The sequence below is a fragment of the Podarcis cretensis genome (assembly GCF_951804945.1).
Source record: "Podarcis cretensis genome assembly, chromosome: 5".
NCBI lineage: Eukaryota > Metazoa > Chordata > Lepidosauria > Squamata > Lacertidae > Podarcis > Podarcis cretensis.
Window position 1 is genome coordinate 94920203 of NC_137174.1, and position 121825 is coordinate 95042027.

The window sequence follows — 121825 nt, forward strand, 5'->3', positions numbered from 1 at the left end:
CAATGTTGAAGTAAGAATCATCTGCCAATCCGACTTTGGGTGGAATGGCAGGCGCCATCTTTTCCTTCTTCTCGGGCAGCAAAAGACCTTGAGCCAGCCTTGTCAAGGCTTTAGGATTAAAGGGAGAAGGGGAGTGGCTTCTCTCCACCTGAGTTTCACAGAATGCAAACATCGGCCTCAGCTAGAGCCTCCGTCGGGGTGCCTAGTGGCCACTGGGACTGGTCAGGTGGAAGGCAGGAAGCCGAACCACAGGTGGAGCCAGAGGCAATGACAGGTGGACTGATCTAACTCTAGTTTTGTCCTTATCAACCTCCTCCCTGCTGAGGTCTACAAGGGCAGCACTGGGACAAAGGAGGAGGAAGTTGACAGCCAAGGCCACTGCCAGGTTATTTGAGAGAAGAAGCCAGGTCCAATGGATGCATAACAGAGGAACAATTTTGTTGCAGACAAGAACAGCCTAAAACAGTGATTCCCAAACTTGGCTCTCCAGTTGTTTTTGGACTACAACTCCCATAATCCCAAGCTAGCAGGAGCAGTGGTCAAGGCTGATGGGAATTGTACTCCAAAAACAGTTGGAGACCCAGGTTTGGGAAACCCTGGTCTACAACATCAGCATGACTGACCACCTCAGTTGGACTCAGTGCCCCCTATGGTTGGAATAATAATAATAATAATAATAATAATAATAATAATAATAATAAAAATAAATTTTATTTATATCCCGCCCTCCCTCAGGGCGGCTAACAACACTAAAACAGTACAACATTATAAAAACATTATAAAAATTAATTAAAATCAAAATTGATGGCAACCATAAACTAAAGTTTTGTAAAGATTGCCAAAGGAGGGAGTCAGGCTGCGCCCTGACCAAATGCCAGGTGGAACAGCTCTGTCTTGCAGGCCCTGCGGAAAGATGTCAAGTCCTGCAGGGCCCTTGTCTCTTCCACCAGGTTGGAGCCGCAGCTGAAAAAACCCTGGCTCTAGTTGAGGCCAGCCTAACCTCTCTGTGGCCTGGGACCTTCAAGGTGTTTTTATTTGAAGACCGTAAGTTCCTCTGTGGGGCATACCAGGAGAGGCGGTCCCGTAGGTACGAGGGCCCTAGGCCGTATAGGGCTTTGAAGGTTAAAACCAGCACCTTAAACCTGATCCTGTACTCCACCGGGAGCCAGTGCAGCTGGTATAGCACCGGATGAATGTGATCTCTAAGCGAAGACCCTGTAAGGAGTCTCGCTGCGGCATTCTGCACCCGCTGGAGTTTCTGGGTCAGTCTCAAGGGCAGCCCCACGTAGAGCGAGTTACAAGAATCCAGTCTGGAGGTGACCGTCGCGTGGATCACAGTGGCTAGGTCAGGGCGAGAGAGGTAAGGAGCCAACTGCTTAGCTTGGCGAAGATGAAAAAATGCCGCCTTTGTTATAGCTGCAATCTGTGCCTCCATAGAGAGGGAGGTATCGAAGATTACACCCAAACTCTTAACGGACGGTGCTGGCACTAATTGCACCCCCTCAAGAGATGGGAGTTGCCCCCTCATTCCCATGTCGTCCCATCCCAGCCAGAGGACCTCTGTCTTCGAAGGATTTAACTTCAACCGGCTCCCACGTAACCATCCAGCCACAGCCTCCAAGCAGTAACTCTGCATCACAGCCATCCTCTGGGCTACTCGTAAGTAAGAAAGCAGCTGGGCTTGGAGGAATCCAAGCTGAGCTTTGATGCGCAGTGCTTCACCTGCCCTGACATACCTGCAAAGTACAACTCCACCTCCATTTTGCAGAAAGGTGCCAATGGGTTGGGGGGGGGGAACGACTCAGGCTGCCTTGATTCAGTGCCACATTTCTGTTATGGAGCTCAGCAAAATGAAACGTTCCTTCAGATGCTCCCCGTAATCCTCAGTGCCACAACTGTACACAAGCACACAACACACACACAGAGCAGTTTAGAATCCCAAGGGCACCCCATGCACAAACACAAACCCCCTTGGAGCCCGTATCTAAGCTGTCCTAAGCCACCTTTAAAGTTTGCTGACACTCCTGCTCCCACATCAAGGCCTGGGTTTTGACCCAGAGGAGCACAAAGGGGGATTTAGCAAAAGGGAACATGTTATCCTGAGAGGCTCATCATCTCCAGAAAGGACAGAACACCAACACGAGCCAGAAGGGAGGGAGGAGAAGAATTTCAAGGAGCGAGAAGGGAAAGGCAGTCTAATTGGGATAACAAGGCTGCAGCTGGGGAGATTTGATTTGTGGCTGTCACTTTGCCTCTGTATCCCTTCCGTATCAATTAATCATATTTGCTGCCTCCGCCAAGCTCTGGGGTTTGATAACAGCTAACGAGAACCTCCATTTTATTTTGCTATTTATTCTCTCTCTCTCTATCTTTTTTTTAAAAAAATAATATTTGTGTTTCAAAAAGTTACAAGAATAAAAAAGAAAGAAAAAGAAAAACAGAAAATACAAAATACAGAAAAAAAACAAAACAATTATGAACAAATCCATCTTTCCATATCTTATCTATCATTTGCTTGTTTCCTTGACCTCCTCACACCTCCCTTTTTTGTATTCTAGTTCATGAGTTGTTTCAGCAAATCCTTTCCTTCTTTGTTTCTATCTTACTAATTTATCTTAGTATATTGTAACTTTACATTCTGACCTGTTAAGAATCCATTTTTACTTAATCCTTTATAACATTACTGCTAAAACCACATAGCTTCTATTCTCTCTCTATCTATCACACATATCACAATGAGTGCATGGTCTGCCCCCGCCTCATTTTGTCCCCACTACAACACCATGAGGCTGAGAGAAAGCAGCAGGCCCAAGGTCACCCAGTGAGTTTCGTGGCCAAGCCAGGATTCGAACCCTGCTCTCTCACATCTCAGTCTGACACTCTAACCTCTACACCATACCGTCTCTCTTTCCACTCCAGCCTCTAGAGAAGAGGTGGCAAACGCTGCTCCTATGAGGGCTTGCGGAGAGAAGAGAGATGAGCCCTACAGGATCAGGCCAATCTAGCCCAGCATCCTGTTCTCACAGTGGCCAACCTGGTGCCTATGGGCAACCTGTAGGCGCAGTAAAATTAGCAGAGCCTCAAAACCATTAGGCGGATTGACTGGTTTCCTTGGGCACATCGATCAAGGTAGATCTGTACTCACTGCTGGGGATATTCTGGAACCTATTGAAGATGAAAGCACTAATGAATCCCTGCATACCCTCCTACATTTCTCCAATGAAAATAGGGACGTCCCATTCCATAATGATAATTGTACTATTTATACCCCACACATCTTACTGGGTTGCCCCAGCCACTCTGGACAGCTTCCAACATATATGAAAACATAATAAAACATTAAACTTCCCTATACAGTACAGGATTCAGAAAGCTCGGGAGTGGGATAACTCTAAACCCTCCAACGTTTTTCCAATGAAAACAGGGATATCCTAAGGAAAAGTGGGACATTCTGGGATCAAATCAGAAACCGGGATGGCTTCTCCTAAATCAGGGATGTCCCTGGAAAATAGGGATATTTGGAGGGTCTGCTCTGGCGCAATGGTTACCTGGGACCAGGGTTTCCAAATTAAAAAGTTAAAATGAAATAAGAGCAGCAGCGATCAGATGAAATGGGTTCACAGCTCCATGTTACAGTTGTTGAGCTAACTGTCCTTCCTCCCCTTGCAATGGTGGCAGACCTTACCCCACGGTTGTGAAATCCTCTCCCCTGCCTCCTTACCAAGAGACATATAGGGCAGCCGGTCTAAGCTCGAGGGCCCAGAGCAGAGGGGGTTAACCACGTCGAGCTGATAAAGAGGCACATCTCGGGCAAAGGCTGCTGGGGGAAGAGGCCCCATCTGGCTCTCTGCCTGATTTATGGGATCGTTTGGGGCATTATGGGCCTCCGAGGGATTCGGAATGGCTGCGCGGCGAAAGGGCCAGTTTGTTTCCAGTTTGGCTAATGGGCTCCTGCTGTCGCTGTGCCTGCACATGGCTGAGCAGGGCCATTTGTCCAGGGCACTGACATTCATGCCCCGGCTGGCTCGCCTTGCAAAGAGCCACACAACGAAAGCGGGAGACACTGTTTTGCTCTGCCCAGTGCATTTAAAAAATGCTGGCGGGGTGTGTGTGTGTGTGTTTGCAGCCAGGTGTTAGGAAGTGCAATCATGTGGCCGTATTTGGGAAGCTCAAAGTGCAATGTATCTACTAACCTATCTACCTATTTTATTTCTCTGTCTCTATCTATAATCTCTCTCTCTCTCTCTCTCTCTCTTGTTCATGCCCCTTTGGAGGAGGATGCATGGTGGTTTGAGGACTGCAACTGTTCCTGATTGCCATGACCGTTCTGGTCCCGCTGCCCCCCCCCCCCTTCATTGGCAAGGGGAGAGATGTGGTTGAAACGTGATACTTGGAATGTACTTGCATTCGGCTCGCAGCCAATACCATCTGTGCTGTAGAGGACAGGGGAGAGGACCGGGTGGGTTTTGCAAAGCCCCAGAGACAGTAGTGAGGGACTGGGCAAAGTGCAGTTATGCACTTTGCTTAAAAACCTCCAAGGAAGGAAGGTCAAAACCCTGAAGCTTCCCAGAACACCAAAGAGCCACTTGGGCTTCACGATGCCCGGGAGGATGCTCAAGAACGATCGTGCCAACCACCCATTTCATCTTTGCCATTCCATAACGAGACCAGGGCTTGGACTGGTTCGTCAGCATACCCTACTGGAAAATCCCCTCAAAGCATCCAGATCCACACCTGGTTCCATCAGTCTCCAAGAGTGGGCCATCCAAATGGGCCCAACCATCCTTACGGAGGGGGAACTGCTGATACTAGCCCAAACTCTACAGGCCTGGCCACAACAAAGGAGTGCATTGAACGCACCCCTCCCCAATCTTTGGTCCATCCCTCATATCACTTGGGATAAAGATTTCATCAGGGTTATGCCCAATGTGTTTGGCCAATGACCATTTGAGACGGCCCCCACGACACGGAATGGCAGCATTCCACGCTGCAACATTTTGTTGCCGGACCCACTTGTATCGGTCAGGATCTCAAGGGTGGCCCATTCTGAAGGCTGTTTTGAGTCAAGTCGCCAACCTGCAAACATTCTGTATTGGTTCTTTGTATGGGGAAGGAAACACGTGGCTGTGCAAGCCTTGCCCAGGACATTTGGGAAGAAAATATTTGGCTGTCACATACACATGTGCACACACTTGGCTTGACCTCATCAACACTATTGAGAATAATGTGTGTGAAACATTCAGAACCCTCGCAATGCACTGTATTGTTGTTTTCTGTCAGGAATATAGCTAAGAGGTTTGTTAATATAAAAAATAAAAATAGATCCTGAACTCCATTCACAAGACCACTTGACCTGAATTAGGGCCAAAGCACAATCCAGCCAACACCTTGAGTGTGTGGACAGAGCTGTCCTGATTCAGCGCATGCCTTGCTGGTCTTGCGCTTGCCTCAGGGCACACCGACCTGCTAACCTCTGTCCAAATAGGCCTGATGCAGAGACCAACCTCAAAGGGCTGTTGTGCACGAGAAAAAGGGCTGCTCCTCCTGTGCTCCGATAAGGGGCTACCAGAGGTGTCCTTGAATATGTCCCAATCAAAATGCGATGGATTGGTTGGCTCGGTTGGTATGGCAGCAGACAGACAGACATAGACGGTTTCATCTGCGGGTGGAGAGCAGAGGCCAGGCGAGGGAGCGATTAAAGAAACCTTTCAAAATAGAAGCGGGGAAATCTCAGTTCAGCCCATGCCAGGGTGACGTGCGTGAGGGAGGTGTCCTTCTTCCCAGCCCTCTTTGAATGTGCCAGCCTTGCCTGGGCCAGCCAAGTGTGAGCGATGCCGACGGACAGCTTAATGAAGGCAGCGGCGCTTTCTGGGAGGTGGTTCTGTTTACTGCCAACACAGAAAAGCCTATAATTAGGAAGCAGGAGTGAGGAACGAACAGAGGCCCGTGACCCTGTGGCAGTGGCTTCCAAGGAACGAGGGGGGAGAGAGAGAGACAGGGATGCAGCGCTAGAGAGCAGCTCTGCTACTCTCAAAAGGCCCACCTCACACTCCCCGGCTGAGACACGGCCACTTCCCACCCTGTGGCTATTGCACAGAGCTCCTCAGGGGTGCCGCAAACCATCAGCCTGAAGCAGAGTCATTGAGGGGACCATGAAGGTCATCTCAACAAGCCTATTGCTCAATGTGGGGTCAGCAGCGCAGGATGCGGCTGTGCTTCAGATGTCAGCATCGCCCTTGAGCCAGTGTCACCAACTGGACTCATGCACTGCAACCCCGACTGGGCTAGGCTAGCTGGGTAGCACTTCCAGAGACCACCAGGTCAAAGTGCTGTGGACTCACAGCTTAGAGTTGTGAGCACCAGATTCACTTCCACAATACAGTCGTTGCACAGCAGAGTATAGCAGAGTCTGGCAGTGTATAAACAACTCGGAGAGCAGCTCTGTAGAATATCTTCTTTTATTCTATAACTACAACTATAATACAAAACTATATACAGAGCTAAATAGGTCTAAGCATAAATGAATGCTACACTGAGTGTCTGCAGCTGCTCTTAGCAGCAACCTTATCTCTACACAAGATCTCTAACACTCAGTCTCTCTCTCTCTCTGACACACTGACTGACTGACTGACTTGGTGCTGGAGCTGAATAAGTAGAAAGCAGAACACTGCTCCTCCTCTCTGGAGAATCAGCAGACTCGTCAGGAGATTCTTGGATATGGGAGGGGTGAAATCTCCTCATCAGCAGCAGAGCACCCATCCTGGTTGCAGAAGGTTGCAGATTCATTCCCCAGTGGCATCTCCAGGTAAAATACCCTCCAACGTTTCTCTGATGAAAATAGGGGTGTCCTCTTCAATAATAATAATAATAATAATAATAATAATAATAATACTTATACCATTTCATTCTCTCATATATATATATATAATGGTAAAGGGACCCCTGACCATTGGGTCCAGTCGTGACCGACTCTGGGGTTGCAGCACTCATCTCGCTTTATTGGCCAAGGGAGCCGGCGTACAGCTTCCGGGTCATGTGGCCAGCATGACTAAGCCGCTTCTGGTAACCAGAGCAGCGCACAGAAACACCATTTACCTTCCCGCCGGAGCGGTACCTATTTATCTACTTGCACTTTGACGTGCTTTTGAACTGCTAGGTTGGCAGGAGCAGGGACCAAGAAACGGGAGTTCACCCCGTCGCGGGGATTCGAACCGCCGACCTTCTGATCGGCAAGTCCTAGGCTCTATGGTTTAACCCACAGCACCACCCACGTCCATATATATATATATATATATATATATATATATATATATATATATTCTTTTTTTTCTTTTTAGAATACTCATTTAAACAACCTTAAAATATCAGTGACTTCCCTTCTTCTCTTTCCATGGTTCATTTTGTATATCCCTACATATTTTACATAAACTAAACCATTCCATATTCCATTATTGCATCCATCAAAACTTATTTACACTGTTGAATTTATCTTAATGCTGCCAACGTTTTCAAGTGTACACAGTCCCCCCCTCATATATTCAATAAACATTATCCAATCTTCTCTAAATGTATGCTCTTCTTGTTCTCATTCTATATGTTCTACCTCACCCATCTGACTGGCTTGCCCCAGCCACTCTGGGTGGATTCCAACATATATAAAAACATAATTTTAAAAAAGCATTCAACGTTTTAAAACTTCCCAATACAGGGCTGCCTTCAGGTGACTCCAGAGGTCAGATAACTCCATACCCTCCAGCATTTCTCTGATGAAAATAGGGATGTCCTCTGTCCACTGACCAGAGCTGAGCTCGTCACGCAGGGATATATACCGTAACCAACAGGGTGAGCCATTCCTGAGAGAGAAACCCAAACCGTTTAGTCATTCCTTTGGGTTTGCATTATTGTGGATTTATCTATCCCATGGCAATTAGCTGGGCAACTCAAACCAAGGATGGAGGTTTGATGCTGTCAGGCCCATAAAACTGAGCTACGGTGCCTCTGTGGGTGCAGCTGGGCTCCAGCCGAAGAATTGATGCTTTTTTGGGGAATGAGGCTCCTTTGGTCTCTGAACACCCCCATTGAAAACACTCTCAGGGCTGCTTGTCCCAAGCATTTCCTTGCTCTGGCTTGGTCGTGGTGAAAAATACGCCGAGGCGCTACAGAAACTCGCCAGAACCTTTGGAGAAGGAGATGAGTGTTTGCTGTTTGATAGCCATCGTCTGCGCTGGAGGCAAAGCGACTCGATCCCTTCCAGGGTCTGCCAGTGTGTCACAGGAAAACAAGAACACTTCTTTCACATTATCTGGGCTCCCAATACTGGGAATTTTCATATGGAAGTGGTCTAAGGATTTACTCAGGTGGCCACCTGGCCAGATCAGCGTTTCATCCTCCAGGAGTCCGGCTGGTTGCCAAAGGAAGAGAATGTAAAGCCAGGAGAATGTAAAGCCAGAATGTAAAGTTCAGTGTTTTCATTGTTGTTTTTCTTCTTCTTCTTTTTTAAAAAACATGTTTTATTAAACATTTTCTTGTGTAACAAAAGCACATACAGCGTCTCTGCTTTCAGCCCATCAGATGTCAAGGAAACAAACAACTATCTGACTTTTAGAAGACATCTGAGGGCAACCATGTTTAGGGAAGTTTTTAATGTTTGAAGCTTTATTGTGTTTTTAATATTCAGTTGGGGGCTGCCCAGAGTGGCTGGGGAAACCCGGCCAGATGGGTGGGGTATAAATAAATTATTATTATTATTATTATTATTATTATTATTATTATTAGTGAGACACTAATGGCATGGCCAGCGTGAGGTAGAAGAAAATATAGCATCTTTCCGAAGAAGAGCACTCTGCACATGGTCAAAGGATTGGCGTGCTTTAATTGTTAATTTTTAAAGCTGCTGCTGTCTCAAAAGGGAAAAGCATTCTGTACATGGTCATGAGCACTTTGCCATTAAAGGTAAAGGTAAAGGGACCCCTGACCATTAGGTCCAGTTGTGACCAACTCTGGGGTTGTGGTGCTCATCTTGCTTTATTGGCCGAGGGAGCTGGCGTACAGCTCCCAAGGTCATGTGGCCAGCAGGACTAAGCTGCTTCTGGCGAACCAGAGCAGCGCACGGAAATGCCGTTTACCTTCCCACCGGAGTGGTACCTATTTATCTACTTGCACTTAGATGTGCTTTCGAACTGCTAGGTTGGCAGGAGCAGGGACCAAGCAACGGGAGCTCGCCCCATCGCGGGGATTCGAACCGCCAACCTTCTGATCAGCAAGTCCTAGGCTCTGTGGTTTAACCCACAGCGCCAGGGAAAGGGGTCACCTTGATGTGCACAGCTTCGGTGTGTGTCCTTTTGAAAACGATGGCAACTGTAGGGACCGGCGGGGAGAGACTTTGTATATCGGTGCAAAACAACATCAGCAAGCTAGAAGGAAATGGTAATATGTTTAAATTAAAGCTTCCAAATTAAATAACTATAGGGTCAGAATTGGTTTAATTGGTAGCTTTATCAACAGAAGGTGTAATTGATTAATTGGTGAGGACTCATCTTTAATCAGGGAAAGCAAATTTTAATCAGTGGGGCCGAGATGGAAATTAAAGGTATGCTTGTTTGTTTTTTCAGGCAATTTTTGCTCTGGCACATACTTGGATAGGGAATGGAAAATAAAATATTAAAGAGGTGTTTTGCTTCCCAGTAATGTATGGTAGCTTTCGTGTGTAAGATACCAATGTTTTATTTATTCATTTATTTTGTTTAAAACATCTTTTTTTAATCCCACTCTTTAGTTAAGAAGGGGGGGGGGGGGAGGCTGCTAGTGCAGCTTAGAAAGATCAGTAATGAGATCATATCTACCCTCTAGCTTACACTCTAAAAGACACCACACAAAAGGAAAAGGAATTGGAAGGGAGAAGAAAAGAAGCAAACGCAGACACTAATCCTTAGCTACACATCTTTCGATTAGCTATCTGAAAAGGAAACCAGAAAGAATTCTTGTAATGTGAATCCATTGGTTTAGAGCAGGAGAAAACAAGCTTGTTCCCTCTTCCATGTGACAGCCCTTGAGATATTTGAAGATTGCTCTCATTTCTCCTCCCAGTCCCCTCTTTTCAAGGCTAAACATACCCAGCTCCTTCAAGGGCTCCTCATAAGGCTTGGTTTCCAGACCCTTGATCATCTTGGTCGCTCTCCTCTGCACACCTTCCAGCTTGCCAACATCCTTCTTAAATTGCGGTGCCCAGAATTGGACACTATTCCAGGTGTGGTCTGATCGAGGCAGAATAGAGTGGTCCCATGACTTCCCTTGACATGGAGACTAGATTTCTGTTGATGCAGCCTAAACAGAACAGTAGGAGGGACGCGGGTGGCACTGTGGGTTAAACCACAGAGCCTAGGGCTTGCCGATCAGAAGGTCGACAGTTCGAATCCCCGCAACGGGGTGAGCTCCCATTGCTCGGTCCCTGCTCCTGCCCACCTAGCAGTTTGAAAGCACATCAAAGTGCAAGTAGATAAATAAGTAGGAAGGTAAACAGCGTTTCCGTGCGCTGCTCTGGTTCGCCAGAAGCGGCTCAGTCATGCTGGCCACATGACCCAGAAGCTGTACACTGGCTCCCTCAGCCAATAAAGCGAGATGAGCACCGCAACCCCAGAGTTGGTCACGACTGGACCTAATGGTCAGGGGTCCCCTTATCTTTAAACAGAACAGTATAAACTCTATGTGGTTTACTGTATGTTTGTGTGAATATGCTATTCATTACTTGGGGGGGCATTGGCAATATCAGGGCTGGCCCACCCATAAGGCAAGGTGAGACGACCACCTCAGGCGGCAGAATCTACAGGGGCAGCAGATTTTTATTCCCCTTGTTCCTGATGTAGATCTTCACTCGCTCCTTCTTCCCTGGCAAGGAGGGAAGGAGCCGTGCATAAATCCTAATAGAAGAAGTATTAAGGAAAACATTTTAATTTTCTGAGCCCATTTCTAATTACCCCCCCCCACCGTAGATATGGACTCTACCCCCCAAAAGATAGTTTTCACTAGGTATGTGCAAAGTCCACTTGGGAAAAATTCCACCAGTCTTGCTTGAACTCTTTTGGTTCCCTATAAATTCCTCAGACTAGGAATCCCTAAATGCCATGAATTTGTCTAATCCTCTTTCAAAGGTTGGTGGTCATTCCTGCCTCCTGTGGCAAGGAGTTCCGTAGTTTAACTACATTATCATGTGAAGTAGGGATTTCTTTTATCTGTCCCGAATTGTCCAGCGCTCAGCTCTGTTGGATGACCATGAGTTCTAGGGCTAGGAAAGAAGAAGAAAAACTCTCCTCTATCTTTTCTTTCCCTGCTCCTGCTGCTGCTGGAGGGGGTAGCTTTCAGTGGGAACTGCTGAGCCCAAAGGGTTGCTGGCTTCCTGTTAAAAAACCCCAAAAGTACAGCAGCTGAAATGAAAGGAACGGCACTTTGTGGTAAATAAAACATCAGAGAGAGAGAGAGAGAGAGAGAGTCCCTTTTGTGGAAGTTTGTGCTGCAGCGAAGAGATACTGATCGAAGATATATCAGCTTGGAATACAAAAAAGGTGGGTTTTCAGGGCCTCGGGGCAAAAGTGGATGTTAGGTTGGCAGATGCATAAGCCCAACACTGAGTTGGCCATCATAGTGTGCAATGATTGAGTCTAGGAAGCTGCCTTATTCTGAACCAGACCACCGGGTTCATCTAACTCAGCATGGCTGACTCTGATTGGCAGCTCCCCAGGCAAGGTATGTTCCTAGTCCTACCTGGAGATGTTGCCAACTACTGAACCTGAGACTATCTCCATGCAAAGGAGAAAATGTACCACTGAGTGATATGGGGCTTTCTGGAAACCTAATGGGGAAACTAGATCTATTGCAGTGTTAAAGCTGTGAACCCTTCCATCCTATACTTAGGTTGTGTATCTGGGTTGGCATCCCCTTTGGGGGTGAAGTCAAACTCTTGGAAGGTTGTGGTGCCTGCTGTGTCTGTAGAGACTGATACAGGAGAGACATGTTTCATTGCAGCTGGGGCAGATGAAGGCGTCCGGTTGTGCTGCTGCAGATGCACCATGGCGTTCCTTCTCTGTGCTTCTCCCAGAGGTCATTCCTCCTCTGGTGTCAAAGAGCGAGCTGGCAGTAAATCACACCTTCCCAAGTTGGAGTTAACTCTTCATGAGCAAGAACATGATCTGCACAGGCTTGGCTGAGCATCAGTCCTAATGAGCACAGCAGTTCATTCCCAGAAGGTCTTCGCCCCACGAATCAGTTGCTGAGACTTAAAGCCCCTGCCTCAGCCACTTAAGTCCCCTCCTCTCCAGGGATTTTACCAAGCAAGCAGGGACTGTGCCTGCATGCAACCTGCTGCTGTTCCACCCTTTTCATGCCTCTTCTGGTTCTGGGAGTTACAGGGGGAGGGGAGCTTGTCACAGCAGGAGGGGGAGACCCCCGTGCCTCTTCCTAAGCAGGACCTATCTCTGCCCCTTGGCCTCCCTCATTCCCCTCTCCTGCTTCAGTTTCTTCCTCTGAGTCTGCACTTCTCTCTGCCACTGACTCTCCCAGCTCACTAATCCCTGTCACCTCTTCATCTTCCGACACCTCCTCTTCCCAGGTGGAATATACACAGATATAAAAACCATTCTGAAAACGCCTTTTTTTAAAAAAAAGCATTTTAAAAAATACAGTGGAACCTCAGTTGTCGAACGTAATCCATTACGGAAGACCGTTTGACTTCCGAAACGTTCGACAACCAAGGCTCAAAGGGCTGTCAGTAAATTCAACTGAAAAAAAATGAGAAACACGCCATGGAAGCCGTTCGACTTCCGAGGCACGTTTGAAAACAGAAGCAATTACTTCCAGGTTTTCAGCATTCGGGTTCTGAAACATTTGGGTTCCGAGACGCTCGAAAACCGAGGTTCCACTGTACATTGATTTTTCCATAAGGCTCACCATCATCGTCTAGTGTCACATTATCTTTTCTTCCTCAGCGATCACTCGTAGTCGAGTAAGATTGTCTTCCATAAACACTTATGAGTCCATAAACACTTATGAGTCCATAGGTGACTGTGGACAATGAGTCCATAAGTGACTGTGGAGGCCAATTCTGGATCCACACGTCCTTCCACAGTGGGGATATTGGTTTCTGGGCGGGAGTTGATCAAGGTGAGGGTTTGCCAAGCGTACCTTCCTCTTAATATGTTTCTCCCTTGCGTCCTGAGTTCGAGTGTCTTCAAAGCCCATTACACCTTTGGTAAAGGCTGTTTTCTAACTGGAGCGCTCGCAGGCCAGTGTTTCCCAGTTGTTGGTGTTTATACAACATTTTTTTAGATTTGCCTTGAGAGCATCTTTAAACCTCTTTTGTTGACCACCAGCATTATGCTTTCCATTTTTAAATTTGGAATAGAGCAGTTGCTTTGGAAGACGATAATCAGGCACCCACACTACATGACCAGTCCAACAAAGTTGATGTTGAAGAATCATTGCTTCAACACTGGTGATCTTTGCTTCTTTCAGTACACTGGCATTAGTTCGCCTGTCTTCCCAAGTGATGTGTAAATTTTTCCAGAGACACCGTTGATGGAATCTTTCGAGGAGTTGGAGATGGCATTTATAAGTGGTCCATGTTTCCCAAGCATACAGTAAGGTTGGCAGTAGAATAGCTTTGTAAACAAGCATTTTGGTTTCCCTGCAAATGTCATGGTCCTCAAACACTCTGCACTTCAACTGGGAGAAAGCTGCACTCGCAGAGCTCAGGCGAAGCTGGATTTATATATTGCACTTAAAACACACTTGAAACATTTTCTTTGCAGCTGTATAGCTGAATCCCCAGTCTTCTCCCTACTCATTGTCGTCCCACCACGAGTTCCCTGGCTCTGAGTCTGATTCCCTTGGGGGTTCCCCAGTTGGTTATTCACACCATTCCTCTGCTTCAAACCAGTCCATGGCATCTGGTCATTGCTACGGATGCAAGACCCAACTGCCTTTGTTAATAAAACCAGGTATCCTAAAGACGCGCATACAGTGGTGCCTCGCAAGACGAAAAGAATCCATTCCGCGAGTCTCTTCGTCTAGCGGTTTTTTCATCTTGCGAAGCAAACCCATTGACGGCTTAGCGGATTAGCGCTATTAGCGGCTTTTATCGGCTTATCGGCTTAGCGGATAAGTGGATAAGCGGCTTAGCGGCTTAGAAAAAGGGGGGGGAAAGGGGGGAAACCCGCAGGAACTCGTAAGACATTTTCGTCTTGCAAAGCAAGCCCATAGGAAATTCGTTTTGCGAAGCACCTCCAAAACGGAAAACTCTTTTGTCTAGCGAGTTTTCCGTCTTGCGAGGCATTCGTCTTGCGGGGCACCACTGTACACTTTCATTTGATGGAAGCCAAACATTGGGTAAGCACAGTCCCACCCCCTCGAGTCGCTCGCTGCTCAGAGATTAGGGTGCACACAAACAAATTTCAAGCAATAGTAGTTCCTGGGGAACTGGGGCATTGTGAACTGAGCAAAGATGGAGGAGGGAGGCTTTGTGACTTTTTTGAGGGGGAAAGACTGGTAGCAAAGGGGAAAGTGGACATGGTGGGGCCCACTCACTGCAACAAGGCACCTGGTCTGAAGCATCTGCTGCAAACACATGTGTATCATAGAATCATAGAGTTGGAAGAGACCACAAGGGCCATCGAGTCCAACCCCCTGCCAAGCAGGAAACACCATCAGAGCACTCCTGACATATGGTTGTCAAGCCTCTGCTTAAAGACCTCCAAAGAAGGAGACTCCACCACACTCCTTGGCAGCAAATTCCACTGTCAAACAGCTCTTACTGTCAGGAAGTTCTTCCTAATGTTTAGGTGGAATCTTCCTTCTTGTAGTTTGGAACCATTGTTCCGTGTCCACTTCTCTGGAGCAGCAGAAAACAACCTTTCTCCCTCCTTATTATTCTTAATATCCTTAAGAATATTATGTATTCTTATTATTTTTTAATGTCAAATTGACATCCCTTCCCAATCTCTTCTAATACCTCTTGGGTATTCACCGGAGTCTCGTCAGCATGGAGTCAGGTTTGCAACAAAGCAGTCTTTTCTCTGGGGAATCAGACCATAACATACGTCCCAATCTTTGTCCCAGACAAACTGGACACAGGAAGTCTTTGGGTGGTGGTGGGGTCTGTACTGCTGACACATCCCAGGATGGTAAAAAACGGGGGTCTGTGCCTTGCCAGATATTTCTCATTTTTCTCATTTTTCTCCCTCCCTCCCTCCTGCCCCCTCCCCTTGGCAGAGGCAGCAGAGGAAATCAGTGGGATATAAAGATCCAGCTGCCTGTAATATTAGACCAAGGCTGTAAAATGGAAATTGAACAGGGGACTCTCCCCCACAGAGCGATTCCTCTTGAGCAAAATGGGGGGGGGGGAGGATTGGCTATGGCTGTCCAATCAGCAGCAGCTGGCTGAGTCACATGCTTCTGGTTTTATTTCATTTCAAACCTCCCTTTATTGATCCATTCAGGGAAAGTATTCCTGCTTGTTTCTACTGAGCCGGTAGTTTTGCATGCATCGTAAAAATAAAATAAAAGCCAGCTCTCTGTGCTTCCAGCATGGGGGGTGCTCCCTGTTCTCTACAGGTCACATACATGGTGTGTCTTTCTTGTCGATCCCTTCCCCTGGCAGAAAATCGGTTTTGTAATTATTTCATAGAATCATAGAATTTTAGGGTACCCCAAGGGTCATCTAGTCCAACCCACTAAAACACAAGAATCAAAGCTAAAGAAGCCCTGACAAGACGGTCATGCAAATTCTGCCTAAAAGTGTCCAGTGAAGCAGGGTCCACTATATTCTGAGATGGTCCATTTGACTGTCAAACAGCTCTTACCACCAGAAAGTTCTTCCTGAGGTTTAATCAGAATCACATTACATGTCATGTGATTCCATTGGTTCGGGTCCTACTCTCTGGAGAAGCAGAAAACAAGCTTGCTCCATCCATATAACACCGGTCCTAAAGGATCTTCACTGACTCCCAGAAGATTTCGGAGCACAATTCAAAGTATTGGTGCTGACCTTTAAAGCCCTAAACAGCCTCAACCTTGTATACCTGAAGGAGCATCTCCAACTCCATTGTTCAACCTGGACACTGAGATCCAGCTCTAAGAGTCTTCTGACGGTTGCCTCATTGTGAGAAGTGAGGTTACAAGGGGCAAGGGGCCTTCTTGGTAGTGGCATCCACCCTGTGGAACACCCTCCCATCAAATGTCAAAGAGATAAAGAACTATACAACTTTTAGAAGATATCTGACGGCAGCCCTGTTTTGGGAAGTTTTTAATGTTTGATGTTTTATTATGTTTTTATATATGTTAGAAGCTGCACAGAGTGGCGGAGTATAAATATTTTTTTTAAAAAAATAGTATTAGTATTAGGTAAAAAGTTAAAGGACCCCTGGATGGTTGAGTCCAGTCAAAGGTGACTGTGGGGTGCAGCGCTCATCTCACTTTCAGGCCAAGGGAGCGGGCATTTGTGCACAGACAGCTTTACAGGTCATGTGGACAGCATGACTAAACCACTTCTGGAGCAACAGAGCACCGCAATAGAAGCCAGAGCACATGAAAACACTGTTTACCTTCCCATCACAGCAGTACCTATTTATCTACTTGCACTGGTGTGCTTTCGAACTGCTAGGTTGACAGAAGCTGGGACAGAGCAGCAGGAGCTCATCCCATCACGCGGATTCGAACCACCTACCTTCTGTTTGGCAAGCCCAAGAGGCTCAGAGGTTTAGAACACAGCACCACCTGCATGCCCCTTATTATCCTTATGATAGCCTTTCAGATATTTGAATACGGCTATCATATTACCTCTCAACTCCTCCTGGCTAAATATGCCCAACTCCCTCAACCATTCTTCATAAGGCCTCTCCAACCTCAGTTGCCGAAGATGAGTGGTAAGGGAGGGGCAATAGGGAGCCTGGACTGTGCTCTGCCAGTCCATTAACACAGCACTGACCTCTCTGACATCTTGCCCCTCCCTCCTACTTGATACAGCATCAAATAAGCCCAGCTGCCCCTCCCATGGTCCACAGCTGGATGCAACAGGGATGTGAAGGATGGGTTGAAACCAGGGCCTAAGAGATGCTCACCATTTTCAGCATCCTCTGAGTCCTGGTGCCCATCAGGCCCTTTTTAGTCTTGAGGAAGAATGTGCACTGTCTCCTTCCTTGGGGTGGCCAATGTTGGGCAGAAAGCCCAGGGAGAGAGAGAAAGGAGGAGGAGGAGGGGAGTGGCAGAGTGCCAGGGGTGAAGAGAAGTCCATGTCAAACATTGTGCCATTTGTACAGTCCCAGCTGGTGAGGAGCAGCTCCGGCAGCTACTAAGCAGATGGCCGGCTAATTCATGATAGGATTACGGGGGCCTTTGGAAGTCATCAACCAGCCAGGGAGCTTTTGTCCCGTACCAGCTGGGCAGTTGTCTGTACTGGCATGGCCGGGGCATTGGGATTTACGGGGTGGGCAGATGGTGCCAGCCCACCAGGGGCACCACAAGAAGAAGGAAATGTTTTGGAAGGAGGATGACGGCAAAGGGATAGATTTGCTGTGCCTTCCAGCATCCCCAACCATCCTCAACGGGATTAAGAGGATGGTTGGGAATACTGAAAGGCACAGCAAATCTATACACATCTCAGGATGGGCAAGAAATGCAGTTCAATCCAAATCTTAATGTGAGCCTACCTAAAGTCATTCAATCCCAAAGCAAGATTTCTCTGAACTCAGCAATGCCGTTCTGCAGGTTGGGGTGGGTGTGCAAAAATACCTATATCTGGGGGAAGTGTGCAGACAAAGCTATATGCTCCTGAAAACAACATGCAAAACAATGCATATGCTAATGAAAACTGCATGCAAAAGCCTTTGTAAATTGGGAGAAACATGCACAGAAATTTTCACAAGGACCAATCCAGAACTGAGGTTAAGAAAAATGAGGAACAGACTCTGCAGCCTTACATTGCATTTTTACTCAAAACTAAGTCCTACTGAGTTCAATAGGATTTAGTCTCTGGTATCTTCCTGATCATTCTCATGGTTTAATATTATTAGTATTATTTTGCAACTTTTTCCCTGACAGCGACTCAAAGCAGCTAACAGCTAAATTATTATTTATTTCCATTTACAGTGGTACCTTGGGTTACATACGCTTCAGGTTACATACGCTTTAGGTTACAGACTCCGCTAACCCAGAAATAGTGCCTCGGGTTAAGAACTTTGCTTCAGGATGAGAACAGAAATCGTGCTCTGGCGGCGCAGCGGCAACAGGAAGCCCCATTAGCTAAAGTGGTGCTTCAGGTTAAGAACAGTTTCAGGTTAAGAATGGACCTCCTGAACGAATTAAGTTCTTAACCCGAGGTACCACTGTATCTGTAGGAGGTGTTCTGCATGATCCCTTCCCTCACACGTTCCTTCTTTACAACAATCCTGCAAGGTTGGTTAGGCTGAGAGGCTGCAACTGGCCGAGAGGTAGATGTGAATATGATGTCTATGTGTTCGGCAAGATCAAATGTGGGAGAAGCTTCCTGAGGTAGAACAGGATGCCCCCTATTTTTATCTGAGAAATCTTGGAGGGTATGGTTTTTCTGTCAAGATCAAGACATGTGGTCTGGAGGCCGAGAAGCAGGAATGGGCCATGCTAGAGCAGCCCAAACTAAGGAGTCGGCCATAGCCAACAGCTCTATAGGAATATGTAGAACCCTACACCAGTAGGGTCACCTCCTCTCCACTGACTTCATAGCTGCAGTACCATCCTTGGGCATCTGAGTGATGCTGCTGCAGCACAGTAGAGAATAGGTCTTCACCTCACTCCTCCGGAGAACTGCCATGTTAGCATAACAGGTTGGGCACTTGGGTAGTTGTTCCCAGTTAAAGACTCCAGCAAACTTTTTCAGCAGGGGGCTGGTCTATTGTCCCTCAGACCTTGTGAGGGGGCTATATTTTTTTTGGGGGGGATGAACGAATTCCTATGCCCCACAAATAACCCAGAGATGCATTTTAAATAAAAGGGCACATTCTACTAATGTAAAAACATGCTGATTCCCAGACTGTCTGCAGGCCGGATTTAGAGGGTGATTATGCCGGATCCGGCCCCCGGGCCTTAGTTTGCCTACCCATGCTGCAGGGCATCATTCAGGGAAGTTTGTTTGTCCACAACAGGGAGGGGAGAGAGATTTGATTTTGTGCAAATGTTAATGAGAAACTGCCTAATAGCTGCACTTTTCGAACCAGCGTGAGGACCAAAACACAATTACCCTTTGAAATTTGTGCTTCTCTGAATTTTGCGGTGCCGTCCCATAACCCAAAACAAAGTTCATCTGTTAGGAGAAAGTGTGCATACAAAGGCATAAGTAACATGCAAAATGTGTGATATTAGGGGAAATGGCTTGCAAGAAATGTGTGTGTTAGACAATACTGCATACAAAACTGTGTATATCAGGAGGAATTAGAATTGAAATGCTGGCCAGGAGGTTAAAAAAGAAAGAAAGAAATTCACAAATTGCTGCAGAAATGTGAAGAATGGAATTTAAGACTGAAGGAAGGAGAAACGGGAAGAAACCAAAATTGGCAGATTCATAGAATCATAGAATTCGAGACCTGGAAGGGACCCTGAGGTTCAACTAGCCCAACCCCTTGCAATGCAGGAATATGCAGCTGTCCCATACGGGGATCGAACCCACAACCTTTGCATTTTCAGCACCATGCTCTGATCCCTAAGTCCTTACTGGTCGTCTTCTTCAGGACTGCCTGAAATACTTCTGAGGAATAAAATTTGCAAAAACACTATGCCATAAGAAGATAGGAAGAGGCTGCTGGATCCGGCCAGTGGCCCATCTAGTCCGGGATCCTGTTCTTACAGTGGCCAGACAGAAGCTTGTGGAAAACCAGTGAACAGGATCTGAGCAGAACAGCGCATCTCCCCTCCTGTGGTTTCCAGAGGCAGCTGCAGAGCCACCATGACTAGTAGCCACCAATGGCCTTCTCCTCCATGAATCTGTCTACTCTTCTTTTAAAGGAGTTGCCACTGTGGTCCTCTGCCCAGTGCTGTTGGACTACAACTTCCATCCTCCTTGACCATTGGCTCTTCTGGCTGTGGGTGATGGGAACTGGAATCCTACAGCATCTGCAGAGTATCACATTGGCTACTACCCCATTTGTGACGCAGTGTGGATTTCGCGCAAAAGGAAGCCCATGGTTCGGCTGGGCTTGCTCGACCCCCGAATTCCTCTCTGGCTCATAGCTGCTGTCACAGGGGCCAAAACCCCAAACTTTAAATCTCTAACCCTACATTCAACACACACAAAAGACAATCCAAACAAAGGGTGGACAGGGACCGTGGTGTCTTAAGTGGCAAGTTTGCACTTCGGCATGTTCAAATGTTGACTGTCCTCAAATCCGGCTCTGCCCCCTAGATGGCCCTTGGGGTCGCCAGGATCCTGGCTGTGGGGATGTGGCCCAGACATCCTTTTGCCAGCGATCTCTGGAATGCCAGTAAAAAAATTGAGAATGTTGAGAGGGTGAGGAGAGGGACTTTGCTGCTGCCCCAGCCTGTTGATCTTAGATAAAGCTGTTTATTTCCTCACTGAGAGTGTAGCCAGTATAAATGTGAGTTTATCCAGTGGGGTGTGGCCACTGTTGCATGCTGACTGCTTCTAGGAGCCCCAGGTGAGAGTTGAGTGCAGGGTGGGAACCAAAGGTGGACAAAGTACCCCAGAAGGAGCACAACACGTCCCCCACCAGAGGTACTACCCCTCCCCTAGCACTCCATTACCTGAGCCTAACAACAGGGTAGTTGTTGTTTTGGGAATTAAATGAGCAGCAATGGCCTTTGATGGCTGATGGCTACTAGATACCTGACCAACCCAGCCTGCTTGGGCAAGGACTGGAGAACAAGCTGGACTGCAGCCCACCTGGGGGAGGAAAAAAATGCCTGGCGGTTTTGCTCACTGCCTGGGCAACTGCAAGCCGCCAGGCTAATGTTGTGTGCCTGCGCTTTGTGCTGGGAAACTCTTGCCCCTTCCCTGCCCAACAATGCCTGGGCGCCTGCCTGTAAACCGCTTCCTGCTAGCTAGCTAGGATGAGGCATATATTTTACAGTTAATTTTCCCCACATTGCCTGGGGCAAGTCCCTATGCCCTACAAAGGGAGAAGGAGTCTCCTGGCTCAGCGTTGGACTATGGATCGCTTGTTTGGAGCCTATAAAATGAGCATATCTGTTTGGAGGGCACAATAACAGTGGCATTCCAGAGGGCCTGCGTCGCTCTCGAATCAAGCTCCTTTGCCCTCCCGCCCGTCTCTCCCAGCCGCTGCCAGGCCTCCGTCTTGTCCCCAAGACAGGCCTTTGGCAGCTGTGTGTCTCCCTGCCATGGCTCCGGGTTCATTCTCTGGTCACCGCTCAGGTTTGCCTTTTGCCGTCATCCTAGACAAATGAAAGCCTCTTTCAGAACAGGCTGATGCTCCGGTCCAGGATGGGGGGTGGGTGAGGGCTTTGTGGAATGGGCAAGGATCCCGCTCCTGCAAGGGGGGGAGAGAGAGAGAGAGAGAGAGAGAACACATACAGTCCTCACCTGAGTTGAAAAGGGCCGCCTTGAGAGATCTGTGGGGCCATTGTCTAACTCCTGGACAGCCCGGCAGGCAAGGAGCCAGCTCCTCTGAGGAGAGATTCCAGAGCTGTCAGCAGAGATGAGATGGGCATCGAGGTTGGCGTCTTTGTTAGGGCAAAATGAGAGGGGTGGAATGCAAGGCTGCCCGGGCCTGATCCTGCACTCAACCCACCCAGTGGAACACGGCTGAGCAGCAGCTCGGGGGCACTTGGCATTGAGGGAAATTTGTCCTTCTTGGGTGAAGAATCCCCTGGAAAAATAATCTCTCAAAGGACCTGTTGATGGCGTTTTACCTTTGTACTGTGGAGAGTGTATTAACTTATGGTCTCTGTGTGTGGTTTGGGAGCTGCATGGTCAGGGGAAAAACAGTGCTGTACAGGGTTGTAAAGACTGCGGGGAGAATAATTGGGTGCACTCTTCCCACCTCGGATCAAATCTATGCTTCCAGGTGCCATAAGAAAGCTGCAGTGATAGTGCAGGATAGTGCGCACCCCGGAAATGATCTCTTTCAGCTTCTGCCTTCTGGAAGAAGGTCCAGGGTTATAAAGACTAGGACTAGCTGCCTGAGAAACAGTTTCTATCCAAATGTGATTTTGGTTTTAAATGCAGTGTAAGGTCATCTCTATGGGAGTATATTGTATTTAATTATGGGGTATCAGAGGTTTTAGGGGGTTAACCAGGCTGGGATAGCAGGCTTGTTGGATTTTGAATGTCTGATGTAGATTTTTTCAATTTCGTTGTTCTGTATGGGACAATGACAATTAAGATTATCGTATCGTATTGTATTATCATATCGTATCATATTGAAGGGCATCTCTAGCCCTCGCAGCACTGTCTTTTCTCATTTTAAGAGGTTGCTAGGAACCTTCTTTATACCAAGTTAGACCAATACCTAGATCAGTATTTTTACACTGACTATCAGTAGCTCGACAGGAGTTTTCCCCGGCCGTTCCAGGAGAGTGGGTGGAGAGGCCTCCATCCAACCTGCCTGACCTGTTTGCATTCTCTGCACCTGCAGTCTCCCCCCACAAAACTCCTATTCACGAAGCTGTTATCTGAGCATGCCCAGTAGCTGTCTCAGAAGTACACACCTCAGGCCAGCTGTGAAGCGGGTGCGGCTTATGCTTTCAAATGAGGCGGGAGCTGCTTTGAGGGATCACACATCAAACAGCAGGGTAGCTATGGCCACTTAGGGTCTCCTTCCTTGGGTGCAGACATGGTTGTCAGCATCGCCCTTGAGCCAGTGTCACCAACTGGACTCATGCACTTCAACCCCGACTGGGCTAGGCGAGCTGGGTAGCACTTCCAGAGACCACCAGGTCAAAGTGTGTGGACTCACAGCTTAGAGTTGTGAGCACCGGATTCACTTCCACAATACAGTCGTCGCACAGCAGAGTATAGCAGAGTCTAGCAGTGTATACACGACTCGGAGAGCAGCTCTGTAGAATATCTTCTTTTATTCTATAACTACAACTATAATACAAAACTATATACAGAGCTAAATAGGTCTAAGCATAAATGAATGCTGCACTGAGTGTCTGCAGCTGCTCTTAGCAGCAACCTTATCTCTACACACGATCTCTAACACTCAGTCTCTCTCTCTCTCTCCAACACACTGACTGACTGACTGACTTGGTGCTGGAGCTGAATAAGTAGAAAGCAGAACACTGCTCCTCCTCTCTGGAGAATCAGCAGACTCGTCAGGAGATTCTTGGATATGAGAGGGGTGAAAGCTCCTCAATGGTTTGATATAGCATTTCAAGTTTGGTTATCCTTACCATAGCCATGTATAGTAGGGCAGCGTTGTTATAATTCCCAGTGGGCAGGTACTGGGGTGAGGGAGAGAGAAGTATATCTAAGCCCATCCAATGAGTTTGTGGCTGGAATGAGAGGCAAACAGAAGCCACCCCGGCACACACAACCTCTCTCCCATGCCAGCTTAACAACAGAAGAAAGAGCCTGCTGGGTCAGGCCCATCTAGTCCAGCATCCTGTTTTCACAGTGGCCAACCAGATGTCTGTGGGAAACCAGGAAGCAGGATTGGAGAGCAAGAGCAACTCTCCCCTCCTGTGGCTTCTAGCAACTGGTCTTCACAAGCATCATGGCCTCTGGCTGTAGAATCAGAAAAGAGCCATCATGGCTGGATGTCAGGGGGCTGCCATCAAAAGGGGGGCACAAGAATACAGGGAGCCTCCAATGTTGCTCAGAAGTAGCTCTTCGTCAGGCAGTGGAGAGAGCCACGCCTCCAGTGAAGCAGAGGGGGAAAGGAGGGGCGAGGTGAGGGAAAGGCTCACAGATGCTACTGTGAGCCCAAGCGCTTCGCTTAGCCAGGCTGGTCAGGAAACAGACATGCCGCTTCCGTCACCCAGTTTGCGCAGAGGGATGAAATGGAAGGAGGGGAGGCGGAGATTTGGGGTGTCTAAGTTCTTATGTTGGGGGAGAAACCGGAAGGGGCCACTCCCGGAATCTGCAAGTGACTGAGACAGACATTAACTTTGGGTTTCTGCACTGTACAGAGTTTGCACTAAATAAAACCTATAAAAGACAGGTCGGAGTACTGGCTGTTTACTCGTGAGCAACCACCTGCAAACCTGACACTAGTAGCCATCAATAGACCTTTCCTTCATGAATTTGTCCCATCCTCGTTGGTTTTCATGTAGGGAGCATTCAGTAATTCATCAAAGTCATTCCTGATTCCTGGATTTGGGGGCTTTCAGGAATGGTGACCCTCTGCCCATATAGTCCCTTTAATCTGGAAGAGATCATAATGTACAACCTGGGAATTTTATGGAACCTCATCCAGTCTCCATGGAAATTCTGAGCAAAATGGCAGTGGTCACAACTTCTGAGCAATGGGCCCTCTGTTGGTCTTTGGGGAGGGGCTGTTGCCCAATGCCTAACCTTACCACCTTTTGGATCTGCCTCTGATCCAAAGTATTATCCAGCCACTCTGCTGCGATAGACACAGATCTTATTGCAGCAGCAGCAGTGGTCAAACTCCGGGAGTTGAGGAAGGCTAGACCCCCAACATCCTGCCGGATACAATTTTGAAACACCGAGGGGGGAAATGCGCACAGCCAGTGCCGAGCGAGAAAAATGAGCAAACCGCAGACGATGACAGCTCTATAATATCACCATTGGAGCCTTGTAAAAACTCCAGTCTCTCTGCACAGTCATGGTTGTGGCAGAGGGTGGTCGCCTCCAAGACTCTGCTTTTGGCTGAGTGTACGGATCAGAGTGAAAAAAACGGGAGGTTCAAAGGGCTAAAGGAAAGCAGCCAACATCATGGGCCAAGAGACCCAACAGAACTGTGCAGGGACATAAGAACATAAGGAAAGACTGTTGGATCAGGCCAATGGCCCATCTAGTCCAGCATACTGCTCTCACAGTAGCCAGCCAGATGCCTGTTTGGAACCCACAAGCCCAAGAGAACTCTCTCCTTCTGTGGTTTCCAGGAAAGGTATCCCTTTCCCTCCTTTAATGGAAATTTTTTTTTGTTGAGGATAGGGTGAGAGGCAATAGATTAAAATCAGAGGAAGGTGCATTAAATGTTAGAGTCCCACAACATCTGGACTATGCGCTACTTGGAGTCCAACAAAATCTAGAGACCCACAGGTTCCCCTATCCCTGGATTAAAGAGTCTATGGTTGAAGTGACATAGCATGGGTTGCCAGTGCCCGGGCCGTGCGGAGGGTGTGTGAGAGAAAGGGAAATGGGTGGAGTATGCATGCATATTCAACTTCCTAAGTATGTCTGCGTCACTCAGGAGATCACAACTGCAGAGATAAGAAAAGAAGAATCACTCTGTTGTCTGGAGAGGTCACTTCCTGGTTCGTATGGAAAAGCTATTTTTAACAGAGCCCAGCAACGGAAGCATGAAGCTGTATTGCGGCAGCACAAGGTATCAACATTTTGCACCCCTAACAATTCTGTGCCTGCAGGAACTGCCCCGTACCCCTCTATGCTATGCTATACCACTGTATGGATTGCAACCTTGGCTCATAGAAGAATTCATCTGTGGGTGGAGCCAATGTTGCTGTTCCTCCAGCCCTCAGTCCAAACAAACCCTTATATGCTTTGGCAATGCTATGGCAGGACCCAAAAATGTCGGACATAACATTTGACTTCTTTTCTTCCACTGTCATACAGGCTATAAACTGTCAGCAGTGCCCTTCGGCATTCTGTTAACTCAAGCAGGCATTCTCTACACAAAAGAATAAATGTTCACCAATTCAAGATCAGAAAGCAACCTTAAGAAACCAGGAAGGATTCATCTCAGGCCTACAGGGTCACTGTGTTGCCGATCTTCAGAATGACATCCTGGAAAGAAGCAACTTGAAAGGGAAACTCCAGTGTGAATCTGCTGAATCGCAACTCATCAAATAAAATAAAAATTCTATTCTGTTCATTGGGGTCCGAACCGAGACAATGGTTTGTCTCATTGCAGGCATTTATTGACTCAGCAATGCTCACTTCTGTTATCACCAATCCACTGCTGTGAAAGGTCATTTTTGCATGTGTTTAAGTTCTAATTTGATTGTCAAAGACTATACTTTTTGACTATTGTGCCCTTTAACTTCCCCTTTACACACACACACACACACACACAGAGAGAGAGAGAGAGAGAGAGAGAGAGAGAGAGAGAGAGAGGTGACAACTAAACATCACACTCTATGCATCTGATGGTGCATCACAAAAGATTATCCCATTATAAAATCTATTTGATTCTCAGGTGCCAAGAAGACTCTGTTTTTTCAGTTCAAAATGTGGTCCCTGGTCAGTTGCCTGCCAGGGGATTGCATAAAATGCGAGGTCTTCCTCTGCCAACTGGGAGATCTATTATTAGAGCAGTGGTAGCTCATAGAGTGCCCTCCAGAAACTGCTAAACTCCAGCTCCCCTCAACCCCAGCCAGCATGGCCCATGGTCAGAGCTGATGGGATTTGTGGGCCAATATTTGGAGGGTACCGCATTGGCTATTCATACATCGACAAGATTTAAAATTCTGCTGGCAATCAGAATAGGCAGCCCTGAGCAAAACAGGCCAATGATCGGACTCAAGACAAGGCAGGCCCCTATTCCAGACTTGCATTGTACAATTTTTCCTAGTCTATTCTTTTCTCGTGCACATTGCTTGGCCGCACAACTGGATTTCAATAATCAGAGAAGTGCTAATTTCAAATATGTTCCCGTTCCCGTGTTGTTTCAGAAAACAGCAAATGCGGCAGGTTCACCTTTAAAAGTGAACCAGAACAAATTTCCCCCTCCCTCATCCCTGCTTGGGGACCAGCTCTGTAGAATTCAGCAATTCTTATTTCTGAGTAGACATCCATAGAATCCCATGCTTAGCGCTTACCTGCAAGAGACACCCATCATTCCTAGTGCAATACTGCCACCTTCTGGACATCCTGTAAGAATTACAAGACCCACATGCAGTATCTTTGGAGAGTGATGCTCATGGGTTTTCATGCATGTTTCAGGTTTTAATCACAAGCTTTGAAGAGTACTATACTGTACATTTCTGGGGAGGGGAGGCTTTATCCATCCATTCAGCAAAGCAGCGGGGGGGGGGGGGCGTGTCATCTCCAGAGTCTGATTAATCCAGGAGCTTTAAAATGTTATAACTCCTCTCTCTGGGTAGTGAAACTGTTATGGATAGGGAATCATGAGGGAATATGCAAACTCAGTGGGATGTGGGGGGAAGTATTTCTCATAAGAACACATACCAGTCCCATCACAGCTGTTTTTACAAATGTTATTAGACTTTAGTTAATGAGAGAGAGAGAGAGAGAGAGAGAGAGAGAGAGAGAGAGAGAGAATATGAATGAATAGTGGGAAATGCTACGGTTGCTGTAATTTTCTTGTTGTTTAGTCGTTTAGTAGTGTCCGACTGTTCGTCACCCCATGGACCAGAGCACGCCAGGCACTTCTGTCTTCCACTGCCTCCTGCAGTTTGGTCAAACTCATGTTTGTAGCTTCAAGAACACTGTCCAACCATCTCGTCCTCGTGCTGTAATTTTAGTCAGCACATTAATCAACTAGAGTTTTGGTTAACTCATTGACTGGAGCCCATTTTAGTTAGTGGGGCTGAGCTTTCAGGGCACAGTCATATGTTTCTGAAGCAATCTCTGTTTGAAAGTTTTAAAAGAGTGATTCCCAAACATTTCCACTGCTTGGCCTATCGCTCAACATCCCAAAACCCAATGTGCTGCACCAACAAGCACAAAACAACCCCTCTGCAGTGCCACAAATCCAAATCAATGGTGTAATGTTGGAAAATGTTGATCACTTCTCCTACCTGGGCAGTTATCTTTCCACAAGGGCCGACATTGATACAGAAATCCAGCATCGCCTGAGCTCTGCAAGTGCAGCTTTCTCCCAATTGAAGTGCAGAGTATTTGAGGACTGGGACATTTGCAAGGAAACCAAAATGCTTGTTTACAAAGCTATTATACTACCGACCTTACTGTATGCTTGTGAAACATGGATCACTTATAAACACCATCTCCAACTCCTTGAAAGATTCCATCAATGGTGTCTCTGAATTTTTTTACACATCACTTGGGAAGACAGGCGAACTAATGCCAGTATACTGAAAGAAGCAAAGATCACCAGTGTTGAAGCAATGGTTCTTTAACATCAACTTCGTTGAACTGGTCATGTAGTGCGAATGCCTGATTATCGTCTTCCAAAGCAACTGTCTATTCCAAACTTAAAAATGGAAAGCGTAATGCTGGTGGTCAACAAAAGAGGTTTAAAGATGCTCTCAAGGCAAATCTAAAAAAATGTTGTATAAACACCAACAATTGGGAAACACTGGCCTGCGAGCGCTCCAATTAGAAAACAGCCTTTACCAAAGGTGTCATGGGCTTTGAAGATGCTCAGACTCAGGACGAAAGGGAGAAACGCGCTAAGAGGAAGGCACATTGAGCAAACCCTCACCATGATCAACTCCTGCCCAGAAACCCGTGTCCCCACTGTGGAAGGAGGTGTGGATGCAGAATTGGCTTCCACAGTCGCTTACAGGCTCACTGTTAAAACCATGTTCATGGAAGACAATCTTACTTGGCTACGAGTGATTGCTAAAGAAGAAGAAGAAATAGCATTATTCAGAATAGCAGTTTGCATGACCCACTAAGGAAGATAATAACACAATAAAATTCAATATAGTAGCAGATAATTGCACATTTATGCAAAAGCGAATTAAAACCATTTAGTTGACAAAATGGATGAACTTGATACAGGGATACCTGACAGTTCTTTAGTTATTTGAAAACGGCTATCCTATCTCCTCTGGCTTCTAATCAGCAGAGAGACCTGGAAGGGCTGTAGCTCAGGGGCTGTACACCTGCCTTGCATGCAGAAGGTCCCAGGTTCAAAACCTGGCATCTCCAAATAGGGCCGGGAGAGGACCCAGTCTGACATTGTGACAGCCCCTGCACATCAATGCCAGCAATATTGACCTAGATGTACAATCGGAATTGGGACTTCTAAAGTCAATGGTTTCTATATAGAAAGCATGGTGGGAAGGAAGAGCTGGGTCCACCATAAATCAGATCTCAGGTGCTCAAGTGTATAAAGGATCCTTTGCCAACCTCATGCCTTCAAGATGTTTTGGACTACAATACCTATCAGCCCCAGCCAGAACAGCTGTCGGAAGGGCATGAGATTGGCCGTGTCTGCTTCGTAATACCTTGGTTCTCAAACTTAATCCGTTCCAGAAGCCCATTCCAAAACCAAAGCGTTCAAAGGCGCACTTTCCCATAGAGAGTAATGCAAAACGGATTAATCCGTTCCAGACTTTTAAAAACAACCCCTAAAACAGCAATTTAACATGAATTTTACTATCTAACAAGACCATTGATCCATAAAATGAAAGCAGTAATCAATGTACTGTACTATAAAATAAAGAAGACAGTACTGTAGATGATAAATACCTTTTTTTTTCTTACTTGCACTGATGATAGTCATTGTTTGGATGGAGGGCTTTTGTCCATTTCCGCAGTCACACAATCAATCAATCAGTAGCTGAACTGGGTTCCACACAGTCACAAAAACAAATTAACCGAAAAAGCCTCAAAAACAAAAACGCAAAATAAATAGCAAAAACAAAAGCGCCAAACTCAATCTGTTCCAGAAATCCGTTTGACTTCTGAAATGTTTGAAAACCAAGGTGCAGCTTTGGATTGGTGCAGGTGGAAACAATAGCCAAAAGCCTATTGTTCGGCTTCCGAAAAACGTTTAAAAACCAGAACACTTACTTCCAGGTTTTTGGCGTTTGGGAACCAAGGTACCACTGTAGAGAGATGTTATGCCAGCGCCGAAAAGAGTCGGATTTGAGGATGAGTTGCAAGGGCTACTCCCCCAGGCAGCTAAATGAAACTTCCATGTACAGAGACAGTATACCTCCAAGTACCAAAGGTTAGGAAAAGGCTGGCACTTTCATGCCTTGCTACTCTAGTGAGTGCTCAGAGGAATCTGGCTGGCTAAGGGTGCAAATCAGTGGCGTAGTGTGGGGGGTGCAGGGGGGGCCGGCCGCACCGGGCGCAACATCTGGGGGGCGCGCGCTCGCACTCGCAGCTCTCTGCCCCTACCTGGCTCACTCAGGGTTAGGGGGCGCAAATTACTTGCCTTGCCCTGGGTGCTGACAACCCACGCTACGCCACTGGTGCAAATGGATGGCTCTTGCTTTCGATCTTCTTACATTGTCCCCTTAGCTATGCAATACAGATTTGGAGAGTCCCTTGAAAATTGTTTCTATAGTCAAACAGGGATCAAGGAGTTCATATTGGATGGTAATTTTGCTTATTTCCTGAAAAACTTTTATTCAGAATGGGCTTCCCTTGCTGGAAGAAGACCACATATTTTCCCTGCAGCCTCCTCAGTAATTTGGAGAAGGTGGATTATTTATCCTGCTAAAAAGTTGTGGGCTTAGGTGCCAAAGAGAAATTATTTTTAATGGATTTCCCCTGTCTTTTACTGGAACAGGTTTAAAAGGCTACTTCGTTCCATACCCTTCTCCATCTGTCTCAAGATTTCTATTTGCAGATCATGTTCCCATATTCTTTTTCAACGCTACCTGTGTCCCAGAGGTTTTATCTATAATTATTTCATAGATGTCCGAGAGATAACCTTTGCTGTTAGTGCCTGTTTTGACTATAAAGTTCTCAAACATTTTGAGAAGCTTCGTTCAGTTGTTTCCACATATTTTGGACTCCTGGACCACTTGAAAACATAGCTGTCAACTTTTCCCTTTTCTTGCGAGGAATCCTATTCGGAATAAAGGAATTTCCCTTTTAAAAAAGGGAAAGTTGACAGCTATTCTTGAAAATTGCTGAAGGTCTTGGTCACTGCTTGTAGCAGTGTGTCGTGCTAGATGCCGTATGGTTTTTAACTGCAATTTTATTACTTCATTTATTTCCATAGAATTCAGAGTGGAACACAGTAAAGTAAGGGATGTGAAATAAAATGAAAATGAAAATGAAATGAAATGTTTTTTAAATGCAGCATTCCTTGAAACTGGAACTGTTATAAAATGCCAGCCGACACCATCTCCACAACGGACACTCTTCCGATTATTTACAGAGGATGATGCCATTCTGTATAGCAAGGAATTAGTTGGATATTTTCTCGTTGTAGCACAATTCACAATTGCAAAATTTCAGAGGGCCTCGGGCAGGACCTAATCTAGACCATTGGAATGAGAAGGTATAGGGGACATTGTGTTGCTTGAAAAACTGACGTTCAGGTTGAGAGTTCTTAGAAGTAAAAGAAGATAATTTAATTTTGATATGGTATGACTTTGTGACATACATGGGCGGACTCCATCTCCAGCCTTTAAATGGAATTGGATTGTTTTGGTTCTGGAACTGTTCACACCTCCTTTATAGCGTTCCTCATTTGTTACCCTTCTATCCTGAGATGGAAAAATGGGAAAGTTTAAAAAAAAACACGGTTCAGATGGTCACCTGATGTTCCCACCTGAGTGGATCCCTTATTTATTATGTGCCTGTCCAGAAAGTTAATGCAAATTTTATCTATTGTAACTAGATTTTCTATTCCTTTTGATAAACTTTATACTAAAATGTTTTATATTTTCCCATATGTTAAAAATCTATTATTATTATTATTATTATTATTATTATTATTATTAAAAATATTTCAAAACCAACATGAATGTTTAATGCAACAGATGTGCTACCTCCCATCTTCAAATCCACAGACATGCCACAGACCACCTGAATGAAGTATGTCCGCAGACCACATTTTACGAACCCCTGATCTAGTTGCTTGGCTAATTAATTCAGGCATTGAAAAAACTGGTAGATTTGAAACCCTGAATACCCAACATCTGTTCGTTGCACCACTATTTGAGCACCAGGCTTGGGTCTATAACCTACATAAAAGCCTTTTAAATGGGATAAGCCAATCCTTCTCCAAATTTTAAATAAAGTGAATTTGTTGTTTTCAAAGAAAAATGGTTTGGGAGGGGGGATGTGTCCGTGGTGGTGGGGGTGAGGAAGTAATTTTTTACTCCAATTTTCCCTGACAGTTAAAATATTTTTAATAAGGGATTGTCAATGGTTCCTTCCTTCCTTCCTTCCTTCCTTCCTTCCTTCCTTCCTTCTTTTTTTTTCTTTTTTCTTTTTTCTTTTTTCTTTTTTTTTCTTTTCTTTTTTTTTTTTTTTTTGGCTAAGTGTAATATAGGAACCTTCTGGCCAGAATTGCTAACCATATTTTATTTTCATCACCTTGCAGAACTAGATTAGATACTGCGTGGTAATAACGCTGGGCAATTTTGTATGCCTAAACCACCCTTTCGAGTCTCTAAATAAAACTTTTTCATATTGCCATGGCCTTTCTCATTTTTTCCAATCTTACGTTTCTTTTTTCCTTTTTCTTTTTTGAAACTCATCATGAAAAAGTTTCAGTGCTTTAGAGCGCATTGCTTCTAACAGACACAGTTTTGCATACAATTTCCCCTAATACATGTGTTTGCATATTATTTTCACTAGCATATGCAATTTTATGCATACTTTGCCCCAATACATGCATTTTTGTAAAAAACACATTTTGCTCGGGGAACAGCATGGCAAAATCGAGAAAAAGACTTGGAAAGATGACAGTGTCTCAGTTCACTTAGAGTTCCGGAAAGTGTGTTTTAGGTAGATTTGCAGTGAGATGTGAACGAAACTGAATTTCTCCGCTCTCCTTTGTTCTTGTGAATTTAGCGGCAGTCTAAGGACAGAACTGCACATTATAGGTGACCCATTGGCTGCTACGCCAAACAGCAGACCCTCAATGCCTCTTTTAGCGGAACTGTTTGTTTTCACACAAAAAACTGAAAAGAGGGGGAAGGAAGGAAGGAAGGAAGGAAGGAAGGAAGGAAGGAAGGAAGGAAGGTAGGTTTCTATTTGCCCTGTGCTTCCTGAGAAGTTCTTCTCTTGTTGCTCAACTTTCCCTGGGAAAACCTGTTGTTTACCTCTGAATCAGAACAAACTTCAATCGAGTTTTCTGCAGATGCACCAGAGAACAGAGGGAAAGCGGCTAGGCAAATGGAGAACCTCTCTGACTTGAGCCTAGAAAGCACAGAAAAAACAAAAGGAAACCGAAGACCAATGGAAGTGTGGCTAAACCCTAAATCTGGATTAAATGGGTGAGAAAATATAGGGTGGCATTTGGACAAAGATGGTGTCATACAGACAGTGCAAAAATATTGGAAGCATGAGAATGTGCTTCATCACCCTAATATTTGAAACAGTGTGTGTGTGTGTGTGTGTGTGTGTGTGTGTCTGTGTGTGTGTATAACTTCATTGGACTGGTCATGTTGTGCGGATGCCTGATGATCGTCTTCCAAAGCAACTACCCTATTCCGAACTTAAAAATGGAAAGTGTCATGCTGGTGGTCAACAAAAGAGGTTTAAATACTCTCTCAATACATTTTTTTTTTAATGTAGTATAAACACCAGCAGTTGGGAAACACTTGCCTGCGAGCACTCCTATTGGAGAACAGCCTTTTACTAAAGGTGTCATGGGCTTTGAAGACACTCAAACTCAGGATGCAAGGGAGAAACATGTTAGGAGGAAGGCATGCTTAGCAAATCCACACCGTGATCAGCTCCTGCCTGGAAACCAAGGTCCCCACTGTGGAAGGATGCGTGGATTCAGAATTGGCCTCCACAATTGGCCTTCCATAAAACCGTGTTTATGGAAGACAATCTTACTCAGCTACGAGTGATCACCAAAGAATGAATGCACACACACACATGCACACACAAAAAAATGTTTAGGGATACTCTCATTTTCCTACTCATATTGAAATACTGCCCCTCAATTTGTTTCAAAATGGGAGGTTTTCAAAGAGTATTTGAAAAATAAATATAGTAGTTTAAATTCTGTTGCAGCAATCGAGGAACTTCAGTAATAGTTGCAAGGTAGATATAAGAAATTAGATATATTAAGAAAAAGTTTAATTATGATAAAAGTGTATTGGCAATAAGTAATATAAAAACGAAATATGGAATAGACGGGAGGTTGGGTCTTTAGTGTTAAGACCAATATATGTTTTATTGTTTGTTAAGAAAATTATGTGTTTATGGTTATTCCTGTGTGTAATTTGGTATTTGTGTTTTTTCTTTTTTCTTGCTGTATCAATAAAAATATAAAATAAAAAAATACTGCCCCTCAATGAGGACCAACTTAGATTCACAAAATGTTTAGGGGTATGCGTACTCCTGCGTACCCCCAGAAAAAAAGCACTGCTTTTTTTATAGGAAAACAGAATTGTAGAGTTGGAAGGGACCACAAGGGCAATACAAGAATCTTTTGCCCGACGTGGGGCTTGAACCCGTGACCCTGTGATTAAGAGTCTCATGCTCCACCAACTGAGATGTGTGTATGGTAGAGAGACAGCATGGATAACTCCATCCTATTCTTGTGACTCTAGACCAGAATTCAAGGCAGCTCATGCAAATCAAAACAAGACAAACAAAATGCAAAAAGCTCAAAACGTATAAAATATAATCATTTTAAAAATAATTAAACTGTAATAGAATTAACTCTATGTTTGAAAAAAACAGCAACCAAGGCTATTAAACCTCAGATAATAAAAACATTGTTATTGTCAACTGTATACTGGTGGTTCTAGAATTTTATTTTTATTTTTAATTGCTGCAATAAAAAAAAAACCTGCTATGTAGAAGCAGCGACGGTTAATTTGGTTAGATCGTACAAAAATATTTCAGGTTGCAGCAAGGCATGCTGGGAGGAAGCAATACCCCCAGCCCCTTTGGAAACAGAAAGAGTGGAAATCTATAATCGATATTCCAACGTTAGCCCCCGTATGGAAAGTTAAAGTGAAACATTCATTATTCCTTTCTAAACCCATTATTTGTATTATGGCTGCTTTATCTGTCAGGGACAAATTGAGGGTCTTGCTCTATTCCGAGATCTCCCTGTTGGCCTCCTTGGTTTATAATGAGCACATTTCACTTATTGGAAATGTCTCCGAAATGGCTATGTGGTATATTTAAAGGATGCAAAGCACAGAGGCCGTCGCTTCTCACAGGAAGAGGTGGCTGAGAAATTAGGCAGTGTTTCTCTGAAATACTTGCGGTGTCTGCAGTTGGGAAGTTTTGTATTGCACAGAGAGAGGTACAATGACTCTACAACACCGTCCAGTTAAGTCCTTGCTTTCTAAGAAAGACAGACTAAAAAGGGATTATTGTCTCAGCTTCAGGATTTGTTGTCATTGAAAATAGATGAGGGTGACGGTTTCAAGACCAGGTGGGAGACAAGGCCCCCCAATTCTGAACCAATAATGGGAGCAAGGTGGAAATATACAGAATGCAAGCCTACATGTGTCTACTCAGGAGTAAGTTACACTTAGCTCAATTAGTTACTTTTATAATTGCAGCATAATGGGCCAGCCCCTTCCTTTTGTATAGCTATAAATGACAACTGCTGTAACTAGTATACCAGGGAAATTTGACTGCATAATATCCCATAAAGAATAATCTCTTGTGAGAATCAGACAAGCCAGGTTTATTTGTTTGTTTTATTATTTGTTTAATATTTACAGGTCTTTTTTAATAATAATATAAGAAACCTTTATTGTCACTACGCCACCTGTGTGCAGTGAAATGAAACGTAATTTTAATACTTATAAATCATTTCCGAGGGCTTGCTAAAACACAGGACTCCTCCGGGCAAGCTATTTATTCAGCACTCACCTTGATTTGCTTGCATTGCTCTTGCCTAGTGGTTAGGCTAAATCCGATCATTATTGAGTATGACTTCTCATTTGTTTACAGGGTGGTTACATGACAACGAGCACGGATCATGATTTGCTTACAGAGTGTTTCCGTGACTTCCCGTCCATCATTCATTCACCCCACATTTCATACCCTCCAACATTTCTCCGATGAAAATAGGGACGTCCCATTCCATAACGATAATTTTAATATTTATACCCCACACATCTTACTGGGTTGCCCAGCCACTCTGGGCAGCTTCCAACATATATGGAAAACATATTAAAACATTAAGCTTCTCTATACAGGATTGCCTTCAGATGGCTTGGGGGGGGAGGGGATAACTCTAAATCCTCCAAAAAAATTTCAATGAAAATAGGGATATCCTGAGGAAAAGCAGGACATTCTGGGATTAAATCAGAAACCGGGATGGCTTCTCCTAAATAAGGGGTGTCCCTGGAAAATGGGGAGACTTGGAGGGTCTGACATTTTTGTCAATGCCTTTCCCTCTTGCTTTCCGAACTGCAAAAGGTGTGTGAGGGCTTTTTTTAAAAAAAAATGTTTCCTTGCTCAGTCTAGGCTAGGGCAACCTTTGACCCTCCAGATGTTTGCTGAACTACAACTCCCATCAGGCCCAGTGGCCAAGGATGATGGGAGCTGTAGTTCAGCAACATCTGGAGAGCCAAAGCTTCCTTATGCACACCCCTGCTCTGGGACAACAGAGCCCGTTAATCCACTTTTAATTGTGCAAACCTAAAGTTCTGTTAGGGGGACACGGGTGGCGCTGTGGTCTAAACCGCAGAGCCTAGGGCTTGCCAATCAGAAGGTCGGCGGTTCGAATCCCTGCCACGGGGTGAGCTCCCGTTGTTTGGTCCCTGCTCCTGCCCAGCTAGCAGTTCAAAAGCACGTCAAAGTGCAAGTAGATAAATAGGTACCACTCCGGCGGGAAGGTAAACAGCGTTTCCATGCGCTGCTCTGGTTTGCTAGAAGTGGCTTAGTCATGCTGGCCACATGACCTGGAAGCTGTCTGCGGACAAACGCTGGCTCCCTCGGCCTATAGAGCGAGATGAGCGCGCAACTCCAGAGTCGTCCGCGACTGGACCTAATGGTCAGGGGTACCTTTACCTTTAAAGTTCTGTTGTACACTTGAACGCCTCCTGTAAAATACTGACAGCCTGGAGGCAGACATTAATTGTGTGAAATAAAATTGTGCCCCGTAAATAATTCACCAAAAAATATATATCTATTCACGCATGCCACAAAGAAATTTGGGCACATTGCCCAGTATGTTTGGGCAGGATGAGCTAGGAGGAGAATTCCCTATGTGGGTAATTCACGCAATGGGGAACGAAGAGTCACTGATGATGTCAGTGTGGGATAGTGGTTAGAGTGTCGGACTAGGACCTGGGAGAGACCAGGGTTCAAATTCCTACCTAGCAATGAAGCCAACTGAGTGACCTTGGGCCGATCGCTGCCTCTCAGTCTAATGTGAGGATTAAATCGGATTACAACTTTGTGTGCCATTTTGAGCTCCCTGGAGAAAAAGATGTGCTATAAATCCAATAAACAAACAAATAATAATAATAATGACTTACAGGTTCAGATCCTGGTGCGGCTCCTAGATCTTTAAGAGTTGCTAAGAAGAGGCATCTTCCACCAACTGCAGCAAAGAAAGACAGGCCTATTGGCTTCACATGATGAACTCTCCCCCAAATCATTGCAATTTCCAGCATGGCAGGGCCTCCCCATTTACTTCGGAGTAAGTTCAGTTTGGATGGAACTTGAGAGAGAGGCAAAAACCGTGATCCTAGCCAGAAGGCTTGCAGCCCAGGCTAAAATCCCAGGGGAAGCCAACAGACATGTCAACGTTGTGCTGGGGGAGGGGACAGGGGGAGGTTTGATGTGTTTACATGAAAACACGGCGAAAGGACACGGTCTGGTGCATGCCGCAAACAAGGCTTGCAAGCCCAGCGGTGTTTCCCCTGGTGCTATAATAACGCCTCTGTGAGCCTCTCCAAGCCCTGGAGCTGCGATTGAAAGGGAGGTGACGGCGGGGGGGAGGCAAAGTGGCTGCTCTCGGGGTGACCTCTTCCCTCCCTGCCCCCTCCCCGGAAACGGGGAAGTTCTGAGCATTAAGGCCAGCTGCAAACTTCTTGTATCCACAAAGGAGAGAGAGAGATGGAGAGATGTTCAGGAATGTGAACTGAACGTGGCATGGCTTCTTTCCCTGGAGCAGGGGAGGAGAGATTATTTAAGGTCAAGGGCCACATTCCCTTCTGGGGAACTTTCTGAGAGCCACATGTTGGTGGCGGGTGGGGACACAGGCAGCAGTGGAAAGAGCAAGGAATACATATTTAACCTGTGTCACAGACTAGCTGGACACAGAGGAGTAGTGGGAGACACCAGATGGGGAAGCCCCAAAGGAAGATTGCTCAGAGACGGGGCATGGTGGTGGGACAACAATGAGTGGTCAGAGGGAGAAGACTGGGGGGTGGGTGTCAGAAGGGGCAACAGGGGTTAGGGAGCAGGGGGAGTCTATGGCAGAGAGAAGTCCAGACAGAGGCAGAAGCTGAAGCAGGAGAGTAGAATGAGGGAGGCCAAGTGGCAGAGGCGAGTCAGGCTGGTGTAGAATCATAGAATCATAGAATCATAGAATCATAGAATTGGAAGAGACCACAAGGGCCATCGAGTCCAACCCCCTGCCAAGCAGGAAACACCATCAGAGCACTCCTGACATATGGTTGTCAAGCCTCTGCTTAAAGACCTCCAAAGAAGGAGACTCCACCACACTCCTTGGCAGCAAATTCCACTGTCGAACAGCTCTTACTGTCAGGAAGTTCTTCCTAATGTTTAGGTGGAATCTTCTTTCTTGTAGTTTGGAACCATTGCTCCGTGTCCGCTTCTCTGGAGCAGCAGAAAACAACCTTTCTCCCTCCTCTATGTGACATCCTTTTCTATATTTGAACATGGCTATCATATCACCCCTTAACCTCCTCTTCTCCAGGCTAAACATGCCCAGCTCCCTTAGCCGTTCCTCATAAGGCATCATTTCCAGGCCTTTGACCATTTTGGTTGCCCTCTTCTGGGCACGTTCCAGTTTGTCAGTGTCCTTCTTGAACTGTGGTGCCCAGAACTGGACACAGTACACAGTAGAAGCCTGGAGGTCTCTCCCCCCCCCCCCCCGGTCTCCCAGAACCAGAAGAGGTATGAAGAGGGAGGAGCAGAGACAGGTGCACCGGCGGAGTCTCAGATTGCTTGGGACGGACTCAGGGGAAAAAGAAGACATAGGCAGCTGAAAGGCAGCATCTGAATTTCCCCATCCCTGCACTATGGTTATGTTTTTCCCAGCCTCTCTTTGCACCTCATGACATTTTCTTCTCCATGACCTGGAGGTAGCTACAACAATGATAGCTGTGTGCAGGGGCACCATCCGGGGCGCAGGGCTGAGGGGCTGAGGGCCCCCCAAAAAAATTCCCAGGAGGAGGCCAGGCCCCCTCAACATTCCTCGGTAATGTGTGCCACGCGACGTGCCGACGTCACACGCTGGGAGGTAGAACAAAGCCCCCATGGCTATTAGATACTGCTAGCTTTGTCCTCCATGAGCGTGGGGAGATGGGGGGAAGGACTGGTTCAGCGCCTACCCAGCTGCAGCCTGACCCACTCCTCTCCCAGCGACCCGGCTGAGGCGCGACCCCCTCTGCCTGGGAGGGGACATGGATGCTGATCAATTCAGACGGGCTTCTCCGAGCCATCAACAGAGTGGCAGCGGATCATTTTGGCGCAACACAGGGCCCCAGGCGGGTCATAACCTTCCAGTTCTTGCCAAGAAACAGATACTTTCAGGGTGAATAAATGGGCACCGAAAGGGCTGGGGTGAGATGGAGCTGGAGGGAGGAACAGGCCTCTCTGTGCTCTGGCTCCTTATGTCCTGGCAGAGCAGCCAATTCCGTGAAGCCGCAACCTTGGACCCATAGGAGCCAACTCCTAGGAGCCGTGGGGACTACACTAAAATATTTGAGGGGGCTGAGCCCCCACGAAGTTGATGGGTGTTCCCATTCAAATGGTGTGCATGCATTGCATCATGTGATCGATTATGCAGGGCTTACCTGGGCCCCCACAATATTTTATTGAAGTTGGCACCTTTGGGTGGGAGCACCAACTATTTCCACCTTCCAGGCTGCCCCTGGAAGCAGCAGGTCCTGCCCCACACATAAGAGATGGATTTAGGGCAGCGTGACTGGTTTCGCCACACTGGGCGCTGAACCTAGGGGGTGCTGCAGGGCATCACAACTATGACCTAGAGAATTTGTTGTTGTTTAGTCGTGTCTAACTCTTTGTGACCCCATGGACCAGAGCACGCCAGGCATTCCTGTCTTCCACTGCCTCCCACAGTTTCGTCAAATTCATGTTGGTAGTTTCAAGAACACTGTCCAACCATCTCGTCCTCTGTAGTCCCCTTCTCCTTGTGCCCTCCATCTTTCCCAACATCAGGGTCTTTTCCAGGGAGTCTTCTCTTCTCATGAGGTGGCCAAAGTCTTGGAGCCTCAGCTTCAGGATCTGTCCTTCCAGTGAGCACTCAGGGCTGATTTCCTTAAGAATGGATAGGTTTGATCTTCTTGCAGTCCACGGGACTCTCAAGAGTCTCCTCCAGCACCATAATTCAAAAGCATCAATTCTTCGGCGATCAGCCCTCTTTATGGTCCAGCTCTCACTTCCATACATCACTACTGGGAAAACCATAGCTTTAACTATACGGACCTTTGTTGGCAAGGCGATATCTCTGCTTTTTAAGATGCTGTCTAGGTTTGTCATTGCTTTTCTCCCAAGAATTTTAATTTTGTGACTGCTGAAACAATCTGCAAAATAGAGTATAACAAAAGGCAAGAAGGGGGGGGCACCCAATTTTGGCCTTGAATAGGGTGCCACTGAAATTTGAAATAAGTCTGCCTCAGTTATTCTTCCCTTCCTTCAGGGATGTCTCAAAAGTTCCAGCTGGGTTCAGTCCTGGCCTTCTTGGTTGTCTTTCCAGCATTAGGGGAAACCCAGACCTCTGTAGAACCTTCTGTGTCTTGGGGGAAATTGAGTTGGGGAAACTGCTGAAAACTTTAACCAGTTGTATGCAAGCAGCTGATGGTGTTGTAAAACTGTTACGGACCTATATGGGCATTCTGCCAGAGATTGCATGGCTGGACATGCCTCATTACAAACAAAATCCTTGCACTTAACAAAATTTGCACAGTAAAGAAAAGGCCAGAGAGGACTTTTTTTTCAGCTGGAACTCTTCAGAACTCAGTTCCATCACCCCTCAAGTGGGTGCCATTGCCATTCTAAGAGGGCTTTTGGAGCCGACTTCACCATAATGAAGTGAACTGGGCCTCCATTTTGCTTCCGGGCAAACTCCCCTGTCATATGGCAACTCTACAGGAGTCTTGTTCTTTGGGTTAATTTCCAGGGTGTCCCAAGAAGGCCCCTGCCTCATCACCACATGTCAACACTGTCCTCTCACATGGGGAAATGAAAAGCAAAAACCTAGTAGAATCAATATAAGAAACCAACATTTTCTTCTCATATATGAAACCCTTATGTCTTTCTTCGTTTGCCTTGTGCTGTTCTTCCTCACTGCAACCTCCCTTCTGCCACCCAAGCTCTGAGGTGTTTTGAAGCCTGTTCTCCCGGGAGCGAGTTTTGGACATGAAGATGGAGATTTGGCACCCTGCTGCGCTGAGCTATTGGCTTTGGGTTTTTTGAGATATTTATTGCTGGCAGTTTTAAAGAATCTTGAGATAGCCGTTGTTTATTTCTCAGGAACGCTTTGCAGTTTTTGCCAAACACAACTTTTCTGTCCGTTTGAAATTTTTGTTTTACTGCGTTGTAATGATCGGGCTTTTTTTGATTATGTAGCGGCAAGTAACATGGGCGAACAATCCGCTGGTTACTGGTTCAAATAAGCATCACCTCTGCCAACACATGTGTTCAATCAGAAGAAGAAAAGAGAGAGAGCTTTTGCATTTCAGCTTCGTTTTGCAAACTGTCACTCTTCCTAGGCTGCGAGCTGCAAAATTGGATCCAGCTACACTACAGAGTTGAGAGATGGCTGGTCCTTCTACCTACCCCAAGGAACCTGGCCACTATTTTGCACCAACTACAGTTTCTCTTGGGAGAAAAGCAATGACAAACCTAGACAGCATCTTAAAAAGCAGAGACATCACCTTGACAACAAAGGTCCGTATAGTAAAAGCTATGGTTTTCCCAGTAGTGATGTATGGAAGTGAGAGCAGGACCATAAAGAAGGCTGATTGCCGAAGAATTGATGCTTTTGAATTATGGTGCTGGAGGAGACTCTTGAGAGTCCCATGGACTGCAAGAAGATCAAACCTATCCATTCTTAAGGAAATCAGCCCTGAGTGCTCACTGGAAGGACAGATCCTGAAGCTGAGGCTCCAAGTCTTTGGCCACCTCATGAGAAGAGAAGACTCCCTGGAAAAGACCCTGATGTTGGGAAAGATGGAGGGCACAAGGAGAAGGGGACTACAGAGGACGAGATGGTTGGATAGTGTTGTCGAAGCTACCAGCATGAGTTTGGCCAAACTGTGGGAGGCAGTGGAAGACAGAAGTGCCTGGCGTCCTCTGGTCCATGGGGTCACGAAGAGTCGGACACGACTAAACGATTAAACAACAACAACAACACAGTTTGAGAGTCTACCCGAGAAATCAAAGTGAATGCAACTCCTGGCCTATACAGTCCAGCACAGAGCTATAGCTCAGAAGTGGAGCATTAGTCTTGCAGGGCCCAGGTTCAATCCCTGGTATCTCCAAGAACACCTGGGAAAGGCCCCCAACGGAAACCCTGGAGAGGTGCTTCCATACCCTCCAAATGTCCTGATTTTCCAGAGACAGTCCTGGAATTAAGAAAGGCATCCTGGCTTCTGATTGGATTCCATAATTTACCTAAATTATGGAAAGCGAACAAATTTACATGATTGATCTAATTTTGCATAATTTATACTGTGTGCTGTGCAAAGAGGTAGAAGCTGTGCAGAGCACTAAAATCAACACACATCAGCACGCAAAGTCTGCTCAGGCAGCTCACTGGCTTTCTCAGATCTCGGCACATTTCAAACCATAAGGGCTATTTGCAATATCATCCTTTCCTGAGCATCCTCTTCCAACTCGTAATGTTGGTGCGTGTGAGCCTGATGCTGCCATGTGCATCCACTGTAACAAATTGCATTCTGGGAATTGTTCTCATCTGAGGGATGTTAAAGGCTATGTGCTTCCAGGCTTGGTGGAATACACTAAGATGCAGTATAGGTTGAGAGTTGGACTCGATGACCCTTTGGGTCCCTTCCAACTGTTTGATTCTATGCTTCTAGATCATGGGTCAGCAAACTAAGGTCCGTGGTCAGATCAGGCCCAATTGCCTTCTGGAACCGGCCCGCAGACGGTCCGGGAAGCGCCACATGGATTAGTGTATATGTTCTTTCCCTCTCCCTCACGTGGCAACGACGCCTCCTCCCTCCCTCCTCCTGGCTTCTCCCAGCCCTGCCTAGAGGAGGAAGAGGGCTGGGCTTTGTTGGTGCCAGCAGCAGCAGCAGCGCTTGAGCAGCCGCCATTTTAAGCATGCCGTCTCCAGAGTCCTTTCGCACGCCGCTGCCAGCCCCTTGTTAGGATATATTCCATTCCACCTTTAGAACAGGCTTGTGGAGTTGTTGTATGTCACATGTCTGTTTACTTCCACACAGTCTGCTGGGAACTTCTGTTGTATATTGCTTTTGCCTATACTGCTGTTTGCTTGGACACGAAGGGAAGCAGACATGTTTTTCCTTTGTTCCTGATGCTGAATAAACGCCTGTAAATATGCTTACATATGCCTCTGTCCGCCACTTCCGTTGTGAAAAGTTATTCACTTTGCTGATTACAGCGTGCTCAGTCTCTGAAGGCTTCTGAGGCTTGAGTCGCTGATAGATGCTGTTCCAAGAATCGGAGTTCGCCGGGCTGCCGGCTGGTGGCTAGAGCCAGCTGGGGGCCTGCCAAATGCCCCTGTCTCCCCGGACACATCCCAACACCCCTACCGCTTGCAAGACACAGGTAAGCAGCCACCGGGGCTCGTCCACTGCTGTGAAGAAGGGAGGAGAGAGTCGTGGGGGGAACGGCTTATAGTCCACCCCCCAAGGTCTGAGGGACAGTGGACCGGCCCCCTGCTGAAAAGGTTTGCTGACCTCTGTTCTAGATGGACCACCATGGTCTTACTCAGCATAAGACCCTGTCCTATGCTCTGTCTGCACAGTGGCCAAACCAATGCGCATGGGAAGCGCACCAGTGGGGCATGAGCACAGTAGCCCATGACAGCACTTCGAAGAGCAGTGATGGCTGATCCACTGGCGTTCACAGCTTCTCTTCCGACCTTGTCATGCGCAGGAGGGAGCTGGAGGTGGTTTGGGAGGTGGGGGTGGGAGGGATTGCTGGAAAGGATGATTTAAACGAACAGAGATGGAAATCTATGTCCAACCGGATTAAGCACAGGGGGAGTTTAAGCCAAGCCGACCCTCCCCTGCACTTGGCAAAGAAGCAGCCTGATGGTGACCTGGCCGTGAACCCAAACCCCATTAGCTGCAAGGCCAGATTCCCCCCACCCCCTTTTGCCACGAACGCAGGCTGTTTCCGTCCCATTGCGAGCCCCAATCCCTACATTCGTATCACAAAGCTCTGTTTCTCTGTTGGGGGTGGGGAGGGTGTATTTCCGTCATAGAAGCCTTCTCTCCAGCACCTACCACCCTCCCCCAAATCCCAAATAGAGAGCGCTTAGCTCTCCTAATTCGGCAGAGACACTTGGTGGGGAGGGAGGGGGAAATTTGGGGCAGTAGAGGGTCTGCACTGTTGTCAGGCACCCCCTACCCTTGTGGGGTGGGGGGGGTTCAGTTTGCCCCCCTCCCCAGCTCCCTCCAAACCCTAAACATCACTGGGCCTACTGGCTATGTGTTCCTGCCATTGTCATACCTCCAGGAGTCAGCGCCATTTCCCTTCTCCCTTCACATCCACATCATGCATTTAAAGCATTTTCATATCACCTCAACAGCCATGGCTTCTCCTAAACCCATGGTTCCCAACATGGTAATTTGATTTTTAAGGGGGTCAATTCGAGAATGAGTTATTAACAGTGAATGGCCTTTTAGGCTTCCTCCACATGAATTGGAGTTGACTTTTTGAATAATAAGAATTATCTGTCACGGGGTGGGGTGGGCATCAAGATTTTAGAGATACTTAGGAGGGGCATCGCCAAAAAAAAGGTTGGGAACCAGTGTCATAAACCATCCTGGGAACTGTATCTTTGTTAAGGGGGCAGAGAGTTGTTAGGAAATCCTTGTTCCCCTCACAGAGCAGCAATTCCTAGTGTAGTTTAACAGTCCACCTCTCTAGGAAGTGTCGCTCTGTGAGGAGAACTGGGGTCTCCTCAAACACTCAGCACCCTTAGCAAAACACTGTTTCCAGTATTCTTTGTGGGCAGCCATGGGCGTTTAAAGCAGTGTGATACCAATTGAAATGCAGGGTGTGGATGTTTCCTAGAGTTTTCGCGTAGACCTTTCGCCCTGGTAACCCCCCCAGGCACGTGGGGTGCTTCTTCCCATTGACTTCACTCCCCACAAAACATTTCTGTCAGAAATGGAGCCACGGTTAACGTCTCCGGCATCCTGGGGCGCTTGTAACAGGCGAGGAGGGCTGAAAAGATGTCACCACAGTGAGGAGCGGAGCAACCGGGCTGAACTTGTGACCCCGTGTTTCTCGGGGGCCTGAGCAGATGCCAAGTGCTGTGCGTCCCCCCCCCCCATCATGCGCCATGGCACTGCCAGCAGGTTCCCATTAACCCACTCCGTCAGCCCCCTTGCCTCCGCCTGCCTGCCCTGCGCCCACCCCCTGCCTGGCGGGGATTAGAGAACATTCCGGTTCACTTGCAGGCCACTGGGTGAGCCGCCTTGGCAATCCCCCCGCACACATGCCCCCCACCAACCCACCCACAGCAGCCAGGGTTATATTTAGCAAGTGTGCGAGTTGGACGCCGGGTCAACGCCTATCTCTGTGGGAGACGCATGGAGAGAGAAGGTTCCAGACAGGAGGCTAAGAGGCCACTTGGTCGGGGTTTAACCTCTGACCCTCCTCTCTGCACATCTGGTGGGATCCTGGGTGCCTTCCTCAGCAGAGCAGTTCCCTGGCTCTTTTTCGAGGGAGCAGGCATGAGAGGCTAGCTGGTTCCCCCCCAGTTCTGTGGAGAGCAAGATTCAGGGTACAAGAAGGTCTCTGCTGATGTTACAAGGGCCTTCCTTTCTTGAAGGTTTTCTTTTATTTTCCTTCAGGGCTCCCACTCAGGGCTCTGGATGCTCAAGGATTTTGCTCAGTCTACCTTTCAAGGCAAACACACCTGATTCAGATTTCCAGAGCAAACGAAAGAGATGGGAGCACGGTTAGCCCTTGGTTTTTTTGCTCATCTCTGAATTTTGCCATAAAGTTTTCAGCTTTAAAAAAAAAAAGTGTACAAAATGTGCATATGAATGCATCTGCTTGGGTTGCAATGCCTACCGAAATGTGCCTCCTAGGATAAAATGCATATAAAAGGGCTGTGCTGTTTTTCTAGAAAAAGAAGTGCCGGAACTCGCCATGAACGCCTCCCTTGTTCTCTTATAATGGCAATGGCGCCCAACTGAGTTCCGGCTGAGAAAAAGCCCTGTAAAAAAGGTATTTTATGATGAAATGCATAAAAATATATTATTGTGTGGGAAATGTGTTCAAAGTTGTGAGTGTCCATGCTTCTTTTTTAAAAAATAATTATAATCATTGTAGATAGATGCAAAAACAGAGCAGAATTATGAAGCACTATCTGTGAAATGACTATGGACAAGAAATCGATGGCTAGGTCCATCCCGACTAAAGGCTCGGTGTGTCCTAACAGGGAAAATCTTTTATTCCTTCTCCGTAACATAACTGTTCTCACCACAAATACCAAGATAAGAGGGTGTGTCTTCCAGCTAGACCTGGAGCTCAGTGGGACATAACAAGAGGCCTGCTGAATCAAGCCAAAGGCTCATGGATTCCAGTATCTCATGCTCACAACGACCTATGGGAAACCCACAAACTCTGAGGACAAGACCTATGGGAAGCACACAAGCAGGACATGAGTGCAACAGTGTTCTTCCCACTTGTGATTCCTGCTTTTCATCCATGAATTTGTCTAATTCTCTTTTAAAGTTGGAGGAAAATCTCTGTGTCTTGTGGGAATGGATTGCATAGTTTCAATATACACTACATTGCCTAATATCCTTTAAATGCGGATACTCCATGGTTCAGTTCTTAGTGGTGCTTTTAAAGGACCACCACTGCCGAGAATTCATCCATGATCCAACTCCGTATGAAACCTCTTGATGAGTTCAGAACCTGCTTTCTCACTACACAGATCAGTCGCTTCTGTGTGTACATAATTTGTTTCTGGCAGGGAAAACGCAGCATCTCTCTTCATCTGGTAACAAGCTCCAAGAAGTCTGTTGGTAAATATTTAGGCTTGAGAATTCTGCAGGGAGGGTGATATCTGAGAGCTAAATTTGTATGGAATCTCAAGATGCTTTCTAAGGGAATGTCCTAAATTCTTCAGCGAGGTGTGGCAAATTCCAGAGCCTTTCAGCTTAATCAAATTGTCCTGGATCTTTTGTGTCTCTCTTTACCCTTCATTGCAAGCAGAGGGGGAGAGAGACCTCTACAGTTTGGAAAGATATACACCTTTTATATCTACATTTTACTCAAGTTGTATGTGAGAGGTTTAGGCTGCCTCCCTGTGGTCCCTGGGAGAGGATCATGGAGGGGAATATCAGATTTCATGCGGACTCTTCCTGGTGAAACAGAAATCATTGCAGGCCAACACTGATAGAGGTGAATGGGAGGTTGGCAGAGGCAAATCAGGGGAAGGGTTGAATCCAAAAGTTCAAAAATCTTCCCATTCCTTTGACGCATCCCTGAAACAGGAGGAAATATATACCAGCTGTGGAGTTAACATATACAGTCGTACTTTGGTTCTCAAACGAAATCCGTTCTGTAAGTCCATTCAACATCCGAAAATCTTCAAAAACCAAGGCACAGCTTCCGAATGGCTGTAGAAGCTTCTTGTACTCAATTGGAAACCGTGGAAGCCACGTCGGATGTTTGGCTTCCAAAAAAAGTTTGCAAACCGGAACACTTACTTTCGGGTTTGCGGGGTTCAGAAGCCAAAATGTTCGAGTCACAAGGCATTCAAGAACCAAGGTATGACTGTATACAACCTTCTCATTGGAAATAACAGAAAGGGAACTAATTAATTAGTTAATATATTTACATCCCACCTTTGATCCAAAGAGCTCCAGGTGGCATCCGTGATTCTCCCCACTTCTCCATTTTATCCTCACGACAACCCTGTGAGGTAGGTTAGGCTGAGAGGCTCGTGGTCACCAGGTGAACTTCATAGCTGAGTGGGAATTTGACCTCTGGTCTCCCAAGACCTAGGTTTATACAGCACACAATGGGAGAGTTCCTTTCTCCCTTTTGTCCTGCCTTCTCTCCTGCCACCAAACACCCAGCAAGGCTCTGGAATCAATGGTCTGTCTGCTTTGTGGTCTCCTTCCTCCTCTGCCCATTTTCAGATAAAGGGCAGTTGCTTCTATTCCCATTTTACAGATTAGGTGGAAACTGAGACTGAGAGTCCAAGGCCAAACAAAGGCAGGACTTGAACTTAACTCCCTGCGGTTTCTGGATGTATTTTAGAAGGGAAAGAGTTGGAAGAGAACAATTCCCAGAATGCAATTTGTTACGGTGGATGCACATGGCAGCATCAGGCTCACACGCACCAACATTACGAGTTGGAAGAGGATGCTCAGGAAAAGATGATATTGTAAATAACCCTTATGGTTTGAAATGTGCCAAGATCTCAGAAAGCCAGAGAGGTACTTTGCATGTTTACGTGTGTTGATTTTAGTGCTCTGCACAGCTTCTACCTCTTTGCACAGCAAACAGTATAAATTATGCAAAATTGGATCAATCATGTAAATTTGTTCACTTTCCATAATTTATGGAAGTCATAGCACTGAGTTACCTAGCATGTCATTTCAGGCTCCCCTCTGTGCAGCTATCAAAGGGATTGGAACCCTCGGCTTTCCTTGGCCCCCAAAGAACCACCATACTGTGAGAGATCACCAGGTAGAGAGAGCCCTACAAACTCCTCCCAGCTGAGCTCCATCAGAGAACAGGCCTAGGGCATTTTGCCCCTGAACTCTGGGCCAAGCTGGCCTTGGCTGTGCCACTCCTGTATTCAAATTTCAAAGAAACCACGCCAACCTGGACGAGACCTGCACCAGGCTTATTGCATGAAGTTTGCGTAAAGAGCTTTCCATCCTCAAAGGGGAGTGGCCAACTGGTTCAGAGCCACAGCCCAGACCCACCGGAGCTGGAGGGATGCAGGGGAGATAACCCATGCACAGGGTGGCATTTTTTGTGCAACACCCAGCCACTTTCACAGCCGGCAGCAACCATTTGGGCTCGTGCTCAAATGAGAGCCACCCTGCTTCTGGGCTGAGCATGTCTGCACTTGGCTGCATTTGTTATTTCCCACCTTGCCATTCTTCCTTTTATGCAGCCATAGGAAAGCGAATGCCCTCCTCTCTCCTTTGGGATGCTATTAGTGGTTTTCTGCTATGTTCTCATTTATGGTGGCACAGAGCCCCCTGGTGGAACAGACTTCCTTTTGACCTTCTCCTAAGACCATCTTTGTTGTTGTTGTTTAGTCGTTTAGTCATGTCCGATTCTTCATGACCCCATGGACCAGAGCACGCCAGGCACTCCTGTCTTCCACTGCCTCCCGCAGTTTGGTCAAACTCATGTTCATAGCTTCGAGAACACTGTCCCACCATCTCGTCCTCTGTCGTCCCCTTCTCCTTGTGCCCTCCATCTTTCCCAACATCAGGGTCTTTTCCAGGGAGTCATCTCTTCTCATGAGGAGGCCAAAGTACTGGAGCTTCAGCTTCAGGATCTGTCCTTCCAGTGAGCACTCAGGGCTGATTTCCTTAAGAATGGATAGGTTTGATCTTCTTGCAGTCCACGGGACTCTCAAGAGTCTCCTCCAGCACCATAATTCAAAAGCATCAATTCTTCAGCGATCAGCCTTCTTTATGGTCCAGCTCTCACTTCCATATATCACTACTGGGAAAACCACAGCTTATCTAGCCCAGCATCTTGTCCTCACAGAGGCCAGCCGGGAAACTCTCCCCTCCTGTGCTTTCCAGCGACTGGTATTGCTGCCTCCAACCATGGAGGCAGAGAATTGCCATCAATAGCCCTCACCTCCAAGAACCCGCCCAGCCATCAAGGTTGTGCAACCCATACAGCACATAGGAGACAATTATTCACACAATTAATATTCTTGTTCAAAAAACAATTTCCCACCATTTATCAGATTTGTGAGAATAAGACAACTACTTACAAAGTAGCCATGAAAACTTAAAAGCTATCCAAAATAAAGTGAACTTGCAGTGTCAGATTTTACTAAGTTTGTCCAACTTCTTGACTCAATTTTTGTTTTTTCTGGTTTTTTAGGTAAGTTCAAGAAGAAGATATGTAAGTTCAACGATGTGAAGTGCAGATGTTCTATCCCCGTTTCACCCTAGCAATCCATAAAGTTGAAGAGCTGCTATTTTGCCCCCGACAGGGCCAATTTATTGGGCTTGGCTGATAGCCCACTCCCTGAGCACAGTTTTCTGGGCTTCCTCAGTATATTAATATTAATTGTGTGAATAATTGTCGCCTATGTGCTGTACGGGTTGCACAATCATTATTAACAGCACAGGTTGTATTTCTTCAGCAGCCATCAAGGTTGGCAAGCTAAACTTCAGCTACTTCCCTTTGTGGCAATCCTTTGGTACCTCCCCTCTAGGGTGACCATGTGTCTTGCAAAGCCCCTACACCTTCGCTGGGTATATTGGAAACTTAAATGGTGCCTCTCAGCTACCTGAGTCTCCAGCAGCTGCCCATGGGTGAAATTCAATGATAGCAACTAGTGAGCTGCCTTCAAGAGATGAGGCAGTTTCATACATTCATCTAGCCTTTTATAGACAGTATTAAATTATCTCAGGCAGCTTCAGTAGAGTGTCAGTTTATTTTTGTTGTTCGTACAGAAATCCAAGAGAGAGACACAAACGCAAGAAATTGGGACACATGGAAAGACTGTTGGGATGGAATCCTGTGCTGGCATCTTTAAAGGGCTTATCTGGGCACAGAGGCTGCAGTGCAGTCGTCACTTGAACCCCAACCGCTGAGAAGTATCGCCACATGTCGGACTGCTTGTGTGAAGTGCATGAACACTCTCGCTCTCCCTCTGCCACATGGTGCAAGCCATTTTTATTTGCACGGTGGGGAATTGTTATCAGAGAAGCCATTTCAAAAGTTGCCCAAACCCACCTCCACGTAGGGAAAATAGTGTTACACAACGAGCACCATCATGTTCATAGATACCACGTGGCACAGTGATATTGCATGGAACATCTCTCCTTCAGGGCCGCTGCTTCTCACGCAGCTCAAACTTGACAAACAGGATGAAATTCCCTGGAAGGTAGCTTTGCATTTCACAACTCACCTGGTCGCCATAGTTGACTGGGGACTCCATGCAGGTGAGTGAATAGGCTGGTGGGGGATGGGTAGATTGTGCTACCCCCTCATTGACCTGCTCGATTTATGTGCTACCCAGAGGAGCTGCTGGCCAGCACAGAACTGAAGCAAATAAGAGGAGTGGCATCATCAGACCTTCACCCACCAGCCCACTTGGTAAAATACTTTTATTTAAAATGCCCTGAGAGGCTCACAGCTTGCATTTTGATGCAGGCTATGGATGAGGCTTCCCCCTTCCAAGTCCAGCATGAAAATTCAGGCTACTCAGCAGGCAGTCAAATAACAACAACAACAACAACAACAATTGCAGGCTACCAACTGGATGTCCGCATGTTCAGGCGCTATGAGAGCAGAAAAACTTTTTCCATGCCACACCTAACTTCATAAACCTCTACTATGTCGTCTCTTGTGGGTCTTTTCTCCAAACCAGAGGTTTTCAACCTTTTTGAGTCCATGGCTCCCCTGACCAACTACATTCTTTTTGTGGCACCCCTGTGGGGCTCAGGAGCCCAGTTATGTCACCCCTTGCCTGCAAAGCTGGCAGCCCCTCAACCCTTTTTTCCGAACACCCTCCTGTGTGGAGTGTTCCTTCAGTTTCTTCTCCCTCGGGAGTCCTCCAGGCAGCTGTTGCTACCACCCCTGGTCTCTGAGCTGCCCCACTCCCTGTCCCAAAGAGAGTTGTCTCCTCACACTGCCCCACAGGGGCCTGGGGCTCGTCCGTCCATTCCCAACAGCAAAGGCTGGCGGGCTGGCTGGCTAGGCTACATCACCCATTTGCTTGCTTATCCCAAGGCCACCTCAGCTCCTGGCAACCAGCACTCCCTGGCCAGCCCCAGAGGCATCATTCGCCTGCACAGCCTTGTAGCCAGGGCTGCTGCAACAAACAGCTGTGCAAGCCTTTGGGAGGCAGAAACGCAAGAAGGCATCAGAGGAGGGAGGGAAGGAAAGAAGGAGAGAGGCCAGTGTTGTCCACAGCACCCTGACCATCATCCAAGGCACCCCAGGGTGCCACGGCCCACTGGTTGAAAGCCACTGCTCTAAACTAAGAAGTTCCAACTGTTGCAACCTTTCCTCCTAGGGGAACTGCTATTCTCCTTAATCATTTGGTTTGCCCTTTCCTGAGAAGTCAGCTCCATTCGATCTTCCCTCTCTCAACTGTCTCCTGGCAGCAGCTATCCCTGCACAGCAGGGGGTCAGACTGGATGACCCTCGGGGTCCCTTCCACCTCTATAATTCTACAGTTCTATGACTGAGCTCATAGAAGCAGAAGGAAAAGAAGCAGTGTCACTCCATCAGCTCTGCCTCTCCTTGAGCCGCTTCCATGCCAGCATGCCATTTTTAGAACTTTGTAAACTAAGCTGAGTTTGAGTCTTTCCTCCCACCCCTCCCCATACAAGAAAAAGAAATCGTTTTTCTTTGGTGTCATGTTTTTAAGATTGCAACCTTGAGAGTAGGGAAGGTTATTCTCCTTAACCCACTCCGGGTGACCTTTTTCATACGAAGAGTGAACTAAAAATGCTTCAAATAAATGCAAGTCTGAGCGTGCAAATTTCCTAGTGACCATTTTCAGTGGGATTAATTATTGCAGCAGTGTGGTTGTGTGGCTAACCAAAGGTCATCACAAAAATAACAAGCAGGAAGGGAGGAGGAAGTGTAAGCGGTTGGTTGGTTTTCTAAAATATAAGGCATATATCAAGTGTCTAAATAAATAATGACTGAAGTACTAACGGATTAGTATTTATGCATTCTTACCGTCTGGATCCACTGCAGTAAGGGAAACAGTCAGTGAAGTTGGAGGGGCGGCCCTGAATTTTGCCTCTAGCCCTTGCTTTTCCCCTGTAGCCCCTCCCAAAAGACATTTCAAGGGCTCATTTCTAACTTTGGAGCTGGGGCGAGGGATATGTGGTTCTGAGTAGCAGGGGTTGGAGAGCCACAAGGTTCAGCACTCCCCCGACACCAAATCCTTATCCGATGGAAATGACAGCCACACCTGCTACTCTGGACAGCTGCCCAGTGTTAACCCACCCTTCAAGACGCAGCTCAGTCCCTAAATGGCAGCACCGACAGATTAACTTGCAAGTCTCTGCTCAGGGTCGCTGTTTGAACGCAGCCCAAACCTCCAGGATGCAGAATGATTCTCAATTACGCTCCGGTGCCTCTCGCCAAACAGGCCCAGGGTCACACCTTGCAAGCAGGGCAGCTGGCCCCCTTGCCCACTGCCTGCATGTGTGATATTGCAAGGAAACAACGCCAGGTGCCACTTGGTGGCAACAACTACAGGAAGGAGCGGAGAAGAAGGGAGGGAGAGGGCAGCGCCAAGAGATGCAGAGACTTCCAGTAGGGATGAGAAAACTGTGACCCCCTAGATATTGCCACGCTAGAACTCCCATCATCCATGACCACCCACTGGCCTCACTGGCTGGGACTGATGGGCACTGGAGTCCAGCAATGGCTGGAGGGCAGCAGGTTCCCCATCCCTGGAATGAAGCAAGCTTTAATATAGTGCCCACAGACCCCAGGTGAAGAAGAGGGACCTTGAGAAACTGGAAGTGGCCACATACAGGCAGCAGTCCAGATCCAAACACAAATCCGGTTCCATGGCTTGCCAGGCCCCGTTCAGGCTAAAAAATGAGGAATGCCATGGAAGGAGATGGCACTCTTTGCTCTTAGGTGGCAGCATGGAGCAGAGTCCTCGGCCAGGTGGTGGGTGACAGGAGGAGGAACGTGAAATAGCACAAGTTGGTGGCTGAGCTGCGATTTGCTCAATGGGTGGAGACAAGTTCTTTCCCACTCCCCATCCCAGCAGGAAAGCAGCAACATGGAACCGGGATCCAGCCAGGGGTGCCCAGCACCAGTCAAAGAGACACCTGCAGGGAAAGGACAGAAGCAGGAATGAGGCAGACCAGGCTCCTTGGGGGACACAAGTCTCTTCTTCCCATACTCCATATTAGAACATCTGAGGGTCAACATCTTCACTATGATCCCAAGGTCCCACTGCTGGTCAGCCACTTCTAGTTCCACCTTTATTAACACATACATGTCGTAAGGAATTTGTGCACCTGCTCACATGGAACTGCAGCTGTCATTCTGCAGCCCAGTTTGGAGGAATCCTTCCTTTTAATGTTTCAACCACCCTGAACGAATGAAGCCTCCACCCTCATCCCCAACTGGAACAAGAACCTAAGCCCCTCGTTGCTGTTTGCTCATCTGCATCTTGTCTTGCTAACCTCAGCCTTTAGACTGTGGTTCCTTACTGTTAGCACATATGGGGACATGATGCATTTTCGCACAGTGACAACCACCCAGGATGCTGCTGTTAGGCAGGTTCACATTAGAATGTGAACCAAACTGAATTCCTCCCCCATCCCTGGCTCCTAGGAATTTAACAGTTGTTTAGGGGCAGAACTATAAGTGCTACCAAAAACAGAGCAGCTGTGCTTCCTCCCTCTCCTCTCTACCCCACTGGGATTATAGTGGGGTGGGGACACGGGTGGTGCTGTGGTCTAAACCACCCTTGCCAATCGGAAGATCAGTGGTTCAAATCCGTGCGATGGGGTAAGCTCCCATTGCCCTGTCCCAGCTCCTGCCAACCTAGCAGTTTGAAAGCATACCAATGCAAGTAGATAAATAGGTACTGCTGCGGAAGGAAGGCAAACAGCATTTCCTTTGACTGGACTTAACCATCCAGGGGTCTTTTACCTTTACCTTGGGATTATAGCAATGCAAATATTGCCACACTGCAAATTCCCCTAACATAGTCTAGCTCCACAGCATTAGGTGTCATTGCGAAAGGACTGTCTCATACAGAAGAACATGCATGCAGAAGGTCTTCGGTTCAATCCCCAGCATATCCAAGTGGAGAAGTCCATGTGGAGAAATACTTATCTACATGGACCAATGGTCTGACTCTGAATAAGGCAGCTTGCTAAGTTCCACATCATCTATGTCTGGTCTCCTGATTTGTAACCAGTAGACACCTTCAGCAACTGAGCTTCAGATTCAGTAGCATTCCACAGGCAAAGTTTCATATGTGGACCAGACGCAGGGAAAAAACATTTTAATAAATAGAGCAAAATGTACGTACTGGTGCAACTTATATGCAAAACAATAAGAAAACATGGAATTGCAAGCACCAAAACAACCTCAATTATCACAATTAAGACTTATTGAGGGGGAAAGTCTCTTGCATTTATGAGTGGTGTTTTTAAAGGTGGGTTTTTTTTCCGTATTAGCAAACGTGACCATTTGTTCCATATTGCAAAAAAAAAGGGGACCACAACCAAGTTATCTGTCTGGCCCAGCCAAAGGTGTACATGTTCTTCGTTGTCCTGCATAACAACCAGAAAATGATTTCAAACAAAATCCAGGTACGTGCCTCTGTGTGTGTGTGTGTGTGTGTGTGTGTGTACACTCAATAATACATTTTTTTAAACCACTATGCAGACATGCCTAGTAGAAAGACCACCAGAGCAATCCCCACCACCGTTGCCTCACTCTACGTGGAGCTGCCCTTGAGACTGACCCAGAAACTCCAGCAGGTGCAGAACTCCGCGGAAAGACTCCTTACGGGGTCGTCGCTGTGGGATCACATTCACCCAGTGCTATACCAGCTGCACTGGCTCCTGGTGGAGTACAGGATCAGGTTTTAGGTGCTGGTTTTAACCTTTTAAAGCCCTATACAGCCTAGGACCCTCGTACCTACGGGACCGCCTCTCCTGGTATGTCCCACGGAGGACCTTACGGTCTTCAGACAAAAACATCTTGGCGGTCCCAGGCCACAGGGAAGTTAGGCTGGCTTCAAACCAGAGCCAGGGCTTTTTCGGCTGTGGTGCCGATCTGGTGGAACGCTCTGTCACAAGAGACTAGGGCCCTGTGAAACTTGACATCTTTCCGCAGGGCCTGCAAGACAGAGCTGTTCCACCAATCCTTTGGCCAAGGTACAGTCTGACCCCCTCCTTTGGTAATCCTCATAGAACTCTAGCCCAATGGTTGCCATTGATTTGATTCTGAATTGATTTTAGAATGAATTGATTTTAGAATGCTGTGTTACTTTTATTGTTGTTAGCCGCTCTGAGCCCGGCTTCGGCTGGGGAGGGCAGGATATAAATAATTTTTTGTTTTTATTATGATTCTTCTTCTGCAACTCCTTGCAGGAAGGCTCCATCGCCAGCTTCTCTAGGCCTCACTTGGCTGCTGGAGTTTGAGAAGCCACACGCTCAACCATCAGACCAGGGTGATGGTGGAGGAGACATGTGCTCTCACCTGGGTGAGCAGGACCTTCTCTGTTCCTTCAGAAGCACCTCCATCCGATGGGGCTGTCATGAGCTGCATTCATCTTCAGATGTTTGCGATGACACGTACCTTCTGGGCGGCTCCACCAGGTATGCATATGAGAGCCCCACCATGATCTGCCAGAGAAGAAGAGTGAGTCAGCACAGTGGGGCTGGGGAGAGGGAGAGGGAGGAGGGAGGAGGGAGGTCTCACTGTGACCCCAGAATGCAGTTCCACAGCCAGGCCACTGGGCACTCACCGTGAGGAGACTTAGCAGACCCATCATCACCCCCAGCATGACGTCCAAGTTGTTGGTCAAGCCTCCAGCCCACAGAGGCCCAAGGATGGTGGCCACGCCCCCTACAGAGCGACGGAGACCCTGACTGAACCCTGTGGAAGAAGAAGAAAGCATATTAAAGAATATTTATCAGTGTCTTCAGTCCTGCCACAAAAGGCTCCCATATCAAAAAAATTTTAAGGCCCTTGGCTTGTTTTGGGAGGCGACTTCAATGCCCGGATTGGCCTTGTTTCCCCACAAAATACAATATTATCTGGACTAAACTTGGAGGATGAACCTGAAATCTGTCAGAGAGCAGCAATGGACACCACCTCTAACCGCGCTGGGAAATATCTTTGTGAACTTATAATTAAGCATAACCTTTTGTTATGCAATGGGCACGCTCAAGGGGATCAAGAGGGTTATTTTCCTTTTCTCTCCCCCCATAGGATTTACTAGCACCATAGATTATATCCTAACATCTAATAATGTGCCAATTAACAGAGATACCTTCAGGATAATTCCCAGAGCTGAAAGTGACCACTTTCCACTTGAGTTATCTCTGACATCATTTGTTTCTCCTGCCTTTCCTAAATTATTGGATGAAACGGACTATCTGATACTTGGAAATAGAAGGCTAAAATGGAATGCACAGATCCAAGAAAAAATGATTCAGATCTTGGATTCCCATGAATTTGCTTTATTAAAGGGGGAAATGTTGATAGAAACAGAAAACTTTATGAGAACATAATCAACCGAATGCGCCCACTGATAACCACAACTGGTGTGATAAAAAAACAAAAAGTTTAAAAGACTGACTTGGTTTGATAATGATTTTTTTTTCTCAGCAAATCATTCCCTGTCAGGCTTACAATAAAAAGACACGGCACGAAAGGAAAATAGACAGGAAGAGGAGGAGGAAATGAGCTCGAGTGCCCATTCTTCGTTACAAATTCCATTTGGGTTGTGTGTTTGCTTCATCTAAAGTCCTGGCTGCTCCTTCAGCCTGCTGTGCCTCAGACAACTCTCCGTGTCAACCAACCGCAAGCAGTGGCAAAGACAGAACTGCAATTTCACTTCCGTTACTTGACAAGCCAACAAGCGCACAGAGAGGGAGAAAGAGCAAACCCAGGCGAGTCATTTTCCCAAGCCTGGAAGGATGTTGCAACAATGCTTTGCTGCTCTCAGGAGTGGAGGGTGTCGAGAGGCAGAACATTTTTCTTTTTAAAGAAAAAAGGGAAATCAGGCCACAGAGCGATCCAACACCAGCCAACAAACAAGCCTTACAAACAAGTGCTGGAGAGGGCAAATGTCGCACACAGTAACTGGACCCAGGAAAGTGCAGCCTGATCAGGAAGCGAATACTAGCCTGGGAAACTGAAATCCGGGTAGAAATAAGACACTCTGCCCTCTGGTAGCCACGCCAGAGGGAGATATGCTAGACCTTTTGAGATAGTTCACCTGGACCAATCTATCCCCGAGTTGGCTTTAAACACAATATGAAGCTTTCAGTGAGCAGGTGGTTGTGTTCCTGTATCGGCAGAGTTCTGCTTTGATGCCACCTGTCCAGAAAGCTATCAGGAGAGTGACAAGGGTCATCTAGCCCAAGCGCCCCACAATGCAGGAATCGCAATTCTGGTGCATAGCAGTTAAGGTACCTTGGATCAAGGGGGGAGCTCTAGCACCACACTAGACCAAAGGATCCACCCATGACATAAAACAACACTGGAACTATTTAGCCACTGAATGCTAGAATTTAAGGAAGAGTTCCTTTCTCCCCATCCCCAAGAAACCATGACTATCCTGTAACTATCCAGTGCTCTGAGCACTGAAAGATTCCTTCTCCAGCACAAAGAGTGTGTGGCTACCTTTGTAGGAAGGCATGGAGAACCACACAGAGATAAATCTTCTTTGAAAGTAGATGATGCAAGACTAGAAGTACATATCAATGTGTACACACGTGTGCACATGGCTCAATACAAACATGCAGCAGAACATGAGTAGAGCCTTGAGGTGTCAGCTTGGGACTGCATTACTTCAGGCTGAAGGAAGAGAATGCCAGTTCTGAACACTCCCTGCAAGCTATAAAATTAGATTAATAGGGTGAGATTCTATTCCCAGTTATCTTGGTCCATTATTGTTTCCTTCATGCAGAATTTGTTTTCTAACTACACACACACGAGCTTTAAAAACAGTGGCATCCCCATCTACAGCCTGAAGTGAAACAGTTCTAACACACCTCGCTTGTTGGACTGGTCATGTTGGGCGGATGCCCGATTATTGTCTTCCAAAGAAATTACAGTCATACCTCGGGTTACAGACACTTCAGGTTACGCGTTTTCGGGTTACAGACACGCCGCATCCGGAAGTACCGGAACGGGTTACTTCCGGGTTTCGGTGCTCGCGCATGCGCAGAAACGCTAAATTGCACTTTGCGCATGCACAGAAGCGCCGAATGGCAACCCGCATGTGCGCAGACACTGCGTTGTGGGTTGCGAATGTGCCTCCCACACGGATCACGTTTGTGACCCAAGAGTCCGCTGTACTCTATTCCGAACTTTAAAATTTGAGACACAGCCTTACCTTGTGTTCTCTCGGCCGTGACTTTAGAAAAGAGCGACACTTGGGAGACTGCAACAAAGGGAAGGCCCAGGACTTGCAGGAAAACGCCCACGACCAACTCCGTAAGGAGGATGGTAAAGGTTCCTGGAAGAAGCAAAGCACAGAACTCAGTAAGGAGGAGGAGCGAGGTGATGGAGAGCAACAAGGGATGATCTGTATGTGCGAGGGGACCACTGAGGGTGAAAGGCATTTCCTCCCATCGCCTCCAGTGGAAGGTTTTCGATGGAGCCCACTTAAACACAGAGAGGGGGCAGGGATCAGCTTGTGCACACATGCCCGTCCCTTGTCTGTGTGAACAGACGCACTGGAGAAAACAAGGAGCTGTCCGACGCGATTGCCATAAGATCTGCAATTCACATATGCATGGCATCACCACTTTCATGCTGCAGCCATGCACCACACAGGGAAAGATGCTCGGGGTATGTCTGAACAGGCCTTGCACCAAAGCAACCTGGCGGCCTTTTGAATGGCGAGGCGTAACATCAGGCACAGCCGTTGCATTCCAAGCCGCATGGGCAAGAATTAAACCTATGGATTTTGCATCAAAGGATGCTCACTCACCTCCCAGTGTCAGTGCATGAACCAAAGACCAAAGTCACACGGTTGGTGAACTGAAGGGCTAAGGTGAGCTGTATTTTTACACCTCCAGGGAAGATGGAATTACATCTGCCTCTCTCACACAAGTCAAGGGGTTTTATGCCCTCCCCAAAGCCCACGTTAAAGATCTGAGGCAGTCAAAGTCGTGCATCCACAGCAGTGGCCAGGTGAGGAATGACTGCTGGGAGGAGCGCAGAGAGAAGAAATGCCCTGGTGCATCTGCAGCAGCACAAGCAGACCCCACCCTCTGCCCCAGCTGCAACAAAACATGTCTCTCCTGTATCAGTCTCTACAGACACAGCAGGCACTGTAAGTCTCCAACAGTTTGACCTCACCCCCAAAGGCACATTTCTCCATTGTCTCCAGAGACAGATGGATGCCAGAAGAGGGCGGGGAGGCACAAAGAGATAAGAATTGGCTACCCAAACAAATAAACACATCTTTTACCATGTTGTGGTTGGCAGCCAATTGTTTAGATCCGGGATGGGGAACCCTTTTCACCCCAAGGGCCGCATTCCCTTTTGGGTAGGCTTCTGAGGGCCAGATAGTAGTGGTGGGCAGACCAGAGGCAAAAGTGGGAGGAGCAACTAAAGCAAATTTTACCATTGTACAATACAGTCGTACCTCCGCTTACGTATCCCTCTGGATATGGAAACTTCGGGATGCGAACGTGGCAAACCCCGGAAGTATTTTTCTGGGTTTCGCCAAGTGCACATGTGCAGAAGCACTCTACGTGCCGCGCACATGCGCAGAGACGCTAAACCACGCCATGTGCACGCGAAGCGGTCCTCCAGTTGCGAATTCCTCGGGATGCAGCCGGACCTCCGGAACGGATCAGGTTCACAACCAGAGGTAGCACTGTAATCTGGTTTCTAAACACACCCATACACCTTCCATCAAAACATGCAGGAAGCATTTCAGCAGGGCCAGTGAGGGATGTCAGGTTTGGCCCAAGGAGAGTTTCAAGGTTGAGACAAAGATCTGGAGGGCAGCGCCAGGCTCCCAGGTCATAGAATCATAGCATTGTAGAGGTGGAAGGGACCCCGAGGAGCATCTAGTCCAACCCCAGGAAAAGCAGGAATCTCAACACTCCTGGCTCTGGAACCACTTCTTATTGCTCTCCTGGTTCATTCCAGCTGCAGAATGCCCCAACTGCAACATGGGAACTGGGAATTCTGCCAGAGCTGGCTTACACTTTGCATAGGCATGGAGTTGATCAAGGATACCAGTTTCACCAAAGAGGATCAACAGGACCATGGAAGGACCTTGGCCGTGTCTTGTCAGGAGCTGAGCAACGTTACCTCGGGGCCGTACCAGGAAGAACAGGCACCAAGCACAGGCTATGTTGCAGATGACCAGGCCAAGGACCAAGAGGATGCGGTCAGACAGGCGAGTGCTCAGGCAGCGCACCAGGAAGAAGCCAGCAATGACCTGAAGGCAGGGGGAGAGAAGACGGCCATTTTGAGCATCACAGACTTCTCACATGACTAAACATCAACGGTGCAATCCTATGCATTTCTACCGAGAAGGAGGCTGCGTACACCTTAAAGGTTTAACATATACAGCAGAACCATCATTTTCAAGACAACCTTCATCCCCAGGCCTGGCAAATCAAGAACTATAGTTGATGATCTGATAGTCTTTACTTGGACTGCATTATTTTAACTCATGTCCAACAACTCCTATGGCATGTCTATGCTATAGGTTTTTTTTAAAAAAAAAAAATCTTTTAATTTTCCTTTGTTGTTGTAAGTGTTCTGTTTTATAAAGTGAAGTAATAACTAAAAAATTCATTTAATATAAAATAAAGAACAGTACTTTTTTACCATGACATATTGCAACATTTCTTACTGAAAATCCTTATTCCATTGTATTAGGTCTAATGATTTGCTTGGCATAATTCCAATTATTAATTATTATTATTATTATTATTATTATTATTATTATTATGCCACTCATCTGACTGGGTTGCCCCAGCCACTCTGGTGGGCTCCCAACAAAAGTAGTAAAAACACAATACAGCAACAAACACTCCTTATTCTTTCATTTATATATTTTTCTGTTACTCTTTCCAGGTGATTTTTCCTTAGTTTGCACTTATCCTGGTTTTAAATTCTTGATAGCCTGTTGCTATATGCATCATAATATTTTTCCCCATACTAAAAATTCCTGTAAAGATATGTTTTAAGAAGGAAACAGTCATGAGCATCTTGAATTTGTCTTGGCAACGGATTGTTGTCAACCAAAACCCAGCATTATATAACCCTGGATTCAAAGTCAAGCTGTCTTCAAGGGCAGACCCACATACAGCAGTCAAGAGGTGCATACACCGCCCACAAAAATAGCTAAGCCTTAGTTATCAGTTTATCAGACACTTGGTGAAAATGAATCATGGCAGGGAGTGGGAGATGTGAAAGTAGGGATAAAGAACTGGATCCGGCTGATGGACTGGATTCCCAATACCTTATTCCCGGTAGCCAACTTTGGCAATGTCATAATGACGACAGGTGACCCAATTTTGCTGGGGGTTAAAGGAGGTTGTCATAACCAGCCTGTCAATCAGCAGTAACAGCACCTTCCTTTGAAGCTGCTCTTCCAGCACCTATTCACCTTCAAAGATATAAGCACCACTCAGGACCGCAGGACCACCTCTCCCCACATGAACCATCCCAGACTCTGTACTCATCATCTGAGGCCCTTCTTTGTGTGCCTCCTCCATGAGAGGTCTGGAGGTCGGCAATACGAGAACGGGACCTTTTCTGCAGTGGCTCCCCATTTGTGGAATGCTCTCCCCAGGGAGGTTCGCCTAGCGCCTTCATTGCAGTCATACCTCATGTTACGTCCGCTTCACGTTACGTTCTTTCAGGTTACGTCCCACGGCAACCCAGAAGTACCAGAAAGGGTTACTTCCAGGTTTCGCCGCTTGCACATGCGCAGAAGCGCAAAATGACGTTACACGCATGCACAGAAGTGGCGAATCGCAACCAGTGTGTGCGAAGTCACGCCGCTGTGGGCTGCGTTCTTTTCATGTTGCAAATGGGCTTCCGGAACAGGTCCCATTCACAACCAGACGTACCACTGTATGTATTTTTAGGTGCCAGGTGAAAACATTCCTCTTCTACCAGGCCTTTGGCGGATTAATATCTTACAGCCTGGGAAGGGGTGGGAGCAATTATTTTTGTTGTTGTTTTGGTTTAATTGTTTGCTTGTGTTTTATCTTGGATTTTATTGTGTGACCTGCCCTGATATCTTCTGATGAGGGGTGGTATATGAATTTAATGAATGGATGAATAAAATCAGCTGTCACGGGGGGGGGGACACCCCTTCAAAGTCCTTTTGGAGGAAGTGGCTTAAAGCAAAACAGCTTTCCCCAAACATGTCCTCTTTAACCACACTGAGTTTCCAATGATTAGGACACTAGATACTAGCTTCCCTCTCTAGTATCACTAACCAGATGAGTAACCAGGGCTAGATACCTCTTCTCACACCACCCCGAGACTGGAAAGGGGTGGCTTGTGGTAAATAACCTTATCACATTTTCTCTCAAAGTTAACAGGTTGGGCGGTTTGCATAGAGTTTAAAAGCCTGCCCAACCTGTTTAACCAGCGGCAACAGTTGGAGAAATTGGGCAGGGATCACACTTACAAACAAATATACACATTGCAGAAATTGACGTCTCCCTCAAAAACAACTTTCAGTTCTGAAGAAGTCAGACAAAATCACATTTTAAGGAGGGGGGAAGAAAGCACCCTGAGGGATACTCTCACCTTGGTCCCTCGTCTGAGGGCTCTTTGCCATAGGTCTTGGCACTCACCTCCACACCGCAGAGGAAATACATGATGCTGTTCTCCAGCTCCCCAAAATTCAAGAACTTCTGGGTGATTGGGGTCACCATCGTCTAGAGGAATAAAACATACGTGAGCATCCAGGAGCATAGGGAAAACCAATGGTCCCTTTTATGTTCCACCACCACACTAAATGGCCTCGGCCCAGTATACCTGAAGGAGCATCTCCACCTCCATCATTCAGCCCAGACACTGAGGTCCAGCTTTGAGGGCCTTCTGGCGGTTCCCTCCCTGCGAGACGTGAGGCTACAGGGAACCAGGCACAGGGACTTATTGGTAGCGGTGCCCGCCCTGTAGAACACCCTCCCAGCAGATGTCAAGGAAATAAACAACTATCTGACTTTTAGAAGACATCTGAAGGCAGCCCTGTTTAGGGAAGTTTTTAATGTTTGATTTTTTTTTATTGTGTTTTTAATGTTCTGTTGGGAGCCACCCAGAGTGGCTGGGGAAACCAAGCCAGATGGTTGGGGCATAAATAGTAAATTACTACTACTACTACTACTACTACTACTACTACTAAAGAGACGTAGGAAATGGGGATCTGGGAGATGGCTTTTTCTGGGGCAGCTCCTAAGCTGTGGCGCCCCCTCCCCTTCTTTGGCAATCACTCATAGCCGAGTAAGATTGTCTTCCATAAACACAGTTTTAACAATGCATCCGTGAGTGACTGTAGGTGTACCTAACATCTTCACTGTACAGCTTTCGTCATCTGCTGAAGATGCTCCTCTTCTCTCTGGCCTTTGACGCCTATAAATTAGGACCCACCCTATTCTTTTGACCTCATTGCTTGGCACAGATTTTAATTTTGCGTTACAAATTGCTCCAAATGCAGCCGGGAGGACTTGAGGTGCAGGGCGGGAAACAAAACAAATACCAACAACAAAGACATAATGAGTAATAATTGGCGCTTCCCAAAGGGATAAGTAGTGTGAGAACCAGCCAGGAAGGGAGAGGGACAATCTATACAATGAGCATGGGATTTGCCTGAGCATGCAACACGTCAGAAATGTCACCTACCTCTAGGGCGGTTTGATTGAAGAGCGTAATGAACTGGGCTGTCATCAGAACCACGACTTCTTCCCTCAAGTACTCTGCAATGACAAATCTCGTTGAGGCACAAAAGAGCCAAAACAACGCTGGACGGGACATTATTTCATTTCACTTTTAATCTGTATACCGCCTTTTTATATTATTATACCACAAGGTGGTTCGCAAACTGAAGAAACAACAAAGATTGCACACCTCACAACAATCTGATCCAACACAAAAAAGTCACAATAAAAACTTAACTTTAAAATAAACAACTAATATCAAATGAAACAATATTCAACCATCCATTAGGATATAATAGTTAACAGTAAAGTTAAATATCAGCAAATAATAATTAAACAGTTTACACTTAACAATAAAGCATTGTTAAGCAGTAATCAATAAAAAATAATGGCAAGTCACAATGCATAAAATACCATGAAACATACAAAGCCAGGTAAAAGGATCAAACTGAGAAACAAGGACCTGTAAAATTATTTTTTTAAGAAACTTAACTTTAACCTTAACTTTGCCCCTGCCTGCCTCCAATTTTGTCCTTTCCTTGGAAGACGTTCTGTTCTCAAGGCCCTCTTCTGCCACGAGAGCTACTATGTCCCCACCAGAACATTTGGAAATTGATTGGCTTGTTTTATGAGGTGGTGACGGGGGACAAAGTTGAGGCAGCATCCTCCAACATGCCAACTTTCTGAACTTGCAGACCAGAAAAGGGAGGCTCAGCTCTAGTCTTCTCCATGTGTCTTCTTGTAGGGCAAGCTTTGGATCAGAGATGGAGAACTTCGGGCCCAGGGATCAGATGTGGCCATAGACCTGGCCCCCAGGGCTCTCCCCCAAGCCGTGTGTCTTGCTTTTTAATCTTTAATGATTTATTATTTATTATGTTTTCATATATGCTGGAACCTTGCCAACAAAGGTCCGTATAGTTAAAGCTACGGTTTCCCCAGTAGTGATGTATGGAAGTGAGAGCTGGACCATAAAGAAGGCTGATCGCCGAAGAATTGATGCTTTTGAATTATGGTGTTGGAGGAGACTCTTGAGAGTCCCATGGACTGCAAGAAGATCAAACCTATCCGTTCTTAAGGAAATCAGCCCTGAGTGCTCACTGGAAGGACAGATCCTGAAGCTGAGGCTCCAATACTCTGGCCACCTCATGAGAAGAGAAGACTCCCTGGAAAAGACCCTGAAGTTGGGAAAGATGGAGGGCACAAGGAGAAGGGGACGACAGAGGACAAGTGTTCTCGAAGCTACCAGCATGAGTTTGACCAAACTGCGGGAGGCAGTGGAAGACAAGAGGGCCTGGCGTGCTCTGGTCCATGGGGTCATGAAGAGTCGGACACAACTAAATGACTAAACAACAACAACAACAAATATACTGGAAGCCACCCAGAGTGGCTGGGAAAACCCAGTCAGATGAGTGAGGTACAAATAAATTTTATTATTATTACTACCACCTGCAGTGAGGGCAGAGAGAGGTGGGTAGACGCTAGTCTACTGCAGAAAGGTAAAAGCCCCACCCACTGCTCCTCCCACTTTTGCCTCTGGCCCCGCCCACCACTGCCATGTGGCCCCTGCGAGTCTGCCTGGAAGGAAATGTGGTCCCCTGTCTTTGATGGCCCCATACCCACCACGGAAGAGACCTCACCTGTCATGGAGCTGAAATTATAGGCGGGAGTCTTCTCCAAAGAGGCTTCTTCATCAGCCAAGTGCCCATTGGGCACATACCGAACTTCATCACCCGAAACAGCTTCCCGACGCTCCGCGGAGGTGCTGCCGTAACTGCTGCTCTCCGCTGCCTCCTCATGTTGCACAAGAGGCTTCTCCTCCTCCTCTTCCACAGCGTCCCGCTCAGCCGCCGCTGGGGCCTTTGAGGAGTGCCCCAATGGCGGCGGCGGCGGGTCATAGTACAGCGTCGCAACAATGATCTGCAGAAGCAGCCACACCATGCACATGAAGATCTGAAGGAGTGCAGGGAAGAAAAGCCTGAGCATGAGTGCATCGCCCTGAACCGTCATTTATTTATTTGTTAAATTTATGTGCTACCCTTCATCGGAGGATCACAGGGTGGTTTGCTACAACAACAAGCCCCCCCCCTTTTTTTTGTAATGTACACAGTATCTTTTTTCTGTTTTGTTTTTTCTGCATGGGTACTATTTGTAACTATACTTTCTACGGACTCAGCTGCTTTAGTAAAAAAAACAGCGATTTGAATGTGCTATAAACATGCAACACCAGATGGCGCCAGAGAGCAAGAAATTTTAAAACACGATTTTCCATAGAGATTTTTCTTTTGTTATAACAATCTAGTTCCTGACTTATTTATAGCGCACACACACACACACACACACACACACACCGTGTCTGGATCCACCCTTTTAAAATAAAGAATATATATATATTTAAAAGGACACAGGGACTTACAGCCAGCCTGCTTGCTGGATCAGGCCAACGGCCCATCTAGTCCAGCATCCTGGTCTCACAGCGGCCAACCTGATGCTTGGGGAAAACCAGTGAGCAAGATTTGAGCACAAGAACACTCTCCTCTCCTGAGGTTTCCAGCAACTGGGATACTTCAGAAGCATGGCTGCCTCCAACTGTGGAAGCAGAGCATAGCCATTGTGGCTAGGAGCCATCGATAGCCTTCTCTGCCTCCATGAATTTCTCTAATCCTCTCTTAAAGCCATCAAAGTTGATGGTAATCACTGCCTCCTGCAGGACCGAGTGCCATAGTTTTAGCAATGTGCTGCATGAAGAATAATTTCATTTATCTGCCCTGAAACTTCCCACATTCAGCTTCTTTGAATGTCCCCCAGTTCTAGTAATAAAAAAAATATATATATATTTTTATTATTTATTTTGACTGCGTCAGACCAACACGGCTACCCCAGTTCTAGTGTTAGGAGAGAGGAAGAAAAACATCTCAGTATCCTCTTTCTCTATGCCACATATAATTTTGCAAATTTCCAGCTAGAACAATATTAGGGAGAAAAGATACTGATAACTCGTTTGCTAACAGCTCAAGACTAGGACACTTCCACGAAGTCTATTACAAACTGGGGTTTTAAAAGCCTTATTTATAGCCGCATCTAAAGAAATGCACTCACTAAGTCTGGATTCTCAGAGAGGAAGCAGATCTGTTGGGACTTTGCAGCTGCCTGGCGATTATTTTTGCACCTTATTTAATGACACAGTCGGCACATTCCATCCAAATATGATTTCATCTAGTGCTGGCTTTGATTATATGAGTCTTTGATCCCCTATTTCTGTCTTATGTTGGAATACTGCCACTTTGCCTCTTTTACACAAGCTCTGATATTTTTTTCCCTTTATCTTTCATCTCTTTACTTGACACCTGACCGGGCTCAAATGCTTTTCTTTTACTCTTTTGTTGAATTCTCGCAATGCTCTGCCAGCCTTGTCACACACTGAATGAAATAATAATTAAAAAGTTGAATAGTTGGGGGCAGGTGGCTGATTCTTCCCCTCCAGTGTTTTCCAGCCACAGAGTAAGAGCATAACCATTCTGACTTTCCTCCAGCCTCTTACAAAGACAAATAACTCCTCCCAAAGTTAGACTGGGTGTATCTGCACCAGAATTAGGCAGCAATAAAGTGTTAGAATTCCTGCTCCATGATTGCAGTCATGGGATTTTTGTCTTTCACATGACGGTGTATGTTTTGACTCCACAGAGTGGGAAGTGAGGGAGACTGGATGTTTGTGTTACTAAGTTCTGTGAAATGGGACTATTGTCCTTTGTTTTGTTTATTCTCTTTGCTGTCTGATGCTAGAGAGAGAGGGGGGAGCCATGTTGCAGTGCTCTGTGTGTGTTTATATGTAAATAAAGTAGATTAGCCAAAATGCTGAGTTGCTGAGGTCTGTCACACGCATGATGCGCAAACTCTGCGGATCCCTAAGTGTGCCGGTGTCGGTTGGCATCGGTCGCTGTGATGTTCCGGTGGAAGAAAGCTTTTGAAGCTCCCAAACGAAAGACCAGGAGGGAGAGAACATGCCAGTCGGGCATGTGTCTCTGCCAGGGTCCTACTCGAGTGTAGGACGAGCTCCTGACATAAAGTGGCAGGAACTGCACCACTTTGGGACTATTCTGATACATTTAAATGATCCCCCACACAGGAGAACGCCCTGCACATAGAAGTCTAGTGTGCCAGGGACAACGGTTCCAACCCAGTCCTTTAGCCGATTCGCTTGATTTTCCAGTCGCAGGGACATCTTCCTTTTCTACACTACCTGCAATCTGAAAAGGTGTTGCCCATCCTGCCCAATCCACCAAGCAGCCATGTGCAGGGGCGGTGCATCCTGTTTTGTCGCTTGAGGAGAAATGTCCGGCCCCGTTCCCCCCCCCCCCCCCGCTGCTACCAGGGCGCCTCTCTTTACCTGCATTGCACAGCGGTTGCCCGCAAAGTGCTGGCAGCAGGGCCAACTTTCGGCAAGGTTTCCTTTGCAAGTTCTCAGGTGTTTCGTGAGATCCCACTGGAAGCCAGTGCTGCTGGAATGGGCAGGCGGCGAAGGCAAGGTGGGCACCACCTCTGGGGCTCCTGCCGCTCAAGACGGGGGCCTCATCCTGCCTCATCCATGGGCCAGGCCTTGCACCATTGTGGAGAGGAGCTTGCCTCACCCACGGGATCAAATGCACCAGGCTGGATTATATATAGTTTCTAACAAAGTGCTTCTACTCACCCCAGGCGATGTGAACTTGTCGACCACGAAGGGCCCCACCTGGAAGTTACAGAGGCGCAGGAACAGGTTACAAGCTGGCCCTGGGGGGGCAAAAGTGGCAAGTCAGGTGTCTGAAAGCAGCATGGCAGCAACGTACAAAAGCTTAGAGTCTTAGAACTGTAGAGTTGGAAGGGACCCTGAGGATCATGCAAAATCCTGCAAGGCAGGAATATGCTGCTGTCTCATACAGGAACCGAACCTGCAATTTTGGCATTATCAGCACCATGTGCTAACCAGCTGAGCCATGCAGGCTGCAACCTCCATGTTCAGCTTGTTGCGGCATGACCTGCCCACTCACTCTCTCTTTTTTTAGAATAATATTTATTCAAATTTTAAAGATTACAAAAAGAAAAAAGAGAAAAAATAAAAATAAAAAAGACAGAAAAAATACAAACAATTAAAAAAGAACAAATCGAACCTTTACATAGCTTTCTTTCCTTTACTTATTTCCTTGACCTCCTCACACCTCCCATTTTTGTATTCTAATTCAATTTGTTATTTCAGCAAATCCTTCCAACCTTGTTTTTATCTTAATACTGTAGTTTGTCTTAATATACTATAATTTTACATTCTCTCTTTCACCAATTCATTTTTACTTAATCCTTTATATCATTTCTACTAAAACCACATAATTTTCTTTTCCCAACATCTTTCTAGCAATCCTTAATTTTACAATATTTTTGAAGATAGACTTTAAATTTTTTCCAATCTTCTTCCACCGACTCTTCTCCTTGGTCCCGGATTCTGCCAGTCATCTCAGCCAGTTCCATGTATTCCATCACCAACCTGCCCACTCACTCTCACACAATTCTCAGTAGCAGCAATTCTTTCAAGCAGAGGTGCAGGTTGCCAATGGACATTTGGCCGGCCACCGTGAGACCAGGATGGTGGCTGGGATGGACCACTACAAACAAGCCCAAATTGCACTGACCAAGCAGGGTCTTTGTATGTTCTTTTACACTTCTGGCTGTGGAAGAGGGGCTCCTCCTCTCCTCTGAAGCCAGATCAGAAACACAACTGCCTTTTAGAAGGTTGGAAACTTTTATCTGCTAATCTGCAAGGCTGAGGCACATACTGGGAGAAAGAGACTTTGTGCTAGCCACCAGACAATGGCTTTTCCCACCTGCTTTGCCCAACCCTCCAGCCCTAGCAGCCTTTCCCAGACCATGACTTAGGAACAGCAGAAGCAGCTGGGACAAGAGGAGGAGAGTTTGGGGGTTATTCTTATTTAAAAAAAAAAAAATTATACATTGTGTGTCTTTGCTTTTAATTTTGTATTGTTATTTTCTGCACTGTTACTTTTATAGATTATAGTTTAGAAATTATTGATTGTAATTGTTAAGAATGCATTTCTGTTTAGTTATTATTTGCTGATATTTAATTTTATTATATTAATTTTATTATATATTACTATTATATTCTAATGGATGGCTGAGTATTACTTCATTTGCTGTAACTTGCTTATTTTAATGTTACATTTTCACGATGACATTTCTGTACTGGATCACACTGCTATAAGGTGTGCAAACTTTATGGTTTCTTCAGCTTGTGAGCTGCCTTGTATACAACAATATAGAAAGGCTGTATAAAAATTAAAAGTGAAATGAAAAGAAAAGAAACACTGCTTTTCCATGCAGAGGCACTTGCTACATCAGGATATCAAGGAACTGGGTCTACAAACAAGCCCAAATAAGCCTTCATTTGTATTGCACCTTTAAAAAAACCTACACCTTTCTCCTTCTCTGTGTGAGCATTTCAAACTGCAACAATTGCACTGCACCCAGTTTGTTGCTCTGAAAGCTTCCACGCTATTTTGTAATAATAAATAAATTGTTCCTGGTTAAGCAGGGAAGGGCTGATGATTATGCCTCCCGCTTGCTCCATATGAAACAAAGCAAGCATGTTATGCCATACCAAGCAGTTAATCTGCATGTTCTTGTTCTTCAGAGCATCAGAAGAGACCTGCTGGGTCAGGTTAAATAATTATCTGTCCCAGCATCTTGCTCTCCCCATGGCCGGCCACATGCCAATGAGAAGAGCACAAACAGGACCGGAGAGCAAGAGAACTCTCTGCACATGTGAATTCCCGCAACTAGGATTCAGAGACATGCTGCCCCTGATAGCAGAGGCAGAGATCCGCCACTGTAGATGTTAACCCTTGATAGTCACATCCTCCACATGTTCCGTCTTCTCCGTGGCAATTGCAGACTAAACAAATGGTCTGGATTGGAAAATTGGTCCACAAATGGACTGATCTCTACATTTGCTTTTCACCTGTGTCTCCACAAACATCCAGGGAGGTATGGTAATAACAGAAAGCCTCGAGGGGGGAAATGCATAGCCAGGGCAGGATGAAAACCTTTAGAGGACCTGAGCTCTTAAAAGGTTTTGGTACCCCTAAACATATCTAATTCAAAATATTAATAATAAACCACAGAACAAAATTTGATTTGTCGAAATGAAACGAAACCCAAAGCAAGATGGGAAATGATGTTTGACTTTCTTTACTTCCACCTTATTTATATTTGAAAAAAATTCTCCTCTAAGAACGAACTTTTTATCATATGTGGTGGGAATGTAGGAAAGTGAAAAGCTTCTGGGCATAGCTGTCAACTTTTCCCTTTTCTTGAGAGGAATCCTATTCAGAATAAGGGAATTTCCCTTTAAAAAGGGGAAACATTGACAGCTATGCTTCTGGGAAATTATATATAATGAGATGAAAAAGATGTTGAAATATACATTTATTTAAAAAAAAACAGAAGCGTTTTTACTTGGCATTGTAGCTGAGGATATTAATAGACAAGATAATAAACTGTTCTTGTACGCAACAACGGCAGCAAGACTATTGTCAGGGAACTGCCATCGGAAGAACAGGTGGTGGAAAGGCTCCCGGAGAATACCAGAGACACTGCAGCAGAAGAGGGAACCAGTAGGGGGGGAGCAGGAGCTCCAAGGGAAAGGGAGTCGGAGGGGAGGCTCTGGGATACTTCCAGTGAGAACAGTGAAGAGGTATCAGGACCCCCTTTAGGGACCCCCGTCCCTCGCCGGAAACTGTCACGCAGAGAATCCAGGAGACGCGTTTCCGTTAAACAGCTTTTATGTTGGAAACGTTTCCACAAACACCCACTGTCAGATTCTACCAGCGACTGACGGAGCCATGCCAAAGGGCTCCGCTCAAGGCAGAGATTTACTACATTGAGTAATCTCTGAGGGATCAAGCTTTTACGCACAAGCAGCTCATTATCCCATCACAGCAATCTGACAGTCACTGAAAGCAGCTTGCGCAAGGAGAGGCATCATGAGCAACCCAGCCGGAGCCGGAGATGGGGGAGCAGCTGCAGCCAGTCCAAGCCTGGAAGAAAGGTACAGGATGTTGGAGGTCCAGTTAGCTCTGCAAACGGCTAGGCTTGAGGAGAGGAGGGCTCAGGATGCAGAAAAGGGAAAAGCCACCCAACTCTCGAGGAAGGTGCCAGGACTGGTGCAGAAGTTTGGGGGTGATCCCAGGAACTATCAAGCCTTTAGGACAGAGATGCAATATGCCCTCAATCTGCAGTTTGATGATTTCCCTGATGAGGAATCGAGGGTAGCGTTTGTGATTGGCCATCTCGAAGGCGGGGCGAAACACTGGGTGAGACCCCTAATGGCAGCCAATAATGAGGTCCTAAAGGACACAAGGAAGTTTTTTCGCGCCATGGATCTGATGTTCTCCAGCGAGATTGAGCAGGGAGTGGCGCGCAGACAGTTAATGGCGTGTAAACAAGGGAACCGATCTGTCCGTGAGTACTGGACTGAGTTCACCATGTTGATCCATAAGTTAGGTTGGGATTTGTCAGCGGAACCGATACAAATGCTGTTCGAAGAAGGACTATCTTCGGCAGTGAAAGACGAACTTTCCCGTGCGCTCAGGGCGGAGTCTATGGACCATCTGACTAAATCCGCGCTGGCCATAGGAGCACGCCAGGAGGCCAGAGCCCTGGAGAAGCGGGAAGGGAAAGGGGAGCGTTGGAGGGATTTCCGCATTCCAGAGATTCCAGAGCAGCCTTCCCTGCCAGCAGAGCCGATGGAAATTGGAACAGCACGCGCGCGCGCGCAGTTTCAAACCCCAGTGAAGGGCGGAAGAAGGAGGGAAAAGGCGCCAAGAAATGTTTTCTCTGCCAACAGCCAGGTCACTTTGCCAGAGTTTGTCCGCAAAGAAAGGAATGGCAAGGAATGGCGGGAGCTGTTGGGGGGGAGGCAGAGGGAGCTAAGGAGCAAGTAAAAGCCAACGCCTGGCTGCCATCATCGGGGCACAGCAGCCAGGCCAAGGAACAGTGAATGTGCCCACGCCAGAACCCCCAAGACCAGCTCTTGTAATAGAGGTGTTGCTAGAGCTGGCAAACGGACGCCCACTAAAGGTGAAGTCTCTATTGGACTCAGGCAGCTCCTGCAACTTTATGAGTAAGGAGTTTGCAGCCGAACACCAGATACAGACTATCCCCTTAAATAACCCTCTGCAGGTGACCACGATTGATGGGAGGGAGTTGTTGGGAGGAGCTGTTAACCAGCAGACGGTCCCCATGATAATGAGGGTGGCAAGGCACACAGAACGGATAGCGTTTAACATAGCCACCTTGGGGGGAGCACCCATTATTTTGGGAATGAGCTGGCTAGTGCTGCATGATCCGCTAGTGGGATGGCACCAGAGGGTGGTTTCCTTTGGGTCAGCGCACTGCCTGGCATATTGCACGGAGAGGGAGAGCCAAGTAGGCACCCAAGCCACGCTAGCAAGGATGGAAGTAATAGACCCAGGGAGGGTACCATGACAATACGCCGATTTAGCTAACGTCTTCAGCGAAAGAGAAGCAGATAAACTACCCCCACACAGACCCTTTGACTGTCAAATCAACTTACTCCCAGGAGCACAGTTGCCAGTGGGCAAGCTGTATGCAATGTCAGACAGAGAGATGCAGGAGTTAAGGGAGTTTATAGACAAAAACCTCAAGCGAGGGTTCATCAGAGAGTCACGAGCGGTGGGGGGTAGCCCAGTGTTTTTTGTGGACAAAAAAAATACAGATAAACCGAGATTGGTCATAGACTTCCGGGCCCTAAATGCTGTGTCCGAACCAGTGGCTTTCCCCATGCCCAGGATCGATGACATTCTGACCAGGGTGAGGAAGGGGAAGATTTTTACCAAGTTGGACCTAAGGGGGGGCGTACAACCTGATACGTATGAGAAAGGGAGACGAGTGGAAAACCACTATGTTCACCCCTTTGGGGGCCTTTGAATACCTCGTTATGCCCTTCGGCCTCCGGGGGGGGTCGGCCGTTTTTCAATCGTTCATGAATCATGTCCTAGGACCATTGCTTTACAAGAACTGCGTAGCGTTCTTAGATGACGTACTAGTGTACTCAGAGAATGAGGAGCAGCATGTGCGAGATGTACGAGAGGTACTGAGCAAACTGCAAGAAAACCAGCTGTGGGTGAAACTGGAGAAGTGTCAGTTTCACGCCAGAGAGGTGGAATTCCTGGGGTACCGGTTGTCAGACAAGGGGCTGGCCATGGATCCTAGCAAGGTTCAAGCGGTACTGGAATGGAAACCACCGAAAACTAAGAAAGACGTGCAAAGGTTCTTGGGTTTCGGAAACTTCTATCGGAAGTTCATCAAGAACTTTGCCCACTTAACGACGCCCATCACGGACTGTCTCAGCAGTAAGAAGAAATTTGTCTGGACGGAAGAAGCGCAGCAAGCGTTTGAAAGGTTAAAGAGGGCGTTCGCTTCGGAAGAACAACTCTTACATGTGGATCTGCAGCAGCCAATGAGAGTGGAGACTGACGCGTCAGACAGAGCGGTGGGCGCCGTGCTCCTACAGCCAGGAAAAGATACGTCAGAATGGAGACCGTGTGCCTTCTTCTCGCGGAAGTTGAACAAATCCGAGAGGAACTATACAGTGTACGACAGAGAATTACTCGCCATCCATGAAGCGTTTCGGAAATGGCGACACCTGTTGATTGGGGCGCAGCACAAGGTTCAAGTGCGGACAGACCACAAAAATCTAGAATACTGGAGAACGGCCCGAGTACTGAACCAGAGACAAGTAAGATGGGCGCAAGAGTTCTCCAAGTTCAATTTTGAAATTCGCTACATGCCAGGGCCAGAGAACGTCAGGGCGGACGCTCTCTCCAGAAAACCTGAGTACTTGGAGGGGGAGGGAGCGGCGGAGGAAAGACATATCATCCCCGAGGACCACTGGGTTTGTGGGGCGGCATTGGTGGGGCAAAGAGAACTAGTGGAGGGTACCGAGAACGATGAATACGCCCAAGAAAAGCTCAGGGAACTCAGGGGAACAGGGGAGAACACAGGGGGTTTTGAGGAAAAGAACGGAAAATTGTATTACAAAGGAGCACTCTACATACCAGATGGGGAACTAAGAGGCCGAGTGCTCAGACAGTTACACGACAGCCCCACGGCGGGGCACTTCGGGCAGCACAAAACCATGTGGTTAGTTACCAGGGAGTTTTGGTGGCCCAAGGTAAGGGAAGATGTACGGGAGTATGTCCGGGGATGCGACAGGTGCCAGAGAGCAAAAGGAGAGAGGCTGGCACCAGCGGGGTTATTAGAACCCTTACCCACACCAGAAAGACCATGGGAGATGGTATCCATAGATTTTATGACAGATCTGCCAAAATCCAGCGGAAAAACTGCTGTCATGGTGGTGGTGGATCTATTAACTAAGATGTGCCATTTTATAGCCTGCTCACATGCAGTCACAGCGGAAGAAACCGCAAAGTTGTTTGTAAAGCATATTTTCAGGTTGCATGGCGCCCCCTTGAGGGTGGTCAGTGACAGAGGGAAACAATTTACTTCCAGGTTCTGGAGGAAGCTAATGAGCTTGCTGCACGTGGAGGTAAGTTTTTCCACCGCCAGACACCCAGAAACAAATGGGCAGGCAGAAAGGGCAAACGGGGTGTTGCAACAATATCTGAGGTGTTGTGTAAAGGACAGAGAAAATGATTGGGTAGACAAGTTACCTCTGGCAGAATTTGCCTACAACGTGGAGAACGTGTCCACAGGGATGAGTCCCTTTCTGGCAAATTATGGGTGTCATCCTCGGGCATTTCCAGGAGAAGGAGGGGAGAGGTGGAGTGTACCGGCGGCGGAACATTTTGTTGAAGAGATGGAAGCGATCCACCGTCAGCTCCAACTCAACTTAGAGAAAGCCAAAGAAGAATATAAGAAGCAAGCAGACAGAAATAGGAGGGAGGGTGAAACCATAAGGGTGGGTAACCGGGTGTGGCTTGTTGATTTGCAGTGTCTCAAGCACAGCGGAATGATGAGGAATACGTGCCAACATGCTCTATATTGCTTTATTTACATTTCAAAGCTGGTAGGTTACAGAAAAACATCTTGCCTCTGCCGGAGCAGAAAATGCATCCTCTCTCCTCTGAAGCACGGAGAGAAATCACACTGTGAGAACAGTGAAAAAAAACAGGAAACCAGTGTACGTCACATCCAGTCTCCCTTTCCCATGAGAAAACCCAACAGTAACTCTGTGGAATGTAAACACCTGTCTCGTGACAAGCACTTCGCTGCACAGTGAAGAGAGCAGAAACCAACATCCTCCCCCTTTCTGTGAACACCACTGGGCAGCGTGTTCGTACAATATCAGTACAAACCCAACTTCTGCACATAGGTACAGTGTTGATCCCTTGATACAATCTTGGACAATACATCAGCAGGAATTTCATTACCTGGCATATAGGACACCGTTACGAGTCCCTTCTGAATACGTTCCCTAGCATGTTGCACCTTCAATTGCAAGTGCTTCGTGCTTTGCTTACAACCTTCAGAATTCAGCAAAGCCAAACATGCTTTGTTGTCCTGGTAAACCTGGATTGGACATTTGACAGGAATTTTCATGTCTTTGCACAATTGTAACAACCATTCACAATCTTTGAGTTAATAAGACAGTGCATTCAGTTCAGCTTCACAAGTACTTAAGCTAACTGTTGTTTGCTTCTTGCATGACCAATCAAATAGAGCCTGATTGTACATATAGCAAACTCCAGACGTGCTTTTCCTGTCTGTAGTGTCACTTCCAAAACTTGCATCTGCAAATATCTCAAGACCACCAGACTTCTGATTGTTAAATCTCAGTCTGTAATGCATAGTGCCTTTCAAATAGCGCGCTATACGTTTCAGAGCTTTCCAATCCTTAACAGTAGGATTGTTGTCTGCTTAGCAAATTACAGCCAACAGCAATGTCTGGTCTTGAACATCTGGCAATGAAGTTTAGCTTGCCTAGACACTTCTGTACAGTGTAGTGTCAGAAAATGCTTCTTCAGTGTCATCTACCTGATAACCTGTTGTCATCGGTGTGTCTACAGGGTTAGCATCCATCAGGTTTAGTTTGCTTAACACATCAGCAATTTTCCGTGACTGGTGTACTAGAATGTTACCATCTTGATCTCTCTCTATTTCAAGAGATAGGTAGTTGTTTACCTCTCCAAGATCTTTCATGTCAAAGTGCTCTTTCAGTTGAGCTAGGGCGTTATTGTACATTGTGACATCTTTCCAAAAGAATAATAAATCATCAACATAAAACAAACAATAGTTTCTTTTGCCCCTCCTCTTTGACAAATACACATGGATCAGCTTTCCCTTGCTGAAAACCTAGAGAAAACAATACTTCAGTGAGTTTTGTGTGCCAACACCGTGCACTTTGTTTGAGACCATAAAGGGACTTTTTCAGAGCACAAACAAATCCCTGTTTTACCTGTACGCCATCAGGTGGAAGCATATAAAGTGATTCATCTAGAGATCCGTACAGAAAAGCTGTATTCACATCATGGTGACTAATGTGTAGATTCTCCTCTGCAGCTAGCTTGAGCATAAGCCTAATGCTCTCATACCTCACTGTGGGTGAGTAGGTCTCGCGATAGTCTTCACCTGGTACTTGTGCAAAACCTCTGGCTACCAATCTGGCTTTGTGTCTGACTATCTTGCCATTTTGATCAGTCTTCGCTTTGAAGACCCATTTGCTTCCAAGCAGTTTCATTCCTGGAACTACTGGAACAAGTTCCCATGTTTTGTTCCTTTCCAAGGAATCAAGCTCAGCCTTCATGGCATTTAACCATGGCTCAGCTTCCTTTGAATCCAAATCCTGGATTTCTTGGAAACTTGAAGGTTCAAATACCTTCTTGGAGCTTTTAACAGCTGTTACTGCTATCTTGGCAAACTCATCAGCAAATCTCTTTGGAGGTCTACCTTTTGTGGCTCTTTGTGACCTGCGAATTAGCCTTAGGTCTTCAACACTCTCCTCTTCTTTCTTAGGAGAAAAGTGACCTATTGTGAACAATGGTTCTTCCAATTCTTGATCAGAGCTTTCAGAGGGTCGCATAGAGGCTTTCGCACTCTTGAAATCCTCTGAATCACCCGATTCAGTTTCAGACTCAGAATCAGTACTTTCATCAGTGGGTGTGGGTGGCTGTGGTTGCTTTTGACTATCCTCAGTCTCATCACTGTCATCAGGGTAACATTGGAAAATTCCCACATTCTCCCCCCACTTGGCATTGTACTCAACACTTCTTGTGAGTTTAATAGTCTTAGAGTCAGTCATCCTTATTCTGTAAGAACCTTTCTCATAACCTAGAAAGATACCATGCAAACCACGCTTGTCTAACTTGGAGTTTTGTGGTGAATGAACCCACATGTCAGAACCAAAAATTCTCATGTGTTTGATGTATGGCTTCTTGCCAAACATCTTCTCATAGGGGGTACAACCAATCGCTGAAGATAACCTGTGATTATAACTGTAAACAAAACACGAGAGAGATTCGGCCCAATAACTCTCTGGAAGATTTGCATCATGCAGCAAGGTTTTTAAACCTTGAAGCAATGTTTGATTTGCCCTCTCGCAAAGTCCATTCTGCCATGGCGAGCGAGGACTAGACAAATCGTGTTGAATTCCTTTCTCAGACAGAAAAGCTTCAAACTGCTGAGAAGTGAATTCCCCCCCGCGATCACTGAAAAGAATTTTTATCTTCTTACCATGCACATTCTTCAACCAAGCACAGAATTCCTTGAACCTAGGAAAAGCTTCTGATTTCTGCTTGAGATTGTACACATAAATATACCTGGAAAATGCATCAATGAGAACCATGAAGTACCTATTTCCACCCAAAGAGGGCGCTAGTGGTCCAACCAAATCAGCATGAACAACCTGGTATGGTTCTGTAGCTTGCCTACTAGACACCTTACCTTTCGCAGCCATTTTCACCTTGTTTGCTGCGCATGCCTTGCACTTCATGTGGTACCTGCAGGGTTTAATAGTCATACCTTCAACCAAGGCAGGCATTTTAGATACTGCCTCAAAATTCAAATGACAAAATTTTCGATGAAAATCATGAATACATTCTGCATGCAAACTTTTGTTAGAACCTGCAATGCAACAAGTGTCATCCTGCACAACATTATCATAATACAAAACATACAAACGATCAACATATTCAGCATACAATACATAATCATTTTTCTTTGTGATGATGCACCTTTTGTTCTTAAAAGAAACGTCAATGTTCCGCTCATTCAGCTGTCCAACGCTGAGCAGATTATGTTTGGCATCTGGTACGTAAAGTACATTCTGTATCGATAAGTCCAAACTGTGAAGAACAACAGTTCCGTAGCCTTTACTGGGGATTGTGTGGTCATCCACCTGGTGAATCGCACCTTCCTGCGGTGTAAAACACACGAACAGTCGCTTATCGTTGCACATGTGATGGGTAGCCGCTGAATCAACAACGAAGAAAGATCTAGACGTCTTCTGGACCTCTGCAACTTTTGGAGTGAAGCGTGAGACCATTGCCTTGTGCTGCGTTGTCCTGGACACCGTACCTTTGCCTTTGCCTCGGCCTTTTCACGCGATGAGCTTTCGCTGCGCTGCTCTGTCTTGGCCCTGGGATATCTGCATTCCCTCTTCATATGGCCTAGACGTCCACACGAGTAGCATTTCACTGCCTTCAAAGCTTTGGCGCCATCTGGTGGTTCCACTGCACTCTGGGATGACGTCTGTGAAGACTCCCCCTTTCCCATGCAGCTATCACCCTGGCAATCTGCTTCATTCTGAATCATGGCAGTATCACAGGCTACTCTGAGCTGAGCATGTGGCTGATTGGCATCAGATTCCCCACGTGCATCAGCCAGCCTTCTGCAGCTAGCCATCATGACTCTGGCATTAGCCTTCTGCGTCATCTCTGCTGCTTTAAACAAGCTGCTTTATACAAGCTGTGTCTGTGCTGCTTCAAGCCTCATTCCAAAGGCATGTTCAAAACAGCCTCTGCCTGTGAGCCTGTGCCACTCTGCTTTACTGCAGCTGCCTCAAACATCATGCCAAAGGCAAGTTCAAAAGTGCTTTCCCTCTGCTGCCTTAAATAGTGCTGCGTCACTATTCTCTGCAGCTGTTTTACTCCAAAAGCACTTTTAAAAGTTACTTTCGATTTCCCCAGCAAAGTAACTTGATCCTATGATCCTTTGCCTGTGTCCGGCAAACGGCTTTAAAAGTTCAAAGTCCAGCCATAAAGCCATTAATTAGATGCTGGCAGGCTGCCCGGAGCAGTAGCACATACCTCATCAATCATCTTGACGCGCAGAGATAGCGTCCGATCCGTCCCTTTGCATTCCTTTGCATTCTTTGCCGGCACTCCGAAGTCCATCCGTCACTTTGACTGCGTTGTTCTGGGCCATAACCAAAAATGTTGATTTGCAGTGTCTCAAGCACAGCGGAATGATGAGGAATACGTGCCAACATGCTCTATATTGCTTTATTTACATTTCAAAGCTGGTAGGTTACAGAAAAACATCTTGCCTCTGCCGGAGCAGAAAATGCATCCTCTCTCCTCTGAAGCACGGAGAGAAATCACACTGTGAGAACAGTGAAAAAAAACAGGAAACCAGTGTACGTCACATCCAGTCTCCCTTTCCCATGAGAAAACCCAACAGTAACTCTGTGGAATGTAAACACCTGTCTCGTGACAAGCACTTCGCTGCACAGTGAAGAGAGCAGAAACCAACATGGCTATCCACCCACGGACTGCCGTTCAAGGGAGGGTGTAAGAAATTGAGACCCAAACGGTTGGGACCCTTTGAGGTCATACAACAGGTCAACCCAGTAGCATTCAAACTCCGATTGCCCAGTGACATGAAATTGCACCCAGTATTTCACAGGTCATTACTGTCGCCGTACAGAGAGGGACGTGAGTGGGGGGAACATGAGAGGGAGGTCACCCAGACACCCGTCATAGAAGAGAGAGAACGCAACATGGATGTGGCAGGAATCATTGATTCCAGGTGGAAGGGAAATCAGGTGGAATACTTGGTAGAATGGGAGGGGGAGGAAGAGGCAGAAAACACATGGGTACCAGCAGAGGAAGTCAATGACGAGATTTTAATAGAAACGTTTCATCGGCGTTTCCCAAGAAAACCACAACCCGTGGCACGATTTAGGAGGGAACACTTCGGGACTACAGATGAGGAAGGGGAGTTTGAAGGGTTCCCAGAGTCAGGGGTGGAGGAGGAAACAGATTCTGATGAAGGAGAGGAAGAAGGGGAAAGAGACGGAAAGCCGTGGCTAGAAGTGTTTGAATCCTCTGATGTTGAGGAGAGTTCCTTCCAGGGCTTTCCATCCTCACCGCCAGTAGGAGAAGAGGCGGGAGGGGGTGAAGGGGGCCCTGGGGGGGGAGGTGGATGTCAGGGAACTGCCATCGGAAGAACAGGTGGTGGAAAGGCTCCCGGAGAATACCAGAGACACTGCAGCAGAAGAGGGAACCAGTAGGGGGGGAGCAGGAGCTCCAAGGGAAAGGGAGTCGGAGGGGAGGCTCTGGGATACTTCCAGTGAGAACAGTGAAGAGGTATCAGGACCCCCTTTAGGGACCCCCGTCCCTCGCCGGAAACTGTCACGCAGAGAATCCAGGAGACGCGTTTCCGTTAAACAGCTTTTATGTTGGAAACATTTCCGCAAACGCCCACTGTCAGATTCTACCAGCGACTGACGGAGCCATGCCAAAGGGCTCCGCTCAAGGCAGAGATTTACTACATTGAGTAATCTCTGAGGGATCAAGCTTTTACGCACAAGCAGCTCATTATCCCATCACAAGTATTATTGGCACAGAAATGGAAACAAGAAGAATTACTGACGAAAGAAGAATGGCAGATGAAATTAATGGACTATGCAGAACTGGATAAGATGACAGGAAGGATCCGAAACCGGCGGGATCAGAGGTTCTCAGAGGACTGGAGTAAATATGTGAACTATTTGAAAAGCAAGTGTAATCAACAGATTATGCTAGTAGGACTGCAAGAAGTTTTGTAAGGAGGACTATATGAAATATTGCAGGGGGGAAAATTATGAATAGAATTATTACTTAAGGATTATTAAAAGTAATAGTGAAATTAGTAAAATGCAGATTAAGTGATAAAGACTGAAAAATCTTCAGATGTAGTTGAGGGAAGTCTAAAATATTGTATAGGATATGAACATATGTTATATGATTTATGGAAATTATATGTAAAATTGAATAAAAATTATTTTAAAAAGGGGGGGAGAAAAAAATTCTCCTTTTTCTAATTGATCAGATCCTCAAAACTAATCTTACATAACACATCTGCTTCTATACTTAGTACAGATAAGGCACCCAGCCTGCCTCGTTGCATATTTCTTCTGTTGGGATTTTTAATAGACTTCCGCTGAGAAAATGAACACTCAGCTGAGCCATTTGCAGCCATCAATGTTAAAAACCCAGCAATGGAAAAATTTCTGTGGTGCCCCCCCCCTTCCCTTGGTGCCCTAAGCATGTGCTTATTTTGCTTAATGGTTAACCCAGCCCTTTCCATAGCAGACAGGAATATACTGAAGGTTTTTAGAGGGGTGGGGCAGAGGAAATCAGCCTTACCGATGAGTAGCCCAACCTGTCTGCATGCCATGACAGCCGCAAACACCGTGGCGCGCTCCTGGGACGTGGTGGTTCGGGTGAGGTAGCCAAAGATGGATGCTCCTGCTCCTGTGCCCACACCTGCAGGGGAGGGCCAAGTACAAAGAGTCAGAGGGAGGAAGGGGGGACAGAGGCCATCCTAGCTGTAAGTCCTGAAAGACCTGCTCCCTGCCTTGCAGAGCTTTTTCTAACAGGCTGGGGAAGGCATGCCCCGGACTGACTCCAACTACAAAAAAAACTAAGGCTGCTGAACAGACTCTTAGGCTGGGGTTTTGTTTGGGTGTGGGGGCCAGTTGTGGCAGTTAATTTTTGTATTGTTATTTTTAGATCTTATTCTGACTTGTGGGTAAATCGTTATCAGATTGGTTGTGTACTTTGTGATGTGTTTCATTTATCGTTTATGACCGCTTTTGTTCTACAGTGGTACCTTGGTTGTCGAACTCAATCTGTTGCAGGAGTCTGTTTGACTCCTGAAATGGTTCGAAAACCAAGGCACAACTTCTGATTGGCTGCAGGAGCTTCCTTCACTCAATTGGAAGTCGTGTCAGCTGTTCGGCTTCCAAAAAATGTTCACAAACCGGAACACTCACTTCCGGGTTTGTGGCGTGCAGGAACTAAGCCGTTCGACAGCCAAGGTACCACTGTATTTGTAATTATGCAAATTTCTTCATGTTGTAAGATGCCTTGAGTATGGTTCTAAGTATGGAAAGGCAGCATACAGATAAAATGATCTGTGCATGTATGACAAAACCATCACTAAAGCAGGGGGGGGCTACTTTTGGCCCGCAGGCTGGGCTCAAGTGCAGGAAACCTTTGGGAGAGTGCATTCCAACAGTGGGCGGGGCTGTAGGTGGAAGTGGGCGGGGCAAAAAGCAAAGCAAAACAAGAATGCGAAATTCCCCTCCAGCAGTATCCATTTTAAATGGGGGGGGGAGGAAATAAAAATAAAGGAATACTCTTTCCCTCCCCCTTAGACAACAACAACAACAACAAAAAATACATTCACACCCCAATTTATTTTTAGAAAAGAGGAAACACAGTGTTTTTCTCCAAGACCCACCACCCAACTGCAACTATTATTCAAAAAAAAATCTCACATGCGCTAACATAAATACACCCTCCACTCCATCACTTACCTGCCACCAGCCGACCACTTAGAAGCATCCATTTGGAACCACCGACAAAGTACATGAAGTTCCCTGGAAGCGGAAGACACAGGAAAGACAAGCATGAGTTGCAGAGGAAACCAGGCTAAATGAAATCAATTTGCTCTAGAGAAAGCAACTTTCTTCTCAATATAGCAATCCACTAGAAAGCAGGGCACAATTAGAGTCTACACACCCTTTTTTCTGGGATCTCCCTCCTTTTGCAGGTGGGATTCAATCACATGCTGGTCGATTCAGCTTGCGTGGTTAGGGTGGACTTTGCGCTCTTGTGCAACAAACCCACTTCCCCCACTTTCCTTACTTTTTGCTGTAAGGAAAGTGATGGGGAAAATGAGCTGGAAAGTGCAAGATGCAACCATCACTTGGCAAGTCACCTGGAAGAAATCTGACATTTTAAATCCCTTAACATAAGACAAGCCTGCTGGATCAGGCCCATGGCCCATCCAGGATCCTGTTCTCACAGTGGCCAACCAGATGCCTATGGGAAACCCACAAGCAAGAACCAAGGACAAGAGCCCTCTCCTCTCCTGTGGTTTCCAGCAAAGTTTAGCTTCCACCTACCGTGGGGGAAAAGGGACGCGGGTGGCGCTGTGAGTTAAACCACAGAGCCTAGGACTTGCCGATCAGAAGGTCAGCGGTTCAAATCCCCGCGATGGGGTGAGCTCCCGTTGCTTGGTCCCTGCTCCTGACAACCTAGCAGTTTGAAAGCACATCAAAGTGCAAGTAGATAAATAGGTACCGCTCCAGCGGGAAGGTAAACGGCATTTCCGTGCACTGCTCTGGTTGGCCAGAAGCGGTTTAGTCATGCTGGCCACATGATCCAGAAGCTGTACGCCGGCTCCCTTGGCCAATAAAGCGAGATGAGCGCCACAACCCCAGAGTCGGCCACGACTGGACCTAATGGTCAGGGGTCCCTTTACCTTTACCGTGGGGGACTGGAGTCTCATCTGCATGCTTTGACCCCAAACATAACCACTGCCCCTGCCACCACCACTCTCAATGCAGCCCCCACTTACCTGCTATCTGAAACAAGTTGGCGAAGAGGATGATGGCCTTGGTTTTATGGGTACGGTCAGACCAATATCCAAACAGCGGGCCTGTGATCAGCCCGGCAAAGCTAAAGGCAGAGATGCCCAGGCCGAGGAAGTAGGGCTCAGCATTGAGAGTTTGCAGGTAAGCCCAGAGGGTGGGCAGGATCACAGCTGCGGAGAGGCGAAAAAATAAACTCCAGTAAATAGAAAGTATCAAAAAGAGCATCCATCAGAAGTGGCTTCCAGAAAATATTATGATTAATATTATCGCTATTTAAATTTGTATACCCGCGGGTCTCAGGGCAGTTACAACATAAAAACACAAAATACATAATAAAAGTAAATACAAAAGCAACCCAATTACCCCCAGCACATTTTAAAAGGATATTGGATGTCAGTCAGCCAAAGGCCTGATTAAAGAAGAACCTTTTTGCTGGTAACCGAAAGGTGTATAATGAAGTCACCAGGCGAGTCGCCCTGGGGAGAGCATTCCACAAACTGGGAACCACGGCAGAGAAGGCCCCGTTCTCATCTTGCCGCCCCCCCAGACCTCTTGTGGAGAAGGCACACAAAGAAGGGCCTCAGATGATGATCTCAAGGTCTGGGTAGGTTCATATGGAAAGAGGTAGACATTGAGGCATTGCAGTTCTGAGCCATTTAAAGCTTTATAAGGTTTAATGCTTTATAGTTATGAGAGAAGGGGTGCCAACTTGAATAAAATATTGGGAAAGGGACAAGCCCCATCCCACACAATCGATCACATGACACGCTACATGCACATCATTTGTTTGGCAATGCCCATCTGTTTTGGGGGGGCAGCCCCCTCAAATATTTTATTGGGAGGGCCAAAGACCCCTCAGCACCTAGGAGTTGCCTCCTATGTGTGTTGCCATGAGAGTTGTCCCGTGGTCTCTGCATTTCCCCCATGCTTTCTGAAACTCTTATCTAGTGTGATCTCAAATTGCCTCTGTTAATCTAGCCAGTTCAATATACTCTTAGCAGTTTATCTTGCCATTCCTTTTTTGTTGGCACAGTTTCTTTTTCCAGTTCACAAAACACTTCACAAAGGTGTGCCCTAAAAATCCGCAAGGCAGGTTGCGGGTTCAATCCCTACTGGCATTTCCAAGTATAATAATAATAATAATAATAATAATAATAATAATAATAATAATTTATTATTTGTACCCCGCCCATCTGGCTAGGTTTCCCCAGCCACTCTGGGCAGCTTCCAACAAAGATTAAAAATACATTAAAATGTCACACATTAAAAACTTCCCTGAACAGGGCTACCTGTATGGCTGGGAAAGATTCAATTACTGGAACCCTGGAGTTTCACTGCCAGCCAGTGCAGACAAGATGGAACTAGATGGGCCAACTGTTAAGTTGTGGGTTGACATAGCAGACGACACAGCGATTTCTCCAAGTAGCTCTTTATTCTTGTAAGCTGGAATAGAACTGCCTGCAAACAGCTCAGCCGGCCTGCTTTTATAGGCAGCTGGCTGTCAACATTGTAACAACAACAGCCCAGAGTTCCCGCCTAAAATAACTGACGTGGACCTGAGGGAAAACTATCTACAGACCTGAGTGAAAACTATATACAGTATCCCCCTGCTGGCCCAGGGTGAAACTTCACTACTGTGAGAATAGAAAATAGAGTGTGTCGAATTCAGTAATTTGTACATGGGGATGTGGGTGTATGAATGCCACGTCGGCTAGGTAGAATAGGGAAGTAATAGGTAGAATAGGGAAGTAATGAGTAATTCCATAAAAGGGCAGAGTTAGAATAGAGAGTGTAGATTGGCTATTGTATTAGTGCGGTGTCTAATGATGCTAGGTAGATTGTAAGCCAAGCCTCTAACGAGGGGCGGCAGCTATAGGGTATAAATGTTTGTGCTGGAGTATGCTCGGGGCTCTTCGCACCAATTCGGAGCGGAGGGCCCGCCTTTGCAAACGCGTACCAATAAAGAGGAAATCTAGATTCCTGACTTGGTGTCTCCTTGTCCAGTTGTTGAATCCACGTAAGTAATATATAACAATTTTGGCGCCCCACGTGGGGCCCTCGACGATCTGCGTATCGGGGTATTGGAAGGGGATCAGCCGGCACTCCGGTATTTTCGGAGAGATCCGCTATTCAGACCCCGGTAGCGACGGATCCCGAGGGCTTAAAGAACGGAACACCAACTCAGAAAGCCGAACAGGATAGTGTTGGGAAGTGTTGCAGTCAGGGACTGCATCGCCCCGCAGGGACGCCTGCCAGTTTACCAGCCGACCGAGAAGGAGGCGCTAGACTGAGAGGGGTGAGTATATAAATAAATCCCGGGAAGGGACGGGTGTATGAGTGGTCTCAGTGCGAAAGAGAGGTTCCGAACGGACGCGTGAGTGTGGACTGGGGACCAGGACCCAGCGAGAGGATTAGCTTGCGGTTCCGTATTCCCGCGAGGGGAGCGGCCAGGCGATTCCGCGTAATTGTGTGAACGAGAGTTGCAAGAGACATATCTAATTTGAGGATGGGCAAAGGACAGAGTAAATGTAAAAGGGGGCCAAGGATTGAGGACAGGGATCCGATAGATCCAAATAGTCCCCTGGGACAAGTCCTATTAGAATGGGACGAAAAGGAGATTAAGCCCTATAGTCAAGGATTATTGAAGACAGTAATGATTAAATTATGTAGGGTAACCTGGCCAGAGTATCCCATAGGTCCAGAAGGGGAGTCCCGGTGGAGGCCAGATGGGGAAACAGATCCATATTGGATAAAACAGATGAAACTGTATCTAGTGAAGACCAAAAAGGAAAAAAGAGAAACCTTATATAGAGGTTTGGTCCCGAGTAACATTTTTCGGACCAGATCCCCCGCCTTTTAAACAATTTCCCTTAAAAGAAAAAAAGGTGGAATCAGATGAGGAGGATCGGATTAGATGGGAGGAGATTAAGAAAACTTTAATAGCCAGCCCCGCTCTGGCTTTGCCAAATTTGCAATTACCCTTCCACTTATATGTAACAGTGGCTGCCCAGACGGCAGTAGGAGTTCTGGCTCAAAAGAGGGGAGGGCGATATCAGCCAGTGGCCTATCTAAGTTCTACCTTGGAACCAGTGGTCAGAGGGTGGCCAGCATGTATTCAAGCCGTGGCCGCTGCGGCAGAGCTCGTTTTAGAAAGTCGAAAATTGACTTTTGGAAGGGCTCTGATAGTGCACAGTCCTCACCAGATCGGCGCAGTAATGACAGGGGCTGCGCCCGCCTGGATGACAGACAGGCGTTTGGTACAATATGAAGGTATACTCAGGACAGGTTCTGATATAACTATTGGAACCGACAGAAATTTAAACCCAGCAGAGTTTCTGAGAGGCGAGCGACAGGAATGGGAACCTGAGGAACATGATTGTCTCAAAGACATAGAATTGATGGCCAAGGTCCGGGAAGATTTGAGGGAAGAGCCTCTGAATGAGGGTGAAAGATGGTTTGTAGATGGATCAAGCTATGTTAAGGAGGGGAGGAGAAGATCAGGATATGCGATAGTGCGAGAAGATGGAGAAACCATAGAAAGTGGTGCACTCCCTAGCACTTGGTCGGCCCAGAAATGTGAGGTAATGGCATTAGCCCGGGCATTGGAATTAGCCAGGGGGTTGGATGTGACGATTTGGACGGATTCAAGATATGCATGGGGAGTGGTACATACTTTTGGAAGGACATGGAAAGAGAGGGGATTTATAAAGGCAGATGGAAAGCAAATAGAACATGTAGCTTTGCTTGAACGATTATTGGAAGCTTTGATGGGGCCGCATAAGATCAGTATTGTACATATTCTGGCCCATACCAAAGGACATAGCCCAGAGCAACGAGGAAATGCATGGGCGGATCACCGAGCGCGGGAAGCGACGGAGGGTGAAATAAAAAAGGAAATAATTAGGCAATGCACCTTGCGAGTGCCTGTAGTAGAGAACCAGGACCTGGAACACCTGATATTTAGTCCAAAAGAGAAGGAATATATGGAAAAAGAGGGATGGAAGAAAAAGGGAAATAATTGGGAGACTCCTGAAGGACAGACAGTGCTCCCAAAATTGGTTATGTTAAATTTATTGGAGAAAGTGCATGAGGGAAGTCATTTCGGTACAGAAGGGATGATAAATTTGATAAAACCCCTATATTGGAGTAAGGATATGTGGCCAATGGCGCACGCCATCGCATGGAAATGCCTATTGTGTCAAAAAGTCAATAAGGCTCGGGCCAAGAAAGTAGAGAGAGGAGGAAGACCCTTAGCGGTATGGCCATTTCAAAGAGTGCAGGTGGATTTTACCGAACTGCCGGAAAGAGGGGGGCAAAAATATTTGTTGGTTTTTAAAGATCATCTGACCGGGTGGGTTGAGGCTTTTCCTAGCAGGAGAGCAACGGCCCAAGTGGTCAGCAAAGCAATTTTAGAACACCTTCTCCCTCGCTACGGGATAATAGAAGCAATAGATTCTGATAGAGGGACACATTTTATACAAAAAGGCCATGCAAGAGGTGATGAAAGCAATAGGAATCAAATGGGACCTTCATACACCGTGGCACCCTGAGAGCAGTGGGAAAGTGGAACGGGCAAATGGAGAGATAAAGAAACATTTAACTAAATTGTATTTGGAAAATGGGCTACCTTGGACGAAAAACCTCCCGCTGGCGTTGTTAAGAATGAGGGTGGCCCCACGAAAAGACACGGGTCTATCGCCTTTTGAAATGATGATGGGTCATCCCTACTTGGCGGTTGTAGGAACTCCTCAGGTGGAATTTAGGGATCAATTCATCAGAAAATATCTGCATACACTGTCCCAGTCTTTATTGTCTTTTCATAGGCAAGGCGTATTAGCACAGCGGCCCCCGCTATTGGAGCAACAGCATACCTTTCAGCCTGGAGATTTGGTCCTGATAAAAGCGTGGCGGACGGAGAAGCTCAGCCCGACTTGGGAAGGCCCATACCAGGTCCTGCTCACTACTGAATCAGCAGTACGGACCAGAGAGCATGGATGGACCCATTATCATCGGGTGAAAAGAGCTCCAACGGAGGATTGGGCGGTGACAACCAGTCCGGATAATCCGCTAAAAATAAGACTTACCAAATCAGGAACCAAGGATAAACAAGCATCACAAGAGTGATGTGTTTTTATTGTGATTGTAAATGTTTATTTGAATGCTGTTGCTGTAGTCATTGCGAGGGGTGTGTGCTATGTGTACATTGCACAGAAAAGTGTAATCTTATATGCATTGAGGAAATTATATTAGAATTCTGTAAGATAGAAGAGGGAGGACGGATAACGTGCCTATTGAAAGAAACCCCGACGGTAAGGCAAGCATTAGCCCGTTTAGATTCCGAATATGAAGGCTGATTGGCAATTTTTAGGCATATTAATGGGATGCATAGTCATAGGGGGAGAATATAAGGACTCAGGTTCATGTACCGAGTGTATTAAAACCACGAGAACTGGGAAGAAAATTACACAAACATTGATGTATTATAATGTGGCCCCAGAATGCATCCAAATCATGGAGCCTTGCATCCACAACCAGACCCAATATTATAGATGTAAAGTAAAGGGAAACAAAACGGAATGTTATGAACCCCTGGCAGTAGGACCTATCACCTCTAGCATATATGTATATGGATATAAGGGAGGAACTGCCAGCAAAGGAACAGATAGAGAAAAAAATGTTTTCCATGGCTCAGACTCGACAGGGGTACATAGCACATAATACAACAAGAGGATGAAGGAGAAAATGTGGCCCATGAACTTTTATGTGAATTCGAGACAAGATACAAAAAGAGGGGGGATTGTGAGAATAGAAAATAGAGTGTGTCGAATTCAGTAATTTGTACATGGGGATGTGGGTGTATGAATGCCACGTCGGCTAGGTAGAATAGGGAAGTAATAGGTAGAATAGGGAAGTAATGAGTAATTCCATAAAAGGGCAGAGTTAGAATAGAGAGTGTAGATTGGCTATTGTATTAGTGCGGTGTCTAATGATGCTAGGTAGATTGTAAGCCAAGCCTCTAACGAGGGGCGGCAGCTATAGGGTATAAATGTTTGTGCTGGAGTATGCTCGGGGCTCTTCGCACCAATTCGGAGCGGAGGGCCCGCCTTTGCAAACGCGTACCAATAAAAATCAGCCCTGAGTGCTCACTGGAAGGACAGATTGTGAAGCTGAGGCTCCAGTACTTTGGCCACCTCATGAGAAGAGAAGACTCCCTGGAGAAGACCCTGATGTTGGGAAAGATGGAGGGCACAAGGAGAAGGGGGCGACAGAGGACGAGATGGTTGGATAGTGTTTTCGAGGTTACCAGCATGAGTCTGACCAAGCTGCGGGGGGCAGTGGAGGACAGGAGTGCCTGGCGTTCTCTGGTCCATGGGGTCACGAAGAGTCGGACACGACTAAACGACTAAACAACAACCAATAAAGAGGAAATCTAGATTCCTGACTTGGTGTCTCCTTGTCCAGTTGTTGAATCCACGTAAGTAATATATAACACTACATAACACCAACGGCCTGACATCATACAAGGCAGCTTCCCGTATTCTTATGCAAAACCAAAGCTCTGCTAGATCAGGCCACAGGTCCAACTGGTTCACCCATCCTGCTGCCCACAGTGGCAAGCAAGGCTTGAAGGCAACATTCCTCTGCTATTGTTGCTCCCCAACCAACACCTTTCCACATGGCAAGCTGCCTCTGCTCCTGAATACATCATGGTGACTAGGAGTCATTAATATCAGGAGTGACACCGTGCAAGCTGGAGTTATTTATTAGCAAGAAACTGATGTGCACAGACTGGGTGGAGTGTCCGGCCTCATGAGCACAGCAGCTCCTCCCTTATTTGCCATACGTCAGGAAAATTCCTGCTGTGCTGGTTTTTGGGTGTAAAAATGGCGTCGAGGGGAGGTTTTGCCAAACTGGCAAAAAGTCAAGGAAAACCTGGGTGTACAGCAACGTGATGGAAAAAGCAGTTCAAAAAGCTTAAAATCACTACTTTGCGGTTAGGTTTCCTCAAAAAAAGCAATAGGAGACTGTGCCTGTGTGAAGCTAACTTCCCAGCCCTTTTCATGACTCTTCTGGTTCTGGGAGACCAGGTGGGAGGAGAGCATGTCGCAGCGGGGGGGGGGGGGGGGGTAGGGCTCTTCACCAGGACTCTTCACCAGCCGGGCCTATCTCTGCCTCTTGGCCTCCCTCCTCTCCTGCTCAAGCTTGTGCCTCTGATTGTGGACTTCTCTGTCACAGACTCTCCCAGCTCATTAAGTCTTTGACTGGATGTTCATGAGTTCAAGTCTTATGGGTGGGGCTGTTATTGTTTGGTTGGTTGGTTGGTGTTGCGGTGTGTGTGTGTGTGCTGTTCTTAGTTTTATTATGTGTTTTCTGTTTTTATCTTGTATTTTTACGTTGCAAACTGCCCTGAAATCTACATATGAAGGGCGGTATACATTTTTAATAATGAAGAACATGTTTATCTCCACTTTCTCCAGGCATAATTTTGTACAACTCACAGTCATGTCTTGTCTCACCTTTTCTCTAAATGAAACATCCACCTATTCTCTAAATTTTAAATCCTCCAAGATTGCAACTTTTCCTCACAGGGAAATTGTTGCATGCCCTTGATCATTTTGGGTTCCCTTTTCTTAACACCAAGATCAAGTATTAGAAGAAAAACCCCCCCTCTGTCCACTTTATCCACACTGTGCCTAATTTTAGGGATCTTTATCACATCCTCCTTTAGTCACGTTTTTCTAAGCTTTATCCCTCCAATTGTCCTGCAACTATTATTGATTTTGTACATTTGTCTCTTGGCTTTCTTCCGTGAGGGCTTTCAGAATTTCTTCTATCCTGGCACTGACAAAAACCCAGGCCTGTTCAGTTTCTGCAAGGCTGCTGCTTCCGGCACCTTGAGAATAGTGGAAGGAATCTCACATTCAAGGGTGAGCCAATGTGAGGACTAGGGAGCTGTAGTCCAACAACACTGGCCTCACCCCTGACCTTGGCAATGCTGTCTGAGGCTGATGGCACCTGTGGTCCCTGTTGCCTACCCCCTCTGACTCCAATCATGCTTACTCCCGCATCTTACCCCAAAAACATTTCCATATTGCAGCCCAAGCCTATTATGTCCTTACTCTGGAGTATGGCCTGCTAACCTCTTCTCATTCTCACAGGGCAGAGGAACAGCAACCCAAACAGCCAACCTATCCAAGGACAATTGGCAAGCTTCTAGAAGTCAAAGGTTAGGATGCAGAGATACTAGTTTCCTGGGTTAAATCATTTGCAACTGGAAAACAAATCCACGAGGCACAGCATTCTGGACTCCACCAGAGCAAACCAACTGCACAGGTTGAAAGTGGTGAGAAGTGAGAGTTGGGTATGTTCAGCTTGGAAAAGAGGAGACCGAGAAGAAATGCGAGAGCCATCTTCAAATATCAGGAGGGGTCGCACATGGAAGAGGGTGCAAGCTTGCTTTCTGCTGTTCTGGAGCGCAAGACTGGATCCAATGGATTCAAGTTACAAAAAAGATTATTCTGACTAAACACCAGGAAGAACTTTCTGACAATAAGAGCTGTTGGATAGTGGCTGTGGACTCTCCTTCCTTGGAGGTTTTTAAGCAGAGGTTGGATGTCCATCTGTCATGGATGCTTAAGTTGAGAACCCTGCATTGCAGGGGGCTGGACTAGATGACCCTCGGGTCTCTTCCAACTCTAAGATTCTAAGTGATGGGCACGGCAAAATACTTCTTACAGTCACCTCCTCCTCCCACCTATCTGGGAATGGCAGAAGCAGGAAGCAAAGCAGGTGTGTGTGGAAAATTCAGGGCTAAAGAACTGCACCTTCTCAAACTTAACCACGCAATTCATTTGATTATCTACAGGCCAGGATCTTGTCAAGGCAGGCATGCTGAACAACTGGTAGAGGCACAAAAACCTCAAAACACTCAATGTGCACTTCTGGAACATGCAATAAAGATGAGAATCTCTCTACGAAATCTGCATTAGATCAGAGCATGGGGAGGCAACCTAAAGCCCGGGGGCTGGATCCGGCCCCATCGCCTTCTAAATCCGACCCGCAGAGGGTCCAGGAATCAGCGTGTTTTGGCATGAGTAGAATGTGTCCTTTTATTTAAAATGCATCTCTGGGTTATTTGTGGGGCATAGGAATGTGTTCTCCCCCCCCCAAAAAAAAAAAAATAGTCCGGCCCCCACAAGGTCTGAGGCACAGTGGACTGGCCCCCTGCTGAAAAAGTTTGCTGACCCCTGGATCAGAGGATCAAGCTAGGGAGGCTCCAAGCAAACTGGACTTCCTCCATCACCAAGCTCCCCCCCCCCTTAAAACCTGAGCTTCCTAGGGGCAGAGTGTGCTACTTCAGCAGCAAGGGAGCCCTTTCTTGAGGACCTCTTGGCCAGATAGTGCAGAACAGCCTCCCTTTCCCCTTTGTGCTGTGTGTGTGGGTGTGTTTAGCTTATAAGCACCAGAGCAGGGACTGTTTTGTTTTGCTCGAACGCAAGTCACTCCTGGGGCCTTTTTTGACTGGAGACCTGGGTACCAGAGTTGTAAAGGTATAATAAAAATAATAATAAACACCAGCATGATGAGACCAGCTTCAACTAAAACGGTATGTGTTTGTGTCATAGGAACCAACTCAGAAGAGCTGAGGTCCCTTTGAACCCCCCCCCTGTAAAATATTTGAGGGGGTTGTTCCCCATGTTGATGGGGGCATTGCCATTCAAATGGTGTGGGGGGGGTAGGGGCGGTGCTTACCTACCACCCCCATATTTTATTCAAGTTGGCACCCCTGGCGTGTGTAAATATGTGCATGCGTGTGAGGGGGGGAGGGAGGGAGAGATCAAGCTACATATAAAATTGTGGGGTACCAAATCTAATAATACACACAAAAACAACACCAGCATGTTGAGACCAGCCTCAACAAAAACCATGTATACAGTGGTACTTCTGGTTAAGAACTTAATTTGTTCTGGAGGTCCGTTCTTAACCTGAAACTGTTCTTAACCTGAGGTACCACTTTAGCTAAAGGGGCCTCCTGCTGCCGCTGCGCCACCACCACACGATTTCTGTTCTCATCCTGAAGCAAAGTTCTTAATCCGAGGTAATATTTCTGGGTTAGCAGAGTCTGTAACCTGAAGCGTATGTAACCTGAAGCGTCTGTAACCCGAGGTACCACTGTATATGTACGTGTATAGGGGCGTGTGTGTGTGTGTGTGTGTGTGTGATGATGAAGCTATATATAAAATTGTCAACTCTGTATCCAGGGTCCAGAAACTCCCCTGGTACTTCCCCCCCTCCCCCCCCCATTGCCGATGCCCATACCATGCCCAGGGAATCTCACCGTACTCAATTCCTCCCGACAGGAAAAGGAGGCCAATGGTGAGGTTGGTCCATTTCTTCTTCCGCTGCACATCCATAGACACCTGGCGTTGGGTTCTCCCCGGGGACAGAGGCGCCCGTCGAAGGAGCGTGGGGCCGAGGTCTCCTCCTTCCCTCCGGAGAGCTCAAAGGGCAGCTGGAGGCGGCGGCGGCGGTGCCATCTTCCTCCTCCTAACCCTCACCATTCTCCCTGCCTCAGCAGCAGCAGCAGCAGCAGCGTTCCTCTCCAGCCCTTTTTACGCACACGCCCATCCAGCGCCCCTTCGGCGCTCTCCCTCTCGCAGCCCGCAACCTGCGCGTCGCTGCAGCTGTTTTGCCCGACCAAGGCAGCTGCAGCCGGGAGAAAGTTTATTGAATGGTCGGCGAGCGGGCGGGACGAGCGCGCGCAGCAGCCAATGGAGAGCGCATCCTCGTCCCCCAGCCTACCCGGCTTCCCCCCCCCCCTCCTCCTGCTGCTAACCTGGCATCGGGAAGGAAAGGGGCCGGGCGGCCAATGGGAGCGCGCCTCCTCATAGACACATGCAAAGCATCCCTAAGTCACCTGGCCGAGAGCTCTCTCCATTCGCGCAGGAGGCAGGTTGGGCGCCTCGCTGTATATTTCCTTAGGCTTGTCCGCCAGATTTTGCGCACCCGCGTCTTGGGAACGTAGCCTTGCACTGAGTGGCGCATCTGGCACAGGGTTGCCTTCTGGCCAGAGACTCTGCAGGATTGCAAGGCAGGGATCGAGTCCCATCCTTTAGATGCCGCCCTCGGTATTGGAACCTGGTGCCTGCGCTCTGCCGCTCAGCTACGACCCTTCCGAAGTGGGATTTTGCTTCCAAACAAGGAGTAAAAAGCAGGGCTGTCAATGGATGCGGAAGCCGAACAGGCTTTCTTTTTTCTGCTGGGCGTGCAATTCCGGGAAGGGCTTCACCAGCTGAATTTCTGCATTTTGCTGTAACGCTAAAACGCACAGGAAACCCACCCAGAACAGCAGTCTGGTAGCTCCTCTGAACAGCTCATAGAATCATAGAGTTGTTAGGGATCCCCAGCGTCATCTAGTCCAACCCCCTGCAATGCAGAAATCTCAGCTAAAGCATCCATGACAGATGGCCATCCATGACGTGAAGGAGTAAAAGGTTGTACTTGGCGGTTTTTCTTCCCATAGTTTAGAGGTCCCTAAGGAAGTCATGGGACGCAGTCATGGGACGCAGTCATGGGACGCAGGTGGCGCTGTGGGTTAAAGCCTCAGCGCCTAGGACTTGCCGATCGAAAGGTCAGCGGTTCGAATCCCTGCGGCGGGGTGCGCTCCCGCTGCTCGGTCCCAGCGCCTGCCAACCTAGCAGTTCGAAAGCACCTCTGGGTGCAAGTAGATAAATAGGGACCACTTACCAGCGGGAAGGTAAACGGCGTTTCCGTGTGCGGCTCTGGCTCGCCAGAGCAGCGATGTCACGCTGGCCACGTGACCCGGAAGTGTCTCCGGACAGTGCTGGCCCCTGGCCTCTTGAGTGAGATGGGCGCACAACCCCAGAGTCTGTCAAGACTGGCCCGTATGGGCAGGGGTACCTTTACCTTTACCTTTAAGGAAGTCAGACTATCCTCCACCAGGGCCAGGGCCTTTTCAGTGATGGCTCCGACCTGGTGGAATGCTCTGTCCCACGAGACTAGGGCCTTTCAGGATTTTACCTCCTTCCGTCGGGCCTGTAAGACAGAACTATTCTGCCTGGCCTTTAATTTGAATTCAGCCTGATCTTTTATTTCCCTTCTGTTCCTTTCCCTTCCCCTTTTATGAAGATCACCCACTCTGAGACCCCACAGCTAATTCTCCCCTGGCCTCCTCACTGGCCCAAGTAGGACCAATTCAGCTAGCTAGCCCTGGGGATTATCTAATTGATTTTTTGATTTTTATTGTTATTCATGTTTTTATACTGTATTTTATGCTGCTTTTATAATTGTTTTAAAGTGTTTTAAATTTGTTGTTAGCCTCCCTGAGCCCGGTTTTTGAACCGGGGAGGGCAGGGTATAAATAAAATTATTATTATTATTATTATTATTATTATTATGACATTTAAGCTGCAGCATCGAGGTGGAAGAAATTCAACAGGTGATGCTTCTGCCCGCATGCAGATTCAGTGATGGGTAAAGCTTCACCAGTTGGGTTTGTGGTAGCACTACACAAGCCAAGAGCCCAGCAGTCCTACCTGAAATAATTCAGCAGCTTTATTTACTGGCTTGGCTGTGCAAATATACAAGCGATACTTGGATGTGTTTGGAAGAAAAGGTCTCCCCAAGGGTGTTGCTCTGATGAAGAAAAACCAGGGCCAGCTCAGTAACTTTTGCTGCCTGAGGCATGATGGCACCCTCCACCAAGGTGCATACAGAAACCAACTGGACTGGCAGCTGAATCATACTCTAGCTCTGGTGAAAGGACAATTTCTTGCAGTGCACTTGAGGGCAGCAGGTTGGCACAGGGGGTACAAAGCAGGCCACGTGGCTCTCACTGCTCTGTTCCCTCCCCACTCCTCAGTATCTGCCACCTGAGGCAGCTGCCTCACTTGCCTCATCATAGGGCCAGCCCTGAGAAAGAATACCAGCCGCACATTGCAGCTTGCTAAGGGCAATTGCTGCCTGGAAGCAAGACCAGGAAGCTCATCAGGTCCCCTGGTGAGCTACTATAGATTTGTAAACTTCTTTAGGAGCCTCCCCCCCCCCCCCCCGCTGAAGTGTGGGGTACATATTATTATTACTCTTAATTGTAAAAAATGACCAACTACAAAGAAGTTGCCACTCTGAGTAGTGGCATTTCTGTCTGTTATGATGCTAATAAAATAGGTGGATAAAATCTTGGAAGCCAGAACTGGTCCAATCCTGTGCAGATGGAATGGGAAAAGTTGCAGCAACACAAGAGAGGAAGAAACCACTCAACTCCCACAATACCATTGGCTCGATAACTGAAATTATTTAAAAGAGCAGCTGCCAATGCACTCCAGGCAATGTAAAGGAAATACTTTAATTAATAGGCAGTTAATAATTCTCAAACACTCGTATGCATCGTTGAATATTCAATGGCAGCATTTAAAACACTATATATATATCGTAAACCGCCCTCTAATCCTCAGACAAAGGGCGGCGTGGAAATTTAATAAATAAAATAAAATAACCACACGGTGCACCGTAATAATTAAATTTATGTAAGTTAAAGGTTTTTTTAAAAAAAGTAAACGCAGGATGAAAAATAAAATACATAAATGAGATAGAATGCATTTAAAACAGGGTGATATACATACACGGATAAATATACGTATACTCTACACACACAAATATATACTGTATTTATTACTCCTTCCCTTTATTGCAGATTTAAAGGTCGGGATCTTTTTTGACCTCTTTCGGGCTTCAAAGCAGACTTGTGCGCGTGCGCAGCTGAGGGACGCCCCCCCCTTCCCGCCATTCTCGCCCTCTTTCTCCTTCCAGTCTCTGCCGCCCTTTCCCCGCCACCCCGCCCCTCTGCCCTCTTCCAGCATGTCCGCCTGAGCCTCAGGCTGCTGACGTCATCGCCAGGCGCCCGCGCCGGAAGCGAAGGGAGGAGAGCGGCGCTCCATGCGCACCGCGAGCGCGCGCGTGGCTATAGCAGGTCGGGAGCCCCCAGCTCCGGCCGCTCCTCCCGCGTTGCCATGGCCGGCATCCTCTTCGAGGACATCTTCGACGTGAAGGACATCGACCCCGAGGGCAAGAAGTTCGACAGGGGTGAGAGGCAGGCGCTCGTTTTCCAACCTCGGGGGCCACGGTGGTACTTTTCCTGCGGAGGGTGGGATGGATGACCTTTGGAGGTACCCCTTTCATTCTTCCCGTGGTCCTATCCTTCCCCGTTTCTGTCTGCCCACCTTGCTGCTGGACACGGAACCTCATCCTTGCTTCCCTACCCGCCTGCATGTAGGCTGGTCGATTTATACTGAGTTATTTTTATGATCGTATAGTTAAAGCTATGGTTTTCCCAGTAGTGATGTATGGAAGTGAGAGCTGGACCATAAAGAAGGCTGATCGCCAAAGAATTGATGCTTTTGAATTATGGTGCTGGAGGAGACTCTTGAGAGTCCCATGGACTGCAAGAAGATCAAACCTCTCCATTTTTAAGAAAATCAGCCCTGAGTGGTCACTGGAAGGACAGATCCTGAAGCTGAGGCTCCAGTACTTTGGCCACCTCATGAGAAGAGAAGACTCCCTGGAGAAGACCCTGATGTTGGGAAAGATGGAGGGCACAAGGAGAAGGGGGCGACAGAGGACGAGATGGTTGGATAGTGTTTTCGAGGTTACCAGCATGAGTCTGACCAAGCTGCGGGGGGCAGTGGAGGACAGGAGTGCCTGGCGTTCTCTGGTCCATGGGGTCACGAAGAGTCGGACACGACTAAACGACTAAACAACATTTTTATGATGTTAGCCGCCCTGAGCCCGGGGAGGGCGGAGTACAAATAAAATATTATTATTATTATTTACAGTAAGCCCACAGCGTAAGCAATGTGTGTGTGATGGATCGCACCCAAAGCCAAAGGCATTTATAGCCGAAACCCAATGGGTGCAATGGCGGGTAGGATTGCCCCCCTCCTTTAAATTTTTTTTTGCCTTGGGTACAGCTGAACACACACAAGTTAAATATACCTAAGTTGCAGGCTTCCTGCATTTATATGTGCAGTGTACCCTTTCTTTTTCCCCTCCAAGGCTCTTGAGGTGGAGTGTACTAGGTTTATTTCTCTCCCTTCCCCTCACCCCCAGTTCCCCCCTCCCCTTTTAGCCTTGCAAACTTCCCTGTGAGGCGAGTTTGGTGGGTTGTGATAGCAGCTCTGAGCTTTATGGTTGACGGGGAATTCAAATCTGAATTACCCCCCCCCCCAGCATTCTATTTATTTTTGTATTTAATTATTTCTATTGAATGGGCACAGAAGCCCCTCTTCGCCTTAGGGTAAAACTTCTCTTCAGGCGTTTTTGGAATTGCTTTTTAAAAACTGTTTTAACTGTTTGCAAATCTCTCTGAGACATAGAAAAGGTGCTTTGTAGATACGTCATATATTAAATACAATCTCAAATCAGTTTGGAAATAAAAGCCATTTCGTATGTGTATATAAACAATTTAAAATCCAGTGCAGCTACATACTAGTCCAACACTCTTTAACAGTTAGAGTCAAGTCACTAATTTTATCTCTGCCTTAATTAATTAATTAATTAATTAATTAATTAAATAAACAAAGTCTTCCGGTGTGCTGTAGTGCAAGGGTACGTCTATAGTGGTGATTATTGCTTCTATTAGTAGTAATAGTGCTATTTCTACTATTACTAATACAATGCCTAAGTTTACTAAGTCTACAGGTGCAGTAGGGCTTGAATTTATGAAGCAAAAGTGATGGGGAAGGATCTCCTAACAGTTCAGATGCTAATAACCATGGCAACAAGAGAGAATGCGGCCCTGGTGTTGTGGTGAGAGCTTCTGATTACAAATTGAGAGACCCAGGTTCAAATCACCGCTTGTCTCACTTTGGTGACCCTCCATTTCAAAATCCCTTCAGATCTTGGCTTAAAAACCTTACCGCTTTAGCAGTGGCGTAGCGTGGGGGGTGCAGGGGGGGCCGGCCGCACCAGGCGCAACATCTGGGGGTTAGGGTTAGGGGGCGCAAATCCACTGGTTAGGGGGCGCAAATCCACGGGTTAGGGGGTGCAAATTACTTGCCTTGCCCCGGGTGCTGACAACCCACGCTACGCCACTGCGCTTTAGGTCCCTTTGTCTTTGATCTGTGAGCCAAGGTTTCAACAGATATTCTGTATTTAAATGCGCAACTCTTCACCCTTCTCCCTGGCTTCACAAAAGTGAGTCTGGAGTGACTTGGCATTCCAGCAGAAGTGGAGGTGGGGTCTGCCTTCTATGCCTCTATCCCCTAATAACTTGACACCCAGATTTGTCTCCCTCCAGTCTCCCGCCTGCATTGTGAGAGTGAGTCTTTCAAGATGGATTTGATCCTGGATGTGAACATACAGATCTACCCTGTCGATCTTGGTAAGTGAGTGCAGTCAGGGGGCTTGCCTGACAGTGTTTCTTTGACCCAGAGCTAGTTAAAACTTTTTTAGCACATGGATCATTTTTCCTGCACACCCACCCATCCCAACATTACATGCCAGCAGTGGATGTGTCCATAGCAAAAGCAGGCATGGCCATCCCATAATCACAAACACTCATCACACTTACGCATTCACATTGCACACTTGCCACATGCAAAGATTTCCCCCTCGCCCATTGTTTGAATGCACCCATATCTCTTGAAACACATGACATTTTTTCCTGGAAATTCAGCTGCCAAATCTGTGATGTATGAAGCTAGACCAGGCATGTCCAAAGTCCGTTTGGGGGGCCTAATCTGGCCTGCTGGTTGGTTTAATCCGGCCCCTGTGGCAGTTTATTTCCTAGGGTAAAATCCTTTTAAAAAACTCAACAACTTCAGTCCTGAAAAAAGGTCAGCAATTTGGTTGGCCCTCATGGCCCTTCACTTCATCAAATCTGGCCCTCTTTGAAAAAGTTTTGACACCACTGAGCTAGACAAATGCATTGCGACATGAATCTCACAAACATTAGCAGTAGTGAAAAGACTCCTCGCTGTCTTATTTTTGTTTTCCTGTGCATTTCAGGTGACAAATTCCGCCTTGTGATCGCCAGCACCTTGTATGAAGACGGGACCTTGGATGATGGAGAATATAACCCAACTGATGACAGGCCATCCAGGTAATGGGGGGGGGGCAGAGGATGGCAAACAGAGGACTAGCCAAGGAGAGTCCTGTGGTTGGGTGCCCTTCCTTTCAGCCTTCTGCAAGGTCGAAAACTAGCTTCTTTTTGTAGTGCCTCCAAAACCTACACTAGATGGTATCTGTCTGGCTTGAGAGACAATGAAGTGTGCCTCCCAGGGTGAAGTCAAACCGCTGTGTCTGTCAGCATCGCCCTTGAGCCAGTGTCACCAACTGGACTCATGCACTTCAACCCCGACTGGGCTAGGCGAGCTGGGTAGCACTTCCAGAGACCACCTTTTACACAGGAACAGGTCAAAGTGCTGTGGACTCACAGCTTAGAGTTGTGAGCACTGGATTCACTTCCACAATACAGTCGTCGCACAGCAGAGTATAGCAGAGTCTGGCAGTGTATACACGACTCGGAGAGCAGCTCTGTAGAATATCTTCTTTTATTCTATAACTACAACTATAATACAAAACTATATACAGAGCTAAATAGGCCTAAGCATAAATGAATGCTACACTGAGTGTCTGCAGCTGCTCTTAGCAGCAACCTTATCTCTACACACGATCTCTAACACTCAGTCTCTCTCTCTCTCTGACACACTAACTGACTGACTGACTTGGTGCTGGAGCTGAATAAGTAGAAAGCAAAACACTGCTCCTCCTCTCTGGAGAATCAGCAGACTCGTCAGGAGATTCTTGGATATGGGAGGGGTGAAATCTCCTCATCATTTTTGTGTCAGCAGCACAAAAGTGACTTCTCCAGGGCGCAAGCATGGGCAGTGTAGAGACCCAAAGTGTGTCCTTATTTGAAGTGAAAACACAATGGTTCTATGCCTAATCCAAGGGACGGGGATCTGAAGCCCAGGGGCTAAATGTGGCCAGCCAGGTCTCTCTGTCTGATTCTTGGAGCTCTCTCCTGGCTGCACCCTTCTCTGGCTCTGCTTTGCACCACAGGTATTTTTGCCTCAGTGGAATGTCTCTTTGAACTCTGATGATGCCCTTTGCCCGTCTGGATGCAGGATTGAGAGACAGAGAGAAAGATTTGCATGCCTTGCTCCACCCACTTCTTCCTCTGGCCCCTCATAGGTTGCACAGGATGAAGTGCAAGCCCTTGAGCTGAATTAGGTTCCCCACCCCTATTTCATCCTCTGCAGTTTGCTCCTCATGCACAGGGTATCTGTCTGTCTGCTTGGCACTCCCTAAGCCATGCCTCTCATGAGCTCCCTCTTCAGTTCTTCCTGCTTATCTTAAGTCCTCCTGGGCTGAGCCAGAGAGGAAAGAGCTATAAAAGGGGTGCTGTCTGCTGCAGACTTGCTGCACAATATTTTGTTTGCCTTTGTTACCCTGTATGTATTTTGTATTTATTTCCTGCCTTTCCTCCAAGGAATTCTATTGGGGGGGGGGGGTTTCTCTGTTCTCTGCACACTGATCCTCGCAACAACCCAGTGAGGTGGGTGGGGCAGAGAAAGAGAGACTCTACCAAGGGCACCTATGTTGGAAGGCAGATTTGAAACCAGGTTTCCTTAGATTTAGTCCAGCACTCTAGCCGCTATACCGTACAGCCCAAGGATGGGATATCTGCGGTCCCACACTTGTGTTTGGCCTATGATGCCTACCATCCCTGGCCATTGACTATGCTGGTTGAGGCTGATGGGAGTTGGGGTCCAACAAAACTTGGGAGGGTCAGAGTTTGCCCATCTCTGATATGACATGCGGGACATCTGGTGAAGGCATCTGAACTTATTGTTCCCCAGGCTGCAAGTGGATTTAGAAAGAGGAAATCCGCAGGCTCTGTGATCTGCACTGTTTAAAACTTGTGATGCAGGTGAAACAGATACACAGATCTTTTATGTGTATGTTGGTAGAACTTGAAGTGATGTGATGGCCACTGTTCTCTTCCACTGTTCCTTTTGGCTCCAGGGCAGACCAGTTTGAGTATGTGATGTATGGGAAGGTGTACAGGATTGAGGGAGACGAGACATCCACAGAGGCCGCCACACGCCTGTAAGTTTTCCCCCTCCTATTTGCAAAAAGGGCTAGTTGGAAACGAATAGGTACATAATAAACTTCTCACAAGCTCTCTGAGCGTGGAGTATAGCTCTTTGAGATGCTCGATATGAAAGGAGTTAAGTGACTGGATTGGGAGCGGTGGGGAGTGAAGACTTTCCCAGGCTATTGGATGCCTGTCCTTTAGAGCCGATGGAGCACCACCCCACCAGTAATATGCCCTCAGCCAGCCCCACTTTCCTAGCATCTAACTTACAGCCAGGCAGGCAGTGGTGTGTCCTGTCATTGCCTCTGGCGCCACCTGCTGCTGAGCTCCCTGCCTTCCACCCTACCAGACCCATTGAGCACCAGCCATGGAAAGTGAGGGCCGAGAAGGGCATCCAGCAGAACTGGGGGCAGGATGGGGACGCAGACATGCAGCCTCTTGTGGGAGTGAGGTCCATAGTTTAAGTGTTGCATGATACCGCTGGGGTTGTTTTAAGCCCCTGTGGCTGCCGTGGTCTCCCTTCCTGCTTCTCACACCTTTCTCTGGCCCACCCTTCCTCCTCTAGCTCTGCCTACGTGTCCTACGGTGGGCTGCTGATGAGACTCCAGGGAGATGCCAACAACCTGCATGGCTTTGAAGTAGACTCCAGGGTTTATCTCCTGATGAAGAAACTGGCCTTCTAACTGCCTTGGGAGTTGTTGTGGCAGCAGCTTGGACTCAGTGTGGGCATTTGCTGCCTCCCAAGCATATGGAGGGAATATTGCTGGCATGGGGGGGGTGTTAAAAGAAGCATCTCTCCCCAGCTCCTCCTCCTCCTCACATCCCCCCCAGCCAAGCCTCAAGGAAGATCATCTTTCTTCGGATTCCGCCAGGACTGCAGTGTGAAAATGTATCCCAAATGTCCCCTTGGTTGCAGCAGGCAGAGTGCCAGCCGACTGAGAACATCCCCTACAACAAAGATGTTGAAAGGGCTACAGATTTACTCTGTGCCTATGATAAACTCTCATTTTTATTACACAGGTGATTGTGGTAAGGAGACAGTTCTGTGAGAACCAGCGTTGCCATCATAAGCTGGGTTGGGGATGGCCGTCTTCGCTGGGGGCCTGGGGAAAAGGAGGGAGCCTCTGTTTGACCTCAGTTTCTTACCTTAATTAAACGTAGCTTTTATATTAATATATATATTTGGCTGTTGTATATACGCTAGAAAGTTCACTGCCCAAGCATTTGAGAATAACAAGCTTGCAAGACTGCAGTCTGAAATCCATATTCTGCAGATTGAATTTACTTATCTGTTTGCTTTTGGAGACCTTTTGATTTGTCATATATATATTCCTAATGTTCAGGATCTGGATTCTTCCTCACCACCCCCCACTCCAAATACTGCAATCCTGGCCAAGTTTCATCTCAAATAGCAAAGGAGACATGGCCTTCCTGGGCAGAAGGACAGAGAGCGAGGCAGATGAAGAGAAAGCTGGCCTGATAATGTCACACAGGAAAAGGGGGAATGACAAGATTCTGGACTAGGACCAGGATTCTGGCTTTTGTGGTGTAATAGGAGATTCCCTTGTGGGTTCGAGTACACCAAATTCATACTTTATTCAGCAGTGCACTACCAGACAGAGTTCAAAGAGTGCATGAAAGCTTTCCATTAGGACGCTCTATGTAGGCAAAATATATGTCATACTGGCTGTTTCACCCTCTAGCCAACCAGCCTCTGTTAACCGATTGCTCCAGTATCTCCCGTTCAGCCACAGTCCTTGGAAACACTGACTCAACCCTATTTTTTACTGTACGTGCAGAGCCCTCCTTGCACTTTACCTGGAGTTCTTTTCCACTTCAAGGGGATCCTTACGGCTGAATTTTTCAGTGGTTCTTAACCAGTTTTGTGCCCAGGCCATATGCTTGCACACATGACGCTGCCCTCCCTGATAATGAGCCCAACAAAAGCATTCATTCAAAGAAACCTCACTTTGGAAGAGGCCTTGGGTAAGCTTTCTGCAGCCTTGTGCCTCTCCGGCTGCTTTGGGCTACAGTTCCCATCAGATGGGAGTTGTAGTCCGAAACATCTGAGGAAGCCCAGCCTACTGTGCCAAAACAAGCGAACCATGGGCTGCGAGTGGCAGCGTGGTGTAGTGGTTAAGAGCGGTGGACTCGTAATCCGGTGAACCGGGTTCGCTTCCCCGCTCCTCCACCTGCAGCTGCTGGGTGACCTTGGGCTAGTCACACTTCTCTGAAGTCTCTCAGCCCCACTCACCTCACAGAGTGTTTGTTGTGGGGCAGGAAGGGAAAGGAGATTGTCAGCCGCTTTGAGACTCCTTCGGGTAGTGAGAAAGCGGGATATCAAGTCCAAACTCCTCCTCCTTCAAGCAACGTGTGTTTTGTAGTGCTCTGGGATTTTCCCATGATGCACCCACTGTGTGCAAGGAACAGTCACCTCTTCGTACCCTGTATTTTGCTCACCTATCCCCATGTGGCTGGTAAGATACAACGGAACACATTCTGGGGTGTTTTTTTTTTTTCTTTAAAAAAAGCATAAGTCTTTATTGTTCTAAGGTTTTGTGTAGAAAGCCGTTGTGCTCTTCCAGCACAGAGCCTCAGGAAGGGCTGGTTCTGGTCCAGTCTCAGAAAGCACCACACCCTGCCTCCCTCTGGGTGGGAGCATCAGTCTCCTGCTGCCACTCGTGGGTGGGTGGGAGGATGTCACATGGCCATAGGCAGGTGCAAAAGATGTTCCCCTTTTCCTCGGGCGTCTCCTGCTGACCGAAGCCAGCCTTTCTTGTTCCACAGCTGCCCACACCGTGTCCTCTGGCTATTGGTGTCAGAAGAAGAACAGAAGTTGGGTGACAGCTTTTCAGTGTGCCAGAGGCTGCCCCCACTTTAACCAAATACTCTGGTTGTATTCAGGTGTTACTCCAAACTGGGGCTGGCCGTTGGGCAGAGTGGAAGCAACAGCAGTGACATGTTATCAGGGGCTCGCAGCTGGCCTCGCATCCATTAAACTAGGCCGTTGACCAGCACAAGACAGGACAGGACAGGATCCCATCTCGAAGATCAAAGCAAGAGACCTCTGTCAGCTTCTGTGTGTGGAATTGCAGGAGGTGGGGGCACCCATTGTGGTCCAATTTCTCCGGTGGACCCTGTTCAAAGCCATGTGGGAATAATGTGGAGGCTTGGGGCCAGACCTGCCTCCAATGTCCCTGGCATATTTCATCCAGATGGGGGAAGTCCTGGAGAGGGATTCTTAGTGTTTTCGGTTCAGTGTGTGCCTTGCAGCTGGAAGCCCTGATACTGAGGAAGAGTCCAAGCATCCATCAGGGTCTCTAAGAGAAGAAAGAGCTCCTATCCTTTCTCTCAAGATGCTGAGCAATGGCCATTTGCCCCACTGGCCTTCCACAGAGTACATGGCAGGGAGAGTTCCTAAAATCTCAGCCCCTTTCCCAAGCAAGGCAATGAATGGCTCCAAGAGTACAAGATCATGTGAGGAGCTTGGCTGCTGCCTGAGACTGTCGGTCCAGTATCCATTCATTACAGCACATCCTCCCGACGTTTCTCCAATGAAAAAAGGGGTGTCCTCCAGCATTTTCCGGGTAAAAATGGGGAATCCTGTTCTATCTCCTCCACCGTTTCTCTGATGAAAATAGGGATGTCCAAAGGGAAAGTGGGACATTCCGGGATCTGTCTTCTGTCTTTTCAGGACTTTTCCCTGGAAAATCAGGACACTTCCCAGTCCGGTGCCTCTGGGAAGTTTGCAAGCAAGACCTGAGTGCAGCCACACTCTCTCCCCCTGGTGATCCCCTGCAGCTGAAAGGTGTGCTGCCTCTGACAATAGGATGTCGCCATCGTGGCTGGCAGCCAGGCCTTTCCAGTAACCTAGCTGGGATCGCTCAGCTCTGGAAACACTTCTGCAGGCTGCTAGAGCAAGCCTTCATGATGAGGGTCTCCTCCTTCCTTGGGTGTGTGTTTTTTCCCCCTGACCCCTGTGCTTTGAGGGCTTGGCCAGGCTTGCTCTTCCACACCTGGCCACCAGAGGGCCTACTACTCGTCCTGTGCTTCTCTCCCTTGAAGGATCCGGCCAGCAGCCCATGGGGGGGTCTTTCAGTGGCCCCTGGAGGTGGTCAGACTGGGAGGTTGCAGGGCTGCAGGGCTGGCAGCCCTCTGTTGATCTTCCGCATTGCAGAAGTCTTTCCACAAGTCATGGAAGAGGAAGTGGAGCTTTCCCCGCACAAGCTGTTTGTAGGTCCCAAAGATTGTCCTAAGGTTTCTTTCAGGAATTAACTGGGAGCTGCTCTCGGGCTGTGCGGTTGGATTCTGTTCCTAGAATGAGAAAAGAAAGGCAAGTGTGGGGGTGCCTGCCAGGGCTAACGGCCACAGTGAAAAAACATTAATTTTTGGTAAACTGCTTTGAATTTTTTAAAAAACAACAATCAAGCATAAATTTTATGAAATAAATAAATCTTGAGTGCAGGGTGATAAAAGGTCCTGGAAATCAAGCCTTCTGAGGAATAGTTGCATACTGTCTCGCCAGAGTGGTACATGCTCTGGATATATCCTGCTTGGACTACTGCAATGCTCTCTACGTGGGGCTACCTTTGAAGGTGATTCTGAAACTACAACTAAGCCAGAATGTGGCAGCTAGACTGGTGACCGGGAACAAATGCCGGGACCTTATAACACTGGTCCTGAAGGATCTTCACTGGCTCCAAGTACATTTCTGACATAAGACATTCAAAACCAACAAGCCTGCTATCCCAACCTGTTCAGCCCCCTAAAAACTCCGATTCCCCATTTTAAAAAATACAATATACAATAAATATAGTATACTCCCATAGAGACTCCTTACACTGCGTTTGAAACCAAAATCGCATTTGGATAGAAACTGTTTCTCAGGCGGCTAGTCCTAGTCTTTATAATTCTGTACCTTCTTCCAGAAGGCAGAAGCTGAAAGAGATCATTTCCGGGGTGTGCACTATCCTGCACTATCTCTGCAGCTTTCTTATAGCACCTGGAAGCATAGATTTGATCCAAGGTGGGAAGAATGCACCCAATTATTCTCTCCGCAGTCTTTACAACCTTGGACAGCATTGTTTTTTCCCTGGAGGGCAGCTGAGAAGGATGCAACAGACATGCACCAGATGGAGGCTGGATAAGAAGGACGCAACAGCTCATGATGCCCTGCAGCCCCCCCCCCCAAACTGCGCTCAAGGAGACAGGCCCCCCGGGCACAGCCCAGAAACATCTGAAGGGCTGCAAGTGCGTCCCCCCTCCATCCCTGCAATCGAGGTCAGCAAAGCAGAGCCATGCCTGGGTGCAACAACAACTTTCGCTGTTTGTGATTTCCAGTAACTAGCATTCAGAGACCTACTGCCTCCAACAGTACATAGTCAGAGGGCATTGCAGATATTATTCCCCATGGATTTGTCTAATCCTCTGTTAAAGCCTTCCAAGTTAGTGGCCATCACTACACCTTGCGGAAGCAAATCCCATAGTTGTAACTATTTTCTGCAGTGCCTCCCCGCTTGTGGAATGCTCTCCCAAGGAGGTTCGGCTAGCACATTCATTATACACCTTTAGGCACCTGGGGAAAACATTCTTCTTCAACTAGGCCTTGGCTGACTTTTAAATGTGTTTGGGGGCGGGGAGGAGAGAGGTTTATTGGTTCGTGTTTTTTGTTCTTGTTTTTATCATGTATTTTGTGTTTTTATTTTGTATTTCATGTTGTGAACCGCCCTGAGATCTACGGATGAAGGTCAGTATACAAATTTAATAAATCATCATCATCATCCTGGGGAAGCCCCCTTTGGCCTCTCACCTGCCACCCAAAGTTTCGGAGCTGCAGGAGGAAAGAGCTGGCTTTCTCATAAAGCTGCTGGAGCAGTGGCAACGCGCAGCCCCGGCTCAGCTGGTCTTGGGCGGCTGCTGTGCCATCCACCAAGTCAGCCAGATCACGGAGGGTTTCTTGCCCTTTGTCTTGGTTCTGAAAGAGTAAGAGAGAGGGGCAGTCGTTGGGTGATTCTGACATTTCTTATTTATTGGTTGGTTGTTGTGGTCCTATCTCAGCTTTGCTCCATAGCTCTGAAGGTGGTGTCCATACTTCTCCCTGCCTGTGGCCCAGTATACCTGAAGGAGCATCTCCACCTCCATTGTTCAGCACGCACACTGAGGTCCAGCGCCGAGGGCCTTCTGGAGGTTCCCTCCCTATGAGAAGTGAGGTTGCAGGGAACCAGGCAAAGGGCCTTCTTGGTAGTGGCACCTGCCCTGTGAAACACCCTCCCATCAGATGTCAAAGAAATAAACAACTACCTGACTTTTAGAGGACATCTGAAAGCAGCCCTGTTTATGGACGTTTTTTATGTTTGATGTTTTATCGTGTTTTTAACACGCCCAGAGTGGCTGGAGAAACCCAGCCAGATGGGTGGGGTATAAATAAATTGTTGTTGTTGTTGTTGTTGTTGTTGTTGTTGTTGTTGTTGTTGTTAATCCTCGCAGCAAAACTGTGAGATACGTAAGGATGGGAGATTCAAACTCTGCTCTCCCAGGTCCTAGTATGTCATGGACTGGCTGGACGCAAAGGAACCAGCTCAGGAACTCAGAGCCCGGGGATTGGTGGCGGGATAAGGGTGAGTGAGAGTAAACTCCTTTTCCGTGTGCTTCTTCTGGTGTAATCAAAGCAGTACCACAAGAGGGTGGTGTTGCCTTGCAGGAGTCAGATTAGATTAAATGGAAATGGAAAGGCACCCTTAGGAAGGAGGCAACCCAATGAGGACCAAGCATCTGTGGCTGCACAATAGGGGGGGGGCTGTTGCAGGGTCTGTGCAGAATGGAGTATCCTAGACTGTGGCAGATCTACATTTGGGGGGGTCCTGAAGCTTGAGCAACTAGCAACGAGGTCTGGGTAAGCTTGGGGTCAGCAACCTTTTTCAGCTGCGGGCCGGTCCACTGTCCCTCAGACCATGAGGTGGGCTGGACTATATTTTGGGGAACAATATGAACAAATTCCTATGACCCACAAATAACCCAGAGATGCATTTTAAATAAAAGGACACATTCTACTCATGTAAAAACACGCTGATTCCCGGACCATCCGCGGGCCGGATTGAGAAGGCGATTGGGCCGCATCCGGCCCACGGGCCTTAGGTTGCCTACCCTTGGGGTAAACCCTGTTACCTTCTTCAATGGGGTTGTTCCACAACAGATCACTTTTTAAAATGATAATAATAATAACTACCACATCCCAGATTTTGATTAAAGTTGCTGTACTGGGTTGTCTCACAAGTCAAAGTCAACACAGTGAATAAATATTTCCTATGCCTTGTGGTTTTCGAGTTGTGAGGGGGTGAAAATTAAGGAAACGTTATATGCATGGTGGTAAAGGTAAAGGGACCCCTGACCATTAGGTCCAGTCATGGCCGACTCTGGGGTTGCGGCGCTCATCTCGCTTTATTGGTTGAGGGAGCCGGCGTACAGCTTCCGGGTCATGTGGCCAGCATGACTAAGCTGCTTCTGGTGAACCAGAGCAGCGCACGGAAATGCTGTTTACCTTCCTGCCGGAGCGGTACCTATTTATCTACCTGCACTTTGACGTGCTTTTGAACTGCTAGGTTGGCAGGAGCAGGGACCGAGAAACGGGAGCTCACCCCATCGCGGGGATTCGAACCGCCGACTTCTGATTGGCAAGTCCTAGGCTCTGTGGTTTAACCCACAGTGCCACCCGCGTCTATGGTGCATCATAGACCCATTTTTTAAAAAAGCAATGTGGACTGAAGTCATTTCTGGGGCATGGGCATAGCCAGGATTTATGTTGGGGGGTGGGTGGGCAGGACAGCCCCCTGTCCTGTTCCAGAACCAAGCTACCTGCGACACGATTGGTCAGTTCACAGAAACCACGCCTGTCGTTCAGTCGTGTCGCTAGAATGCACCACAGCATCATCCAGGCGACCTCGGTGAGCATTTCAATTCCAGCTATTCTGATTATTTCTAGTTTTAGTTAAGTATTTTTTATTTATTTATTTACTTGATTTGGGGGAGGCGGCTGCCCTCCCCTGCCCACCTGGCTACGCCCTGTTCTGGGCCCCCCTGGAATTAGGGGCCTTGAAGCTGAACCTTCATTAGTTTCTTTGATCCTGGAGATGGGATCCTGTCCTGTCCTGTCCTGGTTAACAACCATGTTTTTGTACAGATGTACAGACAGAAATAAACCGTAGAGATGTAGACTTTCTGACTATCTTCTTTCTCCTGCTGGTATGCAAGGAAGAAGGGGGTGTGCATCTTCCACGCTGGGAGATGTCGCCTATCAAGATCTTCCTGGACTGCGAGGATGCCAGCCAGAGCAGATCACAAGCCCCGGGAGCCTGGGAGAGGGGCCAGCCTCTCCCGAGGGGGCTAGTTTTCCAACAGTTTAATGGATGCAAGGCCAGCTGCGAGCCCCTGATAACATGTCACTGCTGTTGCTTCCACTCTGCCCAACGGCCAGCCCCAGTTTGGAGTAACACCTGAATACAACCAGAGTATTTGGTTAAAGTGGGGGCAGCCTCTGGCACAGTGAAAAGCTGTCACCCAACTTCTGTTCTCCTTCTGACGCCAATAGCCAGAGGACACGGTGTGGGCAGCTGTGGAAGAAGAAAGGCTGGCTTCGGTCAGCAGGAGACGCCCGAGGAAAAGGGGAACATCTCTTGCATCTGCCTATGGCCATGTGACATCCTCCCACCCACCCACGAGTGGCAGCAGGAGACTGATGCTCCCACCCAGAGGGAGGCAGGGTGTGGTGCTTTCTGAGACTGGACCAGAACCAGCCCTTCCTGAGGCTCTGTGCTGGAAGAGCACAACGGCTTTCTACACAAAACCTTAGAACAATAAAGACTTATGCTTTTTTTAAAGGAAAAACAAAACACCCCAGAATGTGTTCTGTTGTATCTTACCAGCCACATGGGGATAGGTGAGCAAAATACAGGGTACGAAGAGGTGACTGTTCCTTGCACACAGTGGGTGCATCATGGGAAAATTCCAGAGCGCTACAAAACACACATTTCTTGAAGGAGGAGGAGGAGTTTGGATTTGATATCCCGCTTTATCACTACCCTAAGGAGTCTCAAAGCGGCTGACATTCTCCTTTCCCTTCCTCCCCCACAACAAACACTCTGTGAGGTGAGTGGGGCTGGGAGACTTCAGAGAAGTGTGACTAGCCCAAGGTCACCCAGCAGCTGCATGTGGAGGAGCGGGGAAGCGAACCCGGTTCACCAGATTACGAGTCCACCACTACACCACGCTGCCACTCGCAGCCCATGGTTCGCTTGAGTGGGGCTGAGAGACTTCAAAGAAGTGTGACTAGCCCAAGGTCACCCAGCAGCTGGATGTGGCGGAGCGGAGACGCGAACCCAATTCACCAGATTACAAGTCTACTGCTCTTAACCGCTACACCACACTGGCCTCTCATCCTAGAAGATGCCATGGCCGGCTAGAAACCTGAGTGTGAGCCCTCCAGCCTGCCATGGCATCTTATTTTAGGTCAAATGCTTGTAGCATTTGGATTAAAGCTGTCACAGCTCAACAAGCCCAGGCCCCAGCCCTTGACCCATTTTTACATACTCACTGTCTTTGCCATCCACTCTCGGAGGCTGAACCCGACCAGGGGCAGCTGCACAGGCTGCTGAAGGAAGGGGAGTTCCTCGCACTGGCTCTGTGGAAAGGACAGAAAACCCCTGAAAGGAGAAGCAACCAGGCCAGTTGGCAGGAATGGCCAAATGCACAGAGCAAATGCAACCACCTGGCACCTGGCCCCCAACAAGTCACACCCCACAAATGAGGTGCAAAGCAATTACGGCCAAACTTCATGGGTACCCAAAAGAACATGGTTTGGGGCTGTAGATATTGATATATAATTGATATATAATTTTATGGTTTTACTCCAAAAAAAGTGGTGTTATGAGCCATCATTGTCAAAACAAGGTGACATCTGATTGGCTGTCTAAACACTCCTCTTGCTGGTTATTTGGCTATAACTTTTGATAGAATACAGATAACCGAACATTACATTCTTCATTAAATTATCTTTCCATTGATATACAGTGGTACTTCAGGTTACAGACGCTTCAGGTTACAGACTCCGCTAACCCAGAAATAGTACCTCGGGTTAAGAACTTTGCTTCAGGATGAGAACAGAAATCGGGCAGCAACAGCAGGAGGCCCCATTAGCTAAAGTGGTGCTTCAGGTTAAGAACAGTTTCAGGTTAAGAACGGACCTCAGGAACAAATTAAGTTCTTAAACCGAGGTACCACTGTATAATTTTATCGTATTGCCTCAAAAAAAAAAAAAAAAGTGGTGTTATGAGCCATCAAACCTCAGAAATACACTTTCTCCAAAAGGTTTCCACAATTTTGGCCACTATTGTAGACACATGGTTTCCTCCCTGCATTTTATTCACACAACTACAGGAAATAGTGGCTGCCCCAAAGCTGTGCTGTGTGGTTAAAAATTCTACTGAGCTGGCTGGGGCTGATGGGAGTTGTGGTCCAAAACATTTGGGAAGCACTAAACTAGGGTTTCCCAAACTTGGCTGGTTTTGGACTACAATTCCCATCATCTCTGACCACTGGTTCTGCTAGCTAGGGATAATAGGAGTTGAAGTCCAAAATCAGCTGGAGACCCAAGTTTAGGAAACCCTGCAGTAGACTGAGGAAGGTTCATCTAAATAAACAAAAGGTGTCCTTCCTTGCAGCTGAGCAGTATTATCAGGGCCAGCCCGCCCGTGAGGCAAGGTGAGGCAACTGCCTCAGGCGGCAGATTCACCAGGCAGCAGGTCGCAGCATCAATCTCTCTCCCTCGTTCCTGATGTAGATCTGCCCTCACCCCTTCTTTTCTGGCAGGGTGAAAGGAGGCCCCATTTTGGGGTCCGACTCAAAATGTCTTGGATGGCTCTGAGTATTATTCTGGGCCACCCACCACATGCCACCCACTCAGTGAGTGGTGCAACCTTAAGGAAAGACTGTGGAAGCCAGCAAAACATGCCAAGGCCCCGATCTGCCCGGGTGAAGTGAAACAGCATTGCTTACCACTTTGTCCTCCAAGTCCATGGCTTCGGTGATGTACTTCTGGATTAGCCTCCTGTCACAAACCAGCCTGGTGGGACTCATCTCGAACAGGTCCAAACAGAGCAAGAATACAGTGAGGAGAAGGAGGAGCCCTAAGGGAGGTTTGAGGGAGGAGATACAAAAGGATAGATGGCCAAATGTTTGGTACCCTCTGAATCAGCTTGGCAGGTAGGCTCCCTAGACCTCCCTCCCTCCCTCCCTCCTTCCTTCCTTCCTTTCTCCCTCCCTCCCTCCCTCCCTCCCTCCTCAAAGAGGTTCTCCCCCTCCTCATTTAACACTGGGCTTTCCTCTCAGGTCAACCTACCTCACAGGGTTGTTGTGGGCATTGAATGAGGAGGACAGGAAACCACGGGTGCCATATTGAGAACCATGGAAAAGCTGAGATGTAAATGTGATGAATAATGATGAGAAAGATAGGTGGGACAGGAAACCCTCTGCCCCAGGTAATGGGAGGCTGAATTAGGGTGAGTTTGTGGGCAAAGGAGCTGTCCACAGACTCCGCAATTCCCTTGCCAGTCCATTTCCCAGTTAAAATTGCCTTTCCGAAGCTGAACTATCAGGCAGATGACATAACAAATACCTCTGCTTCCTACACACAGAGATTGTATGTGCACACACACCCAGAAGGAAAATGTTCTGCATATGAATAGAGGACCAGGATGACGGTGAAACTGGATTTCAGACATTGGTTCTATGTACAAAGGGGTGGGTGCCTTCTCCTTCCTGTTCAAACACCTTCCAGTATTGTATTAATATTTGCTGTATCCGAAGCTGAGATAACCTGGCTTCAGTTCTGAAATGGTGCGTTGTGCACACACCAAGGTTTAGCAGCTGAACATGTGAGGCTGCAGAAGTGCCTCTGAGCATGTGCAGAGAGCCCGGCCCTCAACACAGAGAAACCTTAAGCAGACCTCATAATCTGAGGTGGAGGGAAAGGTCACCTAGAGGAGAGGGTTAAGGTTTTAGGCACAGCACTCTCCACCCACCCCGATGCTGGAAATAACAATTTCAGTTTCGTTATTACTTCTCCAGAATTTTCACCGCTGGCCTGAACTGAGCTTCATGAAAACAAAACAGGATCCAAGTTCTTTCCTCTGCTAATTAAAAAGACATCACCCAATGAACTAAATCTTACGCTGCAATCTTGTAGCCACTCACGAGTAAGCCCCACCAAATTCTGCACCAAATTCTGCAGGGTTGTACTGTTAGTCAATGACCCACATGACCATTTGTCAATTAAGGAACTAGTCAAATGAACATGCATCTGCATACAATTAAGCAACATTTCTGGGGGCAGGGAGCACCACCCTGCTTTTTAGAGAGGCGCTGCTGTGTGTAACAGCAAGACTTGTCCTTGGGGAAATCCATAGTGGAGAGGAAGTCCTGGATAGAATGGTAGAGTTGGAAGGGACCCTGAGGGCCATCTAGGTCAACCCCCTCTCCTCCTCAGGATGCTCTGCACTGAAGGCACAGCCCCTGAGACTCAGCCCGGCCTGCCAGTCAGACCCCTCGCTCCAGCCCATGCACAGAGTGCCTTTCCCTCCAGCCATTTAGGACTGGGGAGAAGGAGGGCTTCCAGCAGAGAAGGGTGTGCGGCTGACCCATAGGCCAGTCTCCCCAGGGGTCCTGCCTGTGTCTTCCGAGACCCCTTGGGGCGAGCCCAGCACTCACGGTTCAGCTCCATGCCCAGCTGGCAGCCTCCTTGTCACAGCATCTTCCTGCCAGGGAACAGCGGCTGCCTCCTAGCTCCCGCCTGGCTTCCATGGACGGTGCCTTGAACGGTGCCACAGCCACGAGGGCAGGCCAAGGGGGCTCCAACGGGCTTTCTGCGTAGCTGCCGGCACCTCCGAGCCAGTGCCGTGCAGCTTCCTGTTGTGAAGCTGCTGGTGACCTCTGGTCAATGGCTTCCGAGCAGCAAGCCCGAGCCTTCAGGAAGACTTCCCACTTCCAGACATTTCCTCCTTGGCTGACGGAGGAGGCAAGGAATGACAAGGCCGGCTGGCTGGCCAGCTGGATCCCTGGTGCGAGAGTTTCACAGAATCGTAGAGTCGGAAGGGACCCCAGTCCAACCCCCTGCAGTGCAGGAATCTTTTGCCCAGCGTGGGGCTTGAACCCACGGCTTCGAGATTAAGAGGCTCATTCTCTACCGTGGCCGTTCCTCGCACTTCAGAGCCAGGTGCACAGTCCTGCCGCGCCTGCTTGCCGCAGTCGGTGAAATTGGGGGGTTCTGGTGAGCACTACAAAACCTGGAGCTGGGCTCACATGGCCTTGCGATGATGAGCCTGGCATCCGTCAAGTTTCCCCTAGTCTGGATGCATCTGTTCCAAAAGACCTTGTGAAAAAGAGAGAAAGGAGTTGAGAGATGACTTAACCTGGGGAGAAAACAGCAAGGACCTGATGAAGAGAGCACAGCAGAGGTTATATTTTCTGAGAATCCTCTGGAAAAACAATCTCTCAAAGGACCTGTTGATGGCATTTTACCATTGTACTGTTGAGAGTATCTTAAATTATGGTCTGTGTGTGTGGTTTGGGAGCTGCACGGTCAGGGGGAAAAACAATTCTGTCCAGGGTTGTAAAGACTGCAGAGAGAATAATTGGGTGCACTCTTCCCACCTTGGATCAAATCTATGCTTCCAGGTGAAGCTGCAGAGATAGTGCAGGATAGTGCGCACCCCGGAAATGATCTCTTTCAGCTTCTGCCTTCTGGAAGAAGGTCCAGGGTTATAAAGACTAGGACTAGCCGCCTGAGAAACAGTTTCTATCCAAATGTGATTTTGGTTTTAAACGCAGTGTAAGGTAGTCTCTATGGGAGTATACTATATTTAATTATGGGGTATCAGAGTTTTTAGGGGGCTAACCAGGCTGGGATAGCAGGCTTGTTGGTTTTTGAATGTCTGATGTAGATTTTTCCAATTTCGTTGTTCTGTATGGGACAATGACAATAAAGATTATCGTATCGTAGCAACCCAGAAAGCTGCCTTATCCTGAGTCCACCCAGTCTTGTATCATCATCATCATCATTTTGATTCCTGAGTCTCCTTGCACCATGAGGTCCCAGGGTGGGTCACAAATCATGGAATCATAAATTTGGAAGGGATCCCGTGTCATCTAGCCCAACCCACTGCCATGCAGGAATCTTTTGCCTCATGTGGGGCTCAAACGCACGACCCTGAGGTTAGGGTTCCCATCTCATGTTCTCTCCAGACTGAGCTATCAGATAGACACAGACATGATGACTTTCACAGGGAAAAGTGCAATTCTCCTGGAGCTCTGAACAGCTTTGGATACCCACCAGCCATAGGCTGCATTGATGGGGGTAGACCTTTCGACCACATTTTTAAGAACAGAAGAAGATCCTGCTGGATCCAGCCAATGGCTTATCTGATCCAGCATCCTGTTCTCACAGTGGCCAGCCAGTTGAACCCAAACAGAAGAGCAACTCTCTCCTCCTGCGGTTTCTCCAGCAACTGGTATTCAGAAGCACCGCTGCCTTCGACTGTGGAGGCAGAGCACAGTCATCCTGGCTTGTACAGTCGTACCTTGGTGCTCAAATGCCTTGCAACTCGAAAGTTTTGTCTCCTGAATGCCTCAAACTCAGAAGTGATCGTTCCAGTTTGCAAATGTTCTTTGGAACCCAAACGCCCAATGCAGCTGAAAGCTCCTGCAGCCAATCAGAAGCCGTGCCTTCATTTTCGAACATTTTAGGAAGTTGAAAAACCAAGGTATGACTGCAGTCGTCAACAGCCGCCTCCTTCATAAATTAGTCTAATCCTCCTTTTCAAGCCAGGTAGGTTGGTGGGAGTGAGGTCCCTGGGTGAAGGAGTGGTTTCTTCCGTCTGTCCTTAAATGAGGAAGGGGAGAACCATGTGCACTACCTTCTGCTCCTTGGGGGGGAAAGGTGGGGTATAAGTGCAGTGCAGTGCAGTGCAGTGCAGTGCAATGCAATGCAATGCAATGCAATGCAATGCAATGCAATGCAATGCAATATTGGCAGCTGGTCACCTTAGGCAGGGGACATTCTCAGCCCTATCTGGAGATGCCAGGCACCTGCGACCTTCTGCATGAGAAGCAGCTGCTCTGCCACTGAGCTAGGGGCCTTCCACCCGGCCTCTGGCATGCCCTGCGTATTTGGAATTCCCGGCGGAATTTCTTGTCCTCCGGCTCGGCCTGCCTGTGGCACGCAGTCCGCAACGCAAACTGTGCTTCCCGTCAGAGGCCTGCCCTGTTCCATAGCAAGTGCCTGTTTGACAAGCCAAGCAAACAACCCCCTCTCTGCTCCTGCTGCCTCTCAGGAGCCACCCTGCTAGAGAGCTACTTCCATGCTTACCTTGGTAGGTCTCCGCTCTCATGTGCCCCAGGCCTGTGAGATCGGCCACCGTGAGAGCCGGAAGGGACTTGGGCCACCCCCCCCCCACCCCCGTCTCTCCCATGGTTTGCCCGGGAACTGGGAGAGAGCTGCAAAGTTGTCCCAGCTGCAGCCGGCACCCGCTCAGGAGTGGGCGGTGAGAGATAAGGGAGGTCAACCACCTCCTCGTGGCACACGCAGTACAGTGGATGGGCTCCTGTCCGGGTAGGGACGTGACAGGAGTCACATCTTGCAGTGGGGTGCATGCGGGAAGGAAGGTCACACCCACCCCAAACATTTAAAGCACCACTGGCGCACATGGCAACCTTCCCCCCTGAATTCTGGGAACTGTAGTTTCCCCCCACAGGGTGCAATTCCCTCAGTTGTAACAAACTGTGGTTCCTGCACCCTGAAAAACTGCAGTTCCCAGGATTGAAGCAGCATGGTGCTTCTTTAAAAATGCAGCGCATGGGGACATTTAAAAGGTAAAGGGACCCCTGATTGTTAGGTCCAGTCATGACCGACTTTGGGGTTGCGGCGCTCATCTCGCTTTATTGGCCGAGGGAGCCAGCGTACAGCTTCCGGGTCATGTGGCCAGCATGACTAAGCCGCTTCTGGCAAACCAGCGCAGCGCACGGAAACGCCGTTTACCTTCCCGCCGGAGCAGTACCTATTTATCTACTTGCACTTTGACGTGCTTTCGAACTGCTAGGTTGGCAGGAGCAGGGACCGAGCAACAGAAGCTCACCCCGTCGCGGGGATTTGAACTGCTGACCTTCTGATCAGCAAGTCCTAGGCTCTGTGGTTTAACCTCTAGGAGACATTAAACCCCCCCCCCCCACATTTCTCCAGTGAAAATAGGGATGTCCCATTCCATAATAATATTTTTACTATTTATATCCCACACATCTTACTGGGTTGCCTCAGCCATTCTGGGGCTGACGTATATGAAAACATAATCAAACATACGGTAATAAATAAAACATAATACAGTTGTACCTTGGAAGTCGAATGGAATCCATTCTGGAAGTCCGCTCGACTTCCAAAATGTTTGGAAACCAAGGCACAGCTTCCTATTGGCTGCAGAAAACTCCAGCAGCCAATCGGAAGCCGCGGAACCCAAGTCAGACATTTGGATTCCCAAGAATGTTCACAAACTGGAACACTGCTTCTGGGTTTGCGGAGTTCGGGAGCCAAA

At 47.4% G+C, this 121825-nt stretch overlaps 3 protein-coding genes across 5 annotated transcripts; 1 reads left to right on the top strand and 2 right to left on the bottom strand.

Moving 5' to 3' along the window:
* Positions 1 to 50998: 50998 nt before the first annotated feature.
* On the bottom strand, positions 50999 to 96827 carry LOC307217055 (major facilitator superfamily domain-containing protein 8-like). Of its 2 annotated transcripts, XR_013839381.1 has the most exons (13): positions 96417 to 96827; positions 86062 to 86247; positions 85016 to 85078; positions 83841 to 83960; positions 69878 to 69957; positions 66828 to 67140; positions 65156 to 65229; positions 64108 to 64191; positions 61595 to 61724; positions 59658 to 59780; positions 57057 to 57187; positions 56789 to 56934; positions 50999 to 54393 (listed from the first exon to the last, which is right to left on the bottom strand). XR_013839381.1 is itself a non-coding variant. In XM_079978071.1 (12 exons), exons 1-12 carry the CDS (start codon positions 96490 to 96492, stop codon positions 56845 to 56847), a joined length of 1470 nt encoding a protein of 489 aa, XP_079834197.1. In that variant the 5' UTR covers positions 96493 to 96827; the 3' UTR covers positions 56554 to 56844. The 2 variants fall into 2 exon arrangements, 1 of the variants encoding a protein (XP_079834197.1); XM_079978071.1 differs by lacking the exon at positions 50999 to 54393 and having other exon boundaries at positions 56554 to 56934.
* Positions 96828 to 100001: 3174 nt separating this feature from the next.
* Positions 100002 to 106374, top strand: POLR2H (RNA polymerase II, I and III subunit H). Its single transcript, XM_079978343.1, has 5 exons — positions 100002 to 100180; positions 102393 to 102476; positions 103103 to 103196; positions 105125 to 105208; positions 105763 to 106374. The coding sequence occupies exons 1-5, from the start codon at positions 100108 to 100110 to the stop codon at positions 105878 to 105880; spliced, it is 453 nt and encodes a 150-aa protein (XP_079834469.1). The 5' UTR covers positions 100002 to 100107; the 3' UTR covers positions 105881 to 106374.
* Positions 106375 to 108120: 1746 nt separating this feature from the next.
* THPO (thrombopoietin) lies at positions 108121 to 120735 on the bottom strand. Of its 2 annotated transcripts, XM_079978324.1 has the most exons (6): positions 120610 to 120735; positions 117954 to 118614; positions 116244 to 116374; positions 114784 to 114870; positions 111007 to 111171; positions 108121 to 109511 (listed from the first exon to the last, which is right to left on the bottom strand). In XM_079978324.1, exons 2-6 carry the CDS (start codon positions 117964 to 117966, stop codon positions 109293 to 109295), a joined length of 615 nt encoding a protein of 204 aa, XP_079834450.1. In that variant the 5' UTR covers positions 117967 to 118614; positions 120610 to 120735; the 3' UTR covers positions 108121 to 109292. The 2 variants fall into 2 exon arrangements, with proteins under 2 accessions (XP_079834450.1, XP_079834451.1); XM_079978325.1 differs by lacking the exons at positions 117954 to 118614; positions 120610 to 120735 and adding an exon at positions 116587 to 116604.
* Between the last annotated feature and the right edge of the window lie 1090 nt (positions 120736 to 121825).

Bases quoted from the DNA above. Each gene is read 5' to 3' on its own strand.
- LOC307217055 (XM_079978071.1), bottom strand. From the start codon at position 96,492: ATGGATGTGCAGCGGAAGAAGAAATGGACCAACCTCACCATTGGCCTC. The intron at 83,961-85,015 runs GTAAGTGATGGA...CCTCCCCTGCAG, and splicing joins AAGTGGTCGGCTGGTGGCAG to GTGTGGGCACAGGAGCAGGA. The intron at 64,192-65,155 runs GTAGGTGACATT...TTATTCCTCTAG, and splicing joins TCAATCAAACCGCCCTAGAG to ACGATGGTGACCCCAATCAC.
- POLR2H (XM_079978343.1), top strand. From the start codon at position 100,108: ATGGCCGGCATCCTCTTCGAGGACATCTTCGACGTGAAGGACATCGAC. The intron at 102,477-103,102 runs GTAAGTGAGTGC...TGTGCATTTCAG, and splicing joins GATCTACCCTGTCGATCTTG to GTGACAAATTCCGCCTTGTG. The intron at 103,197-105,124 runs GTAATGGGGGGG...TTTTGGCTCCAG, and splicing joins ACTGATGACAGGCCATCCAG to GGCAGACCAGTTTGAGTATG.
- THPO (XM_079978324.1), bottom strand. The intron at 114,871-116,243 runs GTAAGCAATGCT...TCCTTTCCACAG, and splicing joins TGGACTTGGAGGACAAAGTG to AGCCAGTGCGAGGAACTCCC. The intron at 111,172-114,783 runs GTGAGTATGTAA...TTACTCTTTCAG, and splicing joins GAGAGTGGATGGCAAAGACA to AACCAAGACAAAGGGCAAGA.